Source organism: Condylostylus longicornis, unplaced genomic scaffold, assembly GCF_029603195.1.
Source record: "Condylostylus longicornis isolate FDR11 unplaced genomic scaffold, ASM2960319v2 ptg000040l, whole genome shotgun sequence".
Classification (NCBI taxonomy): domain Eukaryota; kingdom Metazoa; phylum Arthropoda; class Insecta; order Diptera; family Dolichopodidae; genus Condylostylus; species Condylostylus longicornis.
This window is the reverse complement of record NW_026578009.1, coordinates 697931-842109: the sequence shown is the minus strand read 5'-3', so window position 1 is coordinate 842109 and position 144179 is coordinate 697931. Positions and strand designations below refer to the sequence as shown.

The 144179-nt window shown below is 25.2% G+C and overlaps 2 protein-coding genes across 2 annotated transcripts; one reads left to right on the top strand and one right to left on the bottom strand.

Annotated features, from left to right (window-relative positions):
* Positions 1-956: 956 nt before the first annotated feature.
* LOC129609767 (BCL-6 corepressor-like protein 1) lies at positions 957-4279 on the top strand. Its single transcript, XM_055521885.1, has 3 exons — positions 957-1254; positions 2502-2783; positions 3927-4279. The coding sequence occupies exons 1-3, from the start codon at positions 957-959 to the stop codon at positions 4277-4279; spliced, it is 933 nt and encodes a 310-aa protein (XP_055377860.1).
* Positions 4280-23370: 19091 nt separating this feature from the next.
* Positions 23371-93673, bottom strand: LOC129609569 (pyrokinin-1 receptor-like). Its single transcript, XM_055521561.1, has 5 exons — positions 93405-93673; positions 41611-42557; positions 32363-32577; positions 32124-32261; positions 23371-23742 (listed from the first exon to the last, which is right to left on the bottom strand). The coding sequence occupies exons 2-5, from the start codon at positions 42548-42550 to the stop codon at positions 23680-23682; spliced, it is 1356 nt and encodes a 451-aa protein (XP_055377536.1). The 5' UTR covers positions 42551-42557; positions 93405-93673; the 3' UTR covers positions 23371-23679.
* Positions 93674-144179: the final 50506 nt, after the last annotated feature.

The following is a 144179-nucleotide window of genomic DNA, read 5'->3' as shown; positions in this document are numbered from 1 at the left end:
TTTAGAACCGAAGATAGAGAGCAATCAATTATCTGTTAAATTAGCCCTCGATGATTATTCCATATCGTATGGTTCCGAAGTTATAAGCATTTATTTATATGCAAGGAAAATCTAGAATCTTTTTTTTCAAAATCTTTATCTTTTTTCCTCCAATACAATTTTTGGCTGCTAATTAATCAAAGAATCATCCTTGAATTTTTTCGCCATCTTATACGAAACACCCAGTGTAATCCAAAGTATTTATATTTTTTGAATTGTTAAGAACTGCAAACCTGAACTCAATCTAATTCTAGAGAATGAACTAGACTATAATAAATGAAAATAAATAAAAACAAATATGATCCATAAATAAAACTTATGTTTACTTTCTATTCGGTGAATTAGAAAAAAATTTCGGAATACATAAAGTTTCCTGAAAAAAAATTTCCAATTTTTGAAATATAATTTGGGTTAAGTTCAGCTTTTTAATAAACAGATCTTACTTAATAAACAATTCATTTTCTGTTGACTCACTCTTTACTTCATCTATTCAATTCATTTCAAATGTACACAAAAATGTAATAATTTTTAGATATTTAAGTTTAATCAACTGTTTTAAAGAGTGCATTTTGAATTTATCATTTCGTTAACAAAAATATACACATATACGCTAAAAACGCACAGCTTACTATTTATAAATTACCTATTATAAGCATATTTTTTATAAATTATTTCAAATATTACATAACAACATTATAAAACAATTAAAAATGTTAAATAAAATTTTATTAATTAGTTTTGCAATAATTTACATTTCAAATGGATCTGCAATTTCAAGTACGGTACTGCAAACACCAGAAATACAAGTGGCACCATCAACATTTAGTACAATAATAAACACAAAAATTAGTATATCATCACTTATAACAACATCAATAAATGATATTTTTACAAATTTAACAAATCTAATTGAAAATATGATTACGACATTGGCATTACAGAAAATCTCAACAATACAAAGTATAACATCAGCCACTTACATTCAAAAACAAAATATCACAATTGCATTTGCAAATAGTTTATCAACACTGTGTGAATCATTAAATTCAACAAAAATTTTATTAACTGAAGCTTTAAATAGTAAAGAATTGGAAATGGAGAATATTAACAAACTTAATTCATTACTAGCCATTACAACGAACCTTCTTGATAGATCAACAATAATAAAAGAATCTTTAAAGAATAACAATAATTCTGATAAATTTACAAGTACAGGTTCTTTACTAAATGTAAGTGAAAAGTTTTTAAATGCAATTTTTGGAAAAACTAATATAAATTTGGAAACAATTTCGCCGTCATATAATTTCGACAATATTTTGTCAATAGCACCATTATTCGAATTTTTTAATCGAGCACATAAAACGATTTCTGGTTAAAGTATACAAATAAATTTTGTTTTAATGTTGCAAAGAGATCAATTTTAAAAATTTTTTTTATTTTAATTATATAGAAAAGAAAATTAATTAATAAAGAAAATTTATTATGTAAAATTCCATGATTTTCATTTAAGATCACAGTGGAATTACCGGAATGGTAAGGCAAATAATTATTTAGTTCAATGATGAAGGGTTATAAATTCACACAATAATTAGCATTTAATATTTAATAGCGAAAAAATATTATTAAATTTTACATTTTACATTATAGGAGGGCTAAACCATATTATTTTGCTTAATTTAATTTAGCGTAGAAAATTCTATGCCAGAAAACATTCATTATTAAAAAAACGCTTATATGTCAACAAGGCATAAGTAAAACGCATATTAAATTTAAAGAATCTCTGTGCATGTTGTCCAAATGATAATTTGAGAATGATAGAAACTAAAGAATTGAAATTTCTCACAAAGGTTTGACTTGCTATACAAATATAGGCCAGGGACAGCATTGAAAAACAACGCAACACAGAACTATAAATACAGGTGCCCATGTTTTAATTTACATAATATCTCTAAAGAGTTCTTCTGTATCGAGAAATGATTTCAATTAATAAAGAAAATTTTTTAAGTATCACAATATTAGATTTAAATTCAAGCTATACTTAAAGTGAGTTCCCATATCCGGATCTATCAATGCCAAAATATTCTAAAAACATATTTGTTAACATAACCTAGACCTAATTTTGACCTTTATTACCTTATGCTATTAAGAATTATTATTAAAATATTAAAGCTTCCGTAAAATATGAAAATTCATTTCCTATAGTTCGTGATTCCGATGTCAAATTTTTAATCACATATTTTTTTATATCATATTTAAAAATATTATTTGTTTACGATGCAAAATTCATTCTGTTTACATAATTGTTTTTTTGGAAGATCCAAAATCTGTATATAAACCAGAACAAATCCTTTTAATGAATCAGAATTAGTATCGCAATTTAAATAGCAACAATAAAAAAATATATTTTAATATTCTTGAAGATTAACTAAAATTTAGGAAAATGTTTAAATTTATCGTAATAGTTCTGTTCGCAGCATTGTTATTTTCAAAAATTGAATGTGGTGCGATTGAAGAACGTGATCTACCAACTATTGAAAACGCCGAATATGAAGAAATACAAAGGGAATTAGCAAGTAAACCACGTTTCTTATTAGCTGCGATTTTAGCGGCAAAATTAGCATTTCTTAATTCACTTACATCTACAACACCTGCTCCTACTGTAGCAACACCTACGCCAACACCAACACCTACGCCAACACCGACGCCAACTCCTACGCCAACCCCAACTCCAACACCAAACGGAGGTTAAATGAATGTGGAGTCAAATGGAGAAAATTAAAATGAATTTTGAACATATTTTAAATATAATACAGAAAAATAAAAACTTTTAATTAAAGTATAAGGGTTGTTGTTTTTATCTAATTTTTTTATCTTTTCACATCTCCATGATGATCACAAAATGAGTAAAAACTGCGTTTGTTGTCAGTACATTGCAAAGCTACTTGTGGTTTTGAGTAATCTAACGCAGAAATCGAAAAGCTCATTTGAATTTTAACTATAATAAAATTAAAATGGGTCCGTTTTGAACTCAATTCATACGAAAAATTTACAAAATATGAAAATGTCCATGTTAAGAAGGCAATTAACAGGACAAGGATCCCAAAACGAAATTATATAGTAACACACATATATGATTTTATTTTTCTCAAGCAAGTTGGTCAGATAAAAATATTAATTGCATAATATTGAAATTTAATACCATTCAGTTTTACCATTTGATATTATGAACTATCCTTAAATATGCCATAACTTCGAATTATAACAGGTCTTTGCGCGATTTCCGATTCAAGGTTTCAAAGATTGTTTGTTTATATCTACATTATGTAATTACAATGTAAGTAAAATTATAGAAGTACAAACCATATTGTATGCATTCCTATTGAAAATGTCTCTTTACATAAAAACCTCTTTTCCATCGTCCTAATAATCAAACCCTAATTATTACACAAATTAATTTTCAATATAAAACTTTTATAAAGAAGACGCTCGAGCTGCGCATTTGCATTTTAGTTCTAAAAACGATTAATTTTTTTGTTTAATCAGTCAGTTTTCTCTTTACATTTAACCATTAAAAATTTAATCGTCAATTGGATCAAGGGTATGATGTAACAAAAAAAAACAAACAATTGCTACAAAACATTTGTTTAAATTAATTTCTTTTTTCAAATTCAAGTTCACTTTTAATGCAGAGTATTTACTTTTGGAATGTAGTTGAATTATTCAAAGTTAAAGTTTTTTTTCGGTATATAAAGACGAAAATTTCTTTAATTCAACATCAAAATATCTCAATCAATCAAGCAATTAATAATTAAAAATGTACAAATTATTATTAACAACAATATTTTTGCTTATTGCTTTGTCATTTGTGGGAAGCAAACCAACTAAAGAACATTTTACACCAGAAAACATTATCAATTTGGAAACTGAAGATGATGTACGATTATTGGTTGGATCAGGAATTCCAACATTGATAGCTTCATACTTAACTCAAAAGCTTAATTTGGTTAATGCATTCACAACAGTAGCACCGACTAATTCACTTACACCAACGCCAACACCAACGCCCACGCCCACGCCAACGCCAACACCTACGCCAACACCAACACCTACGCCAACACCTACACCTACACCAACACCCACACCTACACCAACACCTACGCCTACTCCAACGCCAACACCAACTCCGACCCCAACTCCTACACCAACACCAACTCCAACACCAACCCCAGACGGTGGTTAATTTAATAGCAATATCGTTTCACTAAATTTTCATAAAAATTTTAATTAATTAATATTAATAAAAAATATTTTACGTACATTAAAATATAATAGTTACTTTTAATATAGCGTTCAATCTTGCATACTCCTTGCGTGTTTACTAGAAATTTATAATTGTACTTACTAGAAAATATCTGTTATTTTCATACTACCAGTACCATGTCATATCATGCTTCAGTTCTAACCTTTCAGCTAAGATTTTACCAGCAGCGTGCTAGTTTAATAAGAAATATCAGTAAAGAATTTTTGAAAATTATATTAGAAATATGAAGCCGAATTCCTTTAAGGTAATTGGAAAATGAATGACTAAAACTAAATTTTCTACCACATTATAGTTTTAGTAATGCCACGCCAGAGTTTTTCTCAATTTTTAATATCAGAGTTTTTTCGTACTTAGAATGTTGTCAACTCTCATCAATAAAGTAGAATTTTCAAAAACATTTGCACAAACTTGAGTTAGTTATAGTAGTACTTTATTCTCCTTTTTGTACATTATAATTATTTATAATGTACAAAAAAAATAAATTACAGGTATTAATATAATTATATATTAATAATTATATTAATATCTGTAATTTGCGCGTAGACCCTCCCCTTATAAAATATATTGTTAACAATTTATAGTAATACAGATGCCTAATCGGAATCTAAAATGATGAACAATGCCTTTATTTATTAAAGGTTTTCACAAAACTCATGTTAACAAAAAAGTCATTCACTAACACAATTTCTTCGTTATTTTCATTCATTACTACAATATAACTTAAATATTTTTCACAAATAATTAATTCAACAGAGCCATCTACTGAAGATCTTACGCTTTAACTTTATCTTATTTAACGTTATAAATTTTTTATATTAAAAATAATTAAAACAAAATAAATTTCGTAGTTTTTATTTATTAATTAAATAGCGGAAGCAGCGGAAGTTAAATGAATTAGATTATTATATATCATAACGGAAGTTCGGGAAAAATGATAACTAAATTTAAAATTACAAAAATAGTAAGCAGACATGTACTTTCTATTCAATACCACAACACTATTCAATATCACAACCTTCTGGAAAGCTTTTATCCGAGACACATTTTGAATAATACTAGAAACTTTTTCTCATTAATAATTTTATAAATAGCTATCCAATATTTTTTATTAAAAATTTTATTATAGACAACAACCATAAATTTCTCTGCAAAATTTTATATCAAATAAACGTTTTCGAAAATGAACACTTTAAAAAGAATTTCTTTTATGAAACCAAAATTTTCAATGGTTTATCGTAAATATTTTCCATGATTGATAGTGAAAAATGGTGTACGTTGGCAATAGCAAGCAAAATTAACATGTTATGAGTTTGATGAACGCTTAAATATGATAAGATTAGAACAATGTTTACGGTTTTTATTACCTACCTCCTTCTACTTAATCATTTTAGTGCAGTATTTTTATTTTTACAGGTTTTTAAAGCTGTAAAAAAAAATTCTTTTGTCAAACTAAATATTTCAATTTTTACTATTCGCATAGTACTATAAAGCTAAATTTATTTTTTTACTAATAAGATTTTTTAGGATAAACAAGTAGAAAAATGTTAAAGCGAAGACTATACAATATTTATTTATTTTTATTTCTTGTTGTTGTAAAAATAATATTTAATATTTGTAAACAGATTTCCTTTGTACTTTATTTTTAATAAAAAGACAGAACAATGTATCTTTAATAAAAAAAGGGCAATATAAAAAAGAAGAATGAAAACCGAGGGTAATATAGAATTGACCGTGTCATCACAAGATTTGTAGCGTTTGTTAGATCTAATAACGTGGTCATAAGTGGCATTTTAGTACAAAATTCAGCTACTTTCTTCTCTAGCTTTTTGGAAGAAAAAATTTTAAGAGCTGAAATCATATAATGAAAGTAAACTCCCATGAAAATGAATTTTGAGGAGTGTATTTATGAGTGAGTGTGCGTACCCTCGCTCATTAGTACCTTTTCCTGGCTACTCTGCTTACAATTTTTACTTTTGTAATAATTTTTTAATTTTATATAACTCCAATTATATTTGAAGTATAAAAAATTTAACTTAAATGCCTTAAATAAGAAGGTGGACCAATTATTTTCCTATTGGACAGAACTCATACATTCAATTTATAAAATATTCGTGAATTTTCACATGCACACGTTTGTCGAATTGCTATTATATACATGGAGCTATAATATTTACACCAAACTAACTTATTTTGCAGCGTGTTAGCATTATCAAGAGATTAAGAAATTTGTAACACCGTAACAGAATGCGGATAACAAAACAAAAATAGGGTATAGGATAAAAGTAGAATTTAGATAGAAGAAAATTTTATCGTGCATTGTCCTTTTTTTTCTCATTATATTGAGAACCTCCTTCTAAAAGTATAAAGAAAAATCTATATAAATCCCATTTCCTATTTTTTTTTTTTTTTTTTGTGAAGTTGGTCATTTATTTGTTTTTATGATTACTACTTGAGGAGTACCTTCGGGATAAATAAAACTTTTCATGATCTCATCAATGTTTTACTATAGAATTTCCTTGTGAAAATTTTTTCAGTTTTTAATTAACATTTTAAAATTTTAGTTTTATACAAAAAAAAAAAAATGAAGAAAAAATGTTAATATAAACTCTGTCAGAAAACAAGGAAAAGTAATCAAATTTATAAGAAGTTTACAGGAAATATTTAAGCAAATTTAAAAGTAATTTGATCTTTAAAATTAAGATAATGGCAATAATAATATTCGTTATGGTTTTCCTTTTCAACAACCTCACAACACCAAAAATTCTTACCTTGAAACGAGATTATGTGAAAGAAAATTTTAAGTACGATTCCTTAAAAATTCGTGTGCTGTAAGAACAGGATATTTGTTTGAAAAATTGAAATTTTAAAATGTTCTTTGCTCTTACTATCTTAGAAATAGAAAATTGTTGAATGCGCATATTTCCAAGAAATAAAAAAATTCTTTTGAGGATTTGAAGTAAGCGTTATGCTTTATGACCTTTGCTAGGTAATATGTACGAGTAGGCACCAATTTTAAATTATCAAAAGGTTGTAAATTATACGATTCATTTCTTGAATAATTAAAATAACAGAATTTTTAACATTATTTTTAATTTGAATTTTTAACAGAATAAGTTATTAATATTTTCTTTGTGTTGTTTAATTTAATTTTTAAAACCAATATTCGAATTTCCAATATGAATGCTTAAAATTGGTAGAATATGTTATTTAAAACAAGTAAAAACGTTTCAATCGGTATAAACCGATTGAATTATACCCTGCACCTTTCGTTATTGTATAGCAATTACTCGAACCTGTGAAACCATTCTATAGAAACCTCACGGACATGTCTGACCTATAATTGGACATCCGACTGCCAAATTTCATGAATCTGACTTTATTATTTTTCCAAATATTTAAAGTAAGCTTTTAGACTTGTATGGGGGCTACTCGAACCTGTCAAGTAATTGCATCAAAACTTCACAAATATATCTGATCTATAATCGGACACACAACTGCCAAGTTTCATGAATCTGACTTTATTATTTTTCCAAATATTAAGAATAAGCTTTTAGACTTGTAGGAGAGCTACTCGAACCTGTCAAGCAATCCCACCAAAACTTTAGAAATATGTTTGACCTATAATTGGACACACGACTGCCAAGTCTCATGAATTTGACTTTATTATTTTTCCAAATATTAAGAATAAGCTTTTAGACTTGTATGGGAGCTACTCGAACCTGTCAAGCAATCCCACCAAAACTTTAGAAATATGTTTGACCTATAATTGGACACACGACTGCCAAGTCTCATGAATTTGACTTTATTATTTTTCCAAATATTTAAAATAAGCTTTTAGACTTGTATGGGAGCTACTCGAACCTGTCAAGCAATTCCACCAAAACTTCAGAAATATATTTGACCCGTAATTGGACACATGACTGCCAAGTTTCATGAATCTGACTTTATTATTTTACCAAATATTTAAAATTAGCTTCTGGAGTTGTATGGCAGGTACCCGAACCTGTCAAGCAATTCTTCTAAAACTTCAGAAATATATTTGACCTATAATTGGACACATGACTGCCAAGTTTCATGAATCTGACTTTATTATTTTGCCGAATATAAAAAATTTGCCGTTGGAGTTGTATGGCAGCCACCCGAACCGGTGCAGCTATCCCATTATAATTTTTAAAGCATGTGTAGAATATAATTGGACACACGTATACAAAATTTTATATTTATAGCTTTATTAGTTTTTGAAATATTTAAAATAAACTCTTGGAGTTGTATGGCAGCTACCCGAACCCGTTGTCCGACTTAGTCCAATAACAATAGGGTTCGTCCTTGGCACAAAAGAAAAAACTTGTGAAAGTTTGGTGTCGATTGCATTATTCGTTTTTGAGTTATCGTGCGATCGGACGGACGGACGGACGGACGGACGGACGGACGGACGGACGGACGGACGGACGGACGGACGGACGGACGGACATGTCTAAATCGACGCAGAATTTTACGCTGAGCAAGAATATATATATATGTCCATACCGCAGATGACTCCTTCAAGTAGTTACAAACTCCATACCAAAGTTAATATACCCTTCACGAAGTGCAGGGTATAAAAATGTTTGCTATATAGCAGTAGTAGCTGTAGATAATCTTTTAGTATGTACATACTTACTATTTTTACAATAGTTTCCTTAATCGGAAAAATTCAAATTAGAACCGGACTTATTCTACTCATTTTACGTTATATTCACTTACTCTTAACAAGAAATTAAAAATTTTTAACTTTGAATTTACCTATACTAATTTTTCTTTTTAAGGTTTATCATGTTTCTACTCATTCTTTGACTACGCTTAGAAAAAATTCAATTAAGTTTTTATAAATGTTAAAGTAAACGTTTTACTTTCTCTTTTATCCCTTATAATATTAATAACTAAATAAACATGATTTCATCATTAGAGAAATTTCTCCTCCTAAAACATGCTTAAAAGACGCCGAGCCGTGAAACAAAATAATGATCTGTAATGTACCAGATAGCTATAATAAAGGAATTATAAAACTGGGAAAATTAAAACACACTTTTTTAAATTTTGTTGAGAATTTACTCAAAGCAAAGAAACGTGTACTTGTTTTGTAAAATATATCTAAATTTTCTGTCCAACAGTAATGGAAAAATTTCAAAACTCAAAAATTTAATATGTACTGATAAAATTTATATTAATTTTTACTTCTCATTTAACCCCAAACCTAATTTATTTTTCTGGAATTATAAGAGACACAAAAACATTTTATAATTATATTATATACCAAGCGATTTCTGTATATCCTTTTTTTAATATACGCACAATTCTAACAAATTAAATAAAAGAGAATAATAAGTTTGATATGAACAGCACATAACCACAGGCTATATTTATTTTCTAGATAAATTCAATAAACCCATTCTCACATCAGTTAAAAGGACAAGCTAAAGGGTTGCACTAGGCTATAAAAATAAATTTTTTTTGTAATGCATTTTTCTTGTAAAAAATTTTCAATATTGATTTTGTTTGGCAAAAGAAAAGTTCAAATATTAAATTTCAAGAAAATTGATTTTTCTCTTAAATTTCAAGAAAATTGATTCTTGAGACTGTAAATATAATGTTTCAAAGAAATATAACGTTTCGAAGAAATCCGTTGTTTATTTTCTTGCATTTGGCTAAAAAATACATTTGACTCTTTCCATCAAACTTTTACTGGATTCTTTTAGATAGCATCAGAGTCAGATTCTACATATAGCGTGAATCTGTTACGTTGTATAATCTGCCTCCGAGAGACTATTCCACATTACCTGTCTCCGAGAGATTATACCACATTACAGGTCCACCTTGTATGTACATATATAAAATTACAAACAAAACTGATTTTTATGATTATAAAAAATTTTTAACATTATAAAATAATTTAACAAATTGGTCACGTTCTAAAATTAAGCTCAAAAAATATAAATTTTTGTTAAAGTGGTTGTCAACTAAACAATAATTGAACGGTTCAACAATAAGCCATATAAAAATGATTACAACATCCGGAACTACATATAGAAATACATCTAAAAATTTAATATTTGAAATTTGATATGATTACAGTACCATCCTTGTTATAATACTATAAGGTGCGGTCGGTAAAAAAAATAGAACAAATGACACAGAGCTTTCATAATAAGTTCCACTTCATATTTCCGAGTTGAAAAAAACAAGAATTCAAATTTGAAGTTAGAAAAGTTCAAACATTTGAAAAGAAATTCCGTTTATTAGCAATGATAAATATTAAATTTTTTTTTTCCTTATATAAAAAGAAATATTACAAAGTATCATTTCTATATGACAATGAAAAAAAAAGAAATTGGGTCAAACTAATGGTTTATAAAGTAGCACTTTTCTCTTCAACAAGTGAAAATTCTGTTTTTAAAAACGACTTATTTATAAAACGACTTTTTATTTAAATTACTTTCAAATATTTAAAAAATTGCATATATTTAGGATGAGGGGAAAAAAAATGAAATAGGCGTTAACATAATGTCGAATTTAAAGGTTAATTGCGGGAATTTAGAAAAATAATTATATTTTTTGATGGCATAGTATTTTCCGTTAGCCTTCAGTATTTATAGAAGGAAAGCTTACACTTGGAAAAGCTTAAAGTTTCGAAAATATAAGGCCATTTTGCTATTTTAAAGTTCATTTATTATGTACCGTGGTAAAAGAAACTAGTCACTACTTTTCCGCATTTACAATATTTCAAAACGGCTTATATTTTCGTTACAATAGACAGACAAAAAATGGCATTTTTAGGTCTTTGAGGGGCTGTAACATTTAACAAACATGTCCACGAACGAACAGACAGACAGAGTGAAACTAGTAAGCACTTTTTTTCAAAATTTTATTAAAAAAGTGCTAAAAAGTAGGAAAAGATTTTTAACTTTTGACTATAAAAAGATATGATTTTTTTATTTTATTTGTAGACAGAAGAAACCAAGAAATAAGAATGTCAATAAAAGTTATTCATCCGTCGAAAAAGGTCCTTTGGAGTTAACAAAAACGAAATATTTTATACCCTTTACATCTTGATAAATTGTTTCTCATTTTTTTTTGTTTTGTGTTTAACATTGTTGAGTTTCATGAATTTTTTTTTGGAACTATAAGTTGTGGTTTTGGTCAATAAAAATACAAAATAAAGTTAAATATGAATTAAATTTCAATCTAACATGGAGGCGAATATTTTATTTTCAAAATCCGAATTTTGTCCAAATTATTTTGATTTTTATTTTTTAATAATACGATAACATAAGGAACTCATAAAAACATATTTTATACTCGTAATAGGCTGAATAAACAAAAAAACTCCAAGGGAATACTTTTATAAATATTTACATATACCTATACAATTGTTATGTATGTGAGTGTATTGTCATCTTTCAGAAGAATCAAATATTTGAACAATTTTCTTCTTCCATTTAATCAAAAGGAAGAAGGACACAAAACGTATGTGTGTATGTATGTGTAGGCAAATTTTTCATTATTAAATTTTTTATTAAATTTTGTTTTTTTTTTCCTAACTTTGTATTTATAAATCGCCATTCACATTTATCAAAGGATATAATAGCATTTTTCAAGGTTAAATTTTTTTATTTTCATTGTAATTGAAATTGTGGTGTGTAAAGTATTTTTATCAGGAATTCGACCGAATTGGGGCATATACGATAATTTGAATTTTAATAATTCATTTTTTTCAATTGTCTTATTCCTGTGATCAGCATATGATCGACGGCATTATATTATTTTGGACTATATACACAGTTCCAGAATAATATAAATTGCAAAATATCAAATTCTAAGCAACCCGGTAAATTTTTTAATTAATTCTTACAGATAAAATTTAAATTTGCTTATTAGTAAACAATTCACTTCCTAAGACTTGATTTTACACAAATTTTCCGGTAAGATTTTCTAAGAACCAGAACTCAGATAACAAGTTTCTGAAAAATTAGATATGTAGTCAAAAATGTAAATCCGGTCCTTAGTGAAAATTCAGTTTGCAAATCCTATTCCCAGAAAAATGTTAATTTATTGTCTTAACAACCAGATTTGAAATACTGATTTTTGGTGGAATCAGCGTGGATTATTTCTCAATATGTCTGTTGTACAAAAATCAAATTTTGGCACCTGATTTCCTTGGAAAGTAACAATATCAAATTTCAAGAAAATCTGCATTTTTTTTAACGACGAAAAATATAAAGTTTTATCAGATAAAATAAGATGCCTTATTGCTGAAAGAAAACCAGATGCAAATTTTTAGGAAAATTGGTTTAGCTGAACTAAAAGTGGGGGTGTATAAGTAACAATTAAATTAACAGTTGCGTGTCTTTCCAAAAATAGCTTACTTACATTTCTCCATCCGTTAAAAATTTCGCATATGAAATTTTGATTCAATCACAATAGCTTTCTTATCACATAATGTAAGTAGGTATGTAGCAATGCGGTTGACAAAAATATTTTTTTTAGGAATTAAATCCCAAAAAAAGAAATTAAAAACAAAAATAATAAATTCACATTGAAATGTAAGACAAGGTTATTTTGAAAGCCGACAATCTTTTTAACGACCTTGAATTTAATGCCTGTCACCTTGAATTCAACAAATTTTACGACCAAATAAAATTTTTCGCAAAAGGTGTTTTTAATTTTTTTTTCTTTATTAATGACGAAGATTCTTTGGGTTTTTTATCTTAATGTTTGTTGCAGTAGATTGCTTCCTATATCTGAAAAATTTTTTAAAAAACTTTAAAAATTTTGTAATTCAAATAATAATATTAATCTTTCTGTCTTCATTCAAACAGCAGCATCAATGGCTTACCTGTTAATATTTCGGATCACTTATCGATTCCCCAAGTAAAAACAAAATAATAGAAATTATGAAAAATTTTTGTATATACCAAAATTGTATTACTCCTATTAAGTTTTACATCTCCAAATTAATATCACGTTGTGGAGGTTCTACATTACAGAAAATAATTATTTTGATTGAATTTTGAGTTATTTTTCCAGATTCAATAAAAATAATTGAATTCAACACCGTAGTTGTTAAAGTAGTCTTTTCAATTCAAGTTTAAATCGTAATGATGTGAATTAGGACGAAGTCTTGTTTATTATGAATAGGTTTATCGAACCTAAATCAAGAAATGATAAAATTATTTTCAAGGAGGTGAGAGTCGCAAAAAAATTAACAATTTTAATGCACACTAAAAGCAGTTTCTCTTCGGCACGCACCAATTACGTTCTCAATATTAGTTAATCTACTGCTTACCATTTTATAAATTCTTCGTTTTCTAATGTTAATAAAAATGTTGTAACATTTCGTTTAAGTAGCAACTTACCAAATTTTCCTAACCTATATTTAAAGTTTACCCATTATACCTACATAATTAACCAATTATATTAAAACATGCATTTATAAAAACAATTATTACACTGACAAATAACATCATTTGAACAGCCCTAAATTTGTAGTATAATAAAGACTAGCAATTAATTAATTTGTTTTTTACCAACCGCATTACATACAATAGGAGGTTTCGTAATAGTACCAAATTTCGGATGTCGACGAGTTCTCGTCGGAAGCGTAAATAAACTATTTCTATAGAGATTTCGAGCAGGCAGCTGCTGTTGATCTGCTGGTCTGTATGCGCACGCGTGTACTTTAAATTGAATTGACCCGATTTCAATGAAATTTCATATATGAGTTTAAAATAAGGAATTTATAAATTTTTTGAAAGATATGGACTTGGAAACCGAACTGAGGGGCCAATTTTACATTTTTACCATATCTTCGGAATTAATTGATGAAATTGCTTGAAATTTAATATTTAACTGACAAACTTTTCAGAGAATTCGAATGACACAAAGTAACACTTTATTTATAGCCAAATTTACATTTTTCTATAGATTTGTTAACTAAAAGCTTACTAACTTATTTAATATTCGAAAGGTTTGTTTATATAATATTTTCATAATCTACAGTATAGCATTTTCACTAGACCAGACAATACACATTGCAGTCGGTTATGTACTGATCACATGAGATTTTTTTGTATAGTGAAAACCAGTAACAAATTAATTTCCATTTGGTTTTTCAATTTTAATTTAGTTGAAGATTGCCCTAAAGCATTTTAGATACATATAGCCAAATTCTTGCCCATATAAAAATTCTGTCTTATATTCTATAAATTTATTGCTCGCAAATTTTTTTCCTATTTATAAGAAAGCTAAATTTTAAGAATTTTCTAGAAAATACTTTCTACCTCTTGTTTCATTATAATATTATTAAATTTGAAAATTTCATAATTTTTTAACAAAATTTTGATTTTTTAGTATTATGTCAAAGAATGCAAATATTTTTTATTAGTTGGATCCTCAATTCACTAATTTTTAAATAGTTGAAATAAAATGAGAGGCACATATGTTAAATTTCATATTGTAAATTCTATAACAAAAAAGTGATAATACGTGAGATGAAAAATTGAACTTGTATTTAAATTATAATATCCTTGACCTTTTACGGTCCCTTTGACTTTATATATCCATTTTTTTTATTAACATTTTTACATATTTTGTTAAAACTTTGAAAAAAAAACAAGTCGTCGGCTTGATGCGTATTTGTTTCAAACACCATTTTCATGATTTTGCAATTAATATATGTTTCATTTGTTTGCCACAATGCTCTTTTCGAATTTCAAATCCGTTTTTTAATATCTCGTCTATTTTTTGAGATAATAAATTATATGTTTGTTCCATATCCAACTTTTTTTCAAAGTGCATATAGAAGAATTTGACTTTAGCTATTTATTTTTAGAAGCGCGAAATAGAAAATAGAAAATAATACCAAATGAAATTTTCGGAAAGCTTAAAAAAATCCTATTGCGTACCTTTTCTTATAGCACATTAACTTTGAACTCGCTTTTCTCGAAAACTACTTTCAGGCACGTGGAACAAATAAACCCCAGAGTGACGAAGTGTTTTTATCAAAATTTTCTTATAATGTTGAAAGCTTGTAATTTGTATGCATGTCAAACTTTGAAAAACATCATAAAATCCGATTTAGTTTTTTTATTTTTAAAGATATTTGTTAAATTTGCAAAAGAAATTGAAAGAATATAAAAGAAAGAATATATAAAAGTTTTTTCTTATTGATATTGTGAATTTTTAATTTCAGGATAATATTGAATACTTACATCCTTGAATGTGATTTTTTCCACTTATGTTAACTATGAACATGTTGCTTACTTTCTCATATTAACATAATTATTAATTAGATGTTGCTATTATTACTAAATTCTTGAATTAATATTATAGATTTGTTGTTAGATGTTAAAATAACATAGTTGGAAGTTTTTTACAGGATATTAGGAGCCCTGAATCTAAAAACAATATCCTTAATAATCTAATTGTTTTAATTCCTGCATAACGAAATAAAAATAGATTTAAAACTACAAAAAAAATGTAAGGAATTAATATTTAACATTATTCACTTGTTATATTCACCGATTTGTTATAATCCTGAAAACTGTATAATATTAATAAAATCGTAGTCTACGCTTAAACGTAGTTCGGAATTTTTATTCGGATTTTGATACTCTACTTTCAACCATATTCAATATGATTAACGCAACAAAATCGGAGTACTAACTAAAATATTAAAAAAATCAATTAATTTTAAGTAAAATTAGTTAAAACATTCTCCGATCATACTTGATTTCAAGCAACGCTCTCGATTTTAGGCGGCATCCATGTTCTCTGCTTTGAATTTTTAGTGTAAAAACTGTGAAAAACAAACTAAAACTTCATTCGACGCTCATAAAATTAGCATATATGAGATTCCAATATAAGTAAGATTCTTCCAAACTCCTGTTATCTTAAAGTTATTACACGTCTAGAACAAAAAAAAATACGTAAAAATAAAAAAAAATCTTTGTACGGTTAACAATTTCTTAAAAACCAAATAAAAAGCCGCATTTTTTGCAACCTAAACCGAAAAATTAACGCTACAAAAAAAAAATAGTTGTTCTCTTTAAAAAGACTAGCTTTTACCAATGAAAGCTACCTCATTATACCCGTACGAACGTATGTTCGAAGCGTATACTAAATTTGCCTTACCGTTTGTAACGCTAAGAAATAACGGTCTTTGATATAGACTCAAGTGTATGTTTTTGATCAGCGTCAAATTCTGAGTTGATTTAGCTTTGTCTGTCCGTCCGTCCGTCCGTCCCTCCGTCCCTCCGTCCATCCCCACGATAACTCAAAAACTAATTGAGCTAAGTTCACCAAATTTTCACAAATGATTTATTGTAGTAAGTGCCAGAACCCTATTTAAATTGGACATGATCGGGGTACCGGTTCGGGTAGCTGCCATACAACTTCAAAATTTATTTGGCTATATCTCAGAAACTATAAAAGTTGTGGTATTGAAATTTCACACAAACGAATATATTAGTAGGGCCAATGTGTATGATAAAAGTCGTTGAAATTACTTGGCTCCTTCTGGTACCTGCCATACAACTTCAAAAGTTATTTGGCTATATCTCAGAAACTGTAAAAGCTGTGGTATTGAAATTTCACACAAATGAATATATATTAGTAGGGCCAATGTGTTTCATGAAAGTCGTTGAAATTACTTGGCTCCTTCTGGTACCTGCCATACAACTTCAAAAGTTATTTGGCTATATCTCAAAAACTATATAAGCTATGGTATTGAAATTTCACACAAGCGAATACACTAGTAGGGCAATGTGTATGATAAAAGTCGTTGAAATTACTTGGCTCCTTCTGGTACCTGCCATACAACTTCAAAAGTTATTTGGCTATATCTCAAAAACTACACTGAGCAAAAAAACAACCTAAATTCAAAAAAAACAACATTGAATCAAAGTGAAATCCATATGATTTCCGAGTAAACGCGTTTTTTTTTAATTCAAAAACGAACAACTTTGATTCTAAAATGCTAAATTTTCATTGAAAAACTACTTTGAATCAAAGTAGTTTCATATAGATTCAAAGATGGTACATTAATATTTTGAAAACGTTTTAACATTGTTTCTAAAATGTTCATTTTTAATTCAAAAATTAATTGATATAGTTTTAAAAATGTTCGTATTTAATTTAAAAATGTTCATATTTGATCTAAAAAAATTTCATATTCGATTCAAAAATGTTCGTTTTTGATATTAAAATGTTTGCATTTGATTTAAGCACGTTCGTATTTGATTTAAAAATGCTTAATATCCATTTAAAAACGAATATACTTACTTTTCGAAATTAAATTTGTAATAATGCTGTAAAACAAAATCAATTCTGTAAATAAATCATATGGAAGTATTAAAATACAAACTATTACTTTATCTTAAAGCTTGTATTTTCCTATAAATATTACATACTTAATTATATATCTTATATTTTTTCAAAGCTTTAACCTAGGCTTAAGCACCTCCAATGAAATATATCTATATACTTATTATTTACATTATATGTTCTTATATCGAATGTAGGTTCCTCCATTATATATTTGACAGAAATTTTAAAATATGATATATTTTTGATATATGTACATATTACTAGAACTTCCACTAATAGAATACCACTGAAAATGTTCATCAAAATTTTAAATTAGAAGTCCAATTGTATAATATTTATTTATCAGCTTGCTGATTTCTCTTTCGTAATCGTTGATTGATGTTTAATGAAGGACAAATTGACGTACTTGGCTGTACAATTTTCCATTGGAATTGCTTTTTCCTTTTAAAGTAGTAATCCTGTAGGTATTAAAAATAAAATTACAAAATTGTTATAGTTTTTTATTGTGACATTAGATTACTTTCCGTTTTTTCACTTGGAAAAGATGCACATATTTCAATATGAGAGGGGAAGTCAGATCGTCTTAAATTTATGTTATTGAAGATAATTTCTTCTACCACTGCGTTAATTATCGAATCTCTATTTGCGTTACTTAATGAATTATTCTATTCATATATTTCAATTAAAGATTTGCTCATAGACGTTTCTTTTATAGAGAGTTGATATTTCTTAAAAAAGTTATTAAGAAAAATTTAATAAAATAAATAATAATCATATTGAATTTTTTTCTTTAGAAAATATTTTTACTTACCTTAAAATTTTGTAAGGGATAGCCACATAAATGGTTTTTCCCTAAATTTTGCTCGAAGCCCGTCAGAATTTTCTCCACCATTTCATCTTTACTTAACGTATATGTGTAAGGCTTCTGAAAGTTATATCAACCTCTAAAGAATTGTAGTAAAAAACATTGTTTTGATATTTGCAAAAACTTTAACCAAAACACATGTTTACGAATGTACATGTACCTCTAAGACTGGAAAAAATATGAGGCATTTCAAATTCGTGCAGCAGCTTCATTAAATTGTCATCATCTATCATTTTCGTTGGTCATTCCTATTTCTAGATCTTTTGAAGCTTCTTTATTATTGCTTCTATCCTTGGTGAGAGTACTCCTTGGTGATAATCTGCAGCATTTCTCCGTCAGCTTTATAACTCACATCTCCAACTTGAAAATTGCTAATTTTTTTACGTTCAATAGTTTTTGCAGTTTTAATATCACTTCTGCCACAATTAATTTTTTTTTAAATAGTTAATTTTTCAATTTTTAATTAATTTTGTAATTTTATATGCACCTTAATAACTAAACACCTCAACTCTTTACAAAGTCTCAATTGGAAATGAAAAAAATGACAATATATTTCAAAACAATATAATTTCAAAATGTTTCATTTTAATCTAAAAATGCTCAATTTAAATTCAAAAACGTTCAACTTACTATCAAAACGTTCGACTTTATATTGAAAATGAACGAATTGTTTCTTATTTTGAAAGTATACAAAATATAAAAAATTTAGATTCAAATAGGTTCATTTTTAATTTAAAATTGGAACAATCTAAAATCAAAAATGACATTTTTATTTCAAAGTTTGCATTTTCGATTTGAAAATGCTACTTTGAAATTAAAATATTTCAACTTTATTATGAAAATGTTCATTTTTGATTTAAAAATGTTTCGTGAAAAGTTTTAAAAAATGTTTTATAATGCCACATTTTTATTTCAAATACGTTCGTAATTAATTCTAAAATGCATTTTTTCGCTCAGTGTATATAAGCTATGGTATTGAAATTTCACACAAACGAATACACTAGTAGGGCAATGTGTATGATAAAAGTCGTTGAAATTACTTGGCTCCTTCTGGTACCTGCCATACAACTTCAAAAGTTATTTGGCTATATCTCAGAAACTATAAAAGCTATAGTATTGAAATTTCACACAAGCGAATATATTACTAGGGCCAATGTTTTTGATAAAATTTGTTAAAATTTCTTAGCTTTTTCTGGTAGCTGCCATGCAACTTAAATAGTAGTTTGGCACACACAGTATTTTGAAAAACAGACAGTATTGAAATTTTGCATAAATTAATGTGTCCCTTAGTCAGTTATGGCATCTTTATTTGCACATAGGATAACAAATTCGTACGGGTATCACAGAGTTGACAAGGTCAACTCTATTTTTTTTCTCGTTTTCTCTTGATCTTAATTTATATCAAATACTCGAAATTTTCTTATTTCGATCAGTGTTGGAATATTAGAATTTTTAAACCCGAATTTGATATAATGAATTTTATAATTTTGCATTGAGTTTTTAAAAAAAATTATGCCAATTATGCATTTTTGGAATTGAAAATTCCAAAAATTGGGAAGAATTGAAAATTCTTTTGAAAAAAAAAATAGGTCTAAAGATTTCATTTTTATAGACAGCTTTTATTGTGTGATATTATGCATCACATCTATTTTATTTAACAATTAACACTGATTCAATTTTTTTTTAAATTTTCATTTCTTTTCATTTTGAATATTAAGGCTATAAAAAGATGGTTTAATTTATTTACATATCTAAAGGTTGTAAGTTAAATATAATAGCAATTGTTTGTTTTTTTAATTAAACTCGTTTAAACTATCAAGTTTTTTAAATTTGTCAAAATTCAATTTGTTTTTGAATTTGTATCGCATTTTGCCTAAATTTAGCACAATTTTCTTGACCAAATATCCCAACACTGATCAGGATTCAAAATATATATTTACAAATTCAATGACAAAAAACCTTCATGCATCGTTATATCATATAATTTCAATTTGAAATAATTTTCATAACTAATTCATTAAAAATGAATAATAAAAATTAATCATAATAATAAAAATATCAAGTTCATAGACTAGACTTTTAAAAACTTTCACAAAATGTTGACTGTAAATTATAAAATCTCTTTCATTTTAGTGTCGGTCCGCCCTCCCTTTGCTACAGTCTATAATTTTTTAAATTCAAATTTGTAATTATTATAAAATAATTATAAACTTGAATAAAATAATTATACCCTTGTTAATAAAGGATTCTTTTGAACATCAATTACAAAATAATGTAGAACTAGCTATACCAAAATAAAGAACAAAAATTCAAGAAAAAAAATGCATTTTCATCTTTTTTTTTTCAAAATAGATTTTTTCTTTTTCTTCAAAATTTTCTTTTTTCACTTAAACATATACAAATTTATTTTATTTTTTTTTTTACTTGTTTTCTTTTTAATAATAATTATGTATAATTTTCATACAATATAAATAATTAACATTGTACTTAATAAAAATATATAATTTATTTTAATTTAACATTATATTTAAAATTATCTATGTAATTTATACAACATAATATACATTTATACAAATATATACGCAGTTATACAATATTATATTAACAGTTATATTAAAGATCAAAATGAAAACCATATATGAAAAAGATTAAAAACATGATTTTTAACAATTTATTTTCTCTTACTTATTATTATTCTTATTATTTTCACTATATTTTTTATAATTGTTACCCAATTTACAATTTTCTTATATTAATTTCTATCTAATTTTCTATTTTTTTATTAATTGAATTGAATTAATTGAGATTCATTTATAATTATAACAATAATTATTATTTTATTATTATTATTGTATATAAAATTTTCTAAATATTTTTTTATTTTTTCCTTAATATTTTTTGTTTTGTTATTATTGTTTTTCTTGTTGTTGTTGATGCTATACAATAAATTTTTCTTTTTATTTCAATAATGATCTTTGAATTCTATTAAATGTGAATTAATTGCTGTAGGATTTGTTATATACTTGTATACTTGTATATATGTAATTTCTTTCTTTGTGAATCAGTGTGTTTATTACTATTATTGTTGTTATGCGTATAAAAATAAATTAGTATGTAAAATGTAGGTGTGTGTAATATATGTATGTTGTATAACAAAATTTCAACCTAAATATAACTGTGAAACAATTTGTATTTTATTTGTACATTTTTAAGTTTATATTAAAAATTGTAATTGTTATACAGTTGAGAAATGCCAATATACTCGTATACGTACATTTGCACGTAATATATACATACATTTGCACATATGAATTTATGAATCTTGAAATACGTATATGTTATGTTATATACCTACATATATAAATATCACGATGGTATAACACAGAATTTTTCCAATTCTTTTTCTATATAATATGTGTTTGATTGTTATTAAAAGAAAACATTGTTAAGAAAATGAAATTTAATTAAATTGACAGTATTTGAAAGAATCACATTTTCCTTAAGTAATTACTGCGTAAAGAATCCCTTTTTTTTTAAATAATTACTGTGTATTTTAAATTTTATTTGAATAGGTCCATTCAGCAATTTAATTAAAATTTTGAATAAAATTATATATTTCATAGTTTAGTTTCGATGTCGTTCAGTTAGAAAAACTGAACCATGTTTAATCAAAATTATTTGTATTGAAGTGTTGCATATTTTTTGGGGGGGGGGCAGATAAAATAATGCACTAAATTAAAATATTGGCCTTGAACTAGTGTTAAAGAGTCTCTTTATATTATCGGAATTTTTACTGCAATTTTTTCCAATAACTTTTATTACTTTAAATAAAAAAAAATTTAATACTAGCTACTAAAAATAATTTTCTAATTTTGCATTTTATTTTTTAGGAAAGGCAATTTGAAGTAAATAAAGAAATGAGAGGCAAAATAAAAGTTAAGGGTAAATAAAAACAATTTAATTTTTCATCTCTCGCAAATAAGTTTACATTGACAGTAACAGTAATTTAATCAGAACCATCTAAAAAAGTTGTTTAAAAAGTAAAAAGAGTATTTTGTAGCAACAAATACTGAATTTTCCGAAATTTTACGACTATCGGTGTCGCTTGTCGCAGTAATGTGAAGAGCCCATTAATTATAAAAATTTAATAAATTTTGCGAAGAAATAAATTACATGTATGTATTAAATATGAAAATTTTGAAAGGGGAAATATTATTGAAAAGAAGAAGTTGACAAAAAACTTCGCGTTCCTCCACTGAAATCAAATTTTTTTAGTACTGCAAATTGAAGTCTTTGAATAATAAAATTTTAAACTTTTATGATTCACTTGAAAATTTTTTTCAACTTTAAAAAAAAGTTCTTTAAACTTTTAAAAACTCGGCTACATAAAATATAGTTTACGACTGGAAGTTTTTCAATTGAGCTCTTGTAATCATATTATTATTGAGAGAATTTTTCCTATTCTACTATGGTAATGCTCACGGTGTGCACACTTTGTATAAATAGATCCATAGTTGAAAGAAATTAGATAGGAGAAAAATTAAACTAATAAACACATTTTTTGCTTTTACAAATTTTCTGGAAATGACCTAAAAATAAAACGAAGATAGTGGCAAAGGTCCGTTTAAATTTCCATTTTTATTTACTATATCCTTTCATAAGTATATGTTTAGGATATTTTCTTTCCATAATGATGTCCTTGAAAATTTCTTCTTGTTTAGCATCATTTTTATTTTATTTTTTTTTTATTATTTTCTATTTTCTCCTTTTTTATTAATTTTTATTTCTTTTGTTTTACAATTTTTATTTGTTATTTTGTAATTTATTTTTTTTTTTATTTTTCTTATAATTTTGTCTTATGTATATGGGTATGCTGGAATAGAAAACAAATCCTTTTCTAAGTTGATATCATATCACATATAAGCGTGTTTCAACATACTTCTTCTGTATTGAAATCATGTTAAATGAATTTAAAACAAAACCAAAAAATATGATTATTAAGGAGGTTATCATTCTCTACGTACAATTCATAAACAAAACAGCAAAAAACCTAAACGCTGCTAAAATTAATCCTTTTATATGAAGTTGAATGTCATTGAACTGATGAACTTTCGAATAAAAGTTTATTTGTTACTGTCTCATCTTTCAGCACTGCCTAATTAATTTGCGGGTATAATATGAAATAAACGTATATAAAGAGAAAAAAAAATAAATAATCATGTTAATATTTAATTATATAAAAATATTTAATCTTAAAATATTTATTTATTTAGATTATTAATAAAATTACAAAGAATATATTATTTAGTAAATTTTATTTATAAATTATGAAAAAAACAAAAAATTATTTTACTTATTCAATAATACAGAGCAGTTGTGGAAAATTTTTACAAATTTATGAAGAACTCATATGACGATTTTTTTATGAAGAACGCATATGACGATTCTTTTTTTGCTTATGATTGCTTGTGTGTGCACTCGTGAATTGCCATAATATTTGTATTCTGTAGAATAATAATTAATGCCATAATTTTCTATTGACCCACTGTGGGAATTCACATGTTGTGCGCAATAAAATATTTTAAGAATTTTACGAATTCTAATGAAAAATTGTTATATTAAATATTTTGTAAAAATGTTTACTTTTCTTTTGTATAGATGCTTTTTAGAATTAAGGTTTTTAGAACTAAGATCAATTTAAAAGTTCTTATATTACGCGTGTTCATGTTAGTTTTAGTTTTGTTTTTACTCATTTATAAAAAATGTAAATTAAATTTTTGATTAAAAGCCTCCTTTACTATATAAGAAGCACAAAAATTTATGCAGTTATGCAAAAAGTTTGTAATTTTTTGCAACACAATCGATTTGAATTATTGACGCAGTAGTTTAGTTGCTTAGATATGCGCGCAACCATTTAACAATCAAGCTGTAATTGCAAAATAGAAAATTTCATATGCAATAGCCCTTATTTAGAAAGGAAAGAAAGCAGAAAAAGATTCTTTCCTTAAATAGATTTTTTTAAGAATGAAATTTTTTTAAGAATGACTAAAATGGAAAATTTTTCATACAACTTCAGAGCAGACGTAATCAAAGGAACAAGTCAAGGCAGGAAAATTAATTTTCCTCCTCGAACTAAAATCTTTTATGTACAATACTTATTTATATGTTAATGTGATTGAGTGTTTTAAATAGATGTAAACAATTGACTTGTAGATTACAGTATAAAGCAATGTGAAGAATAATTTACCGGTAATTTCTTCATAGATCTGTAGCTCTGTTGCTAGAACGTCCGCCTAGAAAGCCTAAGTATGTTACTGGTTTGAGTCCATTTCGAAAAAAAAAAAATTTTTCATCTGTTCTGCAGTTGTGTGAAGAAATTAGCTATTCTTATAAAAATAAACAACTACACGTTGTATTGGTAACTACATTTTTCTGTTTTAGCCCGGGGATATGGTCTTTTTTATTCTATCTTAAATTGATTATAATTCACATTTAGTATATATGATGTGAACATAGTTTAAAATTTAAATTTTAAAATATAATATGCGTACAAGTTTTAAGATAGAATGTTTATAATAAACTTTTGAAATTTGAAACAAGTTTATTTATAATAAACTTTTGAAATTATGAAACAAGAGCTACAAACACTTATAACTGCGATAAATGAAGAACTTATTAATTATTTGAAATCTAATTATTTTAAAAAAAATTATAACTATTGATGTTAAATAAAAGACACCTTTATTTAGTTCTCTGTTTCATACATACAAGATAATTCGGATGGTGAGTTCATTTTTTTTGTTATTTGTGATAAAAAACGTAAAAATAAATGATATTAAGTAATTATATACTAATACTAATTAAGAAACTAGTGAACAACTCCGTTTTATTACATATAGTTTTCTTTGTGTCGGTATTTTTCACTCATATTTTTCTAATATCACTTTAGCTATATTACTTAATACATTAGTTCACTACTTTCACTGGTACTAGGAGGTGGATCTGATGTTGTCATGGTTGCTACAGTAGCCGTTGTTTTTGGAGTGAATGAATTAACAATATTAAGTTTTTGAGTTAAAATTGAAGATAAAATTATTGGTATTTTAGAACCGAACAAGAAGCGAACATCATTGTTATTTTTTAAACCAAATAATTGATTGTTTTCAAAAATATCGTTTTTAGATCTAGTCATGACTGAGTTTATTATAAAAATTATTACAACTATGAAAAAAATTTTATACATTCTACAAATACTCTGTATTTTTCAATATTCTGTTTAAAAATAAGAATAACACTGATGGGTACAATTTTTCTCTACTTCTATTTATAAGACAATCTCAAAAAATAATTTTTCTTTTTTGCTTAACTAACAATTTAACTAATAATTTTCATTTTCGAGTAGAACAATAGGTGTTTACGCAGTTGGTGCAAAATTGTAACGTACAGAAAACCAAATTGGTCACTTGAAATATATGTATGCTTTAAAAAAAATAGTAAAGACAATTTAAAATTAAAAGAAAAAATTATTTTTTATAAAACACATTAAAATTTTAAAAAATTCAGTGGGGTTGCAACAATGGAAAATCTATCTTGATATATGAGTGCATATGCAGGCCCGGTTCTGACTTGTTCAACGTCCTACGTGATTTCAAAAAAAAAGTTTTTCAAAACACGTAATGGAAAAAAAATTGAAAAAAATTTATACTTAAAACAAAAACGTTTTTTCAAAAATTTTTAGATTTTTAAACCAATTCAGAAGCAATAATTCAGAAGCGGTAAGTCTGACACAAACCGTCGGCATATCGTTATATAGGTCTATCAATTGAGAACAAAAATTCTAAACAACTTATTGTTATAGATTCAACAGTTTCGCAGCTGGAATTGATATTCGTAAGACAAAATTATTTTAATCCAATTTGTTTTAACTCTCCGAAACTACCCGTAGATGTCGGAGTCACCCGTCCTAATTCGATTTTTTTCCTAAAATGGTCTCAGGAATCAACCCTCCAGTGAATTTATAATGACTCTGTATAATAACATAAATAGGTACATAACAATCATGACCTACAAAATTAAAAAAAAAACATAGTTATTACTCTGGCGTGCATATTTAACATTGAAAATTTAATTAAGAATTTAATTAAAATAATTTTCTCATAATGCAAAGTTTTATTAGATTTTAATTTCTTTTGAAATGATAATTATCTCCTTAAAATTTTTTTCTTGCCAGTGTCCTTGTTATTTCATGAAACATCTTCATAAAATATAATTTCTACTCACAAAACGGCAGTTATAGTTTCATATTAAAATATAACATTAAAATAAATTGATATGTAAAGTACACACATGTTTAGTTTACATAAGTTTGTAACTTAACATAGCCACATAAACGTACATTATTATAGATTTCGTCGTGTAAAACTACATAATCGATTACCTACTTTCCATAAGAATTGTATTAAAACTATAACTATAATCAAGTTGAAAATGACAATAATGTGAATGGCCTTCATTATAACATGTGTGACCAATATAAACCATAATACTATACATATGTATGTACCTATATGTTTGTAGGTAGACATTATTAATACTATATTTTAAAAATATATACAACATCTCTAACAAAAGTAAACATAATAATCCTATAAATTTATTAAAGCATCATTTACATTAACACCGCACTTTATGCTTAATTTCACATAAATATTTTTGTGTGTCTGACCTTTTAGTTCAATGTACAAATAATTTTTTTTTAATAACATAATATGAAGGTACACTTGTATGAATTTGTGTAATATGTGTATGAAATTAATGAAATATTTCCAAAAACTAAAATTTATAAATTTTTATTTAACGTGTTTTAAGAACAAGAAAACCTAGTGTGAATTTAGAAAATATTCTAATTTGATACAAAAATTTTAAAAAATGACCTTGAACATCCACTAATAGAGCACTTTTTTTTATTAGTTGCAGTTTTTCAAGCCATCTTTATTGGATATCCTATATCAGTCCTATATTCTATATCCTATTGGATATCCTATTCATGTTATATCCTCCGTCAATACCCGTTACCAACTAAAATAGACCAAAAATGGAGTTGTCGATTCTTAGAACATTTCCACAGAATTTCATTCACCGGCTTTATTTGTGTTCAATGAGATTAATTCCCGGTGAAAGAGCTTCTCAAGGACATCAAAAAAATATAATAATATGGCTAAGTTTTACAATGTAAGCGGCTTCCTGTGATATATATGTATATAAAGAATTTATACGAAATTTTTCTTTTGCAAAATAAAAACCGTTCCAATATTAAATTTCAGCCTCGAACTGCGATTTTGTAATTTTCATATCTAGGCGGAACATACACACGCACATTCATTTCATATAGATATTTATATATCGTGATTGTTGTATAGAATTAACTATGTAACAACCACCTGCAACAATTACACTTTATAAATGGGTTTTTTATTCTTTCTCAGACGTTTATCAATAAAATGCCCACACAATCTTATTTTATAAAATTTAAATAAATATTTTGATTGATTGGATAAATAACTATTTATTTGTTGATTGCACGGTTGGTTTCAAAGTAAATATGTATATAATTTATTTTTACTAAAATAAAGTTTTTAAATATATTTTTACTATCATTAAAATTTCCGCTTATTTTTATTTAAAGTATAGGTCCGGCATTTATGAACCAATATTTTAATCAAACACTTTTTATTTAACAGAAACTATTTTTAAAGTAGTTTATACATAATATCAGATTACAAAAATTCTAGGGTGTTTTGATAACTTATAACCGTTCTTAAATATTAAAGAATAGAAGAAAAAAATATAGAATTTGTTGAAATTTAAAGGCAATTAAGTCTTGTGTATGAGGCTGTGCAGACGCGTTTTCGCACCCCCCACCTTTTTAGAGTATGATTCAGCTTTTAGACCTGTGATCACTTCGTTATTATTGATTGGTTTGAGGTTTCATTCATCAACTTGAGTCGAATTTCTTTAAAGAAATAACCCCATCAAATTAAGGTCGGTCGAGATTTTCAATGTTTCGCATTACATAGTACGGAGTATGAGATGCATGAGTCAGTGACGCGTAAACTGTCCGAAGTTAACTTGTATACATCTGTTTTTTGTACGAACATTTATAAGAGGGTGCTTAAGACTAGACTATATATTATAACATTGATTTTGTTTAACTTGTTCTGAGTTTATGTGAACCTTTCTATCAACTCACCGTAAAGTAGTTGTGTATTAATACTTCCTCGCCCTTTTCCATTTTCCTTTGCTTTCAATCTAAAAATGATGATGGTTTTATTAATAGTTACTGATAGCCACGTAAGTGATTTTTTTTTGCTATTCTCAAGGATTTAGAAATCGTCGTTCATCTTCTCAATTTTTTTTAAATAATCTACAAATCGACTTTAAAACAAATTGAATTTGAATTTAAGAACTGTGATGAGAAAAGCAATGCCTAATTTTAGCCTTCGTTGAGAACTTTCAACTAGTAGTTAAAGTTGAATATTAACGGGATCATTGAATTTTAAATTAAAGTTTATATTTAAACACAATTAGACAATTGAGTTTTAAAACCCTTTGTATAACAGTGAAAGACGGATAAATGCTTGAATGAGTGTTTCCAGTTAAGCGATTAAAAATACATGCAAATTAACGTTACCAGTTGTGTTCTTATCCAATCTCAACTATATGTAATTGGTTTCGTATTTTAAAATCTTCTATCAAGTTAATACAACAAATTCCATTTCGTTGAAAATCCATTCGCGATCTTATGACTTCTTGTATTATAAACCTTTATTTCATCCTAATATTAATCTTAACGCCTAAAGTTGACTTTAAAAATATTTAATAAATTTTCCAGTTCATAAAATAATTATGAGATTGATTTTAATTTAGTATACCTAGTTGAATATTTTATACAAATTGCTTAAATTTTAATTAAAACTTAAAATATTTATTACTTAAACTCATTTTATAAATATATAACCTTCGTTAATATTGAAAAGGTTCTCAAATTTTAAAAATAAATTTATACCTATATGGTAATTATTTTCGCGAAAATTTATTAAAGATGAAAAATTAATGATTTTTCATAGAAGAAAGATTTGTAAATTAAAAAATCTCTATTTACAATAGTATCAAATTTTTTACGCATTAAGTGATCAGAGAAGAGTATTTTAAGAAAGTTTTGGGAAAAGAATTAAATGTTTTTAATATATTATAATGTTAAGGTTATATTTCAAACAAGCAAAAATATTTCAGTCGATGTCTATCACTCAATTATACTTAATAATTAACCTTGACAATCTGAGTGTTGAGTGAAAAACTTCGTGAAAATGTGTGACTTATAGTTGAACACATGACAGCTATGTCTTATGAATGCAACTTAATATTTTTGCAAATATTCAAAATTAGCTTTTGAAGTTGTATAGTAGGTACCTGAAAATGTACAGTCATTCCATCAAAATGTTCAAAATATGTATATGTAAAGTGTAATTGGACACACGTTTACAAAATTTCATATTGATATCGTTATTGGTTTTTGAGATATTTAAATTAATCTCTTTGAGTTTTATGGCAGCTGCACGAACCCGTTGTCCAAATTGTTCCAACTGCAACAGGGTCCGTTCTTGGCAGAAAATAAAAATTTTGTGAGAACTTGGTGAAATTTGCTTTATTTGGTTTTGGCTATACATATATGGTACGATCGGACGGACAGACATATCTAAATTAATCTTGAGCAAGAATATACAGGTCCATATCGCAGACGACTCCTTCAAGATGTTACAAATTCCGTAACAATGTTAACAAACCATTCATGAAGGTACGGGCTATAAAAGTACTAAGCATATTGGCTCAGTTTTAGAGTAAATTTTAGTATTGACTGTTAATTAGGTTTGTTACACTTTTTCTCCTTTTCTAAAAACAGGAAGACGAAACTAAGGAAATAAAGTGAAAATAAATTAACTGATTATAAACAATATCTTATAGACAATAAAGGTAGTATGACAATTTTATTTACAAATTCTCATTATTCACCAAATGATCAGAGTGCGTCAACGATTCTTTTTGACTGCGTCAACGAGTTCCGGAACTTGGAAATTAAAAATTTGATAAATTTAAAGTTTTTCCTTCTTAAATGAAATTAATCCCCCATAAGAGGATAATGAGGAAAAATATCCGAAATAAAAAATAATTTTTTCCCTTTTGTTTTTAAAAAGAAAAAAAGGTACTTTTTTGTGGGAATTAATTTGGGAATTAGAATAAAAAAAAACTTGCAAAACTTCAAAGGAACTAAAAGAAAATCAATATTTTCATGTCTTTTTGTTTTATTGATGTTAAGGTCCTTATTTTGAGCGAGTGCAGAGATATTAATCAACACAACTTTATTATTGTAAAATTTTTATAAAAATTTGTTTCCCATTTAATCATTGTTTTAGCAATTAAAATGATTAATATAAAATGTTTTCATCCTTGTTTCCTAAAATACAAAAGGACAATGAATATTGAGAAAATTTGAAAAAAAAAAAGATAAAGAATTTCTTTTTTGATAATTCCTTTTGTATTAATTTAAAATACTTAGGTATAAGGTAGGTAATTATCAAGTTTGCGTTAATTTTAGAAAACTTAATCCTTAACCTTTTCTTAATTATTTTCGGGTTAAAAACAATAATTAATAAACATATATTATTAGTCAAGTATTTTTAATTCTAATGAAATGTTGAAAAGAAGAATGTTTTTGGCACAGGAAAAAATCCTGTTTTCAAATACACTCATGCACAAATATTCATTGTTTTCTTATTGTCTGTATTTAGTTTAAGGTTTTCTGTTTTGTACAAAATTATTTGAGAGTAAATATTATTCTTTATTTTAAAGCCATTAAAGAAAATTCGGAAACAATAATAGAGTTTTACTTGAACCTACTGGATTTGGAAAAGGAAAGAATTTTTTGCAAGAAATTTTAAATTTCCTCTTGATTGCATTGTATATACAGATTTCCTTTTGATGTTTGAAACTGTGCAATAGCAAACTATGCCAATTTATTATAATATAAAAGTATATTGAATGACTCAAACAAATTATAACCGGATTAAATATTAAACAAGTAGGGCTTAAAATTCAGTGTTATGTGAGGTTCATATTTACTTCAAACCAAAAAGGTTATTTTGAAAGTTAGGCCCAGTAGAAGTAGAAGAAATGGTATACTTTTCAACATCTTTGTTTTTTTTTCAAATAAAGACATTCGGGACATATCCCTATATTTTAAATCAAATTATTAAAGCATTATGGGTAAAAGGGAACTTAAGAATATTGAGATGGGAATTGTTCTGAGGGCGGCATGGTGTTTATGTTGTTAAAAGGCAGTTGTGGAAATAAACGATAATTATTATTGTAAAGACTTTACTAGAACACGAATAAATTTCAGGTGATAAATTCTAATAGGTCCAAAAAAATATTTTAATAAAATATATTTCTAAGCAAATATAACAAAATAAATAAAGTTACCTGTAAAATCATTTTATTTTCACCATTATAATCAAAATCACTGCTATTTTTACTATATAAAGTTGTTTTTCTATTAGGAGTTGAGGGTTGTCTACCAGGATGCGAAGAACTATTCGAACGTTGTCTAAATAAAACTGTCTGTAATAGTATTAAAAATATTCTTTAAATAATATTATTTTTTAATTTTATGTCATTTAAAAACAGAAAACAAAAATTCCTTTTAAAAATTTTATACTTACTCTAAAAGCTTCACGAAATTTATGACTCATAATATTGTATAAGAAAGGATTAATGCACGTTGATAAATAATACATCACACCTGATATATATGTGATTATCTCATATATATGAATAAAAAAATTTGTTTGTAAACCAGAAACCTCTACGTACATAGTAAACAAACGTTGAGCATGAAACGGAGCCCAACAGAGAAAGAATGCTATAACAACAGCAACTGGAATAAAAATAAAACGAAAAATGTGTGAACATTATTAAAAAAAATCTGATGTGGTCAGCACATAACCGACCGCATTGTGTATTGTCTAGTTAAATGAAAGTGTTACAGAATATTATAAAAATGTCTGTTAAATACTTCTTTCCAATTTTTAGGACATTAGTAAGCTTATAGTTAACATACTTAGAAAAATGTAAATTTGGCTCTTAGTAGAGTTTCGCTTTGTGCTACCCGAATTCCCTGAAATGCTCGCCAGTTAGTTTCGGTAACAAGCAGAACTCAAATATGAAATTTCAAGAAATTCCATCAATTTGTTCTGTGGATATGGTGAAAAATGTAAAATCGGCCCGCAAATCAGTTCTCGAACCCTGATCTTTCCAAAAAAGTTATATGTTCATTGCTTTAATATGAGGAATTCATATATTAAATTTCAATGAAATCGGTTGATTATTTCTTTTTATATACACAAAAGTGTATGTTTGGCCCGTAGTAAACGTCTAGTTGCCGATGCCTGATCTTTCCAAAAAATTTACATGTTCATTGTTTTAATACGAGGAGTTCATATATTAAATTTCAATGAAATCGGTTGATTATTTCTCTTTATATACACAAAAATGTATATTTGGCCCGTAGTAAACGTCTAGTTGCCAATGCCTGATTTCTTCCAAAACATATGAATTTTTGCGGACGGTCGAGCTGAGCTTATATATAAAATTTCAAGTAAATCGGTTGAATATTTTCTTCAAAATGTTCAAAAATCTAAAACAGGCCCGCTAAAAAGTGCAGTTCCCGAGGCCTGATATATACCAAAAGTTGATCGATCCGTGCCATGGTGGAAACAAACTTACATATAAAATTTCATCAAAATCGGTTCAGCCGAACTTGAGATACACGCGTGCACACACAGACCGACAGACCGACAGACCGACAGACCGACAGGTTGCTAAAAATAGTTTATTTACACTTCCCTACTATGGAGAAGTACGTTCCCACCGAAAACTCGATATGCAAAATTTGTTGCCATCACATAACCTACCTATTGTTTACACAATACGGTCGGTAAAAATTGTAAACTTTCTAAAAATCAATGAATTGTTTTAAAAAGTATGGCATAATAAAAAATTACTATATTAAAACGAAACAATTAAATTTAACTAAAATTTTAGCCTAATTCTGCACGTCGATTACAATTTTTGTTGAAATATTTTATATTATTTGCGCCTAAGCATATGCAACTGTATAAAATTTTATTATTAAAAGTGCATGAAATTTTGCAAAGTAAATTTGCACACCTTGTCATAAATACTATAAGAAAATTACATTTAATCAAATAACTTATTTTTTTGGGGATTCAGAGAGAGTAGTAGAATAACATTAGTTAGGTATAGTATTAAAGGCAAAATCAACTAGTTTTGGACATATTTAAAAAATTTTGAACCAGCAAGTTCAAATCAGTGATTAACAATAGTTTAGACTACGGGTGATAAACAAAAGACATCTAAACAAACATAAAGAGATACAAAAATTTAATGTTTTTTTACATAAATTTATAACGAGATTTTTGGTACAAACTAACATTTTAAACTTAAGGGAACTAATTTTAAAATTTAAAAAAATTGGGTCATTGTATTGAAATCTAGACCTAGATCTCTGAGTTACAATATAATATTGGTACATAGCATTATAGTTTCATATGAAAGATCCAACTCAAGCACAACAATTGAAAATCTTTGAATTTGAATTTTACAATAAAGAATAGATTTGTTTTTTATTAGACAGAGTTTTTTCAGGCATATTATGCAGAGCTATACCCAATTTAGGTAACAAAGTCTATAATGTCCATATTATAAACACTAATTTCCCCGAGGAGCTTATTACCTTCTAAAATTTTTTATAATATCTATACTTAAAATAGTTCATTAACAATGAAAATATTTAAATTTTCTGTACCTTAATGGTTCATTTAATTTCAGAGGGTGGAAAGAGAAAAAAATTTTTAAAAATACTTGTAAGAGAGTGTAAAATAACACCTTAAATTCTATAAAATTTTTTGAGAGTAAACAAAATTAAGTCATAAAATATTTAAAGAAATTTAGAATTTTTTCACAGAAGGTACTTAAATTTATTTCTTAGAAAAATAAATGCCACTACGACATACTATGATTTTCAATTTTATTACCTAAAAACACGATAGTATGTTTGTTTATGTGTTATATAAAAGGACAATGCTCTTAAAATATCTATATATCTATATAAAGATACAAGTACATAATATAAACAAAAAGGAACTTAATGACTTACAACAATAAATGGTGTTGGCATGAAATAGAACAGTTTATTGCATCTTGCTCTCAATTTATAATTATAGGCGAACTCGTTTTGTAGTATACTGTTTTATTTTATGTGTGATTCACTTTTATACACTTGTACATACATATAATGTTTTTATGTGTCAAAAGATTTAAAGATGCTGAACACAAAAGATTTAAAAATATAATTTCAAGGTCTTACGAGGATATAAAAATTCCATTTTTATTGACGACTTTTACAACGCTTTAAATTAGTCCCAAGAGGATTGATATTAAATTGGACAAAATTGCTTTAATTTGTCTGACAAGAATATTAAAAAAAAAAAATAGTTCAGTATTATATGAGTTTCAAAGAACTTTCGAGCCATAAAATTCGCTAAATTATAGAATCAAATTGGTGATGACCCCTAATCAAAAACATGAGTTTTTTGGTTCTTTTTCATTACCTTCCAAATTGGGGAAACGAAATTAATTCAAATAATCTGAAATTCTGTGTGAAGCAAAATGATTTTCCTCTAATATTTAAACCAATTTTGTGCATTCATTTACACCTTTGGCTCAAAATTTTGGGGTGAATTATTTTACTAGTATTTACAATTTTACAAATTTTTCAACCTAATCTTCTTGTTTTTCTTGGCAAAATATAAAACTCTATTAATTTATCATAAAAATAAAATCCATGAATAATTTTAATGTTTGAATTTTCTGCACAAATTTGATTTAAAACCGTCTTTGTTTTTATTTGATCGTCTAATCAAAACTTTTTTGTTAAATAGCAAATTACGAATAACTGAAAAGTAGCAAAGAATTGAAATAATTTTTATCATTATAAAAGGATCGAGAAAATTTTGAACATTTTTCAATAATGCATTTGCACATAAAATTTTAAAGTCAAGAGTTTTCCATGTCGGCAATATAAGAAAGTATAAAATTTAAAATTGAAGAAGTGAGCACAGTTTAATAACGGACGATTTTCTACATGAAAAATTTCTATAAATTTTTTTATTTATTTTTAAAAATTTAATTCAACGATAATATATTAAAAAATTCGTGTATAACGCAATTTTATATTTCTGTTTTCAACATCTTTATTTACTCTTAATATATTAGAAGCAAGTGGTGAAAATCATATTCTTTAAATAATTGCTTAAATTGGTAATTTCTCGGACTTTTTATAGCATAACAAAGTTGATTTTAAAATCGTAAGCTTTTAGTAAGCATATTTAGAAAAACGTAAATTTGCCTCTTAGTAGAATTTCGCTTTATACCATATGGATACCCTGGAAAATTCTTCAGTTAGTTTTGGTAATAATCAGAACTCAATACGAAATTTCACGAAATTCCATTAACTAGTTCCTAGATATGATACAAAATGTAAAATCAGCCCTTAGTCCGGTTTCCAATTCCTAAAATTTCCAAAAAAAATTATAGATTTATTGCCTTAATACCGGGAATTTAAATATTAAATGTCAAAGAAATTGGTTGGTTATTTCTCCAAAGAAATTGGTTAGTTATTGGAAATTGGTTGGTGAACTTGAGATACACGCGTGCCGGGTATGTCTGACAGACCGATATACTAATGAAAATAGTTACTTTTACGCTTCCCTACCATGGAGAAATGCGTTCCCACCGAAAACTCGGAGTCGGCGAAAAGTCAAAGTTCTTACGAGTAATGATTTTCATTATAAGAAAACTCTTACCCATTATACCAAACATTTTCACTAATTTCGTGCATTTCATTGTGCTTTTTACGTTTTAGGAACAAAATAATTGAATTTAACAATTTGCAACATCTTATAAATTTTTTTAACCCTTTCATCTTAAAAAACTAAATTTGATTACATCAATTTCCAATACCAAATTTTCTCCAAAATAATTCTCACTTAAGTGGTTCACCAGACTACATTGGATTATTTGTACATGGTTTCTTTCTTTATTCAGGTAACTTTCATCAATATGATAGAAAATTTTTATATTTTATCTCGTAAAAATTTTATTGCCGAATAGAAATTTGTTTAAATTTTTTTTTTTTAAAACTAAATACACTTTAATCAAAAAATCAATTTTATACCTTCGGCTATAAAAGCAAAATAAATATTTTATTCAAACAAACTCAATTTTTTCTCTCATTATCTTATTCAAATTTAGTTAAAAAAATAACAAAATTACTTACTGGATTTAATATTTTTGCTGTTAAAGAGTTCAAAATCAAGAACCTTTTTTATATTACAATTTATAATGCATTATTCAATATTTTTCTTGAAAACTGAAAAAAATTTTTCGAAAAATTCAATTTCTACAACCATTTTACTCCGTAATTTTAATACTTCTTGTTATAACGAACAGAAATCTTAAAATATTTTTAATAGTTATCATATTTAAAATCATAATAGAAAATATAAAACCATTCAAACGTCATTAAGTTTTTATAGGGTTTTAGTAACGAATAATTGCCCCATAAATAAAAAATTATGGTAGATTTTTCATTCAGCGAAAAATCATTAACGCAAATTTATTGTAAAAATTCTTTTCCATTGCGATTCAAAGTCCTCGTTTCTGGTTACGATAAAAAAAGTAATATGATGCAATATTCCATTTGCTTACCTACTATAATATATACCCAAAGTTTATATAGGAAAGTGAAGAAGGCGCGTAAATACTTATAATAATTTAAATGAGAAATTTTTTTTAAATAATTTTAATTCTTATCTTATCCCATTATCATCAAGGACTTTTTATCGTTTGGTCAAAAAATTTTTAAATTTAAAAATTTTCTCTTAAAAAGACAAAAATTCGCTACGGACGGAAGTATTTCTTTTCAGGTAAAAAAATATTTCAATTTTACCTTAATTTAATTTTATATTTTTTACATGGTGTTGCTCTTTGTAAAAAATTCTTAGCCAGTTAATCAACTTATTTTGTTAACATTTATAACAAAAGTTTGTCAATAATGAATTCTTAAAGTTTGATAATTTTCTTTTTATTATGTAAATTCGTAAATTTTGTTAGAGTTTCCGCATGTACAATTTTTTTTTCTCAAACACATAAAAAATTGGTTTAAAATTTATAAATTTAAATCAAACATAATAGATTATAAAATAATTTTTTTTAATGGTCTAAGTAATAAGTGATATAACAGAGGAGTTCTGCAGTTTGGTACATTTTAAATTACATTTAATGCTGTAATTGAAAATGATATTATTCATTCCAAAGCTACTCGACAATAGAAAAAAAATTTACTCTACAAAAAATCAACTCTGCGGAATTGATTTTATTCGTTCACGGGAGTTCTATTATGACTTAGAGGCATAATTAAAGGGAGAAATCTGGCGTTAATAGCACAATCTCCCTTTAATTATGCCTCTTATCCGATGGCCTAAAAGGCCTGTACATCTAACCTAACCTAACCCAGAGGACTAATTGTTAAAATACACCATTGGTTAACATCGTTTTTCAAAATCTGAAAATACTCAATAATTAAAAAGATCGTTTTTTGCAGTACATTTTAAAAATTGTTTAAATATTACTCTAATTTATTAGAGTAATTTAATTTACTTATTTACTATTATTTTCTCTAATTTACAGAAATTTTACGAAAAAATTTTACAAATCCTACATATATAGGTACAAAATTTTCTTTACGTGATTTTATAATGAATCGATTGTTGTGTAAAGGCTAGTATCACATAACAAATTATAATGATTACTTCCTACCACTTTTCATTGGAGTTTTAAACACATTTTGTAAATTTTCCATGTTTTCATTTAGGTTTACATAACTCGTTTGCTTATAAAAACACGCTGCATATGCCCTCCCAATTCTATTTAGCCAAAAATTTCTAAATGAATTTATTCTTTTCCATTTTTTTTTGTTGTTGAAGGAAATTCGTTGTTTTCTATACTTAATTTCAAATATTAATTAATATGCTAATAAGAACATCAAAACAAATTTACATAATATAAACATGTAAAGAACATACACTTGAAGGCACAAAATTTTTATTTAGAAGGTGGATTTTTAATTAGGCAAAAAACCGAGAAAAAAAAAAAACCAACCAAAACACAATGAACTTTTTGAAACTTGTTGATTTTTCCTTTCAAAAATTTCAATTACATAAATTCAATTAAATTTCATTACTTAAAGAATATCAAAGTTCAAAAAAATTTCTATATTATCATCTAGAGCTATGGACATTTTGTTCTTACAAAATGAGATTTTTTTCTTCTACATATTGCATAAATTTGGGCGAAAATTTTTTATTTTCAATATTTTCATATTAAAAATTTTTATGAGCTTAATAAACGATAGATACCTAATATTTAAAAACGTAAGCAAAATTTAAATTAAGTGGGTAGATTTTAATTAAAGTGAATTTTTGTCGGGTTCTTTAAGAACGCGTTTTTAATATATGAGGAATTTTTGTTAATCAATTGATGAAAAATTAGTAAAAATTAAATTGGTGAATACATTTTAAACAGAAATTTAGAATGTACAACAGTGAATTTGTTTTAGAACTTATGAAATTTCTTAACAATTGCAAACAGTTCAATCAAAATTCGTAAGTAAATTGAAAAGTTTTTTATATTGTGACCTGCTACCTTTCTTTATCTTAATTATTTCTGAAAATTTCTTATTTTTTTCTTTTACCGATTTTTCACACAATTTTTATGTTCTTTATCTCTTCTCTTCTTCCCATCAATTCTTTTTAAACAAAATGGTAGACACTTTTATCAAAAATCTTCATTGATATTTTATTATTTTACTTACATTACTTAGATTTTTTTTTTAAAGAAAAAACTTTACACGATAAAGTATTCGAATTTCTAAAGTAAAAACTTCAATAAATTAATGATTTTTTATGTACCAAAAATTTTCTTATCATAATTTAATTAATTTTGTTTACCATGAATAGATGAGGGGCGCCTTCAATTCTTGGAAAATTAAATCTTTGGTAAATGTTAAATGTGTTTAACCAGGTATAACGAGAAATAAATAGCAAAATGCTATGTAGTGTTAAATCACCTTGATTTAAAAAGCAAAATTCCAATTAAATAAAAATTTATAAAAATAGAAACATTACCAAGTTGAATAAGAATTAGAAAAAAGGGATAAGAAACAGACCCGGTCATACATTCGACAGAGCTATGATCGCAATATTTACAATGAGTTAGGAAACTTTCGAACGTTCTCTATTGTGCTTATACTTATAATCTATTTTCAATATTTATTTGATGAAAAATCAATTTTTTATTTACCAAATTAATAATTAAACAATTTCTGTTTTTTGTAAAATCTTATTTTTCACCACATGTGTCGATCAGTTGAATTGAACAGTGTAGCAATTCAAAATCTCGTATTGTTTTAATTTGTGTTCGTTTTAACTATGAAAGTAGATCTTATGTAAATAACAATTAATTTCTTATATTGGGTATCTATTAGCTTCAAAATATTGAGCAATTATATTTTTATCTAGATTCGTAAAAGAATAAAGGTTTAAATTTAGCTTAATTTAGGTATTAACTATAAAGAATTAAAATATAGTTGAGCAGAAGAGGGTTAAATTTATTGTACTTTATTCTTTGAAATATTGAAGTACACATTTTATTAACTTTAAAAATCCTCTGTAAGAATATTTCGCAGTTTTGTATAAACATTTTTTTTACACCAGCTTCTCTTAGGAAATGGGACACAAAATTCATAATGGAATTTAATAATTTATACCGTAATTCACTTTAAATGAATGCTATTATATAATAATTATAAATAAAAACACTCTATAAAGCAACTAATTTTTATTAATTTAAAATTATATTAGAATTTTATCTGAACTTGATCATATCTGAAATTTTGAATAAAAAATCTATGTTTAAAGTGAAAGTATCTCTTAAACAGGCTTAAATTTAAATACATTCCTTAAGTATATTGGTAGTATAGGATTTGGTTTCAATTTAAAAATTGAAATAATTTAATATTAAAATTGAATTTTATTCAATTCCTAAGAATTGTACAGCTATACTTATTTTATTCCATTACTAAATTTGCAAAGTTGCTAAGATAAAAATTTATTTCAAAAACGTGGTGAAATTGCCAACTTACATTGAATCATTACACTATTACACTATTTAAAATTCAAATACATATATCCTATGCCTATGGTAAGTGTTATTTATTAAACGAGAGTAAAACATCCTGTATTCCATATTCAAGTTAATATTGAACATAAAAATTAATATGTATGATATATAAGTATGTATATATTTCGTTCAAATTCTGTTTATATAATTATTTTACAATTTCGGATTGATTACTTAAATACTTCACAATAAATTTAATGAAAAATTATAGAATTTATGAAAATTACGTCTCAAATTTATTACGTTTTAATACCGTCTATACTTTAAGGAGACAATGGATAAAAAAAAAGCTCACTTGGAAATCATCAAATATCTTAAATAAATGCCACAGTTTGTGGTACGTAAACAAACTGTTTATTATTTAGTTATGTCCCAACAAACTAAAGATGTCTGATGATGTAAACTGATATGGAAATAAATGTTATCCCGATATAATCATTAGGCAATAATTTTTTTTATGAATAATCTAATAATTTAATGAATTTTCTTTTATTTTTTTTTATTGACAACAAAAAATTAATTTTAAGAGTTTGTTTTTTCTTAAATATTAATAAAATCTATAAATACATAAAAGTATACATATACTTACCCAGCATTTTTATAACACGTTTTCTACCCTGTTGATTTTGTATTTTAATGGTCATATTTGTATTTACTCGACATAATATATGCCCATTTCTAGTTCTTTTTAAATTTGTTTGATGTAATTTTAATCCAATTAATAAATAAAGTACAAAAATAATTGACATTGGAAAAAAAAAGAATAATATTGTCGAAATTGCAAATGCATGTTCAATCCATATTCGTTTAATAACACACATTTCAACACCATATACAATAATAACACCAAATTGTAATGCTAATGGTGCTGCCGTTAATAATGATGTTAACCATATTAATAAAATAACTTTTGTAACACGATTTAATTTACTTAATGAATGTGATAAAAATGGATGACATATTGCAACATATCTTTCAACTGTAAATGCAGTTATTGTTAATACTGTTGCATTTGCTGCTGTTTCAGCTAATAGACCTCTTGTCACACAAAATACTTCACCAAATTCATATGGATCTTTAAACCATACATAATATAAATCATGTGGTGCACCACTAATTAATAATAAAAAATCTGATATTGCTAAACTAAATAAATAATAATTTGTTGCTGTATGCATAGATCGATGCCTTTTTATAACAATACATGTTATAATATTACCAATAATACCACTTAATAATATTGTAGAATAAATAATTGTCATAAATATATTAACGACTAGACCCTTTGAATCGATTATTGTTGGTGATGGAAATTCAATAATATTATTACTAATATTACTTAAACTACTAACATTTATTATATTATCACTATTACTTATGCTAATAATACTGTTCACATGTGTTGTAACATTATTTTCATAATAATTATCTAATTTTGAAAAATTCGATGTAATTGTTAAATTCATGAAACCATCATCGATCCAAGCCGTTGTTAGTCCATTTAAATACAAATGATCATCGTCGGTCATTATGGATCTATAAAAAAAAAATAAAAAAAATAATATTAATATCAGTTTATCCTTAATTATAACTATATAATTTTTTCACAAGTTGGGAATGAAATTTATTTGATATTCCAATTAAAATTAAAATGAGGTTTTTGTTTTTGAGCTATAATATCAAAATATCAGTATCAGGATAACAGTTATTAGAAGGTAGTGAGTTTTAAGTAACAATTAATACTAAGGAAAATTTTATTAATGCAGAACAAATGAGAGAAATATTCACAAAGGTTCCTTATCGCTACATTCCAAGAATACTTATTGTTTTTTTCAAACAAATTTAAAATTTCTTGATTTTAGGCACCTTGAACTCAGGACTATCGAAAATTTATTATTTCGAAAATATATCGAAAATTTATTATTTCATTTATTAGTACAAATTAAAGTTGACCGATAATAAGCCTTTAAAAGGGAAGCGTATATACCTTTTAAATATCTTATCTTCCACTATTTTAATTTCGTCAATTATATTCTCAATTATATTCCTTGCAATTCTAATCGAGGCGATACAAAAGAATAATATGATAAAATTTTGTTACATAAAATATCAGTAGTTCTATACTTTCAACAAAGATTTATAGCTCATATACTTCTGCACTTAATTTAACTAGAACTTCCCTATAAATAAACTCAAAGAGTTAGACAAGAAGTACAATTATTTTATAAAAAAAAGATGATCAGTAAAGCATTTCTCATCAAAAGTGTAAAGCAAGAACTCGTCGCTTGATTTCCTTGTTAGTCTATTTGCCGTTTTTGCATTTTTTAGTTTCTAGCAAAATCAGCGGACACTTCGTTCCATATGCACCTTTTTTTTTATTTTTTAAGTTCTCCTTTGCTGCATACGGCAATTTTTAGTGTATGGGTCAATTTTTGTATAAGAAAATTCGATTTTACATAGTTAATTCTCATTTGCTATATTAGCCATAGATGTATGTGAGGCATACATTATTTTGTATTATGCTGAGTTTTCATTTGCTCCACGTAGGTATTAACAATTATAATAGGGTATTGATATTTTCTATACGCCTACGGATGAGCATCACGAAAATAATACTTTTGTGATAATGTACCTTATAATGCGAATTTAAAACCATTGCCATAATATTCAATAGAAAATGTATTCAACTTAATCTTAGAACAATCAAAGTTTCTCTTAAGCAGATTTATAAGGCATGCCCCATTTGTTCTAAAAATTCTTAAAATATAATAATTACGTAATTTATTTATTTATTAATTTAATTAATATTAAATTGCATACAAGCATCATTAAGTAATAATATCAAAATTGAGTTGGCAGGAATTATCAAAGGCAGCATCATCAGCAATATTTTTTTGTGAAAATTTTATAGAACTCGAAAAATAGCTTGAAGCACTATATGAATATTTTCAACATTAAAATATATACCATTAAAGCAAATCCCTTACTTTTCCATAAAAATTCAAATGGTTTTGTATATGGAAAAAAAATTATTAATTAAAAAAAAAAAATATAAATGATAAATATTAGAGCTTAATATCAATTTGAATCGACATTTTAAGCGTTACATAATTTCTGAAATTAGATCTTAATGAAAAAATTTCAAAATTAATATTAAACAGTCCCGAGCAAATCAAGTTTAAAGATTAAAATTAATTTCTAAAAAAAATGTGATGATTTTAAGTTAAAACCGGGTAAGTGTGTATAATTTTTATTGTATTTTAATTATTTCATTTTTGGCGTGATTTTAAATTATTTAAATATTTTTTATAGCGTTTCAATAATCAGAATAAAAATAAACTTTACTTTATAAATTGGAGATTTTTGTGGAACTTAAATATATTAATTATCTAGATTTTGTAGAAAGGTTAAATTATTTCAAGTTTGTCCTTTATGTTACTCCAATCATAATTATTGTCATACTTTGTAAATGTTATATTTATTTTATGTAATTTTGGGCACTTATTAAAAACAGCTTTTCGAAATATTTTAAAAATTACAGAGTTTTCCTAAACTGCATACAGTGATCTTAAACTTGTTTTCAAATTGTGGTACTCATTTAAGTTTTTTTTTATAAATTCCACGGAATAACTCTAATTTTTGTAACATTTTAAATATAACGAAATAGAATACTTTTATCGTATATGAGTTCGTTTCTTATATGCAAACTCAATACACTTCAGAATAAGAAAGAAAATAGAAAAGGAAATAGACGATATTAAATAAACTAAACAACGAGATGGACTTTGATTCTTTTTGGAAGCATTCACGAAATTATGTTTGAGTGAGAAATTTAAGTATGCGATCACTGCAATCTATACTAATGAAATACAAATTAATAAATTTTTAATTTTACCGGCTATGCAAATAGCTTGTATTATTATTAAATTTTATAAGGCAAAAAAATTTCAAATATATAAAGTTGACCGTATCAACTCTGTAATGCCTATGTACGACTGGTTTTAAAGAAATTTATAAAAATTGTTGTGAATTCTCAACAACTTTATTTTTTCGAATTTTTGAAACACACAATAACAAGAACATATACATATATTTATAGGATTGTGCCTATTGAACTAATTAAATTATGAGCGTTCGCCTAGAAAACGGTAGGTCACTGGTTCGAGTCCAGTTCGAGGAGAAAAATTTTTTAATTAATTTTTCTGCCTTTAACTCGTTCCTTTGATTACGTCATCCATCTGTTCTGCAGTTGCATGAAGAAATTGCCATTAAGTTAAATGATTAGTGTAATAAGCACATTCTTATTAATTTCGCAACTATGATATTGTATTAGTAAAATTCATAAATATCAATGCTTCTTTCAATGTTTTTTTTTGTGCATCCTGAATATATGCAATCTTTGAAATATTTTTTAATGGTAATGTAGTACACAGATTATTTCTAAAAAACAGTATTTTCACTTGCTGAATGAAAAAGTGTTACATTGCAAACGACTGTTTTAATCCAGCTTTATTATAATGTTACAATAAACTTTTAATAAATGTTGGTAACAAAAGAATCAACCCATATGAATATTAATAGAAAAATTTAATAAAAGATATGGAAATTATTATTATACTTGTAAAAATTTATTCTTTTCCTAAACGGATTCTCCTATATTCATTTCCTCATTTTCCCGTAGATACCAGCAACAGATATAATTTTATTCCATTTCTGATTGATTTTTTGATCACAACATTTTTGTCCTTTTGTTTACATCGCCTTAAGTCATTACTTTTATTGCATATACATAAATAAGTTTTTATACCCGTACGAACGTATGTTCGAAGGGTATGTTCGTTATACTAAATTTGCCTTACCGTTTGTAACGCTAAGAAATAACGGTCTTAGATATAGACTCAAGTGTATGTTTTTGATCAGCGTCAAATTCTGAGTTGATTTAGCTTTGTCTGTCCGTCCGTCCGTCCGTCCGAACGATAACTCAAAAACTAATTGAGCTAAGTTCACCAAATTTTCACAAATGATTTATTGTAGTAAGTGCCAGAACCCTATTTAAATTGGACATGATCGGGGTACCGGTTCGGGTAGCTGCCATACAACTTCAAAATTTATTTGGCTATATCTCAGAAACTATAAAAGTTGTGGTATTGAAATTTCACACAAACGAATATATTAGTAGGGCCAATGTGTATGATAAAAGTCGTTGAAATTACTTGGCTCCTTCTGGTACCTGCCATACAACTTCAAAAGTTATTTGGCTATATCTCAGAAACTGTAAAAGCTGTGGTATTGAAATTTCACACAAATGAATATATTAGTAGGGCCAATGTGTTTCATGAAAGTCGTTGAAATTACTTGGCTCCTTCTGGTACCTGCCATACAACTTCAAAAGTTATTTGGCTATATCTCAAAAACTATATAAGCTATGGTATTGAAATTTCACACAAACGAATACACTAGTAGGGCCAATGTTTTTGATAAAATTTGTTAAAATTTCTTAGCTTTTTCTGGTACCTGCCATACAACTTAAATAGTAGTTTGGCACACACAGTATTTTGAAAAACAGACAGTATTGAAATTTTGCATAAATTAATGTGTCCCTTAGTCAGTTATGGCATCTTTATTTGCACATAGGATAACAAATTCGTACGGGTATCACAGAGTTGACAAGGTCAACTCTATTTTTTTTCTCGTTTTTTCTTAATATTCTAATTTAATTTTATTTTTATCCTTTTATTTCAGCTGTCAAATAAAAGGTAATGGGACGTTAACTCTGATACCACAGCATGCAAAAAGGACGATGTATAAAATAATTTAAAAAAAAAATGTTTACAAGTCTACAAAAGCAACAACAATATCAATAATTTAAAATACGATTTTACGAATGAAAACAATCAACATTTTTAACACTGTTGTAGATTTTCATTTTATTTTTACAAGTTATGAGGCAAAATTATGAAATAAAAAAAATAAAATATGTAGTGGAGCATAAAGGCATCAAAACAGTGAAAATAAAAATGTAGGTGGATGCTCGTATAGGTAGGTAAATAGAAATGTAGGTAGGTAGGTAGGTTTAGCAAATTGTAATTTCAACAAGAATAATGTTTTGGAAAAATAATGGTAGCTATGCGTACAACGATGTCACGATCTAAAAATAAAATTGAAAATTTCTTTTCTAAAAATTTCAAACTAAATATTTCTAAGGAAGGAAACTATATTATAAAATATAATCATCACCATTCACTTTTTTATAAAAAAATGTGTCATAAAAGTACGTTTACATGCTCCTTTTTTCAACTTCCCCGCACTTAATATTGTATTTGTACAACTTAATATAGTAATCTTTGGCATACTTATACACACATGCACATATAAACATAGAATAGAGAAAATTTCAGTAATTTTTTTTTTTGTTTTGATTGTATGATTTTAAATTTGATTGCTTCCAGAAGAAATTGATGTTCACATCATTGTATTTTTTCACATCATTGTATTTATTGAGTTCATTGAAAATTTTAATAGAAAAAAGTAGTTTCCTGTTTTCCTTACCATTGTATATATATGTATAATATGTATACGTTCTTCACTGAGCTACTAAATTTTTATAAAATATATAAGTTATTTAATTTATATGAATTTATATGAATGAATATGAATTAATACCCCATGTCAGATTTTTTAAATAATCACATTTTACTATATCCGGGTAATATATTGGGAAACTTACTGGGTGAACTTAGACTTAAAATTGGTAACATTACTGAATAGATGCAATGCTATTAGTTTTTAAAACATAGTTAACAAGTTCGGCAGTCGAAGTGAATATAAATCCCATACATAAAAAGTTTGCAAAATAAATACTAAATAGAGGGTTTTTCAAATCTCAAGCGTGATTTCTAGATACCACCTTTTTTATGTAATCTTTAATACAAAAAGCTTTGCAAAAAAAGGGCGACGTGTTAAAATTTTTAATCTTTTTATACTTTATCTTATTATATTACATTTATATATTTTATTTTAAACTTGTACAAACTGTAAAGGTAGTTATCTTTTGAGTCTTCCTTAACTTTTGTCATCAATTATCTGAACAGAAGAGCCTTACAAACTAAATTAAAAGTTTTAGTTAACGGTTTATGTGGTTTTTCCTTCTCGTTTTTTGATTCTTAAGAAGAATATCTGTCACAATACAACCGTTAATAGTCAAATGTCAACCGCCATTTGTCAGCCGTCAACAGTCAAATGCCAACTGTCAAATGCCACCTGCCAAATGTCCACTGTCAACCATAAACTGTCAAATAGTAAACTTAACTGTTAATCGTCAAATCTCAACTGTCACCGTGCGCAAGTCATCCTTCAACTGCCAAGTCACACTTTCATATAGATACCAGGTTTTAAGGCAGGCGACTACCCTGCCGAAGGTTATTTTATATTAAAAACTTTTAGAGTTATTGATACAGTTATTGTTTTTTTTTGAACAAGCGTTTTGAGAATTTTATAATTAAAATAACATGTTTTTGCATCGATCCAATAAAATTCGAACAAATATTTTTGAGCCATTGTAAAATTTTAATTTTTAATACTGTCGAAAATTCATTATCATATCATCAAGTTAACAGCACCACAATTTAAATTTTGGAGAATAGCAAAAAATTTAATTTAAATGTCGAAACCTAATATACGAAAACAAATTCCTAAACCATAATATCTATACGATTAATTTGAAGTTTTTTTGGTTAAGTTCTTAAAGTTTAACAACAAAATATTATGATGATGTTTTAGAAAATAGATAATCCTGAATGACCTAAGAAAACATAATTATAACCGTAACATCTACTTATTATTGTTTAAGAACAACAAAAGAAAACAATTCTCAAAATTTCTGCAACAACCCACGTACCTATATTACGTAATGGTCTTACTGAGCTTTTTTGCAATATATGTGCATTCATACATATAGTAAACCATCTACACAGTTTAATTTTTTTTTTAAAATTCATAAACTTTGATTATATATTAATAATGTTTCACCGGTAGAAACGAAAAAAAAATAGTGTAAGAAAAAAGCTGAAAGTTGGTCACCTTAATTTAGTAAAAGAACTACTTTCATAAAATTATGCAAAAGTAATTAAATATTTATAATTATTACACAATAAATACCTCTACAAAATAAAATTCATATTTATAATGATAAGCTGGTCGATGGCAATAAAATGTCTCAGTTATTGCTATTGACATAAAAAAAGAAAAGGAAAACAATTTGTAAAAAAAAAAGAAACAGTTACCACATTAAAAAAAACAAAAGAGTTCAATAAATACAAAGGTCATGTTTTTAAACTTTTAAAATAATTTAAAAAAAAATTAAAAAATTAATATTTTGAATTCTTTTGTTGTGAAAAAAAAATTATACAAAAACAAGTTATAGTAAGCTTTTTTTTTTCTTTTAAACAAAAAACAGCAACTCAAAAGTTACATACTAGTATCGTTAATTATTTATACATTCATACACTTGTAATTCCGAAAAATATAATATGATAAAATTAAGTCACCTCAAATCTCAAGATAGCAACGAACTTAAATTTATAGAGTAGCTCGCTTCATCACAATTAACTTTAATTCGAAATATTAATCATTGTACAACAATTTTTTTATACTAAATGGCTTCTAAAAGTAGGATGAACCGCATCGATAAAAAGCAAAACAAAAAAAAATTGTTACAGAACTGATTCAAAAAATTTTAGTTTTTAATATGTATTTGAATTTAAGAGGTTGTTGACCGAATCTAAGGCAATAATCTAAAATAAGAATCAAAATATTCAAATTTAACCAACATTCAATAAAAAAAAGAAAAATAAAAATTAAACATAATTTATGGGACATCGCCGTCGTCTACTCTACTCATTAAATAAAAATTTCTCTTCTCTTCGTTCCGCCTTACTAAACAAAAAAGAAAAAAACACTAATAAATGTCAACCATAATATTAGTAAAATTATTATAAAATACAAGACTCACGACGAGTCACGAGCTTGAAAAAACAAAAACAATAATAATCGTTAAGATGAGAACGGTATTAGCTAAAAATACTTTAAGAAAAATATTTTATACGCATAATTATTAGAACAACAGTTAAAAATCAATATTTTTTTTGGCAATCTTTAAAACATTACACACATATACATACGTATTTTGTATTGAGTTACTAATGGGTGATTTTTTAAGTGCTTGTTTAAAAAAAAATTAAAAATTTAACATTTTATTTCTAAAATATATGATTTTAATTTAAATCGGCCTTGTCATTTACTTTAATTATTATCTATAAATTTGAGCTATGACAATCTATTAGCTGATTTATTTTCTTAAACATTATATTCTAAAACTGCAATCGATGCTGAATGATCGCTATTTATTACGTGAAAAATGTTACTTACATTTTTCACGTATTAACATTTCACACGTATTACAAATATGACATGTCCATCACGTAAAATTAATTACTCACCAAAGCCAGTATCACAAAAGACAAAGCAATTTTAGTGGATTTGACAATAGCCTAAACAAAACAAACATGGGGCCGTACTATGTAACTCGATTTTGGTGATTCGAAAAATAGCAATTTAAAAGGTAAGTGGACAAAGGGGTTAACTAACATTTTGACGAAAATCGAGCTTTTCGGATAAAACACCATTGAATTTCTTATATTTTCAACTGAAATTACTCTTATATCTAAAAACTTAATAGAAGACGCGATTAACAGTGCACATAGGACATAAGTAACAAAAAATTAATAGTTTTACAATTAGTTAATGAAAAAATGTGTCACAATGCAAACGTAAATTAACCCCTTACCTCTTCAATTTGTATAGTACTACCTTTCCATTTCTGCAAATACGAAAATAGAGCCCCTTTAGGGCCATACAATTCGTAACGAAAAACCAAAGAACAAAAACAAGAATCACTCGTTATACAAAAATGTATTTTAATCGAAATTATATACTAATAATATAAAATATATTTTTTGCTCAGTTATTTATTCAAATAAAAACAATATTTTCGCAAAATGTTGTTTAATATGTAAAGAAAATAAAAAAAATAACAAATCAGCGATAAAAATAATTATGGATTTAAACATCTTAATATAAAATGTATGGATATACTTATGTATGTGCAATATAAAAATATTCAAGTTTATAACACAATGATTATTAATTAATTTTATTAATATTTAATTCAATTGCCAAATTATTGACATTAATTATATTAATTAATTTATACATACAGAATTTTCACAGTTAAGACATATTATTTTTCATTAATTAATTTATGTTAATAAAATTATTTATTAAAAATATTTTATTTACATCTTAATTTTCGATCATTAAATTAAAGACAAGGACATTCTTATAAAAATTTTTTAATAAAATTTTCTAATAATTAAATTAAATATTAATTAATAGCAAATGATTATTAATGTGTATATATTTGTGTAAACAATTCGTAAATACACATATCGTTTATTTATTATAAATTAAAGCTCAGTATGAAATTAATATTAAGAAAAGATTGTTATTATTTAATAAATAAACATATTTATTTAAATCATTTCAAAAAATCTTTTATTAATTTAAGATGCTAAATTATTTTATTTGCACTTTCCTTCTCAAAAAATTGTTAGTGTCACATTTATTTGTCAAACTACTTCACTTATTCAAGCAGTAACACAAGAGCCTTCATTAATCGTAATCTTGTATTTTTCAATATAAAAATCAAAACTTTATTTCTCTGCAAGAAATGTTAAAAAAAAAAAAATTGAAAGATAAATTTATTTGTATAGCAATATTTTGCAAATTTAAAGAGCAGTTTTATAATTTCCAAAATTATACTCTAAAATATGAGTTAAGTTCAAGCAAAATCTAACTTACAGCTATTTACAAAAAGAATACTTATACTCCTTTATTTCGCTTTATGTATTAAAATCAAATATGTATGTAAAGTAGGCATATCTAAACGTATAACAACATCGCAAAATCCAATAAAATATCAAATACTTATAATATAAATCACATACACAACCATAACAATTTAAAATTTACAACATGCAGATATGTAACATTATATACATAGAAATACTAAAAGGAAAAATAACTTACTACAATAGCAATACCATCATCTGCTACCCTACGAAATTTATTAAAAATCTAAAACTAAACACTGCTATTATTCCGGAATTTATTTACAAAAATAAAACAAAATCCAGAAAAACCAAACATACATACGTACATATTAAATATTGGTTTTTTGTTTGAAAGTATGTACTTGTAGTACTTAAGTTGTAATAACGTATGTACATACCCCCTACCCCCTAACATATGTACATTCATTATATTTTGTTTGTAAAACAAACTTTAAGAACATTTATTAAGTGTATAACACTTTTTGGTAACCAACTTTTTATATACAATTTTAAAAATTCCTTTTCCTTAAATTAAATTTTCTCATAATACATTATGCTGAACTGTTCCCATATCTTTGATATTTTTTCCCTCTTAAAATGAAAATTTTCAAAATGCAAGTACAAAAAAATTATTTTGTGAGAAAATAAAAAAATACATAACATTTTTGCTTCCTTATTTACCAAAAATTAAAAACAATCCAAAAAAAAGCATATACAAGGAAAAGCAACAGGATATCTAAGTATTTTACACCATTTACTTACATAAATGCTTAAACTTTCTCAGTCAGCATATTTTTAAGGATATTTAGAAAAGTAAAAAAATTTTATATGCATTTTGTATACACATACCTATTATATAGAATTCAATGTAATATGGTATACATTTATAAATAATATAATTTTTCATACGATTTTTTGCTAAAAAACTAATATTTAAACACCTAGGACAAAGTCATACTAGGTTAAGTTGACACGGCTACCAGAAGATACACTTAGACCGTTTTGATAATATTAGATCTCCATATCCCACACCAACACGTGAACCAGTCCATTATCCGATTTATTATCGGTTTAAATCCCTATTTAAATCGCATAAAGAAATGCAACAAAACAAAATTCCGCGTTCCCTGTGCCAAAGCCGGGCTTTAGCACAAAAGATGAGCTCACCTCGCAGAAGTCTCTTTTCACAAAATCACTAGCAATCAGCAACTTTTCTCAATTTTACCTCAAATTATTCTGCTGTTATGAAAATTGTATAATAAATTTGAACTGTTTTACCTATTTCAGCAACTTTTTCTTTTATTCTTTTATTTTGTTGTTTCAGTATTACATAATAAAATATTAATTATTTGAATTTCTAAAATTTATTACACAAATTTTACTGATGAACTCAACTAAATCAATTTCAAAAACATAAAAATGCGAAAACCAAAGAAAATCAAATTTTATATTTAAAAATTTTCTATTTTGTTAACCTTTACTTCTTTCACTAACTTTATTTTATTGGTTTTTAGCACTTTTCCAAAAAAAATTTTACAGAAAAGTACTTATTAGTTTCACTCTGTCCCGCCCGTACGTTCGTAGTTTATATTGGCTTGCTTCTTCTACCGCGGTGTACCATACTTGAACTTTTAAAAAAAACAAAATAGCCGTTAAAATTTACCATTACTTAAAAACTGTTCTATCCAAACTTTTGATATCGTTTTTCTTCCAGATCGAAAGGCTTACGAGTCTGAAATTTTAGAAGCTTTTAGACAGTATTAACTAGTTCGTTTCGGTAAAACAAAATTTTTTTCCAGTTCTCCTCTCAAGCTATACCCACTCAAGTTATTATGTAAAATTCGATTTGTTGACACCTTATATTTCCGAAACTATAAGAGTTTTTATAAATGCAGAAAACTAACGTTAAATGCCATGCCATTAAAAAATATAATTATTTTTTTTAACTCATGCAATTAATTCTTAAATTCGAAGTTAACATAATGTTAACGCCTCTTTAATTTTTTTTTTCTAGTTTTATTGAAATATATGAATATTTTATCCTAAAAGTATGCAATTTTTGAAACATATTCGTGTAAGAATCAAAGTAATTTAAGTAATATGGTACATTCCTAAATTGTTCTAAACATCAGTGCTTATTTACAAACCATTTTTATGACTTAACTTTATTTTCTTTTATAATTGAATATCGATAATCTGCAATTTAAAAGAAATTTAAAAAAATAAAAAAAAAAACAAACTTTTTTCTTAATGTTTCCAATGGTTATGAAAAATTTTTTATGTGGCAATCCGTAACATAAGGCAACAATTTTATTCACAAAAAAATATTTAGTCTACTATAATTGATTACGTCCAATAACTTTTATATAAAAACTTTTTTGGCATAAAGTTAAAAATACAATAATTTCAATATTTGAAAATTTTCTTTAATAAAAATTTTAGTTACGTAAATAGAGTTAATTTGGCATACGAGGCCCGCTGTTTATATCAATAAAATCGGAATAAATCCGAGTAAAATTTGATTCCTGTTAATTCAAGAAAAGAGCAATACTTTATTAATGAAGCATTACACAATAAAATAAGTATACAAATTCATCAACGTTATTATATTACACTTTAACTGTAACAATTATTTCTTAGAATTTTTCATAGAGTTTAAAGTTCAATCAAAGCAATATTGCAAGAATTCAAAAATGAATTACATTCTACAAAATATTTAATAAATTAAAGAGAAAAAACAGTGAGACTTTTCACAGAATTTTATTCTTTTTTTGACATTCGATCCCGTGAAAGGATATTCGACGAACGAGTGCATGGTTTTGATAACACACTTCCATTATTAAGTAAAATTTGATATTAAAAAATACTCAGAAATCTGAATTCTTAACCTATTCCAGGCAAACTCTATTCTCTCTCTTTTATTTTCATTTTTAAAAGTAAATAAAGATGTAATCAAAAAAATTGTTTGTAATTTTTTTTGTTTTCATTTTTGTGAACAAAAAATATTTGCAAAATAATGGTACTTTATTAACATTTTTGTTTAATGTAGGTACATACGCAAAATTAAAAAAAAAAATATTATAACAGAAAATGTTAATAATATTGTCATTACGAATAAGTAGTACAAAAAAATTAATGTAAAATTTCCATGGCTCCACTTCGAAGATCCTTAAAGCGCAGCCGCACATAACAATTAAGTTAGGGAACAAATTACAGGTAAATTTAATTGCTCTAGTAAAAATTGAAATAAAAATTAGAACAAATTGCTTAATACAAGTATTATGTAAAATAACACTATATAGTATATAAAAGCATCATTTAGCCTCAATTAATGTGGCTGTCATATGGTCAGTGGTCATATATAAACTAATTTTCCACAATATATTCGTTAATGACAAGCACACAGTAAAAAGTACAAAGTTTGATTGTTAAAGTTTTGGATTAAATCTTAATTTTTTTTTGTTTTTAAAAGAATTTTTGGCTTATATAGCAAATTTGAAAAAGTTTAAATCCTTCAAACTTAATCGATAAAAGTCTAAAATTCAAGGTAGATTTAAATGTTTAAGATTAGAAAATGGTTTTTCTTATCTTTCAAATTTTGAATTTTGAACCAAAAAAATCTTATCGCGTAAGTGAAAGTTTTATTGTGAAATTGTGCCACTATATTTTTATACGCAAATGGTGAAGTTAATCGAGGAAGTGTTGCCCTTTTACCTTTCATTCAAATCATCCCGTATTCGATCCCAGATTCTTGCAATATATATATGAAATATTAAAAGAACAATTATTTAATTATTAATACTGATATTTTTCTTTAAAAATTTTTGTGAATTCTTTCTGAAAATAACGTTTCTTAAAAATGGTAACTGCTTTTTAGGGAAATTATTGTGATATAAAATTAATAATAGATGATAATTACACCACTTAAGATCAACAAAAAACCAAAATTTTGAAAATTTTTGGATTTTTCACATTATATTTAGGCTTTTAAAAACCTGACATAGAAATGGTTTACTTGCTATATCTCCTGTACCATAAAAGATTTTTTATCTTTTAATGACTTAAATTAAAGCTGCTCCAAATTCTGTAAAGAGCATTTCGGAAGTTTCAAAAAATATCATGGGAAATTCGAAATCAAAAAAATTAAAAAAGTAAAATAAAAAATTGGAAATCTCCTTAAATTCGAATGCTTGTATTTCATAAAAAACATGTAAAACTAAATAATCCGCTATTCTCTATTTCAAGTCCTCTAGTACACCCTTCAAAAACTGTTTGTTTGAAGCTTCTGCCTTTTTTAAAACGGAAGATATAAACAATTGCCGAATCACCCTGTATATGCACACATATGTGTAAAAATTTGGTTTATATATTTATGTACTAAATTTTAATGTCTATTACAAGTTACAAGTAGCTACATAGAGTTCGTATAAACAACTGACTCAATTTCTAAAACTTTTATTTTAGATTCTAAGCATAAATTTTGAGTATTACACTTACAAAATTCTTCATAAGTTTATCAATAAAACTTTCACATACAATATGTACAACATAATTAGGATTAAGTGTATTTTTTCAGTTCTAAAAATACCTCACGCACCAAAAATTATACACAAAATATTTTTATATTAATTTTATTACAAAAATCTATTATGATTTTAGAAACATTATGAGAAACTTTTATATAGAATAAATTTTGATTATAAAAACATACCGGTTGTTATTTTGAAATCCTGAAATAATTTATCGAAAGAAATCCTAAAAATTATTACAAAGGAAAAATTCGTATGTTAAATATAACAACATACCAAGACAGTTAAAAAATATTTATCATAAAAATAAAAAAAAATTCATGAATATTTCGATGGTATGCCAGTAACAAAGTAATCAGATTTGAAAAGGATAATTTAATAACGTTCACGTGTAAACAATGTACATATGTTTGCTTTGCGATTCCTCAAAATTTATTATTAAAAAATGATCGGCTTTATGGGTTATTTCCGTAAATTTTACTCGTGTATAGGTATTTTATGAAAATTTGTATAATAAAAATAAATTTACCATTGAAATAAAAATTTATTTTTCATGAATCTTAAGAATTCAAATACACTATAATATGTAGTATAATAAGAGGATTTTTAGTTCCTCTAATGACTTATTTTCAATCGTTTACGAAATACATATGTGATGACTTAAAATTTCGAAAATTTCGCAAAAGAGAATATTTAAATAAATTTATGTTACAAACGCTCCCTATATACTAACGCTTGTAATATTTTCCAACTATAAGTAGGTTTTTTTATACATTTAACATAAAAATCATAAAACGGCGTACGTGTACGAGTACACATAAATTTAATAAAATTATACAAACAACACAAGGTGTACTTTAGGGTACCATTAAAATTATTATTTCTATTAAATGGAGCTATACACATGAAATTATAGCTCGTGTATTTACAAAAAAAAACTCAGCATACTATTAATCAGAGTTTCTCAAACCATGAAATTATAAAATTTATATTGTTTTTCTGAAATCACAAAAGGATATCATATTTTTGGGATGGTAGTATAAAATATTTTTTTTTTTTTTAAAATTCAAATATTCTTTTATAAAAATTACAAATAAATTTTTATTTTTAATTTCAGATGCAGGAAATTATATTCGCAATCTAACAGGCTGTAGGAAACCGCAACTTAACTTTTAATTTCTTTTATCTTTTTTGTACTCGCAGCATTATATTGTGATTCTGCGAGAAAAACATACGAAGTTTCTCTAAATAATATATGATTGAATAAGGAATCTAAGACTTAAAACAAAGGTTTCTTACCCGCCGAATATCTAATATTTTCGAACTTCACAACTATATAGCTTCAAATTTGTAAATAAAAATTCTTAAGCTTAAATCCGGATATTAAAATTTTTCAAATTTAAAGAAATATTGACTTTTAAGTAAACTGAGATTTTCGCTTACCCTAGTTCTATTAAATCTCCAGCATCTGTTGCCCGAATTTCGGACATGATTCTTGTATGACGGTTCAGTCAATAAGTATACTATTACTATAAATATTTTCAAAATATTATATTATTTAAAGATACAGAAAGCTTAAATATAGAAACCCTCAAACATTCTTTTTTTTGTTAAACTTGGAAATTTTTTTAATTTTTTTTCAATTCAATTTCTTATATTTACAATTTTATATTTTAAATTCATACTTCCATATTTATCTTAAAACAAAGTTTGTATTCAAAAGAAAACTTTGATTTTCAACATTCTAAATCAAAATTATGATCCTTTCTAATTATTTTCATTTATCACTATATTTAACGAGAATACTCGTATAAGAAAGTCTAAATACCAAATAAATATTTATCAATTTTATTTGAAAATTTTCAGCTTTTCCATAATTCTCACAAAGTTCTGACCCATAATTCATTCATAAATGCAGTTCAAATATGTACATAAATTAATTTTATAAAAATTTTATCTTGAAATTTGCAATTTCTAAAATATGTATAAGTATATATGAAAGCACACTTCAACCGGAAATTAAAATACGAAGGGTTTAATATAAGATAATTAATTAAAGATAAAATATTTTAGATTCATTATAGAAAAAAAAAAACATTAAATATTTTATTTAATATCAATCGCTCCAAAAATAATTCAAAAGGTAAACAAATCAAATAAAGTTGGTTCAAAAGCAATGGTTTTGAAAGTAGCACTTTTCTTTTAAACAAATGAAATTTACAGCTTATGTAAATACTTTACTTCAAACACCAAAATATATAAAATTATTGTATACACCTAGGATGAGAAAGAAAAATTTTAAAGGGACGTTAATGTAAATGTCGAATTCGACTAAATAAGTATGTTAATATAATATTTGCAAGGGGGTATATATGGGAAGGAGATGAAGGCGAAAAAAAATCTAACGCAAAAAACTATTTATAAATGTCAAAAAGCAGATTTCTAAAAATTACCATCTGATTTTAGACTGAAGTTAATTTTAGCTGCAATTTCAATGCAAACTCTGTCGTTTCATGTTAGAAAAAGAATATCGCTACCTTTTCACATTTTCAAATTTTCAAACATACTTATGGTGTCAATACGATAAAAAGTCAAAAAAAAGTATTTTTAGAACTTTAGTAAGTTATAAAATTTAAGGAAGAAGGTACGGAAAGGAAGGTGGTTTTAAAATTTAGGAGGAAATAATAAAAATAAGACTTTAATAAACATCCATTTGTGTAGATAAAACAATAATCTATCTTAAAGGATGTAAAGGTTTTGTAAACATAAACGGATATACGAATCGACAGAGTGAAACTTATAAACAAATTGTTCTAGTTTTGTTTCGAAAAATTATAAAAAATACACACACATTTATTCTTCTAAATAGATTTAAGAGTTCACCCAAATTTTATTTTATCTAGAAAATTTTCTAAGAATGGTGATAACATTATTTTATTAAACAAAATTTTTCCTAAGGATTATTAAAGTTGAGCGCTTTAAAGAATTCTATTTAAATTTTCCCAAAAATTAACATAAATTTTCATTTCCTAATTTTATTTACATACAAAAATTCATATAAATATATTTCTATAAGTATGTATATAGCTATAGATATTTGTACATATATAAAATATATCTTTTTCTTCTTGACTGAAATTCAAATAAGTGGAGATTGATAAAGGCTCTTTTAAATAATATTAACACAATCATTATAAAAATAAAATATTTTTGGTAGAAGTTGTGTAACTTGAGTATTTTGATTTCTTTATTAAAAATCTCAATTATTTAAGAACTTAATAAAAGAAAAAATTTTAATATTATGCAAAAAATTATTCAAGTTTTAAAGATTTAAAGTCGAACATTATTATTAAACAAGATTTAGTCTTTAGTAAGTCGCATGAGGAAAATCACACAATTATAATCGCTTATCTAAAGCCTCTAGCAATTCCAGTAAAATAGTTTAAAATTCATTGTTTTTTTTAAGTGTTAATTAAGAACAAGCAAACTATGTATGTATAACAAAAAAAAATTAAAATTCTTTACTATACTTAATTTTATATAACAAGAGCATAGCTTTTATTATACCCGTACGAACGTATGTTCGAAGGGTATACTAAATTTGCCTTACCGTTTGTAACGCTAAGAAATAACGGTCTTGGATATAGACTCAAGTGTATGTTTTTGATCAGCGTCAAATTCTGAGTTGATTTAGCTTTGTCTGTCCGTCCGTCCGTCCGTCCGTCCGTCCGTCCGTCCCCACGATAACTCAAAAACTAATTGAGCTAAGTTCACCAAATTTTCACAAATGATTTATTGTATTAAGTGCCAGAACCCTATTTAAATTGGACATGATCGGGGTACCGGTTCGGGTAGCTGCCATACAACTTCAAAATTTATTTGGCTATATCTCAGAAACTATAAAAGTTGTGGTATTGAAATTTCACACAAACGAATATATTAGTAGGGCCAATGTGTATGATAAAAGCCGTTGAAATTACTTGGCTCCTTCTGGTACCTGCCATACAACTTCAAAAGTTATTTGGCTATATCTCAGAAACTGTAAAAGCTGTGGTATTGAAATTTCACACAAATGAATATATTAGTAGGGCCAATGTGTTTCATGAAAGTCGTTGAAATTATTTGGCTCCTTCTGGTACCTACCATACAACTTCAAAAGTTATTTGGCTATATCTCAAAAACTATATAAGCTATGGTATTGAAATTTAACACAAACGAATACACTAGTAGGGCCAATGTGTATGATAAAAGTCGTTGAAATTACTTGGCTCCTTCTGGTACCTGCTATACAACTTCAAAAGTTATTTGGCAATATCTCAGAAACTATAAAAGCTATGGTATTGAAATTTCACACAAGCGAATATATTACTAGGGCCAATGTTTTTGATAAAATTTGTTAAAATTTCTTAGCTTTTTCTGGTAGCTGCCATGCAACTTAAATAGTAGTTTGGCACACACAGTATTTTGAAAAACAGACAGTATTGAAATTTTGCATAAATTAATGTGTCCCTTAGTCAGTTATGGCATCTTTATTTGCACATAGGATAACAAATTCGTACGGGTATCACAGAGTTGACAAGGTCAACTCTATTTTTTTTCTCGTTTTAATCTTAAAATAACAACAAAAATTTAAAATCCATTTTGAAGTTACTAATTCGACGGATAATGCCTGAAAATATTCTTGACAAACAAATATAAGGCATCCGTTGCTAATCTGTGCTATTGGATAAATAATAGTTTTTCTAACTATGAAAGCAAATTAAGAAGATAAACAGCGTAAACACGTTTTCAAAGCTCTCTAACATATTTTTTTGATTACAAATTATGTTTAGCCCATGGGCCTATTTAAGAGGTAGAATTTTAAAGTTTTTCCTTTAAACGCATTTTCCAAAAAAATTTAACAAGCATAAGTCTCTAGTTCACTTCTTCTCTTCCCACCTTCCATCCTTTTGAATTGAAAATGTTACAAAAGTAGAGGATAATTTTTACATATCCGGAACCGACTTATTTCATCCCAGTAAGCATACTTATACCTATGTATATATTATTTTTCAATCTAACTTAGTCATTGAATTTAGGTAGGATTCTATAAAAAAGTCACTCATTTCACGTACCTATATCTTCTCTAATTACGTAAAAATTACGTGTTGTTGAAATTCCAAGTTTCCTTTTAAATTTTAAATTTAAAGAATATTCTTATTCGACGTTTTGTTTCAAATAGCTACGCATAGAAAATTAAAATGTGCAATAAATAATTTTCGAAATTTAAATTTGGGAAATTTTTGTAATTTGAAGTTGACATATGGTGAAAATCCGGTTTTGAAACCCAGATATTTCAGAAAAATTTACTGTAACTTACTGCCTTATAGAACAAGGTCAACTGTTTCTCTTTATATGATTAAAAAATGTAAAATTGGTAACACTAGTGTTAAACATCCTTTTTCTCAGTTATAGCCTAATGTAAAAAATTCCAACCGAAGAAAGACCAACAAACCGCCACGCAAACAGACAGAAGCCAATTTTACTGAAAATACTTTATTTTTGTTTTTCTATGACGAAATTTTAAACGCGATATTTGAAATTTGGTGCTTAAACCATGCCTCCTTTAATTCATTCAATATGGTTGATAAAAATAATAATAAAAGGCTCTGATTGTAAAGGGCGAATAGATCTCATAATTTTAATAAATCGTAAAGTCATGGGTACGTTTACCTAAAAAAATATTTCTTGCTTTTTCAATTTTTATAGTACTTTTCGAAATTAAGTTGGAAAAAGTGCTTATTAGTTTTTACTTTTCATTCTATTCGTCCGTCCTATTTCCAAAATTTCTACATTCTTTGAGATTGAAAGCTTAAATAATTTTACACAAATTTTTCCTAGGTATTTAAACATGTATAAAAAAAACTTGTTTCTTTTTTTACCTTAAGTCAAGTAATTAAACATCGAATTCGACCATTTTATTAACAATTTTCTAGGTTTTGTTTTCCCCCGCACAGTATGCAATTTTCTTCTATCATAATTTTGGTTTTTAATACAATAATTTAAGCCAACGGTTGTTTTTAAAAAAAAGTAAATTCATTTGTTCGAAAGAAAAGTGCTGGTTTAACCCAACTTTACTTAATTTTTTGTATATAGATTATGAAATGTATGTAGTTGTCAAGATATATGTATAACCATCGTCATGTACATGAAAATTTCATTCAATATATTCAGTTTCATACTCTGCATGTAAATGTTCTGTCACGAATATTGTCAATAATATACGCCATTCATAATAATTATCAAAATATTTTATTAAATTGGAAATTAAGTATATGATAATGTAGGTATTCTTCTTATTAAAGTAGAATTTTTTGATTTTGTAGGAGTAAATTTATAAATTTTTAAATGAAAGCTAATTTCATTCTAATTTTCTATTATTAAAGAGTCGTGTATAATTTACATAATGTTTGTATAGAAATTTCAAACTAGAACCCAAAAAATATTTTTGCTTTTTTTAGTAAAATGATAAAATTGATAACAAAAATTTTCCAAGAATTTAAAATTTGTTTTTTATGAACGCCTTATAAAATATTCAAAAAGCAAAACAATTTTTATATACTTACGCACAGACACGTATTACATGGTTCGTATCGCCCTATTTACATAATATATATAACAAAATTCATATACACTCGCACATATATCGAGATTTTTACAGTGCTTTCACGTATAATAATCAAATTATCTATAAAGGTACCCAATCAGTATTTTTCACAGTACCTACGTAATTGTGGTGAATTGGTTTTTTAATATTTTATGTGTTTTTTTCTTTGTAAAAGTTTGTAAAATCGACATAGAAATACTAAACTGTTAACTACTTAATACATGAGATTTACAAATGACTCAAGTTTTCGAAAATAGAAATTACGAAGCTCTTTATTTCTGGTTGCTAAACGTACCGCTTTTAATTGTATTACATTTACATTGGGTTTTTGAATGTAAGCATGAAAATAATTTATTTTTTGAAAAAATTGGGTTAAGAACTATTGTCCCTATTTTCAAACTAAAAAAGTTTCTCTATTTTGATGTGATGTGATATGTACATGTGATTGTGGTTGTTTGATTGCGAATTTTGAGGTCCGAGATTTTGATTTCCTAAGGTCTCAGCCAGACATGCGCACATTTAAGCAAGTAAATTATTGTGTCAATTTAAATCGATTGCGTTAATTAAAATCAATTGCAATCAGTTTGTAAAAAAAATACAGACAACTGGATTGCTTAATTGCATGCAATCATACAGTTGCATATGTGCGCACTCGAATACAAACCTATGGAATAAAAATAAGCAATCAAACAGATGCAAGACTAAAAATTGCGTGTCTGTCTGAGTCTTAATGCTATAACAAACACAGTTCGAAGAATATGTATTAAGATTACTTTTATCCCAAATAGATTTATTTTTTTTTTCTTAAACTTGTTTCCTAGGACATTTTTTTACTTCCGAGGAAAAATGCAAAAGAAAGTAATCTAGTATACAAGTTCGTGACACGTGTATTATAAAAAAAATATATATATATTGTTTCGTCACAGAGTTATATACTTTAAAAAGTTTATGAATATTATTTAAAATTTCTTAAAATAAATGGAAATGTTGAAATTGTTACGTCATTAAGGATAAAAATATTTATTCATTTTTATGATTTTCTATTTCCAAAAATTTTTAGCACGTTTTTAATTTTATTGTTGAAATTTAGTTAAAGTTTTATTTGTTTTAGTTGTTTTTCTAGCCAAAATTGTTATTTAATAACTTTTGAAGGCCTATAAATATAGTTAAGGGAAAATTTTCATCATTCAAAAATTTTTACTTTTCTTTATTTAGTTCTCTTGGGCTCTAAAACTTTTTTTATTGTAAAACTTTCTAATATCAGCTATATTTTATTTTATATATGTGCCTTGTTATCAAAATCTGAAAGATTATCATTGCAAATTAATTTTAAACTAATTAAAATTTTGTATAGCATAACGTATATATTATAAACAGCATAAAGCCAAAGATTAAGTAAGATTATAATGTTTATGTAATGGTTATATTAAAGAATAATAATTAAGCGAATTGAACGCCTGATCTACTATACAGTACTTTTTAGTATATGACAATTTCATATAAAAATATTAACTTAACAAAAATTGTTGGTTTTAAAGGATTTTTGAAAAGGTAAATATTAGTAATAATAAAAACTTTTCCCTAAGTTCAAGGATATGAGTTATTAAAGGCTTTGTAAAATTTTTTGAATGTCATTAATTTTGATATTATTGTTAATAAATTTTCACACAATGAGATTTTTTCAATAAATATAAATACAACACTGTAAATTTTAATTTATTTTTAGTAAATTTTAGCTGAGGCTTGAATGACGTTTGCTAATTAAATCTAAAATCTCTCCTATGGAAGGATATCTAAGCCGTAAAATAGGACTCTTTACGTCAGAATAAGAGAGCGGAAGAACTAGAAAAAAAATTCTGTGCAATGTTGATTGCAAAGTTTTAAGGGTTCAAATGGTGGCGGACCATATGGCTTACACTTAAACTAAGCAGTTATTTTGAGAAACACTATCGACCTAGATATTCCATATTACTTCCCTTCCATGATTTATAATTATCATAAATAAAATTTAATTCGGAAGCATTCGTTTAATTATATTTATAACAATATATTTGATGGTATAAAAACAGTTTTAAAAAAATTTTGTTCGGAGATGATCGTTTATTGCCACTTAACACTTAAAATCACCATTTTAAAACGTATTGTACTTAAAATAAATTATATACTTATTAACTTTTATTCACATTCTCAGATCGTAATTTCTTGTGTATTGCAACAAATTGCATTTACGAGACCTTATGAGAGTGCTTTAAGTTTTATTTTTTGTCCTTATTTTTCATTCATATATAAAATTGAAATTTTTTTTAAAAATTCAATAGTTTATTCGATTGGATCCTAATCTTGAGTATCTATCTGTATGTAAAATATATATACATTATTTTTCACATAAAAGTTATGTAAAATATTTCCAATTTTACTTCCATTCGTTTAATTTTGTGTTTATTTTGAAACCAATTTAATATTGGTTCAATAAAATATTGCAATCAATATAAAAGCAAAATTTATTGAATATAAATCTAAATAAAAATTTTATTAAAAATTCCATTTTAAAACTTTGAGTAAAATAAAACTATTGGCACAGCAAAAAAACTTTCGATTATATTGCACCACAAAACTTTATATTAAATTTGGTAATACGGAAAGATAAAAAATTTTTTACTTAGTGAAAAAATATTAAAAGTATTGCATTCTTTTGTAGTTTTATTAAGTTTTAAATTGAATTTTAAAGCTAATTTTAACAAAATTATTTATGAAAAAGACGCATAATTGAAGGATAGTTTCGCTGATTGCCGCATCTGGGTTTAAAGTTCATTGATATTAAATAATTTTCGAAAAAGTTTCGGTAATAAGATTATTATTTGATTATGCATAGAATCATAATGTAAAATTAAGGTAAATATTAAACTAACACATACAGTGTGATTATCATTGATAGTTTTATCAACATCTGCTTGAATTTTAATTGAATTTGTGGCTCACAATACTTGTGTTTTTTGTGCTATATCTTCTGTACCATTAAAACTTTCTTAATGTTTGTAGAGTTAAATTAAAGCTTAAGCAGCTAGCAAAAATTCAATAAAAAAAAATTTCAAAATTTCGAAAAATTTCTTTCAAAATTATCTAGTTAGAAAAAACTTAAAAATAAAACAAGGGAACAATTTAATTTTCCCTAAAGTTCGAACGCTTGGTATTCCGAAGGTACATAAAATATAGAATCAAGCATCATGTCTATTTTAATTTCTTTACTATGCCTTTTAGAAACTTTTTGTTTAAAGCTCTTATCTTTTTCAGAACAGAAGTTTTTTTTTTTTTTTTTTTTTTGTATATATCGAATATGACAGTATTTATAAAACCCCATATTATACAAAATATTAGGTAGGTGCCTAATATACTTTGACCAAATGTGGTTTTACTAAATTTCTAAGAAATTTGATCCATATTATAGACCTTTTTAGATTAAAATATTGCAAGATTCATATTGGACCTTTTTTTTCGCTTAAAATTCTTCTTGAAATAACATTTTGTATAGGAGCTTATTAATAGGTTTTATAAACCTTGGTAGAAAATTGGCAAGAAATACAATAATAACGAGAAAAAAATAGAGTTGACCTTGTCAACTCTGTGATACCCGTACGAATTTGTTATCCTATGTGCAAATAAAGATGCCATAACTGACTATGCGACAGACGATGACTTTAAGTTGCCGTATTACCATATTAATGTATGCAAAATTTCAGTACTATGTGTTTTTCAAAATACTGTGTGTGCCAAACCACTATTTAAGTTGTATGGCAGGTACCAGAAGGAGCCAAGTAATTTCAACGATTCTTATCATACACATTGGCCCTACTAATATATTTGTTTGTGTGAAATTTCAATACCACAACTTTTATAGTTTCTGAGATATAGCCAAATAAATTTTGAAGTTGTATGGCAGGTACCAGAAGGAGCCAAGCAATTTCAACGACTTTTATCAAACACATTGGCCCTACTGGTATATTCGTTTGTGTGAAATTTCAATACCACAGCTTATATAGTTTCTGAGATACAACCAAATAACTCTTGAAGTTGTATGGCAGGTACCAGAAGGAGCCAAGTAATTTCAACGACTTTTATGAGACACATTGGCCCTACTACTATATTCGTTTGTGTTAAATTTCAATACCACAGCTTTTATAGTTTCTGAGATATAGCAAAATAAATTTTGAAGTTGTATGGCGGCTACCCGAACCGGTGCCCCGATCATGTCCAATTTAAATAGGGTTCTGGCACTTACTACAATAAATCATATGTGAAAATTTGGTGAACTTAGCTCAATTAGTTTTTGAGTTATCGTTGGGACGGACGGACGGACGGACAGACGGACGGACGGACGGACGGATGGACAGACAGACAAAGCTAAATCAACTCAGAATTTGACGCTGATCAAAAACATACACTTGAGTCTATATCTAAGACCGTTATTTCTTAGCGTTACAAACGGTAAGGCAAATTTAGTATACCCTTCGAACATACGTTCGTACGGGTATAAAAATAGGTACTTTATCATTCGGGGATAATCATTATAAAATTATGTTCCTCGGAAAAAAAATACGAGAATTTTAAAAAAATATTTAAATATCTTCTTATACCACATATACGTATTTTATATAATAGATATATTAAGTTTGTTACGACGTATATAACACCCAGAAGGAAACGCTTACAAGCTCATACAGTATAGGTATGTTTGAAGTCTAATCTATGGATCAGAATTTCAGAATCAAATTCTAAGTCAATCTAGCTATGTTTGTCTATTCGTTTGTTATTGAAGCGTACATTTGAGAACGCTATTGGCTAAAAACAGATCGATATCAAAGCTAAGAAAACCTTGCTCACCGGAACTGGTTCCTCCTGCCCAAGGTCCGGATAGAGCTTTAAAAAAATTCACCAAATATGATAATGCGAAATATGGTTGAAAAGTTCTAAGAAATCTGTAAAAATTTTCGAAAATTAGTCTTAGACTTAGATTAGAACTTGTGCCAGAACTCTCAGAAACTGATTTCTCGGAGCGCCTTTTAGGAAAAATTTTTGTTTTTTGTAAGTAACAAAAAATAAAACAAATGATTTCCAACATATTATCACTAAATTATTTTCATTAATTGAAACCTTATATATGTGCATTTAATAATTCATTTATATTGGACCTATCACTATGATGACAAAGTCCAGGATAACATTTTCAATTAAAAAAATCTAAATTTATTGTGCAAATAGAGCTTAATTTATAAAATATTGCAGAATATTCTTTTTACCAAAATTCAAGAATAACGAAATTTTTGTTTTCAATTATTTGTCTTGATTTTATGCTTTTCTTTTTTTTTTGGCTCTTTTCCAAAAATTTTGCATTTAATAAAAACTTTTTATTTGCCTATAATAACGTGGATTAAAATTAATTGAAAGATAAAATTTTTGCATCTTTTATACTCCATTTTAAATGGATATTTCATTAAAATTAAAAATGCTGAATAATCTAATTTTCAATAAAACAAGAAAATAATAATAAACTTTGAAAATTATCGTACATAAACCAGAGACAATGCCAATAATAAAATTTTAGGAAAGCATAAATGCATTTTTTTTTTTGAAATTCAAATTTTGAAGCAATAGGGATAGAATTTTCTTACTCCACTAAGTTGAATAAATTTTGCTCTTTAATGTTCTTTAAAAGTGATGAAATTAAAATCTTTTTTTTATTTTCTTTGTTATAAATAAAATATTGAAATACAATAAAGTTATTGCTCGCATAAATTGGGGATATAAGCACAAAATAAACTCTAACGACAATGAGATTAATTACAAGTGAAGTGTACACACAAAAATTGCTTGTCGTTTTTTAGCATATGTTATAAAAGATGAAATTTCATTGCTTTCCAAAAATTTTAATTAATTCATACTAATTTTTCGTTTGCTTACCTTCATTTCATTTATACATCTGCCATTATTACGAATGATTTGCACACCGACACTAATTTTTAGCAAAATTTTTTCGGTATATTCACTCTATTTTCTTAGCAATTCTTAAAAATGCAAATGGCAATACCATATAATCTGCAAAATAACCTTTTGGAGCTTAAAATAATTATATCATATGTATATTATAGGAGTAGATTTCCATTTTTTGTCTCCGTTTTACAAAGTTATTACTATAGTGAGGAGAAATGTTGTAGAAATATTGGTTTAGAAAAATACATTAAGAGCGCAGTATATTAGTAGCTCAAACATAACATTTTACTCTTACCTATTCCACGATGATAAATTCTCTTATATAAAGCTGATGTGGATTATGCACTCGTTAGCATGGCATCATTCTATTCTTAACATTTAAATGTAAAAATGACAAGTATGGCAATATTCCCGTTGAATAAGCGTTATAATATTATGCAATTTGAAAGGTCGTGTCCCAGTTACATTAAATTGTTTTTTTAATATGATAAACTGATGGTGTGTTATTCCCATTCATTTTCAAATACTTACCACGTTATACTCAACTTATTCCCCAAAAGTATATCAAGAAGATTATTATTTTTTTGCTATACAATATTTACAGCTCCCGTAGGCATAAATATTTTATTTTTATCGAAATGTAATACGTATTCTTAGAATGTGACTGTATAGCAATGAAATTTTCTTCTTAATAAGAACATGTTATAATCTACATCTATCTTCAGAAAGTTTAATGTATAGAAATACATAAATTGTATTTTATGATAATCTACAATTGATTATAAATCAATCGAAAATTCACAATCTTAAGTAACAAAGAGGAACAGTACAAAAGTTTGAACATATATCCATATACTTATGTATGTATATTTACATTGTACACATTCATAAACTTGTAAATAATCAATATTTAAAGTTATCGAAAAAAAAATTTAAGAATATCAAAACGGGAGATATACTTAAACTTAAGAAAACTCTAAGCTGATTACGTGTAAAACAATACAATATTAAGAAATCCTAAAAATCCTTGTAAGCATATACTTAAAAATAATAAAGATACATATCTATACATAGCTGTTAATTTCTTTTTAAGATGCTGAGAAAATTAGAATACAATTATTATAAATATTTTCCTCAGGATTTCAACATAATTCCATTAAAAACTCTTGTTCGTACAAAATCAATATAATGGACACAATATTGAAAAGAAATTATTACAATCATAAAATGTTCATAAAATCGTGTAAAATATAAATCTACTCGTACATAAGTATATACATTATACAAACATACAGTTATAATATCCATTCATTAATTGTTAACGATTTTCATCGATTAAATGGCATATAATTACCATATATATTGATTTCAAATGTCCTACACCCATTATTACATTTCCATTAAATTTAATGTCTATTAAATCGCCTAGACGTTTAGTTAATAATCTATAATTTATCAAACAAATTTGTTTCGTGTTCTAATTAAATAATATGTAAATTTGCTTTGTATGTACGTAGTACGTAAATAAAATTTTTCACCTTAAATCATTGATATACTCGTAACCTCAGCTGATTCTACTATTCCGTCTTTACTGTGTTAAAGTTGACGGTGTTTCGGTTGTCGCTATCATATGGCGGCATGATCTTGTTTATAGCTTAAATTTACGATTTTGAACATGTTCACAATCAATAAACTATTATTCATTAGTTCGTTTCAGTTTGATAATTTTAAAGTTTTAATATCTATGAATATTTAAACGCGCCGGCAAATTCACATATTAATGCCCACTGTTCTTTAATTTGCCAAAATTATAAAACTTTTTAATATTGTATCTTTTGTATTTTTCAATATTATGTCGCTGTAATTTTCATTATTATGTCGAGGAAATGCTGTGGAATTTTTTAGTATAAAATTTATTGAGGTTATGAAATCTATACCGATGGTGGTAAGTAACAACGATTATCAATTTTTACTTAGTCTTATAAAATCTCTTTATGCGATAGAACAGTTGTATTAAAAAAAAAATTCATTTTTATTTTTATGAATCACTCTAAAAACATTAAACGGCACTTAAAGGCAGTTTTTTTTCTTACATATTCAGTAATTTTATTTTATATTTTATTAACTTTTATAGAAAAGTATAATGTTTTCATAAAGTGTAACTACTAAGTATCGAGCAAAAGAATTGATGCACAACCACACTTTAACATAGGTGTATAATTTATGTATAATAAATCTGTTATACTAAAAATATGTAATACATACTAGAACAAGGAATAAATAAAATTGGATCAGGCCAATGATTTGTAATGTAGCACTTTTCCGTTCAATAACTAAAAATTTTGCTGTTAAAAACAATCTGCAACATTATTAAAATTAGTTTTATTCACACATCAAAATTTTTCAAAGATTGCATATATTTAGAATGAGACAAAACAAAAATAAAAGAGGCGTTAACATAATGCTTGAATTTGAGGGTTAATCGCCCGAGTTAAAAAAAATAAGAGAAGAAAATGAGTTTTCAGAAGAAAAACGATAGAAAAACGATAATTTTTAGAATTTCAATGAATGTGATTGAAAAATTTTTATATGTATTATTTTACTGAGTTCAATTAAACCTTATATGTATATGTAATGTACATATATAAAATTTACAAAGGAAAATTTTTGTTCTCATTTAAAATTTAAAAAAAGGATTTGTGTTGTTACCATAGAATTTTATTTAGAATAAAGATTACACAAAAATGAGACAAAAATTATAAAGAATCGATAATAATGTTTATATTATCCTATACATCAGACATAAAAATTATTTCTCGGTACTCGAATTCAATAATATGAAAATTTTTTTTCCAATATAAAATATGAATAAAGTTCCTGACCTTCATTTTTAAAACATTTTTATAAAATCTTTATTACTCACATTCTCAACAATTTACAAAATTCTCAACAATTTTTTATTGTCTTGTGATCTCTTTTTATCCCCATAAAATGTCCTTACTTCTTCATTTTAGATAAAAAAAAATTCAGGGTTGAAGAATAATGTATTTTTTTTCTTGTTCTTAAATCTCAGTCACATAATATGAAATTATTCTTATTCTCAACAGTTTAATTTTCCTATTTTTTAAAATTTCATTTATTTAAAATTGGTCCACATGGTATAGGTACAACATTTGTGTACAATTATTGTTTTATTTCTCCTAATTCAATAAATTTTATTTATTTAATAGATTTTTTTATACAATATAATTCATTTTAATTAATTCATTATTTTCAATTTTTTATATCTTTTTAATTTAAAAACAAATCTTTGAGAACATTTATGAAAAATTATGGTGCGTTTTATTCACATTGAAGAATTTTGAAATTTCTATAAGTGTAATAATAATTCTCCTATTATTCTCCATTAATTTTCTGCTCTCTTTTCCTTTTATTTTTGGAAGAAAGAAATTTGCTTCATTCAATTATTTAATAAAAATGAAGGAAATAAAATTTTCGTTTAAAATAGGATATTATTTGTATAGTCTTTTTTATAACAGACCACATATTAGTTTGTTTTTCTTTAAGAACAAAATATCTTTTAACGGAACAAAGAGATTTAATAATTTTATAATATATGTACGTACAAGTACACTCGCCTTTACATCTCTATTAATTTCTATTAATGATTTTAAAAGCAAAATATTACTTAAAATTTTGCACGACCCCCGGACCTTGGTAAAAAAACAAAAATTTTTTGAAAATTTTTAAAATTTTGCACGAACACCGACTTCAGCCAAAAAACAAAAATTTTGCACGACTTTACAAAAAAATAAATCTTTATCATTATTTCTATAAGAAAATTTTTTTTACAACATATTCGAAAAATATTAATTTCGCCTATACTTACAGAAAATTGAATTTTTTTAGGAAATTTATCTTTTGATGAAAACAAATACATACTCGTATATACAAACAGATATTTTATAAATTTTTAAAGTATGTGTAAGTGTTATATTTAAGTTAAAGCTATTATTGGCGCGAAATAACACTTTCTTCTTAAATTTATTATATTCTTTTTCAATCTTGATCTCACACAATTTTCATTTTATTTTTCACATCCTTAGAGACTGTGTTAAAATATAAATGATTTAAATTAAAATGTACGTTGATATTCTATATGACATACGGTACCCAGAAAATATAAGAGCACGTAATATTATGTATGCATGTATAATTGTGTATTTGCGCACTACAAAAAAATACTGGAATTAATAATTTTATCAAGAATAATTTTTAAAATTAAAATATTTAATTGAAATTTTGCTTTGTTCGTCATATTTTTATGCGTAACCTACTTTACAGATAGTTTGATCAACGATTTAATAATACAAATATACAAATGTAAGAATATTATCTGAGTTTTCGGTTAATTCAGCTAGGAAGAGTGTACCAAAAATTTCTAGGGCCACGAAATCCAAAAACTAACGCCTGCGCACGATGTCAGAACAGTAGTTTAAATTCAATTTCAATTTTTTATGTTCAGATGGCTTGCAATTACCGATACTACGAATATATAACTTGTTTTAAAAAAAAAAAGAAATTTTTAAACAATTTCAGATTTATTCAACTCGATTCAGTCGCGGAAATTCAATATTGCGGAAAATTTTTGGTAATTTTCAGATCAAGAAAATTCCTCTGTTAAAAACAAAAACTTATTGAATTCCAAAATATCATTATCATTACCACTATTTACATTGTTCAAAGTGTTAAAACTTTGTTTGTTATTTTATACCAACTATCCTAAATATTATACGCTCTTCTATTGAGTAAAAAAGAAAAAAATATGAATAATATTTTTTTTCAAAACGTGTTATATCCATACATCATCGAATAAATTAACTGATTAAAAAAGATTAAGGATAAAAAGCAAAAAGATTAAGGAAAAATTTATTCACTTTCATGAATGCATTAGACACATTTAAGAGATTTTAACATAATAACATTCACATTATCATTTTCTTACGTTAATTCCACTTATGTGTGACGGTAAAAATTTATAAAATATTTACAATTTATAAAAAAAAAAACGAAAATAACTGACTACGTTTGTAAATAAAAAAATTCATCGATTAACAATGATCAGAAGGTCTTTCCTACCTTCAAATTCATTGAAATCCATTCCCATATAACTTCCTTGAAAAGCCCTATGTTCTTTCATCAACAGAAAAAACGTGTTTGCCATTAATATTTTCAATGGATCTCAACAGCTTGTTGTTCGCAACATTCATTTCCAAGTGTTCTTGTGTTTAAAGATATTTTATTTATTTAAATATTAAATTTATTTAAGTATATCAATTTTTCACACTTCAGCCAAAAATTTTCCAAAACTTTAGTCAATATTGCATGTTCAATAAATGTCTAATCAGCTGAGAATGCGAAAGTCTTAAACTTTAAACTAAAAGAACAACTCATCCGTTGTAAATCTTTAAACGAAAAAAAAAAATATTCTAAATTTTCATTCTCGTTTGACAAAATCACAAAAGGATGTTCATAATAAATTTTGCTGTCGAGTAAATTGTGTGCAGATCTTGTGTGCAGAAAGAAAACAAGAAAAGTATAAAAAAAACTTTGTTCTCAGAGAAGGCAACTGATCAATATGTTTATAGACGCCATATACAATATTGTACACAATACGATACAATATTTTATTTTTTTACGAAGAATTTATTAATTATTAGGAGAATATACTTATTATTTATATTTAAATTTGTATTAGCCACAATGACAACAAACCATTAAGAAATTTTAAATATATAATAAGTATTGCATAAAAAACAAAACTAAAAACATTTTGCGCCCCAATTTTGTTGTCCCAAATTTCAAAAATAAATGCTATAAATGAACTTTTAAATGCGTAAAAACTTATTATTTAAGGCATAAAGTCTAAATATAATGCTCTTAAAAAAAGTTACCTAAATGTTTCATTAATATTTGAAAATTCACCATAATTAGGATTAATGTTCACAACAAAGTCAATTAAGACCGACAACAAAAGAGCGGTAAGTATGCGAAACAGTAAAATGGACCATAAATTTTCATTTTTATTTCATTTTCTTGTGTCCTTTTGTCATAGTGATAATACTTCTTAGTAAATAATAATATAGAAGGATAAAATAGCGAATTAAATTTTTGGAACATTGAGTTTTTTTTTTATGTTGTTTAAGAAAAACATTTTTAAAAACCTTTAAAAAAATTTCTTAGGCTATTCAAAGAAAGGTTCTTACAGTTTAAATTGAAAATTTATTTTTAATATTTTTTTCCCCCTAAAGAATACTTAACAAAAAATTTCTTTTTAAAAACTGCTACTGAGAGTTATTAAAAAATGAAGGTTGACAATAAAATTGATTTTATAAACAATGGATTTTGTTTTTCCAAATTGGTAGCATCCCCAGCCAATTTAAAATTTCGTTTAACCCATTTTCGCCCGAGTGTACTTCTCATACATTTGCGGTAACATTATAAGTTTCAATAAATAGTTGGCATTTTTAATTGCTTTTCAAACCAATTTAATTCATTGTAAATTAAAAATCTGCACCATATCAGTTTAAACTGAAGTTTAAACTGAATTTGAAAAAATAACCTTCGGCAAAACGTACATATCTAATGAGATATTTCAACATCTTCAACTTGAAACTAAGTCAAAATTTTTTAGGAAAATAATTTGTTTACAAGATTTATAAGAAAACTTTCGTAATATTGATCATCCGCACAAGCTATTATTACTTTGTTCAAGCAAAGACGGCTGAAATTTTGCATGCAAAAAAATCTTATGTACTCCCCTGCTCTTTGAGTATTTAAGAAATTCATTTGTCCCAACCAAAGGTAGTTTGAGAACTATGTAAGTAAACCAAGAAAGACAGATTGTTAATTCTAATCTTTAAAGTACCCATTATGCCAAGATATACTTTTCCCATAAAATGTATTAAATAATTTTTTTTTTGGTAAACAGCATTTTGAACTAATTTCAAATTTTAACTCTGTTTTTAGATGTTTTAAACTATTTTATTTTACTGAAACGAAACGTGTTGGTGCATTTTTCCGAAGTAGATTATCACCAAGTTTTGCAAAATATGATATCGCTTTCTATAGTTTCTTTGGCCCAATAAATTCTATTAAACTTCTATAAAAGTAAAAAAAAAACATTGCAAGAGAATACTTTTCTCAACTACTTTAATTTAACAATAAAATTTTTACTTTATCATTAAATTTTTTAAAAATTGTTACTCTAAAATTTCTCCTAAATTTCTGCAATATTATATGATAATATATACTTTTTCTTAATTTTGAAGAAAAGTACAAATTTTGGATACCATTCAGAAAAATCAAGTTTAAGATTTCGTTAGACGAGAACAACATAAACCAGAAAAGGTGGAACAAGAGTCTGAGACTTCAAGCCACCACTTGTATTTTGGTGCAAAACAAGTTACTATAAATGTTTATCAGACGAACTACTTTCTAAAACCAAACCCAAAAAAAAAAAACTGGTTAATGGTTGTCCAAATTTTTTTGTAAATAAAAATTGTACAATTGCTCATACAATACAACAATTTCTATATAATTACGAGTTTCTCATTTTAAAATTTTTATTAGACAAAATTTCTGCACAAATATTTGTAGCTACAAAACTTTGATGCACATTTAGAACATATGGAGTATCCGTCTCATATATTCATCGATATGGTTATTTAAATGTATTGTATTTAAAGCTCAAATACTTATAATCCCATCAAATGCTGTATAATATCTAATAGCATAAAGCATCAACTCATTATAATTTTAATTAATTATAGGTAAGTATATATATATATGTATGTATTTCATTCCTAAAATTCGAAATTTTTTTGTTAATTACGGATCGAACATTCATTACGATTTTAAGCTTAAATAATGACTTTTCACAAATTGACCTTTGGAAACCAATAAATAAAATTTCATTCAATATTTTACATTTTAAAAAACAAAATTTATTTTCAAATAAAATAAAAAGAAAAAAAAAATCACTTTTAAAAAAAATATTTATTTCTTTTTTAAAAGCGATTAATTTTCGCATAAATGTACGTACTCATGTAATATAGACATAGGAACATTAAAATTACATAAATATATTTTTCTATATATACGTAGATATTATAATAGATAGCCCAACAAAAAATTTACTCCTGATCCTTCGTACACCAATATAATATTGTAAGTATTGTGAGTGTTACAACCCATACCACCCAACAAATCTGATCGAATGATAAAATTTAATGGCTCGTGTATATTTCCTTTCCTATGACATTAATTTTGAAAATTTATTTTCAAATTTGTTTTTTTATGGTGAAAATTATATTTGTGTTTTCTATTTGCCTATATATTGATAGGGTTATTCTTAGGAGATAACTTTAATATGGGTATGTAAGTATAAAATATACACTTATAGTGCTTATATTATTATATCGTAAAAAAAATTTTAACTACAAGTAAAACTTTATGTATTTTATTGCTATAATATTATGTTGATAGATATACCTAGTACAATATCGTAATACTAAATATACAACGCAAAAAATTCACGCGTGGGAATTAATAATATCCCGATTAATTACAAAGTAATCAATGTTTTTTAAATTTATAAAATACTTGAAATGCTCTTTGCGCACAAAACATTTTATTAATTTAAATTAAAATCAGTGAAACGTTGTCATACTTGAAAATTTTAAAAATCCACTCAATAACAGTTACTTAAATCTTAATAAATACAATATACATATATTTTATATATTGGTACTTTAAGCATATAATCTGAAATTCTATAAATATAGTATTCCCTTAATATCTTTAAAATTATATTATGTATGTATATATTATTTTTATGTATTTATAAGAGTATAAGTATGCTTATATAGAAGAGAAATTTAAATTGTAAAAACTAATATTTTCGAGGTTTACTAACTGTCCCGAACAACATGGAAAATGTTAGCTTCCAAAACTTCAATTATTCCACATTTACTAGTGTAAATAGATACTGTACGTAGCTATGTAGAAATATGCGTGTCATATTGTGCGGTACTAGAAAAAGAACTGAAAATGTCACATCTGGAAGTCAATTTATTGCCATAGATTATTATTCCAGTAAACAGATAATTCTGAAAGCAATAATTGCGTATGGCAATAAATATATATTGTATCGTAACCGATTATTCTGAGTGACAGGTGGCAACATTGTATAATTTAAAAAAAAACGTAATAAGCACTACTGCTCACGTGTGAGTTCTCTCTTGACTGCTTACAAAATTTTGTTAAATTTTAATTATAAGAAAATTAGCTCTGCCTAACAGTAACAAACAATTATTTTGTACATTAAATTCAAACCAAAAAAAAAAACCTTATAATATATTAATCAAAATTTCTTATACAACATCAAAAGCAAAAGAAAAAAAAAATACGGGGGTGCTCCATTTAGAAAAAAAAAACTTGAGAATGATATTTTGCAGTTTATTTCGTTTCTTCTAAAGTGGTCCTTGAAAATTGTTAGAATAGAATATGAGAAAAGAAATTTATTTTCTTGTTCTAAACATCTAGAAACATTGAAATAAAACAAAATAATTTTTTTTTTGTATTACAAAACTACGTTTTTTCCAAAAATATTTTCAATTCTTAAAGGACAATTTCATTAGAATATTAACTATCTTAATCTGAGGGGGGACCAATCAGAAATAAATATTTTTAGTTAAATTGTTTTGAACATTACAGAACATAGAAAATAAAAGTGGTTGTAAATTTGTTCCAATTAAATCGATATTTTTACACAAAATCGTCATTATTTGCGAATTTTGCTTTGAATAAGAAGGAAAAACGCCCTAAAATATAAGCAACCTAAACTTGTAATTAAACAAGTATTTAAAAAAAAAATCGTAAACTAAAATAGTACTAATTTGAACCCCGTGCTCACTGATTAATATAACGAAAACCACTTCCATAAAGTCTCAATTTGCCGCCAGTGAATAAATCTTAAGTCCTTCATTTTTTTAATACGAAGTTCTGAGTTATCACCACAGATATTCGTACATGTAATAAAATAATTTCATAGTGTAATATTAACATAAAAATGTACATACTTTATCATTATAAACATAGAATTCCTGCACTGTCAACTTAAACTCTTTAATTCTCTTTGAAATTTTTAATATACGAGTACATAGACCGAATTTTTGGTAGAATCAAAAATTCTTCGTAAAATTTGATGCTATACAAAAATCTAAATATAAGTAGTTGTGTATGCTAGATGAAGGTAAAAAAAAAACCTAAAATAGCAAAAGTTTAAAAGTTTTTTTGTACATAAAGAAAAAAAGTATAACAATATTTAAAAGTTTTATCAGTCATTAAAATAATATTGAAAAGGTAACTAAAATAAAAAGTGACTTTGGAAAAATATGTAAAAAATTTTGTAAAAAGAAAAAAGGAAAATAGAAAACTTTTTAACATTTCAGCAATTTAGATTCCGTAAAATATTGAAAAAGAATTTCTTTTTGAAAAATCTTCAAAATTGAATATTGAACTTACAAAATAACATTAAAAAAAAAACCATTCAAAATATTTATGAGATTAATTAAGGAATTTCAAAAAAAATTATCCAATATGAAAAGGGTATAAAAAATTTCTCTTTTGTGAATCTTACAAAACGTATACTTTGCTACCACATGGAAATTTTTTAGAATTCAAATTAATGGATTGCAAAATAAATGTTTCTCTTCAGAATGAATTTTTAAGTTATAAATTAAAAATGATTTAAAAAATGTAACTGATATGAAAATAAATTATAAATCTTTTCCTTTGGCACTTACTTATAGGTTTTATTTTTCTTATATAAATTAGTTATTGACAGTATTTTCTTATACCCAAAAAAAAAAATATGTAGCGTAGTAAAAAATAATCAGTTACCCAGGAAGTTTTCCCATTTATCTATCTCATTTTAGTCTATATGTATATTACGAAGCTCATAAATTTAAATCTATAATATTTTTTTTTGTCAATGTCCTTTTTCTTTCCTTATCAAAAATTATATGGTATGATATATATAACTAACCTAAAAAAAAAACTTCGGAACTATAATCGAAAAAAGATAAAAAGAAGAATGGTTTTTATTCGGTTCAAGAGAATTTCTCTTAAATTCTTAATGAAATGTCACTTACAAAATTTACATTTTCCACCCAGTGATGTCCTTTATGTGGCATTTACGGTACATTAAAGCTACAGTATTCCATTACTGTAGCTTTAATAGCTTTACTGTAACTTTAAGAAAATGTGTCAGTTTTCATCATTTTGTGTGTTTTATTTGTATAAAATAAAAAATATTTTTTCCAATTATCTACGTAACAGGTCGTAAAATTCCATTCAATTCATTCATGTCCAAAACTCTTGCCATCAAATCTTGAAAAATTGCAACATTTAGATTAGACTTTCACATCATTCGCAAAATTTTTAAACTAACCAGGCTACAAAAATGCTTTAATGCAAATAAAAGTGGTTCAATGAGAAAATTTTTTCGGCGATGAAATTTATCGTATCAAGTTTATTAAGCTTGCCCCATAGTAGTGCAAAAATAGAAGAATATTTTCTCACATAAAATTAGTTAAAAACGAAAAAAGAAATTGTTTGCGTACATTGAATGCAACAAAGTATAAATGGAAATGACCAAAAACCTTGATCGATTCTTATAAAAAAATTGTTTGAATTTTACATTATCTTACTGCAATACTACAGAAAACGCAACTAAATTAATAAAATCATATTGAAATAAATATATTTCTTATGTCAAGAAGAGACGTAATAACGTAAATGGTGAAAACTTTAAATTGAATAAAAAATTGTTGTATTTTGATATTTGCAGCAATTTGGGTAAACTAAGTTTATTAAACAAGACACAAACATTTGCATTAATTCAATATTAGTTTTTAATAAAAAAAAAAATTATTGCAGAAGAATGTTGAAGTAAAAATAATTTGAAATTTCAAAAGAAAAGCAAAATATCTTTATCCTTAAGCAAATGAAAAACCTAGAATAATAAGAAGATTTTTCTCAATCGATATTTAAGTGGCTGAAAATGATATCAAGTCTTTAAATTGCAATTTTTCGTCCAAAAGTCAATAAAGTTGTTATTTGAAGTGGGTATTTTAATTCTATTATGTAATAACTTGGTAAAGAAAGCCATGAGTTCTTCTCCAACCGCAATAAAAAGTAGATCTTGGAAATAGAACTAAGAAAATATCATAAATATTTCTAAAGATTGCGAGTGATTCTAATGTTAATAACTATATCAAGTAATGTATTCATGACTTAAGTAAGTGTGCATAGATAAATTCTTTTAAAAACCTGTTGAATGACTTTGAAAAAAAGTTGACTTGATGTTGAAGATATTACGCCATCGAAAAGGACCGGCCATGGAAGAGTACCATGGCCAACTCTTTCCTGAGGGGGCCCATATTGCCTTTAAATGATATATCTGAAGTGAATAGACAAAACCGATCAGTCGTTTCCGCCTGAAAGAGGCGGACCTCTCATAATGTAATAAGCAACGGAGTTTTTCGAAATTCAATATTATGGTTTTTTTATTTGTCAGTGACATGATTTTTCTAGCTTTCTTCAAATTGGGGTAAATTTTTAAAGTGAATATTTCAAAATCATTCAACAAAAAAGAATAAATGAGAATTCCATCATATTACTCAGAAAATACACATGGTGTTGGCTATATGCGGTTCGCACCAGGCTTTTGTTTAAAAACTTTTTATGTAAAGAATGTAATTTATAAATGATTTTTCTCAAACTCTATGCTAAATCAAAAATTCTAACTATTTTAGTTTAAAATTAAAACTATAAGTAATACCCATGTTGTTTAAATGTACAGGGGTACATTTATAAAGTCATTTTAAAATTTTAATGAAAAAAATTGTTTATATGTACTAATGTATAATTCGAAAAATTTCTAAGATTAGAATTTTAATTTTATAATTTTATAAAAATATTTTTTGTGGAAAATTTTTTAATTAATTATGTCAATGAATAAAAGAAATTTCTGTTAAAAGAAAATACTTATTTTCTTTTAACCGTGACCAGTTCATTGGGCAAACATACACACATGTACATAATAAAAAATCGTATATTATAATATTATTTATAGAGCCGTTTGTCAGTCCGATTTTTATTTTCATTTAATTAATTATGATGTGATAAATTATTTAAACACAATGATAATATTTTAATTAAATTTGTTTTTTGATAAATGTTCATTCTATTTTAACTTATTACGTACCGTATTGCATACAATAAGAGATGTATTGTAATGGCACAAAATTCCTCATGTCAAGTGTTCAATAGATATTCATATCCGAGTCAAATTAAGGAAACATGAATAAAATTATTTTTAATAAGATTTCAATTTTTCTTTCCGTCTGTCGATCGCCTTGGTTAGGCGCCCTTTAAGATATGTCGCGGGAAAAATAATTAAAAAATTTTTTGAAAATTTAATAAGTATTTGAGCTTAGTCACAAATTTTGGAATAACTATAGTCATAAACAAACTTTCAGTTCTCATTATTTACAAAATACACATTCGAGTGGGTTGTGTATAGACCAGTTTAAATTTTTCTTTCGTTTTTAATTTATGATCACTTTCATAATTCATATTTATTTACAGAAGCAAAATATATTCATATGGTTTAAATTTTTTCCTTTATATAAATGAAAATTAAATATAATTTTAGAATGGTGAAAAATATTTTTTTATTTACTTTATAGAAATGAAAATATTTGTTTTTTATTATTGCCTCTTTTTGTGTTTATTTTTTTTATTTTTGCAATATTTCATAGACGTGTCATATTAAATATTTAAAGAAGTTAATAAAATTTTTAGTTCCAATGTTAAATACATAATATATAATATGTAGGTTTAATCAAAATAATGTGAAATAGATCTAGATTATACTAGTGATAGATTGTTAAAAACATATACCCGGCTAGATGTAATTTTTAGCAGCTCAACGAATTCCGTCTTATAAGCAATTAACTCGGAAAATACTATAAGTAAATCATGAAAAGTTGTAAGAGTTCGCTTTGCTGTGCTCTCAGAAAGAATTCGAAAGCTAGCTAAATAAGACGGTTTGTTGAACAGTAATTTTAAAATAATAATGTAAACATAAATTTACGTAGGGCTAGGAGCTAAATATTACATGGGTCCTCGGACACTATGCAATCAATGCTTTAGGCTGAAACATATGCTATTGAATTATGTGCTGCAGAGTGCATCAAAAGGAACCTCAGGAAGAGTAGAATCACTGATGTCCCTGACGTCCTGGCTGATTTTAACAAGGTTACTTTAGTGTGGGTAGCGCGGCAATACGGCTTAGATAAAAATGAGAGATATAATGGGACGAGATCATCCCTTTGGGGTGTTAGAGACAAGGATCCGGCGCGGCTTAAATATTTGTGAGGAACGAGCCAGAGTTAACCACTTTGCCGGGTTTATCTCACTCTAGAAAATTTATATTTGAAGTGAGTTAATATATTATTAATAACCCAAAAACCGCGTAAAGAGATATTCTGGACTGAAAAAATGCATAGGAAAACAAGAGATAATTAGATTGATAATTGACAAAATGACCATGTTTGGAAATCGGAATTTTAATAACCACTGCCTTTGACACGGTTGTCTCGTCAATGCCTATTCAATTTACAACACCTCTTAATTTGTAATTTAATTTTAGAGAACTGTTTTTTGCATATACTACTAAAGGATTGTCTAGAACTACATCATACTTATAATTCTGTGGAAATTATCCAAAACCCGACAAGTATTTTTTTGAAATTTTACAGTATTGCAATTTTAAAGTTTTAAGAAAAAACCCTTTTTCGTTTATGTTTATTTTTCAAACAAAATAGTGAGCTAGTAAGCTGTGGCTTTTTATTTGAGTAATATAGTATTAGAGTAATATATTAAAATAGTGTTCAAGTTGCTTCAACCTTTTGGGAATATAAAATTGGGGGGGGTGAAAAACTCAATCGGGTTTTGGCAAATTATTAGTAACGTGGGCCATTTTAATAGTATACTCTGCCAAAAAACGATTTTCAAGCTAATAATAGTCTTTATAACGTTATGTTTGTGTTTTTATACTTCATATTTTTAAAAATGACCGCAAAAAGAAAAAAAAAATGTTTTTAAACAAGTTGTACAACTTCAGAACTATTTCTTTTTTGTACTTTTCGCCTTTGCAAAAGATATTGTTCAAGAAAAATTTTTTATTAAAAAACATAAATTTATTCTTTCCATAATATTTTTTAAAACATAAAATAACAAACAAAAATTTATATGAAGCTCAAAAATTTTAATATAATGATTTATCATAAAATATTTGCATTATCTTAATCAAATTGGGTAATAACCAGCTACCATATCAGTATCATAGGAAATGCGAAAATAGTCTTTGTAAAAGTTAATATGAAATTACTTAATTCTTTACCAAGAAAAGAAATTTCGTTTCCATAACTTTTTTTAAATATAAAAAACTAATAAAAAAGGTATTTATACATATTTCAAAAATAAAATAGTATTATTATTAATTAAAATAATAGTAAGCTATCAATTATTAGCCTTTTTTATAATATATTTGTGTCCTATGCATGCAAATCAACATCCTCTTCAGACAAGTAGTTGTAACTTGCATCATTATTGGCTTTAAAATTTTTACAAAATTCGTGACAAGAAATTAAATGTCAATTAAATGTAAAATTAACAATAAACCTGCCTTTTTTTTGAATTTATGAGATTATTGTCCTTGACAAATCTATTATTTTAACATATAACATTCTGTTTCCTGGTTAAAACAATCTCTTACCGTTGCGGTATGGGACATATCGGGTTTTTTGGCATACTTGTATAAGACTGTTAAATGATTTTACGGTTTATTCTAAAGAACGATATGATAAATATCGGGTTTTGGCAACGGTATGATGTTGATAAATGGTTTTATTAAACTTTACCGGGTTATGGTTTTATGCACCAACGAACGCTTTATCTCTTGCATTGAATTATGGGACTTCGTCACAGCAAAGATCTCATATCTACCATTCCATTTTCATTAATATCTCAATTTTGCCAAAAATCGACTTATCGGGTTTTGGAAAATTTCCACAGAATTATAGTTGTTGTTAAATTTTAAAAATACTTTCATCTTTGCCGCTTAGAAAAAACATTTATTATTTTAATTCAATTCATTTATTACCACATTTCCATTTCCTTTGCAAAAATTGCAATTTTTAATGAAAAATATCAAAATACAATTTTTAAAATTAGACCTTTACAAATTGTTTACTTTAATTTAATATTGAACTAATGTAAATAAACAAAATATTTCCCATTAGGAGCCACCAGGTCAAATAAACAATAATTATAGAAAATATTTTTATAATTATTTTAATGGTTTTTATTGTGCTGTAGGCATATTGAGTATAATCATTTCAAAACTGTATACAAATGTATGCAAAAATAAATTGCATTAAATCTAATTTAATTTTAATTTGAAAACTAATGATTATTGATTAGTTCATTCTAAATAGTTCGCCGAATTGAACCTAATGTGTTAAAGTATCATAAAATTACAATGCAATACAAGTAATTAAGTATTAAGTGAATTGATGATTGGGTTTATGACATTAGAATTAAAAAGAAAAAATTCTTAAACAATTAGAACATACAGCAGAAGAATTATCTATACAGTTTTAAAAATATGCACATATAAATCAAAATTTTTTTATAAAACGATTTGTTGGAATACTGAATACGACAATTAACGGCACATTTTGTTTTGTCAGTGAATATATTAAAAGAAACAAAAGTACTAAATATGCTTACATTTGCTTATTTTTGCTTAAATATAAGCCAGAATAACTAAACCGGCCTAGTACAAAAACAAGGTTTTACAATTTTTCAGATAAATACTTCAACTTTTGGTTTAGTACGAAAAATTTGTGAAACAGTCGAATTATCAGGTTAAGTCTGGACAAGTTGAGTTCTAATAAATATCAAAAATAAAAAATGACAAATTAAAGAAAACAAAGATCGTCAAAGTAAAATTAAGAGAGTATCTGCATCAGAGTAGAACCAATTTTTTTCTGCAAATTCTTTGGCAAAACATTCACAGAGCTATAAACTGAAACGCCTACTTCTTGGGCTGCAGTAAAATAACAGAGCTGCGACCTGTAAACTTAAGCTCTATCTTACACTTAAGGTTTTTTATTCCTCCTAGTCTTATGCAGCATTGTTTAAAAATTATGTTCGAGTAGGTTACTTCATACTATATTATTTCATACAGTTTACTTTTCGAAATTAAATGTGTATTTTTTCAAATTATTTATATATTTGCTAAAGTAAATTTAAAGAGTTTCTACAAAATGTCCGAATTTATATTTATCAATTATTTTTACAAAACCGAAATATACGATGGTAAATACATAATTTTTTGAAATATTTACAAACACTGTCATTGAAGCCTCTTTTCTAAGCTTACAAATTTAAATTCTACATGAGTTTACGAATATTACTCTATTCAAATACACTTAAAATAAATTAATTCAAGGTCCATTATATTCTTAAATTAATTCGTGTTTTAAAAATTCAATTCTATTATATGAAGTCAATTAAGTATCCCATAGAATTAATGAATAATTATTTAAAAAAAAATAACCTACAAATCGCCACAACAATTTTAATTTGATTTAAATTAGTTTTTTCTTATAATTGTATGTAAGGACAATTAAACAATGTGCATGTAATGCTCAAATCGCTTAACATTTTCATTTTAATATTTAAATATGATCTGATTAAAATTTATTATAATGAATTAATTGCAATTAATTATTTTACTATATTTAATTAAGAATAAATATAATATTAATTACTTACACAAAATTAATTATACTTAACAGGGGAAAAACTTTGGATAACCCTTATGAAAGGCATTAATTTAAAAGAGTTTATTTAAGTAATAACTTTTTTTAATACGCTTGTCCGGAAATCCTTTGTAATTGAATTTTTTAGAAATTTTTAAAATCTAACAACTCAGCTCTAAGATGAAGTACCGAGCTGAGAAATATCTATAACTTTTCGGACCCCAAATAGCTTTTTTCGCCTCTTTTCTGCCAAAACGAACTAAAGACTCCTAAATTTTAATAGTTAAGTGGGGCACGTTGAAAATCGATCCTGTTAGGGTCCAGGCCTCAAAATAGATCCTATGAAGATGAAAAGTGGGTTAACGTTGGAAAATTCTCGGTGTGTCTCAATGTTTACAATTTTAATATATGCAAATTTTTGATGAGAAGAAATATTTGCATGATTTATGTATGTAATATAGATAGTTTAATCCAAACTAGACTAGAAAAAAAATTATTTTCTTCCATTCAGTCCGCCAGAAAAACTTAGTTTTTTATAAAAATTTTTGTATTCCATATATTATTTTAATTTTTTAATACTTAATTTGCATATCTACAATATTTATTTAAATATATTTTTTGCTAGGAATGAATAGGTAATAAAAAAAATTTATTTTAATGATTAAAAATAGTCTACAACTATTTTAGAAGCAATTTAAAAATTTTTGGAAAGTGTGCGTACACCTGTAAGAGTAAATTTTAAGTGTAAGTGCAGAGTGTTCGAGGTTAATGATACAGTCGAAATGGGATGATATAGCACGTTTCGACGAACAAAAAGCATGACGTGGCATTTAGCTTTTCCTTTTCCTAAAGTTGGAACTTCTGAAAACCGCCTAATTTTTATATTTTCATTAGTTAATGTTGCATTATATTGATAATTCGGGAAATGTGACAGATAAAAACACCTCTGTATACTCTTTGTAAAAACAAAAAAAAAAAAAAATTTATGATACGCAACAGAATTATAAATATTACAGTTGCAAAAATTTTTACTGCTTTACATATATTGTTTAATAAAATAATAAAATCTTGCAATTTATACAAAACTGGTACAAATTTCAAAACTCATGCCCACCTTCATTAACAATAATAAAATGATTGTTCTGTATAAACTTTTTTTTATCGGTTATCTTGTTTTTATTTACTCTTATGTTATTTTTTGCAACAAAGTTAATGTGAAAGTAACTATGACAACTTTATTCAAGTTTCTTATGCAATAACTTAGTTTAATTCCGTTGAAGATTAAATTTTTAAATTTATTTAAAAATATGATTTTTAACCCAAATTTGTTTAATTTTCATGAATATTATAAGAAAATATATTTTTGTAATCGCATATATATCCATAAATACTTACATATATATGTATGTAAATGCCTTCAATATATGCACAAATGTCAATTACTTACACAGTTAATTAAAGAGTTGTAATAATTCCAAAATACTCGTAATATTGTGTAAATTTCAACAGGAAATTATTATTAAATGATTAAAAATGGAAAATTTTATTACAAAATTAAATTAAAAATATTATATAAAAATTCCAATTTGGAACGGTAACAGTCTCTGAAATCAACTTTGAAACAAAAAAAAAACACAAGATAACATTTTAAAATTAAAATTAAAAAGAGAAATTGCAATTTTTGTGGCTTCATAATGATTTCATTTCTTGACAAACAAGCGGATAATTAAAGTTGTTAAAAATTTTTAATGTAATCAACAAAAAATAATTTTAAAAGCAAGACTTTATAAATTAGTGCAGTTTATTGCAAAACAATAGCATCAAATCGCATTTTAAAATTTTTTACAATTCTCACAACAAAAAATGACTGCATGAGAAACTAGGGAAAAAAGAAATCACGTTGTAAAACAAAAGCTGTTTTGTTTGATTGTTTGTTTTTTGTTATACCGTTTTAAATTAAAGCAACTTTGAATTAAACAGGAATTTGCAAAAGTTTAATCAAAAGAATGCTAATCTAGCTCTCTGTACGATAAGAAATATAAATTTTAAAAAATATTCATAAGCTAAGTTGATTTTCAAGTGCAAATTTTAGAACAAATGTATATATATATGTATAAGTGTGTAAGTTTATAACCTTCGGAAATGTAGAAATGAATATATTAAAAAAAAAAACATATTTAAGTACATATAAACGTTTTTAGAAATTACGATTCACTTGAATGCATTTTCGTTTAGTATTTTAGTAGGTCGTTGAATTATTTATAAGCCGGTTTGAAAAAAATAAAATTTAATTTTAGACGAATATTTTAATTTTAAATATATTTTCGAAATATTTTAGAAAAAAAAATTCTCATACTTATCCTCACATTGTTTCGTCTGTTGTGTATATTACATCCATAAGTTTACAAAACCCCTACTTTCTATAAAATAAAAAGCACTTGCAATACTATACATAAATGGATCAACAAATAATTTTTTTGAAAAGCTTCCTCTTAAATTTAGAGAGTGTCAAAAATTTTTATTAAAATGACAGATTAATGTTACAAAACTACAAGCAATTCCCAAATTCTGCGTTCATTTAATTTATTAAAACAAAATTTATTCCTCATATTTCCTCTTTCGGGCTGTGACCGTACAAAATGAGCTATAAATTTAAATTTTCGACTCTTAAACTTTAAATATCTAATTTCTGTAAATAAAATAAGAGACGGTAAATTCTTATGTTACCGTCAAAAAAGTCTCTAATATTAATTCGATGTATGTATAAGTTAATCTTTGTTATCATCCCAAAAATATGCAGTTCGATTATACTCGTATGTTATGGTCTTAAAAAAATATTATAAACAAAATGTGTTACTTTACGAAACTTAAAATTTAATTGATTGTATTTTTTTGGTATTTATATGTAAATTGTAAAACTATTATTTGCCCTTTCTTTTTGAATGCAATAACATGCAATTAATTTTTTTTGCTTAAATAGTGATTTTCATTAAAATAACATTAAAATAAATTTTATAACGATGACATTTTAAAAAGCAGAGGTTAATTACCGACCGTATTGTGTAAACAATAGGTAGGTTATGTGATGGCAACAAATTTTGCATATCGAGTTTTCGGTGGGAACGTACTTCTCCATAGTAGGGAAGTGTAAATAAACTATTTTTAGCAACCTGTCGGTCTGTCTGTCTGTGTGTGCACGCGTCGCGTGTATCTCCAGTTTGGCTGAACCGATTTTGATGAAATTTTATATGTAAGTTTATTTCTACCGTGGCACGGATTGATGAACTTTTGGTATATATCAGGCCTCGGGAACTACACTTTTTAGCGGGCCTGTTTTACATTTTTGAACATTTTGAAGAAAGTATTCAAACGATTTACTTGAAATTTTATATATAAGCTCAGCTCGACCGTCCGCGAAAATTTCTATGTTTTGGAAGAAATCAGGCATCGGCAACTAGACGTTTACTACGGGAAAAATATACATTTTTGTGTATATAAAGAGAAATAATCAACCGATTTCATTGAAATTTAAGATATGAATTCCTCATATTAAAGCAATGAACATATAAATTTTTTGGAAAGATCAGGGCTCGAAAACTGATCTGCTGGACTGCATCACAACTTCAATTGATGATAAAAAATTATTTAAAATATCGGGATATTTTTTTAATCCATGGTTTTGTTTCCTTGAGTAATTACGAATCTTTTGTAATTAAGTTGTTAAACTCAAAGATTCATTAAAGTATTTAAAAATTCATTATTCCAAAATTTTGTGTGATTGGGAACCTACATATTTCACCAATTATTTTTTACTTTTTTTAATCAAAAAATTTGAAAAGTTTCGGTTGCGCCATGAGTTAAAACAGTAATAAACTATACTATTACTGAAATAGTAAATATCAAGTCATCACTAATAAACCGCTCATACGACCACCATGAAACTTTGGAAGTTTAAAACAATTCTGTTGTAATTTTATAAAAAAAAAACAAGAAGAAATTTATTAAAAGGTAAGCCAGAATAGCAGGTCAAGAATTTTATTCTTGAATGAGCCAAATTCTTGTATGAGATTTTAAAAATTTTAGCGCAACCACATTTGGACTATCAGGAGAAAGATCTTAATGTATTCAACAAGTTTGCTAAAACAAAAGTTTTAGCAAACTTTGCTAAATAAATGGCACTTGAATTCTTTGGAAATCTCAGAAGCGCATGTATGAAATATTTATGTACCATTTGATTTTTACTGTAGCGCAAATATGTACTTTAGGAATACAAAATTAAACTGAGTGTAAAGGAATCCAAAAAATCTAGTCGAATAAATTTAATTATTGTTAACATTTTTTTTTATTTTCCAGAGTATCTCTATTAAACCTTATATGTAATCTCTACTATGTATTTTTTATTCGTAAAAGTCCAGAAAACCATTTATTCAAAAAGCATATTCCAATGCTAAACAATATTATTTAGAACCCATAACCATATAATATACCTGAAATAACTACCCATACTTTCTTTCTTAATGTCCGAGTAATTTCTTTAAATGTCCGAATGTAATAAAGATGTATGTATATTCGTAATATAGTAACATTAATAGTATGTATAACTATTTATATAATACGATTTTTATATAAAAGGAAATCTAATTTTTAATGAAAACATATTAATTATTTAGCTCATGCACCAACATTTGCAAAATAAAAATGTTTTAGTAGATATGAAAAACAATTTTTCCAGGTTGTGGTTTCAATTGTGTTTACACCTAAATAATAATTATGAGAAAAAAAGACTTATACAGAAATAGATTCTCGAAAAATGAATTTTTAATTAATTAAAATAAAAATATCATTACAAAAGCGAACACGTTGATAAATTAATTATTCACGTCCTATATTATTGTTAATAATTAAAAAATTAATTAATATTTCTTTGGCAATCAAAACAACCTTACATTTAAAAATATAAGATCGATAATCATTTTTGAACAAAACTTTTTTTCGAATTTTGTAAAATTTGAATTTTTGGCACCTTTTATTTCTGAAACTGTAAACTTTTTTTCTAAAGTAATGCAAAAACCTAACGGCAAATGCCATGGCATTAAAAAATAGATATAACTATTTTTCTAAACTTACGCCTTATTCCAAGGGCTGCATAAATTGTTCATCCTAAATATATGCAATTATTGAAATAATTTCGTATATGATTGGAAGTAATTTTAATAGTGTAGTAGGCATACACAAATTTTTTTTAAAAGTAATTTTTTCACTAGTTAAAGGAAAAAGTGTTATATTACAAATCATTGGTTTGACCCAACTTTATTAAATGAAAAACAGTTTTTTATATATATTATATTTACTGGCCTGTTATATTTTTTCTGGAAAAAAAAAACCGAAATTATGATAATAGTTTGATTTGAAAAATTTTAAATTATAAACAAAATCTTAATGTGGCGTAAACTGACGCTCAGCTAAATGCAAACTTTTTGATTTTAATTGAATTCTATAGAGAATTTTATTTCTTGGATTTAAATTTTTACTACCACTTCTTTAAAATCAAAAAGATTTACCTAAATTTAAAATGAAATATTGCATTAAGGAGAGTTCCAATATAAACATTTAACAAATTTAATTATTAAAGTAGAATGTTAAAACTTCTTCTTTGAGAAGAAAGAGTTGGGAAAGCTGTAAAACTTGTAAATCTATTTACTTATTTGTATAACTATGAAAAAAGTACTTAATATACTCATTAATATATTTTTCACATCTTACATACACAACAATATCTTAATTCTTAATTCAATTATAATATAAGAATTTATTTGTCAGCACCCCTCATATTAAAATTTCGCCTTATCTTATCTCACCACTTAGACCCAAGTTGATGATCCAATAACAGACTTTTCCCTTTATTGTATTGTATTTCAAAAATAGAAAATCCTTCGTCTAGTTTTAGAATTTTTTTTTCATTAAAACAAAAATTCTATACATAAAAAAATATTTCAAATCTCTTAGGTTATTTTAAAAACCTTATAGTAAATTTTATTATTAAAAGAAAACAATAAGCAGGAAAAATTTTTAATTAAATTATAGTAACCTTTAAAAGGACAAATTAATTTTAGAGATTATGTCGTAAAAATTTCAAAAGAAAAAAAAAACAAATTTCAATATTAAATTCCAAGAAACTGTAAAGTTTTCGTAGAAATTTACATCAAAGGAAAAATTCTAGGTAATATCTTAAATATTATCTTTATAATTTTATAATTAGTAATTATTTTCATTTATAATTTTTTAATTATTAAATTTATATACAATCTTACCTGTGTGATTTTAAAGCTAATAGAAAATATCCTTTACAACAGCATGCTTACATTTTAATTAATAAAATTAAATTATTAAAACAGGAATTTTGTATTTAATTTTTTAATTATATAAAATTTAAGCATTTACACATTTCTAAAGGTATTCGCGAAATATTTTTTATTTGTTATTTTCCTTTTCAATATATTAATTTTATATTTAAATACAAAAAATTTTAGAACAATTTTTAGCATAAAATATATACGTACATCTACATATATAATTTTAAATGCTTTTAATTAAATTTTGAAATTATAAATTATTTAAAATTTTTTTACTTTATATTAAGTATTATATAGTATTTTTGTTGTTTTTTTGTTATTTACTATTCGATTTGCATACAAGTAAAACACGTTAGTTTGGACAAACTTAATAACCGGTATTAAAAAAAAACCAAAACAAAACAAAAATATTTGTTAGTTGTACAATAATAATTTAATAATTAATTTTTTAATTAATTTGATGTTATGATTAAAATAGAAAAGAAAATTAATAAAAAAAAATTACTTTAAATAAACTTTAGAAAAAAATTTTTTTTTTTTAAATATATAAAAAAAAATCACGAATACTTTTTTATCACTAGGCAAAATTATATACTTATTCTCATAGAATTTCTTACTGGGACAAGAATTATAAAATTCCAATATTCACAATTTTATGTTATTTGAAATTCCCCTATTTAAAATTTATTATAATTAATTCATATTATTAATTATTATAGGTAATAAATAATTATTTTCTTCAAGTATGATGTTCAATTATAATTTTTTATGAAAAAATTTTTATTTAAATGTATATTTAAGTATACTGTTTTAAAAAATTCTCTATTTTATTAATTTTATTAAATTATTCACAATTGAAACTTTTTTAATAGGTTGTAGAAAATTTTAATTACAATAGAAATAATAATATACTTATATTATACTTATTTTAAATTATAAGTTTTAGATGAGAATGGTGTAAAAATATTGTTATAGTACATTATAATCAAATTATTATTAATTCTTATTAAATTGGAATCATCTATTATTAATTAAAGACACATGTACCCAATAATATACATAATATAATTAAAATTATTAATTTAAATTATATTTAATATAAAATTCACGTAAAACCACTTAATTAAGTTTGAATTTTAAGAAAAAGACAGAGAGTATAATACTCGTAAGTAAGTAAACTTATTCATTATTATTTATTTTTATTTTTAATTAAATTTATTTAAAAAAGAAAATAACAATACACCATTTAATTTAATAAAGTCTTTTCTCTTTAATTTATTCCTTTGATTTTTTTCTTTTCATTTATGTATTTCATATTTACACATATGTATATATGTAATAATTAACTATACAAAATTATTATTATTTTTTGTAATTATATTCTTAATTTAAATTACTAATTTACCAACTATTTTATAAAATATTTTTGACACGTTCAAATTTACCATATCATAAGAGAAAAACTACAAGAAGAAAACATCGAAAAATTAAATTGGAATAATTATTAATAAATCAACAACTTTTATTTCATTTCCCAAAAAAAAAAAAATTATGATAATAATAATAATAAAGTGTATCATAAATATACAATCACACATACACAAACAATCTTTTATAATACATGAATATATATGTAAGTATATATGTAAATTGTTAAAGTAAAACTAAATATTTTCATTTATTTAATTTTTTTTTATTTTCCTCTTTTCTTATTTTGTCTTTTTTTTTCAAACCGAAAGAAGCAATTAATAAAACACAAATATTTTCGTTTACCGTTACACTACAACGTCACACAAAATAGCCACCTTAACATTGCAAGAGATAAAAACAAACTGTTCAATTTTTTAAAAAGATGCTAAAAATGTTAAATGTTTATAAAATTTGTGGTAAGCTAAACAACAAACAACAGTTAATTTGTTTTGAACTTGAATTGAATATATAAAAAAAAAAAAAAATAATAAATAAAAAAGCACACAAATAAATTAGGAAAAAATATTGTCAAAGAGCTTTTATAAAAACAAAATTCAAATATTTAATTTTCTTTTCCATATGGTCATCCATTGATAATATTTTTGGATTTAAAGCTTTGAATGATACAAAAATGTACAAAAAACCATAAAGGTACACATGTTTGTATAAGTGATGTACATACTAAAATTACTTTTAAAATACTCTCACAAAATAACACTTTCAAAAATTCTCTTTTGAGTGAAAAATTTTTTGTGAAAGAGAATTTTAAAATACTCTTCTTGTATTTCAAATAAACATTTAGTCAATTTTTCTATTCAAAATTCATATTTGTTATGTATGAAACTATTAGATTTGATTCATACTGTATGATTATACTGCACTGTATGATTATATAATTTCACTTCGTTATTCAATAGAATTTCAAACATTTTACTGAAAAACAAGAGATTATGAATTAGCAATTGCTACAGCATATTTCGAAATTTCAAAGTTAGTATTTTATTTCAAGTGTCAAATATTTATTTATATTTTTTTCTTGTTATTTAAATAAAGAACCAATGAATATTTTAAAAAATTTTTTTTCAGTTTTTTTAATTTTTGAATATTCTTGAAAAGTAAAAAAGCAAGTTGCGTTAAAGAAAGAGGGAAACAGATAATTTTTAAATTTAGAAAAGAATTTAAAGCGACTTAAATCCTCTCCTTAAATTGCTTCTTACGTATGATTACTACTTTCGTAGACTTTTGGCATGTATTTTTACTAGGAACGTAATTAATCATTACTCTATTACGAATATTTGGAACAAAATTTTGAATTAACAATATGACATTCCGAATTTTAGAGCTACGAACTTTTTGTCACTACAAAATTAATGATAGGGCTGGTTTTTTTTCATTAGGGTTAATGAAGCAATTTTTAACACACAGTTAATATTAAGAAAACAAAATTTTTATCCAAAAATACCACCTGAAATATTTAATGTTATAGTTAAAGCAATTTTTGATTAAAATTCTCGGCTCTAATTACGAGTATTTCGGCAAATTTTCACATATTTTAATTAAATGAAAACAGATTAAATTTTAATTACATAAAATAACACACAATGTTTTGTATTTGAAATAAAATCCTTACATTTTACTTGATAGATATTTTTCCTCGTCTCAATACGGAATAGTATCCATTCTTGACTCTTACAGAAACTCAAAACCGCGATAGCTATTGTTTAATTTATTCTAAAAAATAAAAATTTTCGAAAATAGCACAAGTTTTTTTTTAAATATCCTTCAAACCAGTTTATAAGAACAAACTCCAGGAAAAGTAAGAAATATAAAATTTGATACAAAAAATGAGGCAAAAAAAATTCTGGTTTCTCTAATTACCAATATGAAAAAATATTTGTTACTTTTAACAAAGTGATTCAGTAATGAATATTAATAATATTACATATCGTTATTTAGAGGATTACAAATAAGTAAAACAGAAATTACTTTTTTACTCAGATTTTTTCCGACACAAGGAGATTTTAAAAATATTTGATCAAATACTTGATTACTTATATTATTTTCTTTTAAAAAAATTGAAGAGCCCTAAATTTAACACTTTTACTGTGATAAAAGTTAATGATCAGAAAATGTAACAAAATCGTAATGAGATAAAGTGGGTGATCATAAATGAGATAAAAGCTTTTCGGAACATAATAAAAAATCGAACCACACCTTACCGCTAAACATTTCAATCGCATTTTCGGGAGCATTAGATTTAAACTTCCTACATTTATATTGATATAGAAGCAAAATACTTGTATCTCGCAAACCGACAAATCTATTGCTACAATCCTGCAATTCTATCACTACAATTTTACTCATTACTGAATCACTATGTTTGAATTAATTTTTTTTATTTCTTAAGTAACATATGACAGATATATGTATTTGATTTCGGATTAAACATTGTTAAAAATAAAAAGTCTTTTAAAATTTTAACAATTCTTTCATAAAAAAAATTGTATAAAAAGTTATAATCTTACTTAAGATTTTTTATTTTTTTATTTTCTTTCATTATTGAGGAATATTTCAAATCAAATCTCATAGAATTTTTATATTATTTATAGAGTAGGAAATTATATTTATTATACATTTGTATTTTTTTTATAATAACAAAATTGTTAAAAAAATATTTAAAAGAGTTTTATTATTAAATACTTTTAATGAATTTAGCATGAAAATATATAAGTATATATTGTATATGCATATAAAAGCTGCTTGATCTTCCGGACTCCTTTATAGTTAGTTTCGAAAAATTAACAATTAAATTATAAATTGTTACAAATTTATGATTATTAAACTATTAATTACATTAGTGTAACTCCTTGGTATACTAGTGTACCAATCAAATTACCCTCATTTATTTTTTAAAATTATATTATGCAAAAGCATTTTGTCGAATTAAGATTTATATATGCAATACATATGACTATAGAAGAAGCAAGTTCTCGCGTGTGCGAAATTTGTTTTCAACAAAAACAAAGAGCATTATGCACACGAACCTTCGGCAAAATTTTGTAGGTTATGGGCAAATCTGTATTATATGAGTATGAGTATGAATTTCTTATATTATCTACTTACCAGAAGAATTTTATTTACTCTCAATATATTTTTTTTAATAATATGAGCAATACTCATATTATCTATAATTGAGTCATTCACCTCATTTAACGGTAAATAATTACTTGAAAAATATGTAATTTCAAAGCTGGCCTCAAACCTTTTTAAATGCATTCAAATTTATAATTGTATTTATCTGATAGAAGAAAATAAAAGAAAATAATTTCTCCTAAATTTATGCAATTATATTTAAATTTTAATAAATTAATAATTACAATAGAATTTTATTTTTTTATTTTAATATTTTTTAACTCTAAAATAAAAGTCTAATAATCAAAGTAAAATGAAAGATGTTTATCTTTGGTAGAATATCTCTAATAATTTGCAAAGCTAAATTTAATATACTAGCTATAAATATACTATTATTTTGCCTGTTAAAATAATTTTTATTAGCCTATTATGAGGACACAAATAATATTTGTGGGTTTGGAAAACAAAAATGACTAATGGCTATAAAAATATTTTTTTTTTTTTAATATTTTCTAATGATTTCAACGTTTAAAGTGACTGAAACCAAATCAATTTATGATAAATCGATTTTTTATAGATCTTTCCATAACCTAAACGGAAATTCGAAAATTAAATCCTCTTTAATAACCTACTTTTTTATTTTTTATTTTGTTAAAAAAGAAAAATATTCCAAGAAAATCCTATTTACTAAGAAACAAAAATATTTTTAAAAGAATGAGCAGAAAATAAATGTTTGGGCAAAATTAAGAAAAGTTCATAAGTTGAAATTTAAGGATTGGTTGTCAAATAACAACTTTTATAATTTTTATATAGCGGAATATAAAAAAAAAGAGTGAAAAATTATTATTTTTTTTTTTGCGTCAAAAAGATTTTTACAAAATGTAACTTTTTTTTTTAGAAAGTTTTCTATGAAAGAAGCAAAAAAAAAAAAATAAAAACACAATTTTGCCCACACAATTTTATAAAAATATAGGAAAATCATTTAAAATAAAAGGATATTTCATTAAAGTATTCTTAAAGAATTTTATAATAAAGAATGAACTAAATATTTTATTCCACTATTTAAAAATTAATTTAAAAATGATTTTAAAATATTTTATATTTTTAATATAAGAAGATTCAAAGTATCAGACATCATTATTACAAGTCACATTGAATACAATAAGTGAGATATTGCGATAGTGGGTCAGTTTACTATCCAGGTGATACAAATTGATCAGTTTTTGTAGTATATTCAAAGTAATATTACATTTTTCGTAATACATTGAACGGAAATATTCAATTGATTTATTTGAAATTTAGTATTAGAGTGCTGGACACATAACAAATGAAATTTGAAAAAATATCAGGACTTAGAATCTGAATTATCACTAAAAACTACTTTTACATTTTTGACTTTTACAATGTTTATAAGGAACTGCTTAACAAAATTTTTCTGAAATTTATCAAGTATTATGTGTGTATGATTTCTGTTTGTCAACGAAACTAATAAAAAACTTTTAGCGAAATGGGATGATGGCTGTAAGTAAATCTCAGCTTGAGACCAATTTTATATTTTTTGTGGTACAATATTTTTACTATGTCATATTGCAATTTGAAATACAATTTCAGAAAATATATGTGGATAAATGGTGTGGTCTGTTATGTGCTGATCACATCAAATTTTTTTTTTTGTGTATCCTAAATATTATAATATTATGGTTGTCATTTTGCCTGATACTTTCGTAATTTCTAAGAAATAGAAAATTTTAAATTTCAATTTTACTATTTTTTGAAATTTAAATTTTTTAGCAATTCAAAGAAATCCAAGAATTTTGTTTTTGTATGAAAACTTCAAATATCAAGCACGATAATTTTAAATTTTAATTAGAAAGGAAATTTAATTACATAATGGTATCTATGGTTTTTGGTGTGAGAATTTTTTTTTAAACATAATTATTAAATTGCGATGTAATTTTAAGAAATTTTCTCCTTGCATATGTATTTATTATATAATACATATAAATATTAAATTTTTAACAAGAATAGGAAGAGTAATAACCAATATATTAATGATAATATTTATTAAAATTATGTTATATACGATATTTTTGCAGACATTAAAAAAATTATGTTAATTGGCGAAAAATACTAAATATTTAGTAAAAGGATGATTAATTCATCATTTCCAGTAACAAAATTTTCAATTCATTAATGCTTAATGAAACCCGTAATTATTTGCCAATTATTGGTTTAGAATTTAAGTAATAATACTAAGTATTATAGTAATGAAAGTATTGTTAAATATTCTCAAGCTAAATAATAAATAATATTCTAAAGTTGAGCATTTAACACTTAATTAGGTGCATGAGGTGAACGCAATTTCATATTGGGAAAAATTTATTTCAAGAAGCATCGAACAGAATACCTTCATATGAGAAACATGTATTTTCCTTATTTGCTGGCAGTTAGAAAGACTAGCCGAGAAAAGAACATCAACGAGCATTTCACATTTTTTGGTGAAGGCACATCAACATTTTTTGGTGAAGGTAAGTTTGTAAGTTTGTTCTGTGTCGGATACAAGAGAGATGTATTCATTTGGAATTTATATTTTTTAATACCGTCAAAATGAGAAAACTTAACATTATATTCAATTTTAATTATTATTATTCATTAGTGAATAACAATAAATTGATATAGCACACTATCCGATCCATATTTAAATTGATTAGTTGATCAATTACAAAAGAGAATTCATTAATTGATTAACTGTTATTATATCTATATCTATAATTATTAATCGTGAAATATTTGTTTTTATATTTAACGATTTTCTTACATTTTGTTGATAAAAGACATTTACTATATTAATGGAGTCCATTTGAGTTAAAAATTGTATTATTAAATGACTTGTGCTATAAATCGTGATTTATACTGTACTTATTTTACCTCCTCTAACTTTTTTATTTAAATTCTGAGGTACATTCAATTTCAAAATTGATATTATTTCAATAATGTATTTTTATTAATACACGCAAAAATTTGATATTATTTTTCAATTTTACCAAGGCTAACAATGATAGTCTTATTCAATTCTAATTTTGAGAATATTTTATATGCTCATGTAAGTACATTATGCAAAGAGGAGAAAAAAAAAATAGTACTCATTGACGCATGAATGCTAATATAATAACTTGAGCATAATATTTTACTCCTAAGTAATATTATATTATATATGTAAGTCGAATACTTTTTGAAGGATTTGTTATATATTTAGAATCTAATTTTCAATTTTCAAATGCATTGAAGCAAAGCCAGAATAAAATTATTGTGTATGAAGCAATTTACCAATTTCTTTCAAATATTTGTCTGATACTTTAGATTTCTCAAATAACTTGCGCCCAGTATACATTACTTAGTTTAATTGCGCGAAACACATTTGCGTTGAAATATTACTGTTTAAGGATAAATCATTAGTCTTGTATTTTATGAAATTGTTAACCAAACGGACGAAATATTCGATTGGAAACAAAATGAGTACCCTAGTTATTTAATCAAATTTTATCTATACATCATTGTATCACGATACTTATATTATGCCTATACAGAATATATATACATATATTTTTTTTTAATATAGGTGTTAAAAATCATGGAAAGACAAAGATGGGCGTACCCAAACTGTCGTCAGATCTGTCTATAGTCGGGGACTTTGAATCGACCTAAAACGCACCTGGATGATCATAAAAACTCCCAAAACCAGTCAAACTGACTAACCATTACTTTTGTTCTATTGTGTTTTTCAGCGCAGAAGTGCTGTCATAGCACTTTAGGGTAAATTGAAAAGTTTCGCTCACTTTAATCTTTTTATCCAAACCTTAAAAATCTAGAGACCTAGGCATTCATATGATTTTACAAACGCGCCCCATGTTTCATGGCACATATCCCTATTTAACACTTATTTAAAGGACATCCAGATCCCTATGAATGCCACCATCTCGCACAAGCCAGGGAGCACCCACTATTTTACGAAGTACCTCGTTCTGGAAAGTTTGTATTTGTTTGTATTAATATTCTAACATCAAACTACTCCTATATTTAACTTTAAAATTATTCTGATTGTTCATTATTAATAATTTTGAAAACCAAAATATTTTATATTCCCCAATATAGGCACACGTTACACATTTCTGCAATGTATGTCAAAATCTTACATTTATGTAGATCCTTAATATAGTACTTAAATATACTAAGAAGAAAAATTAAGATGTAGACATACACGTGCAGAAATTTTTATTATTCATTCCAATGTTGTTGCAAAAAAAAAAACATTCAGTATTATACGGATGTAAAATTTCAATTTAAGTTTTTATCACAGTAGCTTATCCTGAAATTTTCATAGGGAATTAAATATGTATGCATAATATATCTACAAAAAGAGCTATACGTCGCACTTTCATATTATCCAAAAGAAATCATTCATTCTTTCTTAGCAATATAAAACAATGTCAGTTCATTTTATCCTTATTTGTCAAGAGGCATCATTTTGAAAAAAAAAATTATAAAATGCTAAGTATCATCCATAATTCTATTTTAAGAAATTTCTTTGAAATAGTAAACACAACAGTTTTCTGACATACATACATACATAGACTTATACATAATTTCAAATTGTTTGTTTTCTGTACACATTAATTTTTTTTATGGTGTTTTACATGTGTTATTCAAGTATATTCGAGTGGGTAGTTTTCAAAAAATCTGAAATTTTGTCTATGAAATATAGAAAATTTAATTTAGATAAAATTTTTTCAGAAAAACCCACTTACCCATTGCTTTACTTCTGTGTATAGTATAGAGGAAATTTACAGCCACGTATAGTTCACGCCATTTAAGTAAAATACTGCAAAATTTAATTTACTTTTCTTTAAATTTCTAATTTTCAACTCGACAAACCTTAAATTTTCAGTTTTTGACAAATTTGTGTCCACCGTTTAAATTTTCTTTGTTTTTCTTTTTGTAGTTTCCCAAAGTTTTGCAATACATAATTGAATCATCTCACACCTCACAGTATTCTACCTTCATCATTCTTTAGTGACCAATAAAGCGTCTGAAGCTTAGAAATTTAAAAAACTTTTCCTGAAAGTTGATTAGAACAAATAATTTTTTTTTTGTTTTTATAAAAAATTTTTATATTTTTCATACATTTATATTTTATATGTTAGGATTGAAGCATATAAAAAAACACAATTTCCTTAAATACAATTTCTTTAGATTTAAAAGCACAAAACAAATAAAGTTGCGTCAAACCAATGGTATGTAAATAAAGTTGGGTCAAACCATTGGTTTGTATTGTAGCACTTTTCCCTTCAACAAGTGAAAATTCTGCTTTTAAATACAGTCTATGTATATTTATCACACTATTAAAATTATTTTCGTTCATATACAAAGCTATTTCTAGGATTGCATATATTTAGGATGATGCATACATACAGTCTTTGAAATAAAGCAAAAATTAATATAAAGAGGGGTTAACATAATGCTCGATTTTAAGGGTTAATTGTGTGAGTTAAGAAAAATAATTATATTTTTTAATGTCATGGAATCTACCGTTAGCTTTTTTTGTTTATAGAAATTTGAAAAAGCTTGCGGTTTCGGAAATATAAGGTGTCAAAAATTTAAATTTTATAAATTTCAAGAGGCGATAACTTCAGAGGGGGTTCAGATGGAAAAAAATTTTCTTCTAACGAAATGAACTATTTGTTAATGTCTAAAAGCCCCTAAAATTTCAAGCTTCTACAGCCTGGGGTCTAGAAGAAAAACAAAATTAAAAATTTCGAAAAAAAAGAATTTAGATAACGGTAAATTTGAACCGCCATTTTGTTTTTCTAAAGTTAAACTATAGTATAACGCGCTAGGGAAAGCATAAGTCGCTGCCTTTCTGCGTTTGCAAAATTTCAAAAATGCTTATGGTTTCATTGCAACAAATAGTGAAAAAAGGCCATTTTTAGGGTTTTGGGGGGGTATAACTTCTAGATGGGGGGAGATAGATAAAAATGTTGTTCTACGGAAATAAGTTTCTAGTAAAGATCTATGTACATATAAAATTTCAGCTTTCTATCTTCAAGGGTGTAGAAGTTTTGTAAACAGTCACACGGACAGACGGATGGACGGACGGACAGAGTAAAACTAGTTTAACAACACTATCGCGCGGTAAAAGAAACCGGCCAATACTTTTGTGTGTTTGAAAAATTTGAAAAATGCTTGTGGTTTCTCTGCAAAAGATAGTTGAGAATGGCACTTTTAGGTCTTTGAAAGACTATAACTTTTAGAAGGATGGAGATAGGTAAAAACTTTCTTCTACGGAAATAAGTTTATGGTAAAGATTTACGTAGATATGAAAATTAAGCTCTCTGTCTTCAAGGGGGTAGAAATTTTTGCAAACTTGCCCACAGACATAGTTTATTTCTTTTAGTACTTCCAGTATAGAGTTTGTATCTTTTTTGCCTTTGAAATAATAACTTGTATAACAAACTAAAATAATGAGGATAATAAACGAGTTTGCTGAAAAGAGAGGCACTGAATGTATATAGTTAACAGCTCTTTCACAATTTCGTTAGCAACTCAATGTATTCATATATGTAGTTCTACTTTGATTTGCGGTATCAAAATTACACTTATTAGTGGAACTCAAAATGTTGTATTAAATTTCTAAGACTTTTAAATTTTATATAACATTGTGGTTTAAGTTTATGGTGATTCTTAATTTAATGGCGACTATAAAGAGTTGTAAAATATAACTCAAAAATTATTGAAAGAAATTATTGGATTGAGAAAATTAAGATTTTTATTAGATTTTCGTATTTCTTAAAATAACATTTTTAATATTTTATATTAAAGAATATCCTGGTCTTGTATGTAAGAATATGACATTGTAAAGCTACTTTAAAAATATTTTGAAAATTATTAAATTAAAATGTGAAATAGAAAAAGTATTATAACATAATATTTTTACAATTGGAATTATATTGTATAGATGGTATAACATTGGATATTAACAATCTAAATGAAAAACCTCATTACTACAAAAAAAATAATTTTAGGTAAGGACAATTGAAAAACTTGAATTTCAAGATGAAAACTAGTCAAGAAAAGCACATTGCCTTTCTTTACGATTAACTTATAATAGTGCATTGAGTGTCAAGCGGCAGTAATCAGTTCATCAAAAAGCCATAACACCAACATCGTTTTACAATTAAATCTGAATAAAAAGTTTTCTTCTAATTGAAAAAATTGCAATTGAGCACTTATGACATTTTTCTTATCTGGTGACACTATACATTTATGCAGATTTTTTAGTTATTACTCTCATATTTCTGACACAAATAATATAAATGAATTTGTTTTCGTAAGAATATTGGCGACAGAATGAACAAATTTTATTTAAATAATTTTTTAAGTAATTGTTTTATTCTGTATAGGTATTCATCATTTATTAAAAGAGAAAAATCAACATAAATAAAATTGTGATAATAGAAATAATAATAAAATTCTTAGTATAGCATTTTAGAGTGGATATGAAAGCAGTCTTAGTTAATCTTCAAAAAATATTCACAATTTTAGGACACAAATGTGAGCAATATAATTAGGTGATAAGAGTAATTAAAAAATTTCTTAAGTTATTTTTAAAATTCTTGTACTGGTATCAGTTATAGCGACATATTCATTTCGATTCGAAACGAAAACAAATCTAATTTGGACAACATTCTATATCCTGAAAAAAAAATGAAAAAAAAAAATATTATTTTGACTCATCGTCAATTATCCATTATTCTCTTCTTAAAACAAAATTTTAAACATAGATTTAAAGAATGTAATGGTCAACATCTTATTTTCATTAAAATTTCTTATACGGTTCATTCAACAATGGACCATACATATGTCCACTTTATTTGTTGACCTCCCATAATTATTATATTTTGATTTTTTACTAATGACAATATTTTAAATTGTCCCCGTAATATTTGCAGTATACACAGAAATAAGATAACTAATGAATACGAAAATCATAAAGGTTAAATTTCTTTCATTATATTTTCTTTTTTTTTTTGTGTAGCGGAAAGATTAGTTGATAAAGTCACCTGTTCAGTTGTTTTAATTATTTATTTCGAAAGTTTTTGTTTTTTCTGATTAAATAACATACTAATGTATTTTTGTGTTGTTACACAAAAGAGTCGAATCTGTGAGCACGAAATAATTATTATTCAAACACAAAATTTCAAAAAAAAAAGGGTCTAAATAATGAAAATTTGGTAACATATACTAATCTAACAGCTAATATAACATAAGTCATAATAAAATCGAATTTTCTGAATAAATTTTTAATTTACTTCATAACATCCGAAGTTTCTTTGGCTAGTAGGCATATTGTTGTATATATAGCATATTTTGTTTTGAGTACTACTGCATAACTGTAATCGGAATTCTTGTAGAAAATTAATATATTTAAAATTATAAATCAATTTACAAATCAACAGTATGCGACAATTAAGAACAATTTTTTCTGTAGGCGAACTTCTGTAATTCTTCAGTAATTTTCTTTACAAATGATCGGCTCTTTAATGCCCACACCGCTTTAGATAGTATAATTTTAAATTATTTAATAAAATAAAATAATAATTTTATAACAGATTAAGAAAAAACTATTTCGAAAATTTTATAAAAATTTTTACTTTCGCTGTATATTTAACTTGATATGTATGTTTGTAAAATTTGCCTACTGTTCTTCAAAATTAAACCAAACGTCTAAAATTATTAACACATATTATTCATTATTCCATTGAAATTCAGTTAATTAAAAAATTACTAGCACTTAACCGAAGCTGCAAGGAAGAGAAACTTCTTGCTATACGATTTCTTATTAAAGATATATGTATTTATATACAATGTAGGAAATTTAGACTCACATAGCAGGTCAGAATTTTCTTATCAGTAAATACCACATCTTTCCCATTTTTTTTAGTATCATTTAACATTGTTTCAGTTCGTTGCATATTTTCAGGGGCATATTAACAATGAACTGTAAAAAACTAATTTCAAAATTTTTTTGTACAAATTTAATATTTAAGATTATTTTAAAGTACATTAAGATAACTTTTATTTAATATTAAACAAAAAATATATTCCATAATTTTTACAAAAGAATTAAAACAGATATTTTTCAATTAAATAATTCCCCAATTGACTTATACTTCTATTCCTTTAATAAAACAATTTAAAAATTTAATTAATAATCTCTTTCTTATACGTTAGTCTCAAAGCATTTTTTCATTGTCTCCCAAAAAGAAATTTGAAAAACAATAATTTTCACTTAATTTTAAAAACAAAACAACGCAAATTTTAAAGGACTAAAAATCTCATTCAATACTCATAAGTTATATATCATATAACAACAAAATTCTAGATCCTGAAACATTATACAAGATCTTCAATTACATTTTGCTGTTGTAAAAATAAAACAAAGAAATATAAGGGAAAAAAATAACAATAATATCAAAAGGATAAATGGAAGGATATTTTCCATTTAGCACAATTTTTTTTGAACTTCTTATTTAATAAAAGGATTTTGTCATAAAATAGGACATCTTCAACGATTGTTCTCTATTTTATTATAAGATTATTAAGTTAATGTACACAAGCATAAATTTTTATATCAAAAGCATTGTTAATAAGATTCCTTGAAATGGCAGTGTGAACGTGACCATTCAGTATACTCGTATTTAAATTTATATTAGATAAGAATTTGATTTTTAAAATCTTTATTGACATGATGAACTTTATAAATTGAATACTGCTTATTCTTATATATTAGTGGCTATTTGTTAATATGCTAAATTGCTGTATATACTATAAGTACAAACTATACAAGAATCGCTACTATTTCAATTAAAAGATACGCATTGTTATGAGGTTTACACTTTGGTTATTCCAAGATCTTAAAATTTCTACCGTTAATGGAGATTGTCACCGCATCATAATGAGGATAATACTTAAGAATGAGGATTCCATTAAACCGCAAACGACAAACAAAACCATTAACAATTTTCAAGAATTTATTTCAAAAAATTGACATACCAATACACCTCTTATGTAATTTAATAAATAGTGTGAAATCCCTGACCTATGAAAATTAACTAGCAATACTTGATTTCTTGAAAACTAATATTTTGCACATGTTAATGTAATACTACGTAAAATTTTGTACATTCCATTGGTAAATTTATATGCTTTTACTGTAAAATGGCGAAATGGTCAACAATATTCGTAGTATCTTATTCTACCTATACGCTCAGTTCTTTTGAGTTAACTTAAATTGAGATGTGTACACAGATCAAATATGTTGCTACGTTAAGCTGATGACTGTATTTCTATAGCTATACGTTTATTTATTAAAATTGCTCAGATGCCATTTTGTCTAGTCTGTGCTTTGACAAACACCCGCTCAAATATGTAGCTTAAAATTTTCCACTTTCTCAGAGAGAACTATAAAAAGTGCTCAAACAATTTTTCAAAAAATTATTGCAAAACGGCAATTTTATCGGTAATCCAGGCTGTACCAAACAATTTTCTTTGGAAATTTTGTTGACATTTTTGAGATGTGTAATTTCCAAACTTTGTAACAGCATTTCAACCAATTTTCATTTAAAATATTACATAAACTCCTTAATAAATTTAAACAAAAATTAATACTTTTAAATATTCTAAATATACTTTTTCAACATAGTATATAAGAAAATTTTCCACCGGCAATCCTATTAATTTGGCTAATTTAATTAGTAGTTATACGCTTTATAGCCAATTTAACTTAATACTCTGTTAGATTTGCCTTAAATTTTAAAAGGAAATTTAATTATTAATTTTTTTAATTATCCCCTTTTTTTAACTTTTGTCATTTACAGGATTTTTAAGACTAAATATCTAAAGTTAATTTTTAATATAAGATTAATAAACTATTCTTCTTCTTTCAATTTTTGGACCCATTCTGAGAATTAAGTAGCCTTAAGTTTTTTATGTTTTTTCATAGATATGCGTGTATTGTTATATTGTTTCATATTTTCTACAAGTATTCATTTAATAAAATCGAGCTAAATATGATTAAAAAAAAGGAAATATTTTCAAATATTTTCTGCAAAATAAAAAAAAGAGGCTGGACATAAAAAAATAATCTAGGGAGTAAACAAAAATTAAAAATAAAATAAGTTGTAGGCAAAACTTCAGAATATAAAATTTAAGAAAAAAAAACTAGAATACTTCCTGTTTCAAGTTTTGTGTATTTAGAAAGTAACAAAAAAATATGGGAGGAAAATCTCCTACTGAGAGAAGTACTGAAATTCTTATTACCATTAAGGAAGAAATTTAATATATTCAACCAAAAGAAAATTATTTTGATTAAATGTTGTGTTTAAAGTAAAAACCAATTTAAACTTTTCTTTTGCCAAAATTGATTATAACGAACAACATTTTCCCCATGGTTTTTGTTATTTTTTATTAGATGCACAAGGTAAAAATTTGGAAAAAAAACAATTGAGTCCGTAAATTTGAAAATAAAATAATTTGCAATTTTTCAAAAGAAAATATCAACTTTTGAAAACTTTCTTATGTAACTGAAATCTTTTACCTTAAATAACTATCAGTGACAATAAATTTAGAACAACCCGCTTAACAAACAGACTAATATTATGGGAAGACCAAAAATAAAATTCCAAATTAACACAAACGCATAAGAGTTTGTGTTAATTCCCATCGAGCCCATCGTTCTCTTAAATTCCACATAATAAAGAAAAATTCCAATTAAAATAATAATGTTCTTAAAGATTAAAAGATTAGTTTGGTTAATGAAATCTGAAGTATACCTTAACAATGAAATATACTTTATTATTCCAATAATTACTCCTAAAACGAAAATTATTTTCAACATATTGAAACAGAAATTCTGTTTTAGCACTTTTCCAAACAAAAATTTTGAAATAAATGCTTACGAGTATTACTCTCACTTTGTCCATCCGGCCATCTGTTCCTGTTTTCTTTCACCGAACTTCTACACCCATTAAATAGATCTTTACCGGAAACTTATTTCCTTAGAAGAAATTTTTACAAATCTCCGCCCCCTCTAAAAGTTTAACAAGTTTAACACACAAATAAACCATTTATTTTGCTAGGAGAAAATTTTCTTTCTAACTTGATCCCCTCTCAAGTTATCGCCTCACAGAATTTGTAAAATTTGAATTTTCAGCACCTTATATTTCGTAAACGGCAAGCTTTTCCAAATGCAGAACCCTTATGGTAAATATCCTGAAATTAAAAAATATATTTCTTTTTCTTAACTTATATTAAAAAATATTTAATAATATAGTAGATTGCTTATAAAAGCAGTATTTTCACTTGTTTAAGTGGAAAAGTGCTTCTCTACAAACTATTGCTTTGGCTCAACTTTATTTTTATTTTCAATTGTTGAATAAAATTCATGGAAAAATCTCTGGTAATTAAATAAAAAGCTAAAATGTCAACCTCTATTGAACTCTTAATATATTTCTGTGTATTTGTCTGAAATGGAATTTTTCTTTAGACAAATTATTTTACACTCTTAATAATAATAATTAACAGAAAAATCAATAAGCTCATTTAAATTTTTCTTAAAATTACGATTATTTAATGCTATATATGTGAATCAATCAATTTAGTCCTTTCTTTTGAAAACGAATCAAATCAAGGACATTTCTTTCAGAATCAATTCCATCTTCCTTTTTTTTTGTTTTTGTTACGAATTCCTAAATAAAGGAATAAAATTATAAAGAGAGAATAAATAATATATAGAACAGAAATTTTCTTTCATATGCCCTCCTTATACTAAACAGGGAATTTTTTTCTTAAGAAAAAAGAACTGATAAAAAAGATAAAGCAATATGCTTTTGAGCAATGCTAAGTATAAAGAAAGAGAAAATAATAAAAGAATTTGATTTTGGGAATTGTAACAAAAAAATTTGATTAGAATTTGAAAGATTTGTTATCGGGTTTTAATTAAAAATTTCGAAATTACGAATATTTTTATTTTAAATATGTAATATTACAAGAAATTCCAATACGCCTATCAGAGACTAAAATAAGACTTTGAACTTGACATTGCACTTAATATGAACTATTCAATTGAACGACCGTTCATGTATTAGCTCGAATATAATAAACTCCATACAAATTTAATTATTTTGTTCATAATTAAAATAAATTTTTAAAATTAATTGCATGTTATTGCAATTAAATTCCAAGGATATCATTATTTTCAACATTATATCCAAAAAGACTAAGTTTCGTTATTAATATTATAATATCAAATACGAAATGTTATAAAATTTTATTTTATGGGAAGAACAACTAAATTGACATTCATTTAAAATTTGAATATGAAATATTCAAATTTTTCATATTGTAACAAATTATAATAAAAATTGCATACTTTTCGGATCATTTTCAAGCGATATTTAAAATATTTTGGAAGAAAAAGAATTTTATTATCTAATATTACCGTTCTTTTAAATTAAAAAGTTCAAGCAAAAATAGACAGTGTTAATTTTTTGTTATTTTCTTAAAGAGCTTACCACACCATAAAAAAATTTTTAAATGCTTTACTTTGGTTGAACTTTACTCGGTAATTCTAATTCTCGAACAAAAAGCTTTGGTTTTGATATTCGCATTAAATTTTAAAAAAATTTACAAAATAGAAAGTAAGAAACTTTTAAACACTTTTTCATTTAGACAGGCTGTCTATATAACGTGAAAGATTTTGATTTCTTTAAAAACCAATGATGTGAAGAGCATTTTTTCTTATGGGCTTTATTTTGAGGCGTTTTCAAAAGAATTTACAAAAATTTTCCTATTAGTTTCACCACGCCTGTCTGTCTTTTCAATCCATCCGTTTGCTTATATATAAAACTTGTACACCGTTCAAGTTGGAAAATTGTAGAATATTGTAGATTGTAGATTTCATAAGGGAGCCGAGCGAGGAGGATCTCTCCAAGCTCCTGCGTTGCAAGCATAAACCTGGATATATCCCCAAGGGAGGTCAACAGCAGTTCTCAAACGCTTAGGAATCTACGTGCAAAATAATTGTGATGTCAGACAGCTAGTACATTTGCCATTCACTATAGCCATTCCAAAAGTATTATTCAAATGTCCTTCTAAACTTATGCAAACATAGGGGACAGAAGAGAATAAAACCATTATTTCAACAGACAGTTCTTACCACTTATATCTCAAGCTATGTATATAAATTAGATTAAAAAAGATTAAGATTTAAAATGTTTACTGGATTAAAAATTTCTAAAGAGAAATGTGCTAAATTTGGTTTCTTTATTATTAAGTTTAATGCGTTAAAAATCACTTACCAAACTTACAATTCTACTTAAGCATTTTTACGTATTCCACATAAGTTTATATCCCTCCATATATGATAATAATATGAATGAAGATTATATGCTAATATTTGGTTGCAAAAATATTTCATTAATTTCAAGTTGTTAACAAAATTAACTGACATTGACACCGTCATGCTATCAACTTTTCTATTTGACACATTTTTTTTTTGTATAATGTTTTATTTCTGTTGTTTTTTTCTTTTTATAATTTCAGCCATATATTCTTTTTAGAAAAGAGAATGAAAATGTACAAATCTTCAAAGGTTAATAAGAAACAATGAAAACAAAGGAATGCGAATAAATGAAAAGGATAATGTACTAAATGTCTATATTTCTTAGAAATTTATTCCTACACCATACAAAATATTGTTACAGTACGCCATACAATTTCACTATATCAATAGATTTTCTTTATATTATATAAAAATTAATTTTATACAAAAAAAAACTGAGAAATTGATTTTTGTCGGGCATTTTCTGGCATTTTCTCTGCGACCTTTTAATTTTGTTATTAAATTTAAAAATGTGAACAGAATTTCAGAATTATATTTCATTATATCTTTAGGAAAATTTATTTATTTTAAATTGTTTTAATAATTTGAATTTGCCATCACATTATAAGAGATTCAATTTTAACAGTCACCGTTGCAATAACAGACTTTTCTACCATTTCAATAACATACTTTTTATCAACATTATTGAGAAAGATATTTAAAGCTTGAGAGCCATATACATTCCAGTAAACTCTTTATTAAGGAGTTTGATTATTTGAGTTTTGATTATTATGATTACGCAATCTATATTATTATTTCGGACATTTTCAAAACTAATTATTTTGAAAATATATTTATGAAGATTTTTATATTAAAAAATAGTTCTAAGAAAATTTGGAAATGAAGTTGGAAATTTTTTTTAATTTACAAAAGAATAAACCAAGTTTAAACAAAAATCGACGAAAACAGTACTAAATTCGGTAATTTTTCGCATAACTCTTATATTTAAATAACTAAATTTCTACTAATTTAATAGTTTAAGCTTTCAAATTAGAAAAAATAACAATTTTTCAAGATGGTTTCCTTTCAGCCCACACATATGTTGGAAACATAATACACGTTTATAAATATAAATAGAAAATATATACATATGTAATTCAAAACAAAATTATAAATATCAAATTTATAAGAATTAGTTGTTTATGAAATCTAATTACGAAAATTTCTATAAAAAAAAAAAATATTATAGAATTATCAAATTATAAAATTAGATTCCAAAAATTCAAAATTTTAGTAATAATTTTTCATATATTCGAATTCAGAGCTGTACACAAGATCATTCTTAACCTACTAATATAATCAAAATGTACATTAAGTGTACAATTTTCATTTAATTTTCTAAGAAAATCTCTCACTCTTGAGATAACAATTTATTTGAAATAAATAACATAATAATAATTGAGTATGTATGTATATATGTACTATATGGTTTTCTATTAAACTATAATATTAATTTCAGACACGTGTTCTAAATTTTTAATTAGTTATATGTCCAAAAATAACAACACTAGTATAGATACAAACTTGGATAATTTAAAGAAATGATCTCTTATTTTCTAGATATCGTGACATTGCTAAAGCAACAAGTTGAAATTCATTAAATTTGATTATATTATTATAATGCCATTTTCATTCAAAATTTCATATATGTAGTTTTTCGTTTACACATTTCTGTCCTTTATCTTGAAAGTTGAATTAAAAAGAAATATCATTAATGCTTATTCTATCTTTATTATTGTTAGTTATTTTGGCTGTCATTCTTATAATTTTTAAAAAATTCTAAGCAATGAAATATAAAATTTTTACTAAGACAACACTCTCATAATGTTATTAATGTTATTATATAATGGGATAACAGTCAAGAATGTATTTTTTTTTCTATAGTACTTTAGCAGTAATTTAGTATTTAAAACCATTGTGTTCATCTAATTTTGTTACATTATTTGTCATTGTATAGCTTTTTATGGTTCAAAAAACCAAAAATATATGAAATTTTATGATTGAAAATAGTTAAAAGTATTGCAAAGGAACACTTCAGAATGTAATGAATACCATAGTGCTTAAGACTAACTTCCGATAAAGAAAGTATAGGTTACGTAAATTCACTTGACCAAATTTCTTATGTCGATTTATCAACTGAAATTTCACAGAGTTGTCGGTTTTTTCGTCTGTTTAAGGCTTTGCCAACTCGCAATTATATATGTATATATATATATATTTCGCATGAGACGCTTTTAATGAAACCTTATGTCTTAATTCACTTCCTCAAAGAATAATTAATCAGCCTAATATAGCATCAGACAATATGGCAAGCTTTTCCAAAAAACTAGGCAACTGAGCATCAAGTCCGGCGCGAAATTTTTTTTTTTGGAAATCAGAGCTTGGAAACCTAACTTTCTCTTATTGCCAATATTATTTTTTTATTTACTTATTTATTTTTATTCTTTTTTCATTTTATTTTTTATTTTTTATTACACTTTTAATAAAAAAAAATACTCCCTTATGTAATAAGTATGATAAATAATTTCATACTAAAGATTTACATTTTTTTTACATTCTAAGAACAAATATATTATTATATAATCATTATTTCAAATCCTCAGAACCAATTTTATAACTGCATAAAAATCAACGAGATTAAGGGAGCAGAATATATTGGTATAAGATATCTTGTATTAGACCATGCGCAATAATTCAATTTCATAAACAATAGACCACATCACAATATATGCGCATATGTATATCCCATAAAATATTCTGTATTAAAGTTTTTATTTGTTTATATTATTTGTATAAAAGAATATGAATTTAAACTTATTCTTAAAATCCCTATTTATTTATAGTATGCATGTTTATATGGATGTACACATATCATTATATGCGTAAGAATGTTAACTTTTTTAATATAAAAAAAATTCTTACAGATAACTGAGTACAAACTAAAATTTTTCATATCAACATTCCCAAAAAATCGACTATTTCGGAATTAAGCCCTTTAGATTTAATACTCGAATTCTTATAAATTATTGTTGGAAAACATCAATAATTTATAAGAATTGTAAAATTTCATAAAATGTTAGCGATCTAGTATTCATGATCAAATCAAAGTAACAATAAATCAAATGGCAAAATTATACCAAATTATTATTTTAAAAAACATTTTATGAAATTTTATCAAAAATCTAGTTGTATTCTTAAGTGTTTCTTGATCAAGCACTCAAAATTTATATTTTCAATATTAATTCTAAATTCCCTACTATTTTTTTTTAATTTAAAAAATATTTTTTAAATTTTCGTATCGCATTTACAGTGAGCTCTTAAACCCATCTATCTTTTGCACTTTATGTGGTGTACGTTTTTATAACACTGTTCTTATTACTAGTCACATTTCTTCGAAGCAAATCTTATATTCTAGAGTAAAATTATACATTATAATAAATTAGGATATTATATTAGGAATATTAAATTATATCAAATAAAAGGTTTCTAATGTAATACATTTCCTTAAATTTCAATTCCTTTCTAATAATATTGGCTGAATCGAGCAATTATTTAAATTATTTAATTATATTTTTTGAAAGTTCACTTATACGAGTATTAGTATTGAGCTATTTTAGGCAAACAAACTGCCAAAAATTGACGAAAACTGAAGTTAATTTGAACAGCCATTTTTCTTTTTAGTTCAAATAATATAAGCTTCTCATTTAGATGCTTGCTTTCTTACTGAGAATATACAAATTACAAATTTTTTATCTCAAAAAGATAAAATTTTGAACAATTTTGAATTTTGAACAAACAAACGGACAGAAAATTTTTATATATGAGCATTTTTTTTTTTCAATTTTCGAAATGTAAATTTAAAGGAAGTAAAAAAGAAGTTGAAGAAAAACTTTTGAAGAAATAAATAATCAAGCGACAATATTCTTAAGAGGAAAAAGTAATGTAAATATTGGGGAACATTTTAATAATACAAATATACACAAACATATTTTCAAAATAAAAGAAAATTATTTTATTACAAAATGAGCGTCGTGCGATAATTTCATTCTTCTTATTCTTATATAATATTTTCATCATAATTGAATTGTTCCATTTCTATTCATTGACCTAGATTTTTATTCAATTGTAAATATGGAAAATAATATTATACATACATAATGTGTATTTATATGTATGTACATATAAAAATTTATATGTATATAAGACAATAAAAAATTTTTTTGGAATTGTTTATTTAAAGAATTCATAAAGTTTTCTCCAAAACTTTGTCTCTAAATGTATTTATATCTGTCTCCATTGCGTGAGTATGTATTATACATATATGCAAAAGTCGCTTTATTTAAAATAAACAGCACACTTGTATTATGTGTATATGTATATAAATGTTAAGCATATTTGAAAGTTAAAGCCATATAGGATGAGAAATATTACATGTGCTCATTTTTTTTATTTCCCAGAATTCTGAAATAAGGCTTAATATTTATAAAGTTGGATCCAAACCAATGATTTTTTAAGTAGCACTTTTCCCTCGAACAAGTGAAAATAATGGTTTTAGTAACAATGCACTACGTTATTTGAATAACTTCTAATTGTATGCCAAAATATATTGCATACATTATGGATAAGCGAAAAAAAAAATTATTTAAAAAAAACATCAACGTAATGGTGGAATTTATTGGTTAAGTATGTTAAGGAAAATAATTATATTTTTTAGTTATATGATATTTACCGTTACCCTTTCACTTTTATAGAAATTTGAAATCTTTTTGAAACCTATTCTGAAATATAAGGTGCGGAAAATTCAAGTTTTACGAATTTCAAGAAGTGGTATCTTAAGGGAACTGGAGGTGAAAAAAAAATTGTTTTAACGAAACAAATTATTTATTTATAATTTCATGAGTTCTACAACTTGCCGTTTTGGATAAAAATTGTAACTATTTAAAATTATTTATAGAGAAACAGACGAATGAAACGGCGGACAAACATATTCTTGCTTTTATAGATAATTGAATATGATAAAAAGAACCAGATTCTATTTAACATTCGTTTACCAACGAACAAATTGTCTATGACTTATAGACACAACAATTTGTCAAAATCGTGGATTTTCATTATTTTGAAGATTAATTTCCCAAAAATTTTTAACAACTGGGAAACGAAATCTATTTTCTTACAATACCTAAAAATTATCAGCATCCTATATTGGAGAGTTTAAAAATTTTTTTTTCCCACATTTTTTCGATATTCGCTTATTAGTTCTTCTTTATCAGTATTTTTTTTTGCAAATGTGCTATTGCAAAATATGCTAACAAATATAATCTTTATAATATATAGAATATGATACAAGAAGACACCTTATCGAGAAAAATTTTACAAGTATTTTCCGAAAAAAAAATGAATTAAAAATATGTATGTTAAAATATAAATATTATGTCATGTACATGTATGTAACGTATATTTATATAATGCACAATAAGCAAATAACACTTTTACTTACATAAACAAATTTATTTAAGTAATTATTATGGTTCATTCGCGGATTATTGCTATTATACATAATACATACACACAACACACATAATTTTTTTATTCTGTTTAATTTTAGATTTCCATAGTAAGCAAAAATTTCAAATATGTACTTGAAAATTTTACTAAATTAAGTAAATTTTTTTATTTTATTTGGAACTGAATTAATTTTTTTTATTTTAACTGAAACTAAAAAAAGGAATTTCAAATATAAGTTATTTGAAAAAGCAAAATTTCACACACATAAGTAAAACGACGTTTATTTAAGGATATGATTGAAAAAAAATTTTTAGGTACACAGTATTTTTATCGATAATGAGGACAACAGACAGAATTAGAGACAGCTTTGAGTCACTCTGACACCAGAGCATCAAGAAAATTCAAAATCAAGTCAAGATGGAATTTAAATCTAAACGGATGTGAAATACTTATTTCTAGAAAATGAAAAACTCCACATGCAAACTTTATTTCCCATTTTGACCAATGTAAAATGAGCTTCTATTGAAATTGGGTCTATTGGAGAAAATATTACCCGATTTTAAAATTCAAAATACAATTGAAACTCTTATCCATAATATGACAATTAAGTAGAATATACCACTTATTTTATTAGGTCCGTATAAACTTAAATCAATTTCGAAACTCATTTTCAAATTTTGACAAAGTATTGTGGGTTGATAAAATAAAGATCCAAAAAACCCGTAAAAATGTATAAATTTCTTTAGCATTTTTCAAGTCTCATTAAAATCAAACAATATTTTTTTCGAACAGGCAAACAATATTTTTGTAGAATCGAAAAAAAATGTGTTTTCTCAAAAATACGTAAAATTCGAAGATATTCAAATTTTCTCTACATACATATGAAAATTGTTCTTCTTTTATTTTTTAAACGAAACAAATTATCTTCATTGTTAAATATTTACTAATAAAATGTTTTTTATATTAAAATTATTTGAAATAACATTAAAAATAAATTTTGAATATAAATCTTGAATCTTCGTGTTTTTTTCTTAAATCATAGGCTACCCTTAATATGCATATATGAATCAAACTTTAATTTCTCGCAGTGTTACAAATAGAATTTTAAATTTACAACACCATGCCGTATTAATAATTAAAAAAAAATTAAAGAATGGCAAATTAAATTTTTTTGTCCCTCAAATCATACAAAATATCAAGGATTTTGTTAAAAAAATATATAAAGAAAACCGATAAAATGTATTATTTATTCTGACTCTTGATATTTCTCTTCTTTCTTACGACTCTTGTTTGTATATTATTATAAAGAACCTCAAGAAAATGCTACTGAAAACCCACAAGAAAATTGAGAAATTTTTCTAGAATTTTATATTTTAAATTTATTTTTTAAAATCCCTTTTTTTTTCAAAATAACCAGAAATAAATCTGAAAAGTATTATCAAATGTAAGGAGGATACAACTAACTTTATACCAAATAAGTATTCAGATACTTAGATAGATAGAACAGACTCTATAATATAGACTCTATAATATATCTTTCACACGTGTAAGTTTAACTATTTATAAATGATTATAGCTATTAGGAAAATTATTTAACCTCACATGCTTTTTATATACTCAAAAAAATTTTCAATAGTTTTGTTCATCGAAAATTTAAACGATGTTTTGGAAATGTTATTTTACTAGATATTTTTACTACTAGATAAACTGTCCTGGTTTCATCAATGGGTAATAAGAAAATGATCAGAATTCGGGATTGCTTTTCACTGAATTCCTAAACCACTGTCTTTTAAAAGTTTGGCCACCTTCTTTATGTCCAGTATAATATCGAGAAACTCAGTTGTAATAGCCCTGTTCGATTCTCCCATAAAAACTGTATAGAATACTATAACGATAAGAAAATATTAATATTTTTTCGAAGATTCACATAATAATTGCTAACCTTATAAAAAAAAAACAATATTTAAGGAAATAACTGTATGTAAAGATAAATCAATACATACTCACAGTTTATCTTTCAATATTCTCAATAAATTTATTGTACTTAATATTTGACGCTCTAATATTTTGCTTTGCTTTATGAGAGTAAAAATTGGAAAGAAAAAAAAGAGGCAGTCAAAAAGACTTGAAATTGTACTACAACAACACAGTTAATTTACACATCGTACACTTAAAACTTTACATACCTTTAACCTAAAAATACTCTATATTATTAAACAACAACAACTTACAACACAATGATTTCAGAACATAAAAAATGGTCATACGGATGGTTATTAATGTATAGAATTCGTGAAATATAATTGGTATTTTTAAATTAAAATTGTCATTTGAATTCGTGAAATATAATCGGCACGTGTAAATGTTATGAATAATATATTTTGATTGGGAATTCAGCTACATATCTCATTTATAAAGTTTAAATACACGAGCGTTTTCCCACATAAATAAAACATCCCACATTGTTAAATTTTATTTAGGATTTATTAGCGTTTCAATTAATTTGGTGCGGGCCGAATCACATAAATTGATAGAGGAAAAATATATAGGAAGTTTCGGAAGTTCTTTCCTGATATTTGTAATAATTTTGGATGTAATAATTCAAAAGAATTTTATATAAAAAAAAACATTGTATAATTAAACTAATTTACCTATTTGTTCAAAAATTAGGCAATAATATTTTTTGAATTATATTCCCAATTTCATTAATAATAAATAAACAATATAATTTTCTTAAAATAAACCTAAGCTCTGAATGAAAAATATAATAAAATTAAAAAAAGTTTTGGTTACACGTTTTTTATCCTGCTGAGTTTTGGTAATTTACTACCTCCAAATTTTTATTCAATGTTATTTGAAATTGTTTTATTTGTAAATAACAAAAATTGTCAACATTGACATTTGCAAGGATATTTTTGGTTATTTTTTTTATAATTCAGTAACTTAAAAGTTCTTTTATGTTTGCAATATTATTACTCGTAGCATGCCCAAATTATTTCTATTGTTCTTATTATTAAAAATAATATAATAACAATTAATTTAGGCTATCAGACTAGCTACATATACCATTTAAATAAATTATTTCATTTATAAAAATATATATAGAAATAAAAAAGTTGTTTTTCCCAGTAGCAGAAAAATACAAAAATCCAATCTTATATAGATTGAAAGTGCTCTACACATAGCAAAAACTGATCAAATGTACATGTTATTGTAAAATTTTTCAGTGAAATCTTGTTCACCTGACAAAATATCGAGTTATTCAGAAGCATCAAAAAATCTCATTCAATTAAATCAATCTCTAACAACTCACTTAACTTGAGTTTTCTTAAGAGTATTTTAAAATTCTAATCTAGATTGTTATAATTGTAAAAAAACTATAAAATAAATGTTTAATCCTGCGCAGTAACACTCAGCGGATTTAAATCGGTCATTTTATTTATATGCAGGAAAACCCTGTTTTTTTTTCAACAGGCTGTAACTCAAAAACGAGTATATCCCCACGCCTTCCTCCGAAAATTTTTAAGTTGCAAATTGATCAAAGAATCATTCCTGAAATTATTTGCCTACCTTATAAGTTACACCCTCTATATGATAGAATTTTAGGAATAAACGACGAAATTCATTTAAAATCTTAATGAAAATTTCTAAATTATAATATTGAAGAAGAAATCTTTTGAAATAGCAAATTCAACAAAATTATTTGTCAATTGAAAAATAAAGAAAATCCCTTATAATAATTTAGGAATTGACCTAAATTTGAGTAATTTAATAATACAAAACAAAAAAATATTATTGTAGTAGTATAGGCAGGCGCGGTTCTGATGTATTCGTCGCCCTAAGCGGTTCCTAAAAAGTGCGCCCCCCCCCTTCAACCTTTTCACCTATTTTATTACTGTGAACAAAATTTAATAGGCATTGCACATTGTGCATCATAAAGCAGTTTCTTGTAACCTTATTGTGCTGAATTATAGAATTAAAGTCTGGAACTAAACTTTCAATTTTTTGTTTTATAAATTCAAAAACAAGGTAATTTATTTAACTGTACATTTTTTTATGAAGTTATGATCAGATTTATATCAATCACTTAAACTTGATCTTTTGATTTTAACAACCAAAAAATTTACTTTTTGACGTAAGTGAAACTTATTGTAAAAGGTTCTATGAAAATTATATCAAATGAACTTTTTCACAGCTTATTTGAATATGAAAAAAAGTAAAAAATTATTTTTATTTTTATTCGTAATTTTATTTTTATTTTTATAATTATTTTTATTTTTATTCGTAAAATTTGGCTTTTTATTTCACAAATCGCCTGAGAAATGAAGCAGCGTATAAAAAAAGTTTCGACTTGCATTCAAAAATTTAAGGAAAATCAAAGTTTCGTTCTAAAATTTGTGACTTAAAAACTAAGCTTTTCATGTACAAGCTATAAGCTTTTATACTGTTCATTATATTTTTTAGATTTTATTAAAATAAATGCATTTACTGGTATTTATAGGCTCGTGGTTTTGAAATTTCAGAATGTCGTTTTGCTTAACTGTTTTAATTTTGGAGATAAATGTGTAATTTTGGATGACTTACACTACATCAATTCAGTATAAAAATTCTTAACATTCACTTGATTATTAAACAACATTTTTTCAATTCAATATAAGTAGTAGATTTTATCAATTAAAATTTAATTCTGTGATTGATAACAGTTTTTTCAAAAACGAAAGCAGAACATAGTAGTAGAAATTCATAACGATCATGTAATTTTAAAATTCATTCAAAATTTTTTGTTGTTAAACAAAAACAAAATATTGGTATACACAATCTCAATATCAAGCTATGCTTTCCATCATTTAAGAATATTGCTCTCATTCTCTTTTTCTAATTTCTTTCTATTCTCATTCTTAATTTGTGTTTTTTTTGTTTTGTTCTGTTTACTAATGTTTTGTTTTGTTTACTAATGCAATAGTATACAGAAAAGTAATACATTATAATAATGTGTTTGTTTGTTTGGTGAGTGGGCGCCAACTAAGCAAAAATAAAATTTTGCATGTATGAAACAATTTAAATATAATGTGTACGAACGAGTGTAGATCACTAAGCATAATAAAAACCTTGCTTTGTGATATAATTATATGTGTACGATAGGGAGTGTTGATAGGGAGCAATCTCAGCAAAATAAAAATTTTGCTTTATGAGATAATTATATGTGTAAGCATGAGTGTTGATCTTATTCATATTAGACAATATAAATTATGTGTACATGTGTATTTTTGAATATTTTTATTTGTTGCGTACATTGCTTCTATATATGTATGTATATTATATGAGACGATTTCACTTATATATATGAACGTTTGAATGTATACAGCTGTGTGAAATAATATTCTGTGTTTATAGGCATATACAGTACATAAAAAATAAGAATGAAAGAGTAGTGTAGAGTAAAGAAATGTATGAGTAATTTTAATTCTATGAACATTTTTTGTTATATGGTGCAAATAGAAAATATGTGTAGGAACAAAATATTATGTTTGCATGTAGGTAGATTTTATTAAGTTAATTTCGCTATAAATTGATGTATGTATAGAAAAAACTTGGAATCCTTTTTTTTGGGTGAAAATTTTTTTTTTTTAAATTTAGGGGTTTTTTAAGTTTTCAATGGCGCCCCTATTTTTTATCGAACATTGCAAATGCATACTTCGCATGTATGATAAATCCGGGGCTGAGTATAGGATAAGTGACAAACAATATTTATATAGGAATTATATTATATCCATTTTCCATTTCATTTATATCTCAAATCCTTAAGAAATTAAGGTAATGAAAATCGTAATATATTGGTTCTATTTTATAATCTATAAAATATCTTATTAAATTTAAAAATTTACAATAAACAATGAACATATTTTCAAGACAGTTTTTCCTACTTTGTTATCTTTTCTCCGTCAAAACAAATGATATCACAAGGTGAATGGAAAACATCATTAACATAATAGCATATTCATCTTACAATAAATAAAAACGCAACTCTACGAAGAAAAATATGTATGAAAAAAGGTAACGTATACACTATGAAGAGCAGATAGTGTAAAAATAATGTAAATTTCTTTATAAAAAAAATTTCTCCTATATTATATAACAATTTTGATATAAGATTTATCATTTGCATAAGATATAAAATGAATATTAGAATTCTAAAACCAGAAAGAGACAAAATTTAATTGAATTCAAAAATAAACTAAATTTCAGAAATTAGAAGTGTAAAAATTAATTCTAATATTATTTTTATTTCGTGTTATACTTAATATTTTGTCATTTATATAAAATCTAATTAAATGTTAAATTCAAATATTAAAAGAAATTTAAGAAAAATTCTTTATGCTAATAAATGGTTCTACTTCAAACACATTTTTTAAAAAATATTCTATATTACCACAATTTTGGGAAAAATCATGTAATAATATGAGAATTTTATTATTCAAAAGCAATTTTGCCATTTTTCCTCCACAGCATTACTATATACATATACAAAATTAACGATCGGAAAAATGAAAAAAGAAAACATAAAAACAAAAATTTTTACTCCTCTTTAATTGCTTTAATTTTTCCTTTTTCCCTTTACGTAATTTTCAGATTTATATCGTTACAGTAAAATGATTAACAAAATTTTGTTTTTAGATGTTGGCATTGCAAAAGGCAAATAAATACTGTTTACATTAAAAATTGTTGGAAAAGAACAAATTCAAAATATAAGACCTTTCAACGGAAGAGAATGAAAAAATTTTCTTATAATATTTATGTATATGTATAATTGTGTATGTATATAAGTATTTTGTATTTATAATCCATTCATTAAAATTATATGAAAGCTTTAATTTTAAATTACGATATTTACAATTAAGAGAAAACATTAAATTCATTCATTAAATTTCGAGATTTTTTACCAATTCTCTTCAATAGCTTGTGAATTTCAGCTTTGTTCCTTAAACAGTATGTTTAATTTTTTAATATAACTATACCGTTAATTTAGTTGTTCTTAGGCAGTTCAATGTTTCTGTCTTCTATTTCAGTAATATTAGTACGTATAATATCAAGACTATTTTTGAACCAATGAACTTATTTATTTTTATTATAGCTAATAGGGGCATTATGCAATATTTATTTCTAAATTTATGAAATAAAAATAAAATTCCACATAATATTATGGTTTAAATGTGAAATTTTTTAAAAGCAAAATAGAGAAATATTTTTATTTTAAACTAAAATTTTTATTATTGCCGATACGACAAGTCATTTTTCACCTTTCATCTTTATATTTTCATAGTGATTGTTATTCAAATGTTCGAATCATCGTAATCACCAGTTTGCAGTTTTCTCAACCAGTAACTATTATTTTCTTCTTCTTATTTGTATTGATACTTAATAACTGGTAGGTTCTTACTTCTAGTTCTTCGTATGAGAACTACAAGTAAGAACTCGAAACTACTCTTTTTTGCCTAAGAGTATTCGACATATCTTTCTAAGTTATTTATTTGTAAATACTCCGATAATATTTACATGAACTCGATTTTAAGTATTTACGAGTACTAGTTTGAAATGCCGGATTCGCGTATTTATTCGGAGTCCAGAAACGACCAACACTTCAATCATATACGAATTATTTAATTATATTGTGTAACTTCGTTGTTGTGTTACATATTGTGTAATAAAAATACTTCAGAATCAAAAATCATAAATAATGTATTTCCAGTACAGTATAAAGTAAAAATACTGTGTAATTATTATTTGATTCATAATATTCATATGTAATGTGAATGATTTTATCAACAATAGTAAGAACTTATTGCAAAAGAATTTACTCCAATATCCTCTTTATGAAACCAATTCAATTAATTCAGTTTCCTTTAACGTAATGAAGATTCCCACACTCAAAAAAATTTCACTATTTTTTTAATAAATCGATTGTTAAAAAGTTTATTAAAAACCTTAACAATCATTTTTATTAAAATAATGTCATTTATTATGAAAGTAATGTCATTTATTATTATTTGAACTGTAAAAGATTATCTTTTTTATAATCGCCCATTCAAACTTACATTTAAACAACAAAATTTTTAAAATAATCACCAAAGTTTTTGAAATAATAAACGTTATTATTAAAACTATGCAAAAAATTATCAAATGTACAACCTTCTCCGAAATAGTCTCTGAAAATATTACTTTTGAAATAATAACAAAAATTGTTAAAATTTGTTATTAAAAAAAAAATATTTATTATTATTTTGATCACAAAAATTGTTATTTCGATCGCAAGTCATAGAATTAATAATAAGAATCATCAGTATAACGTTACTTCTTGTTAAAATTAGAATCGATTTTTAAAATAATAGTCAATTTGTTCGTTTAATAATTTTTGCAATAAAATTTTCGAAATTTTTGAGAGTGAGAGAATAATGTAAATTATTAACAAGAGATCTTTCGAGTTTTTTGAGCAATGTAGGTTTCAAGTCATTAATATAATAGCATTGCTTATTATTCGAATAACAAGTTTATTATTTTTGTTGAAATATCATTATACGTTAATGTTATTACTTACAAAATTTTCAAATATTTTGGGAGTGGAGACAGTTGTCTACTTCTTTATAACGGGATTTTTTGAGAGATATAAATTTCAAGTTGTTTAAATAATAACTTTGCTTATTATTTCAATAACAAATTTATTATTTTTGACGAAATGTTATAATTTTAATAAAAACATTTATCAAAATAAAAATAAAAAGAAAGAGTTTTGCAAATTTCTCATTTAATATTTTAGTAGTCATCTAGAAGCAAAACAAACAACATATTCTGTATTGTTGCAGTAACAATTGTGAAACTTTAAATAAAATTCAGTTCTAATTGTCAAAAAAAAAATTAGTGAGAATTTTTAAGTATTTATAACTTAAAATAAGGAATAAAAAAATAAAATAAGTTATAAAATAGAATAAAATAAGGAAAATGTAAAATTAAGGAAATTTTTCAATGTAAGTTAATAAACGAAAATTTTCGTAAAGATTAAATTAAATTTTATTATTTTTTTTCTTGTTGAATATGTGTATACCTAGAAGCAAACATAGATGTGCAAACGTTTTTACACTTGCAGCCACACCATATTTTTTTTTAATTTAAGATGTAGAAGTATATACAAATAGAAGAACGCATTTTGCTTTGGCAAAAAATTGAAAGTAAGTTTAAACTATTTTTTCTATCAAAGAGAAATTAATTGGGAAAGTTAATTGTTATTGTAATACTTTAATTTAAATTTCAGATTATTCAATTCAACATTTTAATTCAAGGGCTATTGATATATGCTTCAAATTATTTCATGTTTTTCATCTTAAATATACTCAGCCAGCATCATCATTCCGGACTTTTCTTCAAGAGTTTGTTTTAAGAATTAAAAGAAAATAACGGACACCCAACAATAAAAAATTTAATATAATAATCAATTTATTAATTAATTTAGATGTAAAAAATAACTTTTACAGAGCTTAATATTTTTGTATGTAATGAATAATATGAAATATGAAATAGTGTCATGAATTATTAGTTCATCAAAATGATGAAAAATAAAATTTGGTTAAATTCAGTTTCAAAGTATAACTATAATGTTTTATTTTCTAAATTAGAAAGTTATTGTAAAATTATTTATTTAATAAGAGAAATTGTTACTGTAAAGATAGTAATTTGTTGATTTTTTTGTTCACTAGGAACAACGGCAATTTAATTTCATAATAATAAATATTGTTAATATAATCAACGAATTATTAAATTAACAGTCACAATTCCTTTTACTAAATCAATAGTTTTTACTATTAATATCACCCTAACTTGCAATTAATTTAATAGAGAGTATTGTTAAATTAACAATTGCTACTGTTAAACAAAAAATCTTTTTTTATTAAATTGACATTTTGGCCAATCAATTTAATAAATTTCTTTATTAAAATTAGTAATCTTATTATTAAATCCATAGTAGATGCTATTAAATCAACAGCAATCAATTTTTAATAAAATATTATTTATTATTAAATCAATAGTCTTAAAAAATTAAAATAAAGTTTTTATGCATTAAACTAATAATCATTGCAATTAATTTACAACAACAACACTTAAATTAAGTTCTCTCTCATTTTTCATTCTCTCTCTTCTAAAGTGTTATTATTTTAATAATTCGTTATTAATTTGATAGTTATTCATTATTGGATGTATTTTAATGACATTTTTATTAATTTGATATCAATTTTATTAAAATAATAGTGAAAATTTTTTCAGTGCATTAATCCAATATGATAAATCTCCTCACAGTAAATTTCCATTTGTTTTTTTTTTGCATTTATTAAGAAGAAACCTTTATTTCTGCAATATTGAATACAATTTTCATTTTTCAAAAATAAAAAATATTTTCGCGATTATTTCTCGTTTTTTTTTTTCCTCCATAATTTCTAAATTACTTTACTTGATTAGGTTATTTATTTTAAGAGTATTTTAGAATTTGTAAAATCTTTTTATCATATACAATATTATAGAATGCCCTCATACTATATTAACGCAATAGTCCAACGGGATTTAAAAGATTCAAATCCTACACTAAAAAAGAAAATTTCATAATTGAATTTTATTAATCTATATGTAGGTATATATTATTTAAGTAATGTTGTGAGTTTTTAAAAAATTAAATTGTATAATAAACTATTAGGAACGTTATGAAAAACCAAAATTGTTACTTAATAAAATTAGGATAATCTCATTTTTACTCAGGAATTTACATCTATTACAGGAAATAATACGCTTATGACCTCGCAACCATGCGACGTAGAGTTATCATCGGGAGCTTGTTTTTATTGACAATTGATTGCCGCCCTCCCCCCCCATCTACTTTTTTAAACGCTTTTTCTATTATTGAAACCATTTGAAACCATTTTTCTAGTATTTCTAAGAATGCATTCCTCTCTTCCATTAGTCTCAGCATAGTCTCATATTTTAAAGATTCACAAATCACAAATATTCATAAAACAAAATTATATTACATTTTATTAGTACAAAATTTTATTCTACTTTTTTTTATCCTTCCCGTCATCAATTCTGCGACACTATAAACATCATAGAGATATTTGTCCTCATTTTTATGAGGACAAATATGTAGAAGTAAACGTTTTCCTATCTAATCTGATTTTCTTATTTATCTTTCTTTTTAGCTGCTTAAAAAAAAACAATTAAAAAAATAATAGAATTGAATGAAAATCCTGTGTCCAACTTTTCAAGATTATCAGAAAGAAGAATAAAACTTTAACATGTCAATTTTTGAATATTTTTCTATGAATTTTTCTATAGGAAGGAGTAATAATCAAACAAATCACAAATTTTGATATTGATGAATAAAAAGTTCCACAGATTGTACAAAATTTATCTAAATTAAAAAAGTTAAATTATATACCGATATCAGGTTATGATAGTAACATTAATTTAAGAAAATTCGAATTACAATGTGAAAATAAGAATTACAATGTGTTTAAATTTGAATTCTTAAGAAATTTCATTACTAAGAAATTCGAAGTCAAAACTCAAAAATTTGAGTGCCGAATTTCGATCAGAATCAGAATACTCAATATATAAATTCAAACTATATGAACGAATTTTTACAAAATTTTTTGATATTCTTAGAAATTGGCAAAAGATCTAAAAAATCTCTTTCGTAACTGTGTCTGATTTACTCTTAAATGTATATCTGTAATATGTATATCTGATGATTACCATTACTTATCGCTTGAACATGCTAGCAGAAATAAAGGTAATTTTACTTCAAATTAAATTTACAGTTATGAATTGGCTTTAAATGAAAATATTGATCTTAATACAATAATGGTCTTGCAAAAATCATTTTTCACAAAGAATATTAAAGTTTTTGTAATAATTTTTGGCTAAATCATTAAAATAAGCATTGTATATGTTAGCCATTCTAAATTATTAATCATCACTAATAAGTATGGGTATATAATTTTACATATTTATGAATACAAACGTCGTAAATAAATAAAAATTTCCCATACCTAAATATAAAAATGTAGAAACAAAAAACAAGAAAAAATTAATTTGATGAAAAACCAACCATCATTATTTTATTTTGATAAAACAAATGGAATCATATGAAATCGTACTGAAATATACATACATACATAAACAATGTGGTAAAAATGTCAGCTGCCAGTAAATTTAGGGGAATTTTTTGAAATGATAAAAGCGTGTAAAGGTTTTTTTTTGTTTATATTTTCTTTAGTAGCTTAATAATTTTCCATGAGGATTTCAAAAATAATTCAAAAAAAGCCAGATTAATTTTTGTTTTTGGAATGAGATGAAAATTTACGACGATTATTTTATAATATTAAATAATTAATGTATGTATAAGAAAATTTTAAATTTTAGCTATATTTAGAATATTAATGACTTCATTACTCCAGGATATATGAAATTTATATCCAATTTAAATATCAAATTGACTAAATTTAATTTAAAAATTAGAAATTTTAAATTATAATCTTGCAATATAGAATAGATAATTTATCAAAATACTGAATTTCATAGCTTTGTCAATTTATAAAGAAGATTGCAAATGCTGAGTGAGAGTCTAGCCAGAATCTATTTAGCTATACTTCTACTAATGCGCACGACCGTATTAAATATGCTAATTTTATAGAATATTAACAAATTGTTTTTAATAATAACTAAAGCCCTATAAGGCCACAATTCCTATGAAAATTTGAATTTTTTTCTTACGGCAAATGTCATATAATTAATTTTATTATAAATAATAAAGATATAGCTAATATAACCCAAATTAATTCTATAAAGAAAAACCGAAGTGGTACACGAATTCATTGAACTTTTCTCAGAGATTTCTCAGAATTTATACACAATTAACTTTATCTGTTGTCGTATTAACTTACAATATTCCATATTCATTAAATTGTAATTTTCTCACAAGGAAGCTACCGAATTATTACAATGCTGGTAGCATTATCCTTTAATAATATAAAAAAAAGCATGCGAAATAACATAGATTATTTACATAATATTTTCTTAATAAAATAAGGCTATTCTTACACGTTAAGGAAAAAAATATTCTATATATTAAAAATAAATGGCAATAATAGCCAAGAACGACGTTGCATTTTTACACAAAAACTACGGAGAAAAAAATTTTCTCTTATATGTTTCCTTATTGAAACTTAATGCCCATTCCCTATAATGTTATAACCATATTGTTTTGAAGTTTTCATTCCGAAAATAATGGTTAACAAAATAATAAACCTTTAACAATTCCCATACAATTTTTTTGTGTTCATCTTTTTGAACCACCCATCATTCTTATACACATTAAAATAATTTCCATGAATGTTAAAATACCTTCAATATCCTTTATTATTTTTTTAAGTTTCACTATATTATTGAGAGTACATTACATACATATGCACATATAAATATTTTTTATTACGATTAAATATAATAAAAGTTGTAGAAGAATTCTGTACATTTCAAGCATACAAATACAAAATGTACATAGAAAGTTCCTACATACAATGACCTGTGCTAGTCCATTTTATTTTGATTATCTATGAAGACAAAAAAAATTAATAAAGGGAACAATAAAAACTCTTTTATTTAACCTTATTGTTATCAGTTATACCTTTTATTGCAATCAATATCATTTTAACAATATAATCAATTTCGTAAAATATAGCAACAGTTTGTTCTACAAAACATCATAGAATTTGTTTTTATGGTACACTTATGTATAATTTCATTTACAAAAAAAATGTCACATTTATTTTAATAATTTTTTCCGGGTCGGTCAAACCAAATCCTTAATTTTGGTACAAAAATTATTGAATTTTTTTTCCTACATAAATTTATAAAAAAAAAATAATTCAAGTATGGTTTATTCTTTTACTATAAAATTAAAACCAAAAATCTTTAAGATTAAATTTATTAAATCATAAATTTAAGAGAATTTAAAGGATATTTTATAATATAGAAAAATTTTATGAAAATATAATATGTGTATATGTATATGTTCATATAACAATAATATATTAAAAATTATTAAAAAGCTAATAATTTCTAAAGTGGAATTTGTATAAAAATAAGGGCGTAAGGGTTAATTCACAGGGGCTCTATTTAGTTCATGTGTAGTTAATTATGTTATAACTTAGATGAAGAAGTTTATTTCTTTATAAGAAGCTAAATTTCGAGTATACATATACAGAGCAGCGAAATTGTTAAAATTATAATGTTAGAATTGCTTGTAATTCAAATTAGGTTATAAAACTATATAGTATTCGTGTTTGTATCTAAAATTAAATTCATTTGTTGAGATTTACCAACTTGTCGAATTGTTTTGAGTTAACAACTTAGCTAGCATTTAGTACTTAGTGTGGTGAATGAATTTATTTGTTAATTTTCTTATATAATGGCAGTATTATAGAATACTGACAGTATTTTAAAGTAAACTATCACAATAAAATGTTTATATACTTTTGACAAATTCGCATATTTCATTATTTCTTTTTTCATAACATTTTCTGTCAAATTTGCAAAGAAATCTAGTCAATTCATCATACCTAATAAGAAAATTTCACATTCATCAAATTTTGTTGCGAATTCTCAATACATAATATGGGTATTAATTGAAGATGGAATAAACTTTTTAACCAATATCTTGAAATTTCATTTAAAATTTCAGTGTTGACAATGATTCTGATGAAATTCTTGATTTAAATTTAATTACTTCTTTTCAATTATTTCTTTTTCATTAATAAGCTTAAAAGAATCGAACAAGAAATATACCTTTGAAATCTATTCTAAAATCATCCAGGTTCATTGAACTTATTATAAAATTTGCCAACTCTTAAAAGTAGAAAATTTAAATTTTGTATTAATATTAGAAATGAAGAGAACAATAACACTTTGCTTTTTCAATTTTGTTAAGTTTTGCAAACTTAACATGATTAATATGAAAAGTTCATGAAAAGTTTGTAAAATATTTTTTTTCTCTAAAACTTACTGGCATTTCAAAAGCACATACATCTTCGAAAAATTTTTTTAATAATTTTTCTTCCTTTTAATCTGATTGTATAAATTTTATATACTAACGGGTAACTTTTTAAGACTTTCGTTTCTAAATTTAAAGAAGATCCTGGCAAATGGTATTCAATAAACCAATTGTTTCAAATTGATCATTTGGACCACCATTACGTTTAAATTGCAAAACAAAAGATTCCGTATTCAACAAAAGAGAATAATCTAATGTAATATCAAGAGACAATTAATAGACCCAAAAGGTAAGATTAATCGCCCTTTGAAAGTGAATTAATTTCAATAATTTAGAAAGCGTTATTCGTGTGTTAGATTCCCGAATTAACGTTACCTGCAAGGAACCACAGGTGAATTGTCAACAATAAAAACATAGAAAAGAAAAAAAAAGCACCCATTAACTTAACATTTTCTCTTCCAGTAAAATTCTCAATTTGGAAGCTGTTTCTGTTTTTAATATAATTTTAGAGATTCTCGTAAAGCAAATTTTAAATAAGTATTTTTTATTAAAATGAGGGTTTTATCGATATTTTTTTTCCGTTATAATTTAGAAATTTTTTTTTGTTTTTTACTCTACTTTCTGAATTGATTTACTAATTTCAGTAATAAAATTTATGATTTCTAAAAAGCACTTTTCAATTTAAATTTAAAATAAAACGAGGGACTTTTCAATAATTCAATTCAAACTTAGAACATATAATATAAAACATGTTCGATAAATCCAAACTGAAAAATCTGTATGAAAAGCATGTTCGAAAATAACAAAAGCCTAAATACTGCAAAAATTTTATAAATTAGAAGAGGAGCATAATAGAAAAATTATGGATATTGAAGATTTAGTCTATTATGTTACAAATCTGCAAAAGCAAGATATGCAGTTTCTGCAGTTTTCTGTTTTAATGTAGATCTTGCAAAATTATGTACACTATTACCTATATGCTATAATTTTACATGTATAGTTGAAACGTGAACAGCTTTTTCATCCAGCCTTAAAAGGAAATACAGAAGAAAATCCTTAATTTTTATGAAAATTATCATCATACCCTGTCTTTCAATTATCCTCAAATTACTCATTATTTTAGTTTAGTTAAGTAGTTATAGTTTAACAAGTTAGAAAGAAGCAATTGATTTATTTTGCAATAAGGTTAAAAAATTTTGCAATTTAAATAATGGACACAACAAACACTTTTTTTTTAAAATACAATTTTGTATTAAAATTCCCAAAAATAAAGTATTTTTATTAAGTAAATTTTAAATATAGACTTGACTTCTTAATGCTTAATATACATACATTTAAAACAATACTTCTGAACCCTATATAAAAACAGTATTTGATAAGGGAAACAAAATGTCACGTCCATACATTTGGTTGTTCCTTTTAAATTGTCTAACACTAATGATAGGAAGATATTTAAATGTGTCCATATGTATGTGAACTTATAGAAGTAGTTTTTATATGTATATTAAAGAACTGTAATAAAATTAATAACACTGCAGCATTTGTAATATTAACGAAATTTTAGATATATCTATAATGAGGAAATCCTCTTATTGAATATTAAAGAAGAATGCCACTTAAAAAGGGAAGTATCTTCAGTTTCCTTTATTTATTTTTGTTTTTTTTTTTTTTTGCTCTTTAGTAAAACAAAGGATAATTGATGAGATTATACAACATTATACATGATTTCGAAAATATGTGATGAAAATGAAAATAAATAAAATTTCGTCCCACAGAAAATATTAAACATGTAGTAAGATTTTATTTTAAAAGTTCTATATGATTTTATAATATACAAAGGAACGTTAATTTTAAGTTTAAGTGTGAGAAGATAAAAGGTATTCTTTTTGTATATATGATACACCCACAATATTATTCAAATTGATGCTTAAAATAATTTAAAAAAAATTAACAAATTGCTGATTAAGGTTGATTAGTTTTTAACATTTGGAGCTATCACCAAATGCAATAAGAGAGGCGTACGATCAAAACAATTTTACCGCACCTTTAAGCTTGTTGAACATATATAGTATTTTCCATTACAATTAGTAATTTATATGTCAAAATAGACCACAAGTACGTCTACTTTTAAATTATTTGCTACACAAGTATAATTATGTAATTACGATATAATCGATAGTTGAAACCAAATCTCACGGAGTTAGTTTTTAAAGCATTTAAAGTTTAAAATTATACCTGAAACTGTCAAGGAACTCCATTTAAACTTCTAGAAGATATATATCTTCGAGAAGAAGATATATATCTTGAAATATTTGAACTGTAATTTGTAAAATTTTAATATTGATGTGGTAACATCATCGTAAATAAAATATGTACTTTGCGGGGATATTATAATACATATGTATTTGTAAACGTTAAGTTAAGTATTAAAAGTTTTAAGTGTTTTGGAAGCAAGTTGTTTTATTTTATTCTCCTCTTACAAATTCAACACATGATTACCAAATTTTTTAATTAGTCTTTAAAAAAATTCAAAATAATCTTTTGGAGTTGTATGACAGTTACCCGAAACAAGTGTTAGAATTAGTCCAATTAAGCAATACTAGCCGTCCTAGGTAGAAAATAAAAATTTGCTGAAAATTTGGTGATATTTGCTCGTTTCGTTTTGGAGTTATTTAGACTAACCCAAATAATCTAAATCAACGCAAAATTTTACGCAGAAGAACAATAAATTTACAACGTTCATACTGCTGTCGAGTCTTTCAAGTGAATAGAAACTCTATACCAAAATTATTATGCTCTTCACTAAAATGTATGGTATAATAATTATATTGTTAAATAAGTTTATAAAATCTTCTTTTGCTTTCCTTAAAAATGTTTTTTTCACGTTCAATATTGCCTTGCTTTAGATGTTCCTAGAAAAGTTATTATTTTCCTTGACATAAATTATATAAAAACTGACATTTAACAATGAAATAAGAATTATATTAAAAAATTTAATGACATTTAATTTTGAACCAATTTTCACATATGCACACATAAATATAATATGTAAGTACATATACATACATACATTTATAAATGAATTACAGAATTTAAAATCAACCTTAAATCTTACAACGAAATAATTTTTCGAATATATTAAGGAGTGAAACGTCACGTTTTAAAGATTCTATAGAAAAATATTGTTACATATCTAGACATAAATTGAAAAATTTTCCATAGAATATTAAAAAAATTTGACATAGTCTAGTTTGACGAAATTACACTAGAGATTTTTTATTAAACAAAATTACAAAATTAAAAATTCGACGGCTATAAATACTTCATTTTTGTACCATACGTTCAAAAGTTCATCAGTCCTTTCCGGTAACAAACAGAATTTAAATATTCAATTTCAAGAAACTCTGTCAATTACTTTCTTACATATGGTAAAAAAATGTGCCAGTAGTTAGTTGAAAGTTTAATTACTAATATCTGATTTACTCAAAAAGCGATATGACCCATAACGCCAATTCTCTTTAACATTCATCAAATAGTGAATCATGTAAAGTGTCGTCAAATTTTTGCCGTCATAACAGAAAAATAAACCCGAAAATTATTATGTACAAGAAAATATGTACATATGTATATATACTAATAATTTATCTTAGATATATTTTCATTTAAAATGGCAAGATGTTGACTGTCGCAAAGATTTTCATATTTCCCATTAAAAAATGTCAAGCAAGAAAACTTTTCAATCGAATATTACAAGTCAATTTTCAAAACATTTTCATATATATCTATATATATTAGATATTAAAAAAAATAAATATATGTACATAGGTATACATAAGTATAATATATTTCGTGTTATTAAATGTCATCTATGATTTACATAAGACGAAAAGTGAAAATGTGTCAACAATGTCGACTTTGACAATATCTTTAAAAAAATAATATTACCATTTAATCTTAATTGTTGAATTTTGTTTTATCCAAGATTGATATTCATAAATTGCATAAAATATAAGCTTCAGAAAATCCACAACTTAAAATAAATTTGAAAAATAAAAATTTTTTCCAAAAACAAAATTTTTCAACAAGAATTTTTTTAAAGTATTATAGACCGCACACATTTTGAAAGAATAATTAAATTTAATGGATATTTTAAGATTTTATGTTTAAAGGTCGTCCTGAAATTTGAACTTGATTTCATAAGAAAATCGATAAAAAAAATAAGTAAAAAAAATTTTCCTTTAACTATAAATTTTTTTCTAAACACAATTATTTTAATTTTGTTTTCTCTCGCAAGAGTAAAAACTTTAAGAATTATTTTACATAATTAACAATTTTCTTTTTTAATAATTACAAGTTAAATACACTGGAATGAAAAGAAAGAAATTTTGAAATCTTTTGTCACTATTGCTTTTTTTTTAGTAATTAAAACAAAATATTCCTTTTTGGAATTCTTTGTTTTTTTCCATTACGAAATTCAATTAAAAATATTAAAGTAATAAAGGGAAAGAAAATATTTAAAAAAAAAACAAAAGAAACGAGAAAAAATAGAGTTGACCTTGTCAACTCTGTGATACCCGTACGAATTTGTTATCCTGTGTGCCAAGCAATTTTAACGAATTTTATCAAACATATCGGCCCTGCTAATATATTCGCTTGTGTGAAATTTCAATACCACAGCTTTTATAGTTTCTGAGATATAGCCAAATAAATTTTAAAGTTGTATGGCAGCTACCCGAAGCAGTACCCCGATCATGTCCAATTTAAATACGGTTCTGGCACTTACTACAATAAATCATTTGTGAAAATTTGGTGAACTTAGCTTAATTAATTTTTGAGTTATCGCTGGGACGGGCGGACAGACAGGCAAAGCTAAATCAACTCAGAATTCGAAGCTGATCAAAAACATACACTTGAGTCTATATCTCAGAGCATTATTTCTTAGCGTTACAAACGGTAAGGCAAATTTAGTATACCCTTTGAACATACGTTCGTACGGGTATAATAAAAGGAAAGTTTTTTTTATTAATTTTTTGTTTTTAGTTATAAAAAGAAAAATTTTGGAATTTTAATTGATTTTTATTCATTTCCATTGGTAGGTGTATGACAGAAAATAATTAATAAATTTAAAGTTTTCGATTGGAAAAAAATTCAAACAGACCCAACTGAATTTAAAAGCAGGTAAAGTGTGTTTATACATTTATATATGGATGACTATCAGTCGGTTAATTTGGAATGCAAACATAATTGGCTTAAAGTCATTTTTTTATTTTAGTATATACAATCATAAAACGATTACTGAACTTCTAAGCAAAAAATTTTATCCCATTAATTACTTGTACGGCTTATTTACCTATGCCTGTATTAGTTAGTTCCCATTACCTGTACCTATACTAGTTGCTTTGCTTTTAAAAATATAATAATAAAATTGCTGTTCAGAATTAAAGTATTTCTAAGAAAGCATTATATCATGGCAATTTAAAAAAATAATTCTAAATCGTAGAATCTCTAACAGATTTACAAGAACAAATGAAATAAATAATTTTGGATCTAAGGTTTTTTTAACAATACTACCTTTTTATACCTGAAATAATCATTATATTAGGAAATTTAACTTTGTGAAATAGCTTTGACAGTAGAGTTCTTCAAAGTGTTTTAATAATTTCAAAAAGAGTGTTGATACTATATAACAAAAATTACAAATAAATAAATGGTTTACGAGTATGTACGTATATAATTGGAAATGAATGATTTCAAAATTTTAAAATTTGTAAATAATTTTGTTTTTTTTTTTACTTACGTGTGAATTGAAAGATTAAAAATCTTATCGTATCGCGTTCAAATATCCTCAAAACTGAAATGTTGAAGCCTGTTCGGTTAAATTCGAAAAATCCTTAAGTATATACAATATTACTATTCACAAACAAAATTTCAAAAACTGTAGGTAAAACTTTCCTCAAATCACATTTTGGTATAGGTACATATGTAGAAAATTGTAGTAGGTACATATTTATGTATGTAAAATCAAAAATTCCAAAACAAAAATCCAAAAACAGAAAAAACTGAAAAAAAAAATGTTTCAAACGAAAATTCTAAGAAGTAGAGTTGAAAAAAAAATTATCATCACAAAATTTCAAGAAATTCCAACCAATTCCCTTTGAAAAAGAATTTTTGATTTTTTTTTCTTCAAATTTAAATAAATGGTACATACACACACGAGTACATATTCTTTAATTAAAATGCCAGTACTTTTAAACAAGTAGTTTATATATAGGAAAAAATTTAGCCTATATATATAGGCATGTACATAATGAATAAACATATTTATAAATTCCTTAACATACTCACATAGACCTTAATTTAATATGTCAACATCATAATAATGCCTAGTATAACTTTTTGTCACTTTCATAAAAAGGAACTAAATAATTTTTCATAGGTCTTCAAAATTTGTATTTAAATCCTAAATGTTTAATATCTTATCTTCTTGTCTTAATAAAAATTTTTATTTTCTGTCTTAGCTTTAAATTTTATTAAAAATTTTTTTTACCCATTTAAAAATTCATTCATTTCAATTATACAAAGTGCTATAGAAAAAATCGAATGTGAACAGCACATAACCGATCGCAAACTGTAATGTGAAAATGTTTCACAAGATAATGGTAATACCCTTTAAACGCTTTCAAATTTTATGAACGCTTTTATTTTATATACCTAGAAGAATGTAAATTTGGCGCTTAGTAGAGGTTAATTTCATGCCAATCGAAAGGTCGCCGTAGATATTTCTTGTAGCAAGCTGAAATCGATCTGTTTATTATTTCCTTAAAAATGATTAAAAATGTAAAATCGAGGCTTGTAAAGGTCAACTTTCCGCGATTTGACATTTCAAGTTGATTAATCCGTGACATATATAAAGTAAACGCATATATAAGTTTTTGCACACATAGACCAACAAACAGACATCCTATTAAAAATAGTTTATTTATACTTCTCTATTATGGAAAAGTGCATTTCCACTAAAAACTCGATTTGCCAAATTTGGTGCCATCACACAACTTCTCCTATTTTTGCAATGTGGTCAGTAAGAACTTAATAATGTTCTAAAATTTTATAATTCAAAAAATTTAATTTTTATATAGAATTTTTATAGAATTCATAATTGACCGTCATCCATTTTCTTTCTACAAAAATTGTTCTTAAATACGCAATTTTACCATTTTATTACCATTTGGTGAGTTTAGCGACGTAAAAAAATTTACAAATTTCCTTACATTTCATTGTATTTTTTAAAATTAACAGAATGGGAATCATATTTTTAACACATTATTATATAATTGGAACCAACAATAATCCTGCTTAAATGAGATCATAATTAGGAATGGAATTTCAATACCATTTAAATAAAATTAATTTCATTTATTTCGCCTACATTGTTTTAGTATAATTTAATAAAAATTTATAGACTGTCAACAATAAATCCGGTAAAAGAAGGCGACATTCTCCGTCCTTGTAAATCACAAATGAAATTTTAATAAAAAAAGTACAAAAATAATTCTGTATAGCAGTTAAAATAATTTTCTATCATTTAATTATAATTTGATTAAAATTTTCAAAGTTTAGTTGAAAGTTTTTGTGGTGCAATAAATACTTAGAATATTGTATTTTAATTACATTACATTAAAAATTAAGAACATCCTATATTAACTTTTAAAATTTGAGAAACAATAACTCTGAAGAGAGAAAAAGAAGTATAAAATTTTGTTCCAGTGCAATAAACTACCCATTGACGTCTAAGAATTCTTAAATTTAAAAGCTCTAAAAATGGAAATTCTAGATTTAAATTTACCGATGGTAAATTTAAAATTAAGAATTTCTGAAAACTGTTTCCGACAACGGTTAATTTTAAAGGAAGTTATTGTATCATTTGTTTGTTACAGTGCAAGAAAAAATTTGTTATCATTTTGCGCTTCCGGAATTTATAAAATTGCGCTTTCAGAGATCATATACAGTTTGCTGCTTAAAAATCTCGACTGCTGTAAATCTCGATTCGTAAATAAAGCGGCAAGCTTATCATTTGAAAATAAAAAGGATTTTGTGAACAGGCACTTAAATCGCGGACTAATAATGTGATTGAATTTGAACTTTCAACCGGTAAATAAGGAGATTTTATCAGTCGCTATAATTTTTCTACCTGTTTTACAAATGAGCTCAACATTCATTAAAATACAAACACATATGTATATTTCTGTAATTGTGTTGCTAATTTTCTAAATGTTAAACGTTCACGTGGGAATGAAAAATTTCCAGTAAAATTTAAATATTAATGAAAAATATCTGTCATCAGCGCACTTATATTGTTATTCATCAATATGGCTGCTGGCAAAAATCAATATGGAAAATTATTGAGTTATGAATTTTTCAATTGAATTCAAATTCACCTTTATAATTCAATTTAGATTAAAATCAAACAGAATTTATTGAAATAAAAATATCATCGTTTAAATGAAAACTGAGATTATTACGTTATCGCTTTTAATACTCTACAGTCTACACATATGTACACATTTATATACATGTCTGATGCCTTGAGTTGTCTCATATATTTTCAACAATTAGATATAATAATTCTTGCATGAAAAAAACCTACGTACACCAATTCCATGTAATAATAAAAAAGATTTAAAAAATTTATAAACTGTCATACCAGATGAGTTTTTAAGAAACTCCCACTTAGAAAAAAATTAACAAACCTTATGGAAGTTCAATGTGGTTTTACACAAATTTCTAATTGTTTTAGTGTTATTTATATGATCAGTTTTAAGAACCAAAGTATTATACATGTATTGAGGCTAGTGAAATTATTAAAGGCTAAAACTTAAAAAAAGATAATTCAAAAAATTAAAAATATGGTTGTCAAATCTCGGCGTTTATTTCTCAGGGATCCATCATGAAATTAGTTGCTTATTGAATATTTTTAAATAACAATAGCTAAACGAATGCTTCTTCAACCATATTTTGCATCTTCAAACTTTGATTTCAATATTCTTTTCTTCATATCATGTAATATAAGTGACATAGAAATTGCAAATCAAAGGATTGGTGTAATTTTGAAATTCAATTTCTTAAAAATTTGTTATTAAATTCTTAATGTTTACATAGTAACAGAGATTATTTTCAAGGATTTTTTATTTTATATTAAAAATTTTTTTATATATATTGTTACTGTTATCTTTCTAAAAATCCTTCTTCTTCAAAAAAAAAACCGAGAAAAAATGCGAGATGATTGTCAATCCGATTATTTTAAAAAGTTAGTTATTAGTCTTGTATTCGAATCTGTATAGTATACGATTATACTTTATTCAAACATTTGATTTAAAACGTACATTGTAACCACTTGAATATAGAGATAAAATATATAGACGCACATATATGTACATATGTAAGTATTATAAAATAAATGTTCTCAATATATATAGAAAACCCATATTGGTTACAATTTGTGAATTGTATCTTAACATACAACTACACACAAACATAGGTAAGATTAACTTCCATAGATTTTACTTTGTTCTGGTAAAGAAATATCTGTCATCTATTTTTAATGTGCGTAAAATGTTACCTTGTAAATTTTATTAATCAAATTTCACTAGAAAACAAATTTTAAATATATTTTTATCAATATATGAAATTTCACTTACATTTACTTTAAAAATTTATAAGGCAGACGAGGTTGCGAGACATGGAACTAACTTCTGCATTCTAAGTACCGACAAGCTACTGCTGTCCAAAGCGGTAATGGAGCACACTAAGCTCAGAGGGGCATATGGAACAACGTGTAACATGCCGAATAAACTGCCCCCAAAACTAGACTTTCCTCGCACAAGGGACCTGATATCTCTTCGACGGGAGGATATCGGTGCTGTGATGGGGGTCCTTACGGGCCATTGTCTGACTGGCGAACTAGCAAGGAGGATGGGCCACCCCGCAAACGATCTCTGTAGAAGCTGCGACGAGGGGAGGAGGAAACGATGATCCACCTCCTGTGCTCATGTCCGGCGCTAGCCAACTCCAGGCAGAGATTTCTTGGATCTTACTTCTTCGGTTGCACTGCGGACTTAGCGGATGTAAATACAAGGGGTCTTAGCCGATTTGTGAGGAGCTCTGACTGGGCCTAGGTGTTCTATGTGTACCCTTCGGGGAGTCGCGTTAACCTTACCTAACCTACTTAAAAATGAGTTACAACAACTTTGTTTTTTGTATAATTTTGTAGTTGTTATTTTGAAATTATTTATCCGAAAAAAAGTTTTCTAAACTAGAAGAGGCAGAGAAATTCTAATACTTTTTTGTTATCACTAGTAACTGAAAGAAGTTGGTGATATATGACAGAAATCCGCTAGAACAATATTTGAAAACTTGAGCAAGATGAGTCTAGTTGTACGAGTATCACCAATGAAAAGATTTAATATATTTAACAAAATCAATACGTGCTGAATCTTGAAACTCCGTTTTATAGACTGTTAAAAGTTTGTTTTATAAAAAACCGTATTTAATGAACTCAATGCAATTTTAATTTCTGATTTCTTACTATTATAAGCTCTAAATATTGATTTAGATAATAAAAATTTTGTAATGAATGAATTCTTTAATAATTTCTATTTAGATCATGTAAAACTCTTATTTTTAAGCAAAAACCTACAAATCTTTTAAAATTTTTATTATACTATAGTCAAATTCAATTTTCTATTCACTATACAGAAACGGAACCCATATATTCATATGTTCACAATTATAAAAAACAAAAATTTCCCTCTAAAACCCTAATTAGAATGTTTTGTGCCATTAATTTAATGTATTACAAGTTTTTTTTTTTTTTCCTTATTCACTCCTAGAAGGAGCATAGGGCTAGTGCATGATTTCTCATGCACTAGTTTCATAGCGAATAGAGTTTAACTAGGTAGGTGACTAATCTGCCGTAGTTTTATTTATATTAATTATTTGAGGTTATTAATATTTACTGTTTATTTTTCTTAGTTTTTTTAATATGGAA

What these genes read in the sequence shown, in the direction of transcription:
- LOC129609767 (XM_055521885.1), top strand. Translation starts at nt 957, where the DNA reads ATGATTACGACATTGGCATTACAGAAAATCTCAACAATACAAAGTATA. An exon ending in TGATAAATTTACAAGTACAG is followed by an intron (nt 1,255 to 2,501) that starts GTTCTTTACTAA and finishes TTATCGTAATAG; the next exon opens with TTCTGTTCGCAGCATTGTTA. An exon ending in AACTCCAACACCAAACGGAG is followed by an intron (nt 2,784 to 3,926) that starts GTTAAATGAATG and finishes AACCAACTAAAG; the next exon opens with AACATTTTACACCAGAAAAC.
- LOC129609569 (XM_055521561.1), bottom strand. Translation starts at nt 42,550, where the DNA reads ATGACCGACGATGATCATTTGTATTTAAATGGACTAACAACGGCTTGG. An exon ending in AATTTCGTGAAGCTTTTAGA is followed by an intron (nt 32,262 to 32,362) that starts GTAAGTATAAAA and finishes ATACTATTACAG; the next exon opens with ACAGTTTTATTTAGACAACG. An exon ending in AAAATAAAATGATTTTACAG is followed by an intron (nt 23,743 to 32,123) that starts GTAACTTTATTT and finishes CAAATTAATTAG; the next exon opens with GCAGTGCTGAAAGATGAGAC.